A 110,056-nucleotide genomic window follows, 5' to 3' on the forward strand; every position below is an offset into this window, starting at 1 on the left:
ATAAGATCTCGATGGATGTTAATAAGATCTTGGATGGATGATCGTCGTCAAGAGGAATATCAAGAATCTTGTTGCGCGGAGTGTGGTTGGAGACTTGCACTCCTACTCTCTGCACATTGAAACTTCTCAGCTGCTGCCTGAGAAATAAGAAATGGATAAGGTTAGATCTTCCCGTACTACTTAGGAAGTATCTGGTCTTCAGTCTCATGCCCCAGGGCCTTAACTCTGTTCATATCAGGTGAACCAAATCCTAAAAAAGACTGCTTCCATCAGGCTAACCTCATATTAACTTCTTCAGGTTTGTACTATTAAAGTCAATTTACTGGTTTAAGTGGACAAGAGGTTGAGCAGGTGACTAGGTGGTCACGTTGCTCTGCTGGAGACAGCTGGGAAGCACAGAACTGATCTGATCGCCAGAAGGTTGCCCAGAGAGCCCAGAATCAAAGCCTAGAGTCTTGGGCATTCATAGAGATGTTACCACCGCGCTTGTGCCTCTGCCCCGGGGGCTCCTTCTTGAAACACCGGGGCCAGGTAGGAATCTGACATCCACCCCTTTGTATTGGGGAATGGGGTGGTACAAAGAACAGGCTCCTCCCTAGCTCTCCTTGCTTTCTGAATCATATAATTTTGAAATTTTCTTTCTTTTTTTCTTCTTCCTTTCTCTCATCAGTTAGTAAAATGTGTTGGTGGTGGGTAAATTTACCATTTTAGTCTGTAGGTGGTAGAATGTTAAGGTGGGAGAAATGAATGTTTCCCAGAGATCTTGCACTGAAGTTGGATGCAATAACTAGATATGACTTTGGGCTGTTTCCTTCTGGGAAGGGATGAGATGGTAACACAATGTTAGGTACAGGAGTTCTTGTAAAGTAAATGCGAAGAAAGCTCCACAATGAACACTTACTGGTCATTTGCCTGATGCCAGGCCCTGTGCTAAAACTTCACATGCGTTCTTTATCTTTCCCAGAAAGCCTTATTAGGGGTATGATCCCTGTTTTATGAATGAGGAAACAGACACAGAAAGTTTAAGGAGCTCTCCCAAGGTCATGTGTTGCTCAAGCCAGGATTCCAACGTTGATAGCCTGGTTCTGAAGCCCTAAATTATATGGGTCTCTGGACAGGAGTCTGTGTGTGTACATGTGTGTATGTTCATGGATCCACACATGTGGGCATGCGTGTGCTTGGTGAGGGGCTTCTTTAATTTCAGCTACTTGGCATCTCCTTTCCTCTCCTGGTGAGCACCCCTCTTGTATTTTGTGGAATTTCCTCTACTAACTTCAGGGACTGTTGCTCCCAGCATTAGACAGGACAGGTAAGTGGCTGGATTGGGCCTATGGGACACGTTCCTCTGGATTCTGGATCTGGAGTAGGATTGTCCCGAGCACTGTGCCCTAAGGAGGTGGCCTGTGGGCTCATGCCACCGGGGTAGTTCCTGGGCCACCTGGATCCCGTCTGTCCCAGGACCTTTGATTCTCTGAGCTTCCCTTTAGCCTTCTGATAAATTCCTCTTTCTCTTCTCTTTTTCTGTCTCTTGCTCCCCCGTTTTGTCCTTTGTTCCTTCTGATACACTTTGCTTACAATGAAAGAACCTTAACTGCCACTTCCCCTGCCTCTTTTCTTCCTTTAGTAGTTCAGTCTGGTTTCAGATTGTTCTGTCTCTAAGTCACTTCTTACTATGTTGCAGCTCCCAGGAGGAAAATTGCCACATTTAAGGACAGTCGTGTGTCATGCAGGCAGATTCGTTGTCTATAACAATTCTTCCAGGCCCCCTTATCGTTTCCGTCTTCTCAGTCCTGTCCTTCACTGTCTAGCAGTTCCTCACTTAGGGGGCACAAAGTCCTGCTTCCAGTGACAAAGTGGGGGTGACTTCCTTACCCCAGTACCTAGCGTCTAAGTCATTTGGTGCCGTGGGTCTCCTCTGGAAAGGTTTTTCTGGGGCTGCTGACCTGGCTGACAGTACGTAGATTCCCAGGCACGGTAGCCTCAGGGGATCTGACTGGGCCATCCGGGGCCCTCGCCCTGATCCGGGAGAAGGTCACTTCCCCGGGCTCTCATGCTAAGATTCTTGAGCAGGGAGGCCCATTCGTGCAACGCTTGTTTGCTGAACACTCATAATCTGCTAAGGGCTAGGAGGGAACTCTCTTCTGATTCACTTTTCTATCTCAAACGGCCACTGGCAGGCTTGGAACAATACAAATCTGTGAGTGACTGTGAAGGGGCAGCTCTCGCTGACAGGCTGAAAGGCCATTCCCTTTGCAGGCTGTCTCCTCGGCCTGGTTCAGGCTGAAGACAGAACATCCCCGAGCTGGGGCAGCTGCTACCCGCCCCTTGGGCCTTTTTCACCTCCCCACTTCCTTACGTGCACAGAGGGCCTGCCAACCCTGTCAGTCAGTCACTGATGCTTCTCTGTTCCCATCAGTCACTGCCAGACCCATAGTTTCTGATGGGGCTTCAAGGGGTGGCATGGGCTCCCCCAGGCCAGTAACTGCCCCCATTTTCTTGGTTTCCTTAATGCAGTCCCAGAATCCTCTAACCTTCCCAGCCCCTGCCTGTTGCTAGCCTCCTCACTGTCTCGTGGTGCTGTGTTCCAAGGGTTGATTTCAGCTGTATGAATCAGGATAACCTCTGATTCATACTGAATGGCCCTTTATAAAGTAGTTTGGAATGGTCCAGGGTCCGTGTTTGGGAAGAAGTTTATGTTCTGGCTTGCCATCTTCTTCCTGGCCTTAAAAGCTAGGGTGCTGGCTGGGGCTTTACCTCTCTGGCCCTAACGGGGCCTCCTTCTCCTGGTCCTCACAGCACAGCCTCCCCTGGCCCCTGGGCTCTTGACGAGACCATCTGTTGGATGTCCCCTCACAGGTGGCCCTATTCCACCACCTGGGTGACTGCTCCCCAGGCCTGTCTGGTGGAGAGCTGAATGGAAAGTTGATGGCTTTCTGTTGTAGGTGATGAAGGATGCATTTACTGTACAGAGGCAGCCCCAGCAAGGCGATTGCTTCAGCGATGAAAGAGGGAACCGGGGTAGGTTTGTTTTTTTTTCAAGTTGAAACTAATGTTCTGAAGTGTCTGCTACAATTTCTTAGTAGCTTTCTCTATTTAAGCTTCCACAAGGGTCACACTAAATCTATAGTTATTGAAATGCCTTATATTGTTGCCAAGTTTGCTGCCTGGTGGAGCTTTTCCATTTCATTTTCTATCCTGCTACTTCTGAAAGTTGATGGGCCTCTGGTCTGTGCATCTTCCCTTTGTCTGGGACGTAGTTAGCACTGTATGTGGGATGTGGTTTGTGTAATGAGAACATGATTGAGAATAAAGTGATGGTTCCCCACCTGCCACCGGCTTTCAGATGTATAGTTAACACACTGACATGCCACTGGCTCCAATTTGCAACTTGGTAATAATTCAAACATTAACATAGGCGGCTCTGGACTTTGAAACAACTCCTTTTATAGGAAACAGTGCTTTATCTTGTGTGTGAGGCGATGATATGCCTTTCTTAATTTCATTCAGCAAAGGACGGGAACAAAAGGAAGAATTGTTCAAACTGGCTTTATTTTCAATATGTGAAGTCTGATTGGTTGTATAAATTGAATCCTTTCAGACTTTTCTGAAGCTGAGGGTGTTTTATTCATCTGGGGTCCTCTTCTTACACAAGGAGCTCTGTTCAGAGCCGCCTGCTTTGCCGCTCTGGAACCTACCCTTTCATTATTTTCAGTGCATATGATACTAAAATATGTTAAACCCCATGACTGAAAGAAATGTCCCCAGAGCCACAAAAAGACCCTTCTGCGGCTTCTTTTGGCTCATTCACGGGATAGAAGAAATTGGGGTCATTTCCATAGCTGTGACATTTTCTGGGGGGAGGGGGCGAGGATTGCTGTGCCTTGGTGAGGTGAAGCTGTCTTTCCCCGTGGACGAGGGCCCACCAGCTTCAGGACCACCCTTGCAAAAAGATTGTTTTCAGGCATTAGTAACTGTGTTGTGCCCAGGGGTGGACTCCCCTCTCTTGATCCAGGTATGCCCAGTGAGTGGCGTGGCTGAGTTGGGTCATGCAGCCCCTTTTTAGCCTGGCTTCCTTGTTACATGTGTGGGTGAGGTGGGCTCAGGTCCAGGGGTCAGGCATGGAGAGACTGACTAGCTTGCATGGGTATCAACTCCACAGCAGGGAGAGGACAGTGGCCGCCCCTGGACATTTTCTAAGCTAATAGTGCGTGAAATCAGTTGGTGGTGTGGGGAAGGGAGAAGTATAAGGATGGTCTGATGATCATGTTGCCCTTGACCTGATTGATCTGGACTCTGGGCTTCAGAACAAGACCATGGGAGACAGTATGATGATGGGACATGACTGTCCTTTGAATTTCTAGTTGGAGAGTTACCCAGATGCTGACAATTCCTGATCTGGGCCCTGCCCCCTTGTTTCCCCCAAACTGGGTCTCCCCATTGTCAACAGATGGAGGTCCACCTGATAACCAAGCAAAGGTAAACTGCCTGTTTTCATGTGATTGAATGTAGCTCTGGAGTCATGAAGACAGCTTTGCTGCACACCCCTCGACGTGCCCTCTCAAGTATTATGAAGGGTGCTGTGAAGAACACCCCTTCACATTAGTACAGCTTCATCCTTTTCCAAACCTCCCCATCTGTCGGGTGGCTTTATTATGACTATTCACACTCCTGTGCAGTCCAGGCCCGCCCCCCAGGAGTTGGGAAGACTCCTCCCGGTGACCCTAAGCCGTTAGCCAGGATCTGGTAACAGGCAGGAGCGAGGCAGAAGCAGGGCTTTGCAGGTTGATTGTCTCCATGATTAGCAATTTAAAAGCATGGCATGTGTGTTTGAAAGATACTCCTCTCCCAAACAAAACAAATCACGGATCTGGAGATGGGTGGCTCCAGGAGAACACGTCTCTGGGTAGAACAGCCAATTACTGACAGACTAACGCTGCGCCTCAGTAATCGGCCGCTTTCCCCATCGCTGCACAGAACTAACCAACCTCCAAGTTGGATCCAAGTTTTCATCTCTGGATCTGGTTTGAGCTTTTATTCTGGCTGTCAACACAGTGAAACGTAACCACATTTTGAAATACCCTCTGAAGATGGTGTTTTAAATTTTATGTGAACGTGGGAAAGACCTAGAAGAGCTAAAACAATTTTAAAAGACAGTGTTGGAGGACGGGCACCACCCAATTGTAAGACTTCCTATAAAGCTCCAGTAATCAAGAGGGTGTGGCACTGGCGGACACACAGACACAGAGAGCAGTGGGACAGAATAGAGTTCCAGAGACAGTCCCTCATGTAGGCAGCTGATTTTCAGCAAAGATGCCAAGGTAATTTACTGGAGAAATGATAGCCTTTTCAGTAAGTGGTACTGGAACGTCTGGATACTCATCTGAAAAAAATTGATCCTCAACCTCTACATCATGTTGTACACAAAAATGAACTCAAAATGGGTCATAAACCTAAATGTTAATGCCAAAACTGTAAAACCTCCAGGAAAAAAGGGAGAAAGTCTTCATAACTTTGGGATAGGCAAAGATCTTTAGGACACAGAAAGCACCAACTACAAGAGATAAAATTGATAAATGTGATTTCATCAAAATTAAAATATTCTGCTCTTTTAAGGACACTGAAATTGAAACGGAAGTCAAGCCACAGATTAAGAAAAAACATTTTCAATATGTATTTCTGACAAAGATGTATCCAGGATGTATAAGGAACACTTACAAATCCATAATATAAAGACAAACAACCTAATTTAAAAAGGGTGAAAGATTTGAACAGATGCTTCACACACAAAAAAATATATGAGTAGCCAATAAACATATGAAAAGATGCTCCCCATTATTTGCCACCAGAGAGATGCAAATTAAAACTGCAAGGAGATACCACTACATGTACATTAGCATGGCTATGATTAAAAGAATACCTTGCTGGAGAGGATATGGAGCAACTGTTGAGGATGCACAATGGTGTAACTGCTTTGTAAAATAGTTTGGCAGTTTCTTATAAAGTTAAAAATATACTTACAGTAAGACCCATCAATTCTACTCCTGAGTACCCATATGAAATAAAACATGTTCATCCTAAAAGTTGTACATGGACATTCATAGCAGCTTTATTCATAAGAGTTATATGGTAAAACAATCCAAATGTCCATCAACAGGTAAATGGATAATCAACTGTGGTATATCCGTACAATGGAATGTGACTGAGCAATCAAAAACAAGATAAATTATTGATACTGAGCAAAAATGAACTATTGATACATGTAATGACATGGATGGTACTCAGAATATTACCGTGAGTGAAAGAAGCTAATGTACCAAAGGATACATGTTGTTGTATTTTATTTAATTGAAACTCTAGAAAAATCTAATCTCATCTATGGTCGTAGAAAACATATCCGTGTTTACCTGGGGTTGGCGGGATTGGCTTGGATGGGACATTAGGGAACATTTTGCTTTGATGGACATTTTCTATATTTTGACACCAGTTGGTGGTTTTATGAGGGTATACATTTGTCAAAATTCATCAAAAGACGTGTTTAAAATGAATGCATTTTATGGTGTATAAATTGTACCTCAATAAGTCAATTAAAAAAAACCAATACAGCAAAACACATTCTAAAAGAAAATCAGCATATTCCTGTCATCCTGATGAGGCCATGTATTGTCCTGAAGAGAAAAGGTGTTTCTCTCACAGGTCTCCTTGGAATTTCTGAAGCTGGGGCCCTGTCGGCAGTGTTGTCTGTGATAATGAACTGCCAGAGCTCACTCTCCAGACGGGAGACAGGGCAAACCACTGCCAGCCCAGGAAGCAGCTGCCAGGAGGGCCGCTGGCTGAGGACAGACTCTGACTTTCAGGACTGGGTGGGGGATTTGCCAAAAAGCCAGCTGGCCAAGGGATGGATGCTTAGACTGAATGAAACACTGATTTGGAGGAACTTACTCCAATTCAGTCATTTAAGAAATTCTCTGTTTAGCGTTTCCCATTGAAGAGATGGAATTGGATTTTGTGATCATAAAAGCAAAAATTTGGGACTGATTTCCACTTGACCATGAGCGTCCTGAGGGAGGAGACTGTTGCTGCTGCGCCGCTGTGTTCCCAGCGCCTAATGGGCGGCCTGGCCCATGTTGTGGGGTCTTAATAAAATATTCTTTGAAGTATCCTAGTAAATGAAGTCAGGATTGAAGTAATGAATAAGTTTATCTAATGGATTTGTCAAGATAAATAGGTTTTGCTGCAGTAACAAACAGCCCCTAAAGCTCGGTGTGGTGAAAGGATTAAAGCTTGTCTTTCACACACGACTAGTTTCATGGTTTACCCTTATGCAGGGAGCTGGGAAACAGTTTTTCATGTTCCCAGAAAAGGAGGGATATGGAATGATATTGGGAGAACACATAGTTTTATTTCTGCTATAGTAAGTCTAAAATAAGTTACGTTTACCACTTGAGGCAAGGCCCTGCTGATGGCCTGAGGTGCTTTGGAAAGGCGAGCTTTGCGTGGGGCAAACACAGGTCTTCCTGATGGCGCCTGTCAGATGCCGTGCTCACTTGGGCTTTTGTACTTCAGTTCATACAGTCCTTTCCATCTGGAATGCCCTCCATTTTCTTCTTGGATGAGCTCACAATCTGACCCATTCTTAGATTCTCAGTTAGGCTCACTTCTTTTAATTATCCATTCCCAGTCCACGGCCATGATCAGCTGCATGTGCACCTTCATGCCGACCGCACTTGAGACGGCGCTTGGTACATGGAATTGCATGGTTTCTAAGGACTGTCTCCTCAATTAGTCCATAAGCTCCTAGAGACTTAGCCTGCTCCTTTCTTCTGTTCCCTCATCCAATGGAGGACTAAGCACAAGGTGGATGCTCAATAAATTCATGCTTTTCAGCAGACACTGGTTGAAGAAACCAATGGGAAGCATCCACTCTGCAGAGTTGAGGCAGGGATGCAGCCCAGGCGGTGTGGGCTGTGTATGGGTCTCTGCCATTCTTCCCAAACAGTTGAGGCAGGTTTCACAAGGCCTTCCATGACATAATGTGGGATGGTGTTTGTTTATCTTTTGCACCCCTCCCAGTTACCAATGAGCCCGAGCAAACCAGATGAGCCCTGAAAAAGAAAGAGGCCACAAGCTGTGTCTGCTTGTCCTCAGAGAAGTTTAAGAGCTCAGGGCTCTTCAGTACCAGCCTAAGGGACCCTAATCTGCCCTCTCTCCCCTGAGTCTAGTTTGGACCATAATGAACAAAAGGCTTAATCACTGGTATCAAGATACTCCTTTCCGTCTGTGCACATGTTCTTGGGTGTGTGATGTGAACACGCTGCACGCATTTGGAGGCATTGTTCTCTCTAAATGAGAAAATGCAAATGAGGCACTCAGGGTACCATGCCATAACTCCCTGCATAAAATTCTTGACATCAACATGAAGCTACTTAGCATAATTTTCCTGTTAATAAGCTGCCAATTTAGTCATTTAGGTTTCAGCTTCTAAAGAATGCAACATCCTCAGGCTGGATTCCGCCCCCACCCCCCCCATATATGCCTGAGCTTATTATTTTGATGTTTATGTTAAAACATAGGAAATTGGAGTTTATGCAATTATTTGGAGATCTTCTACCCTAATTTGTTTACTTTTATAATTCAGGGAGTCTTTGCTCATTTGAAAAGCAAAACATAATTTTCAGAGCATTTTCTTTTATTCAGGACAAAATTTCCATGTTTCAAATGACTGAGGAACACTTTGAGGATCTGGCTGAGTGAGGTCTATGCTGAAGGTGGCGAGTGAGGGGCCTCCGCCTGCCCAGGCCCACGGGGAGATCCTGGGGGAGGTAGGAAACATCGGGGCTTGAGGGACCAGTTGGCCCTGAAGTCTGTTTCTGGACGCCTCCCCTCACCCTATGCGCTCTGCCTTCCCCGCCACGATCCAGCCGTTGCAACCTCTTTGCTGGTCACTTCCGTGTTGCATCCAGGAATGTCCTCTGTGTGTCTGCTGTGTGTCAGCCATGGAGATGCTGCTGGAGCAGTACCTACGCTAAAGCAGGAGACAGATGCTGCTCAGGAGATCACACGACCACAAAGTAAACTGCAGAGCAGGAGAGCGGTGTTGTTCTGGGAGAGTGTAGCAAGGATCTGACTTAAGTTTCTGCCTTCAAGAGCACATAGTCAAGATGTACTCATGTAATCATGGCTTAGCAGGAGTTTTACAAAGCTTAAATCATCTGCCAAATTTTCCAATTCTCCAGATTTCTGTAAAGAATAGAAGCAGCCTTACTGGAGGTGTCAGTTATTTTTTGAGCACCTACCTGTGCCAGACAGTGTCCCAGGCACCAGATGTGCAGAGTTCTCTGCTTCCCAGTGAGGTGGCTGTGGGGTAGTCCTATCCGGCCACTGAGAGGGTGGGCTTCCGAATCAGGCACGAGTGAGAATCTGGTCTGCACCACTTGTCAGGCCTACGTCTCAGCTCTCCCGTTTGTAAAGTAAGCGACTGAGTCAGAGACTTGGAGAATGAAATGAAATGGTGGAGCACAGCGCCTGGCATATGGAAGGGGCTTGCGTGAGGAATGGTTATTTTATGTTTCCAGCGAGCAGGACCACCCTGGCTGGGAGCTGTGTCTGGTGTGTTTGTATGTCTCCTTTGTCTACGCCAGGGCTGAGCTGGAGGGCAGACCCTGTGGAGCGCCCTCTGACTGTATTATTATTACTGTGTGATTCAAACCCAGAGCTCAGCTGCACCCTTTCCAGCTTCTCACCTCTTGTCTAAGTGAGTGGGCAAGGGTTTGGGAGAAGCAGGTCCCTGGTTACTGTGGGAAAACTCTGGTTGCAACTCTCTCTGGTTCTCTGGGTTCTAGCTGCCGAGATGGGTTGGTGGCCAGGCACTACCTGTAGGCTGGCAAGTGTCCTAATGGATGCCTGTGGATGCATCATGTCCACCGCGATGGAGTAGGAAGGGCAGATAGGGCTTTATCCCGGCTGCTTCCTAAGTTCAGTTTTAGAAAAAGGCAAGCTCCCCATTACCCCTAGTTTGGGTGCTTCTCTTCTCTGAAACCCTCAGATCTCACTCAGGCAGAAAGAACAAGACCTTGACACCCCTGGTCCCCCCCAGTCTAGGACCCAGCAGCTTGGTTTACAAAACCAGATGGAAGCTCCCTGGTGGGGGAGGTCTGGCCAACTGGGGGCATCCTGGGAAGGTGTAAGGATCCCCCAGAATCTGTCTGGTGGCTAGCTTGAGCTCATGGTTCCCTGACTGAGTGCATTTAACCTGCTGTCTGGGGAAATCTGTGGCCTCTCTTGTCTCTCTTTTAATCCCAGGTTCTCTGTCTCTCCAGTTGTGTGCTTGCTTTTTACCATGCAAAGGTAGCATCTGCAGTCCCTGGACCTGCGGGGAGGTTTGGCTTGGCAGGCTCAGGACAGCTGAGGCCAGGCAGCGGGGGAGGGTCCTGAGCCGTTTCCTGTCCAGCAGGTCACACAGGTCACTTTGCTTTTATGTGGATTTGTCCAAAGCGAATGTTGGAATGATTAATAAGACAACCCGTAATTTATTCTTTGTTCATTCTAATAATTAGCAGAGTTGTAATTATCACATAAATTTTAAAAAGTGAACTAAAAATAAATATATCTTCAAAATTTTTAGTTTTAATTTTCAAGATTATCTCAATAAGAGCTTTTCTTCACTCTTCACTGTATTTTGTCCCTGGTTTGAGTGGATTCACAGGGGCCTTTGTCCCTGGCAGCTGTTATCCTTGAAGAGCAAGGGTCTCCTCGTGGATTTTCTTTTTAAAATACTGATTGAATATTGATGTTAAGGTAGGACGTAATCAAGCCTTCCAGCGGGCCTCAGACACCAGGTTCTTAATATGCTCGCCCATCCTGAGCCAGCGGGAAAGGAAGAAGAGAACGTGCGTAGCCCACAGGGCCCTGCAGGGCTGGGTCCTCCTGTGCCTCGTCCCTACAGGCAGCTGCGCCCAATGAGGCAGAAGCCTGGCAGTGACCCCCGGTGGGGTCCGGGCTTCCACCCAACTTGCCGGGCACCTGCACGGCCTCACGGGCACTGGCCTTCACGTGGGCCTCTTGGGAATCCTGGCCCTCATGCTGGCTGGGCTTCGGTGTTGCAATCTGCTCAGCAAGTCCCCAGGATCAACCAGGACAAACCCAGTGATGTCTGGGCTCAGCCTGTGTTTGTCACCAAAGGACACGTTTCCTCCTCAATGGTCTTCACTGGCCGGTGCTTCTCAGAGCAGCTGTTCCTCAGCCAGGTGCCGCTCTCAGGCTTCCTGCTTGATAACTCACTGGGCTCCCAGTTCGCAGGTCTTGCGACTGAGGCTCAGGGCACTTCAGGAGCTTGCCCAGTCACCCAGTGGGTGAGACCAGGGCTGGGATTGGAACCCATAACCTGGCTCTGCGATCTGTGCTCTTGGCCCGCTCTGCAGACTGCCTCTCTGGGCGCATCCTACCCCCTGGCAGGAGCATCGTGGGCAGGCTGCACTCCATTTCTCTTTCCAACCCACCAGGCCTGTTTATGAAGCTCCACAACTGCCATATCAATACTGGGACGATGTCATTGATTTCAGTGGCATTTAGATCACAAGAGCCTGTCTGGAGCTGTGTCCCGAGATTTATGCTCCCCACATCCATTAGAGTTAATGGGAAACATCTGCATAAATCATGAGTGGTGATGGGGAGGTACGGCTCTGAGTTGCCCTCAGTGCATTAAAACTGCCAGCTCTGAATTGGAATGCTCACCCTCTCTAGTTATCCTGTATCCCTTTGCATCTCAGCTGCTAGTTTTCTTGTGGAGTCACGGCTGTGGGGAGAAAAGTCCGAAAGCACTGGGCTGGATACGGTGTTGCTGTGTGATCTTGGGTAAGTTACATCACCTCTCTGAGCTTTCCTCAGCTTTCCCACCAGTAAAATGAAGCCAACACCCAGGCATGCTGTTTTGAGAGTAGGTAAAGCCCGGAGCACAGCAAATGTCAGCCCTCCCTTTCCTTCCACCATTTCTCCTCTCAGTACAGGGGCCCCAAGAGAGGTTGTGCTGCTGTTTAGCACCAAGATTCTCTGGCCAAGACAACTGCCAGGTGTCCCTGCTGGCCCACATCTGGAGAGGCTGCCAAGCTCAGAAGGGAGATGGGCTCTGTGAGCACCGAGGGCAGTTAGAGGCAGTGGTTTCTTCTGTTTACTTGCTCCTGTGTATCTGCTGTTACTTGTTCATTCATTCTGAATGTTTTTATTGTTCCTAACAGAGTTTGTGTAAAGTTTTGGGACCAAAGTGAGGTAGTCCTAGCCCGATGGCCTGAAAACTTAGTGGTTACCTTGCTCTCTCTGCACCAGCCTGTCAGGGCTGCTCAGCTGTCTGGCGGTCCGCAGGTGCTGAGCCTGCTCCTTAGAGCCTGGCCCCTCCCTCGCCTCTTTGCTTCTGCTTTGGCTTCTCTTTCTACAAGCCGGGTGCCCAGGTCTGGGCCACGCTTCTTACCTGCTCTCTGGGTGTGCTCAGGCCGGGCTGAGGCTGTGGAGTGGAGCAGCAGGTGAGAAATGGGAAGGAAGGTGGATCTATGCCCCCTGAGCCGTGCACAGGTTCACAAGTGTTTGACAGGGGCCCCTGAGGGTCCTGGGTAAGGAGGATGACAGGTGTGCTGCCTATGGAGCATCATCCAGCTGAGGACGCTTGAGCGACGGGAGCACGATTAATAAATAGAAAACATCGGAGGTGTAAATCCGGCCCTGCTCAGGTGGACTGGGACAGGTGAGGGAGGCTGCCTGCAGAGGGGAGTCTGGGGCTGAGCCCTTTGGGGAGCAGCATTTAGGGCTCAGGTCACAAATCTCCGGGAAGGCATGGTTTGGTCAGCTGCTACCGACTGTCCTGACGGTGAGCATTTTGGAGCTTTGCTCCTCTTCCCGGGAGCAGGCGTCTGGGAGGGCTGACGGCTGATGTCTAGGGTGGCCGTGAACCCTCCCTTCCCAGGAGTCGGGCCGGAGGGCTACCCCTGACTCCAGGGCGCTGTTCCCAGGGCTCTCCATGGCCAGCTCCGTCCTGGCCTGAGGCCCCGGTGCAGGTCCACGAGCAGGCTAAGGGAAGTCCCCAAGCACTGCGGGCTGGTTTCCTGAACTCAGTGTCTTTCTGGTCCTGCTGCCTGGAGAGCCCCCAGGGCGAGCACATCACTTTGGCAAACTTACTGAGATGTGTCAAAGCCGCTTCATCTGCAAGCCAATAAAAATACAACTGATGGCCTACATAAAAGTGACTGGATAGCTGTCCTCTCACGTGGCTCCTTTAGCGGTGGCCGGGGGCACGAGCCCGGTGGACGTGGCAGCTGCTCCTGGAACCCGTGCCCAATAGGGTCTCTGGTCCTTCAGGGGGCTTGGGACAGGGCCTCTGTGCAGTGAGGGAGCTGCAGAGTGAAGGGGTGGCCTGACCAGGGCAGGCCGCCATCCCAGGAAGGTGGACCCAAGAGCCTGCTCCAAACTGCTCCTGAGTGGCCCAGGCCATCGCTCAGGGAGGCCGACTGGCTGGTGGCTGCGTCTCTGTTTTAGTAGGGAAAGTAAACATCTCTGGCAGTGCCCTTCCTGCTGCCCAGGCAGGACAAATATACTGAAGAAAATACACTAAAGGAGCCGGTGCTTTTAGAAGTGAAGCCAGTCCTTGTAGAGCTCGTCTCTCAAGCAGGAGTTCAATGTGGAGTTTGTACATAAAGGAGAGTGTGTATATTATCTGACAAAACTGTCAGCTGGCATCTCAAAATTGGAGCTGGTTCTCGTGAATAAATGAGCTCTTATTTGGGGGAACGTTTGGTCCAGTCACTACAAAAACCTTCATTTTCTGCCCTGTCTTCTCAGCTCTTCCTACAGTGGTCAAATGGGCCCAATGTGGCGGTCTGATACAGGAAGGACTTCCTTTCCTGCTGTTTGTGGCAGCTGTACTTCACCTTCAAATGGCCACATGTCCAGCATTTTGGGTATAGAATGATTTGTAAGTCATCCCTTTTTAGTGCTCTGGGGAAGTTTGTTACGGGTTGATATTATAATCAATGATGTTAGGTAGTGTTTATTGAGTGCCTACTGTGTGCTAGAGACTGCCAGGGTGAACGCAGTGGTGAATACACCACCAGGGCCCTTGATCTTGTGGACCTGGTTTTCCACTGAAGGAGAGAATCATTGCCAGATTTCCTGCCTTTGGAAATTAAGACTGGCTCTGGTCTCAACAGATCCCAACTCAGCGAGACCCAGCACGAGTGGATCCCCCCACCCTCACCTGTGTTTGGGCCAGATGGGTCAAGTTTCCAAATTTTAAAGGGAGAGAATAACCAGAGATGATGGTCCTGTCAGGACACAGGAGAGCAACAACCTTGGATGTGGGGTTGGGGGGCACAGAGCCAGGATTGGGACCATCCTCTTCTGTGGTCATACGGTCTCTCTCCTGGGCTGCCATGGGGGCAGCGGTCAGGCCCGTGGGTCCCTGTCTCGGGTCCATTATTGAGGTGACTGGCAGGTAATCGGGGCTCATATCCAAGGATGGGGCCACAGGGGACATGGCCACAGGGGATGTGGCCCTACTGTAGCCGCACCCTCTTAAAAATAGAGCAGAGGGTGGAGGAGTGCCAGAGCAGGACACCGGGGAGGTAAGAGCTGTGTTGCCAGGCAGCCTTGCTCAGAACGTCTGCGGCCAGGGTCCAGATGCACACAAACCACCTCGTTTGGGAGACGAGGGAGGCCACCCGATGTCACCCTCACAAATTTAATGAACTGATTTTCTTCCTTCTCCCTTCCCTCTTTCCTTTCCACCCCGCAGCTATTTATCACCCACCAGGCTTTCTTACAGGCATTGAGGATACACAGTCCCAGCTTTCAAGGAACCCGTGAACAAGTTCCTGGCCTGACAATCAAGCAGGGAAAGCCCCCAGGTGTGGCGCTCCGACAGGGACACCTTCCCAGGGGGCCAGGCCTCCAGGGATGCCTGAAGGCTGGGGGTGGAGGGACTGTGCACAGCTCCCAGGAGGCCAGGTGGGTGCACTTTGCAGCCAACCTATGGCCGAGCCGGCGGTCAGAGCTGGGCCGCTACCTGTGGAGTTTATAGACACCGACCCTGGCCCCTCCTGGAGATGCCGCTGTCATTGGTCTGGTGCGGGGCTGTGCCCTGGGGGGAGATGAAGAGTCCCGGAGGTCTCTGGGAGGGTCAGGGAGGAGGGGCAGTGGGAAGTCAGGAAAGGGGGGAGCGGCCATGGCGAGGAAATGGAGACCATTGGGATCTCTGGAGCACGGTGGCCAGATGCTGCAGGACAGACAGGCATGCTCAGGTGTGCTCAGGCTCCGTGCTGTAGGCCCGCTTGCCACAGGCTCCCGGACAGCGGGACCACTGTGTGAGGCTACAGGGGCGAGGTCTATTTCATTTCCCCTTAAAAGCCCAGAAGCAAGGGGGAATTGGCAGGTGTGCGGTGGTGGTTGTCGTTCCATGCAGCAGTTACCTTTCTCCTGTCCCAGGCCTGGGCAGACACAGCTCCTGGGCTCTTAGGCTCACACAGAGCAAGGCTCAGCAGCCCCTCGCTGGTGTGAGGCGGGTCCCCTCCCCACAGTGAGCTGCTGCCGCCGGGAGCTGAGCTGGGACACACCCCTCCGTGGCTTAGTGGGACCTCTGGAATTCCTTCTGTCTTCTAGTGCTTCCCCCTCAGGAAAGCTTCTGTGCAGTCCTTCAGTGTGTACCCCAAAACCAGCTCCCTTCATCCTGAGGGACGGAGGGAGGGAAAGGCTTCCTGGAGGCTGGCAGCAGAGGCAGGGGTCAGATCCAGAGCCGGCGCCCTTCTGCCTGGGTCAGGCTGCCGGGATGCTTTCCAAGCCAAATGTAGCCTTTCTCTTGGGCGTGCATCATTCACTTTGCCCAATTGTTTGGTGCTATTTGGTTTTATTCTTGCACTTAGGTCCTGGGAGATGATCACACCCCATGAAATAGCGAGACTGACCTTTGGAAATGTCAGCAGCCGCTCCCTGGCTCTAGGGGCTGCAGTGGGCTTCATCGGCCCTTGCCTCCTGGCTGTGTGAGCAAACCTCTTCTGTAATCGACAAGACAGCAGTGAACAAGGAGCTTCCAGGGGGCCAGAGAGCTTGGCAACTGCTCAGGGTCCTGGAGGAACTGGGGCACAGAATCATCCCTGTCATTTAAACAAACCCGGATAGGGTTAGGGAACAGGAACACGGCGGCAGCACAGGGTGTGAGTCATCAAATCGCCCAGATGTGTTACTGAGCAGGGAAGCTCACTAAGCTTGGGAATTGTGGAGGCTTGGCTCCTGTTGGAAGGCCTGACAGTGTGTTTATGAGCTAATGGTGATGCAGCGTGAGACAGTGGCCTTCCCTGTTTGCCGCTCCCCGGCCAACCTGTGCCTCCTCGCAAGGGTGGGGGAACATGGCTCTCTGCTGTGGACGGTGGCCCCCCAAGGGCCCATGGGAGACGTAACGACTGCCAGAGGATCATGAAAGCTGCTGTTTGAGTCGGGGCCTCTCTGCGTAGCTGAAAGGTCACTCCTCCGGACCCCCTCCCCTGAGCAGCATACCCATGTTTTCAAACCTGAGGGCTCTGGCACACCAAGAGGGAAGGATGCCATTCAAACATCCTGTTTCTGTTGTGTTTTTGGAGGTGGAAAGGGCTGCTGGAAGCACATGCTCACGAGTATTTATGTCTGTGCAAATCCGTAATCCACATAGAAAAGGTTGGACGGAATCTCCTTCCAGCATCAGAAAGCTTTGTTAAGTGGCATTTATGAAATTTCTCAGTGTAAAAGATGGTCAGGATTCTCAATGATGTCTGAAATCTTTAGAAGACTCTTAAATGTCTTCCAATGCATCAATTATTAAGTTGTTGTTTATATTATTTCATTCTTTGAAAAATTGGTAATTCTAATATAACAACTTTGGTTACTTTTTTTAACCAAGGTGGATATCCAGAACTTTCTTTTCCTAACTGTGCTTGGTATTATCAACCAATTTTCCATTATTGATTATAAGGATGATACACAACTAATTATAAGTGCAATGATATCATTTCTTGAATGCTAACTGTCAACCAGATCCTGTGTGCTAAATACTTTGTATCTATTTTCTTTAATCATTCCAACAACCCTATTAAGTAGGTATTATTAGTCCTGTTTAACAGATGGGGTTTGAAGAGATGAACTCATCCACGACCACTCAGGAACGGATAGCAATACGCCCGGCTCCACATTCTGTCTTAACCATCGTGCACACTGCTGCCTAGCATGCTGTTACTGGACTCCTACCTTCTCTGCTGGCAGACTTGGTAAGAGTGAGCAGGGACTCAGGCCCTGCCTTCACATCAGGAGGGGGGACGGCAGACAGAGAGGAGAAGGCAGACACTGTGCTCCGGGTTCCTTGCCACGCGAATGGTTCAAGTCAGTAAGTTCTAGAGCCGCCGGGACGTGTGGTAGAGTCAGAGAGGTTTCTGAAAGAGCGGCGAGTTGATACGGACCCTGGATAATGCAAGGGAGTTGGCGAGGAGATGCGTGAGGGCTCTGGCTGGGGCCCAGAGGCCCCGTGAAAGGGAGGGAGAGAATACTGAAGGGGCAGCGCTCAGACAGGTACTGGATTCTGAGGCCAGACGCCCACATCCCTGGCTCACTCGTGAGTCCCCGGCGGGGTCCCTGCAGGGTCAGAGGAATGCATAGGTGGCTGGATGCTGTGGTGGTCGGCAGGGATCCTGTGAGAAGGGCCTGTGGCCCAGCTGAGGCAGCCCTAGAGGCGGGAGGAGAGCGGGACGGCACAGAGCCGTAGTGGTGGCCAGGCCAGGGACGGAACGGGGCCCCAGTTCCAGAAGGAGGGGTGTGGGGCCTTAGGGTGCTTATGTTGTCATTTCTATAACCATGGCCAGAGTAAATTTGTAAAATGCACATCCCACTGACCACACCCCACCACCGGCCTCTGGTGCTTCAGCCAGTGCCCAGATGCCTGGGCAATCCTGCCAGGTGGGAAGAGGCACTGTCCCATGCAGTTATGACTGCCAGGGAGTGGGCACGTCCCTCCTCATCTTTGCAGGTCACAGATGTACCTGGATCTCATCTCAGGACAGCAGCGGGTGTGCCATTAGGAGCCAGCATGCCGTCTACCTGACCCCTGGCTTGGCACGGTGATTCTAGCCCTGGAAGTACAGAGTGACCGCGCCAAGCTGGGGAGCTTCGTGGAGGAAGGGCATCCCTGAGCTGCTGTGAATTTGGATCAGGAGGTGCCCCTGGCTTTACCTGGGTGCTTCTTGCCATGTAGGAACACAGGCAACCTTGCATCCCTGGTCCCTTTGGTGGCCTCAGACAGGTACTGGATTCTGAGGCCAGATGCCCACATCCCTGGTTCACTCGTGAGTCCCCTTTGGCCGGGATCCAGGATTTGGGACCAGAGTTCTGTGCCCTGCCCTGGGGCCCTCTGAGCTGAATGGTGCTGGTCTGCCTCTGGCCTGGGGGCCTTACCTGCTTTAGATCCTTCCCTCAGGCTGTGCCTAGAGGATCCCAGAATTGCCAGTTGGTTCCATGAAGCTTTCAGTGACACCCATTTCTGGGCATGGTTAATCAAAAAGGTAAATGAAAAAAAGCATTCAAACAGTTATAGGACTGAGTTTCCCGGGGTTCTGCTTCATGACGCAGGTGGAGCCCTGTCCTGAGGGCTCTTCCGCCTTCTGTGCGCGAGCCTCACCTGTGTCCTGCACCTGGCTTTGCACTTAGGGGGTGTGGCCCACTCACCAGGGCATGGTGCTCTTCTCCTGGGGGTGCTCTTCTGCAGGGCTGCACCCTGCGCCTCCTCCCCAGCGCCTGCCTCCCCTCCAGCGCCGTGTGCCCCCAAGTGTGTCTGGAGAGGCAGGGAGGCCCCTTCCTTTGCTCACCAACGGTTCCTCTCTGGCAGGGACGGAAGACCTCTCCTGTCCCCCTGTTCCCACCACTGGGACACAGTCCTCACACCTGGGACAGTCCAACATCCCTGTTGTAGGTAACAACTGACTACAAGTGGGTCTTGAATACAGTGATTTTCCTATAGTGTCTTTCAGTGGAAAAACAAGGAAAATCTTGTGATTTTCCTTGTGAAGAAAGAGAAAACCTTGCCACCACACTGTCTGTGTGTCCTGGAGAACGGTGGCCCTGCTAGACCACAGGCAGCTTCCTGTGGCCTGCCCCGCACCCCTGCCCTGCTCTCAGGACCTTCCCCACTGGAAGTCCAGCAGGCTTGCAGTCCAGATGCCCACACCTGTGCCCGCAGCCAGTTCCTGGCCGCCTCTTCCTGCCTGGGATCGTACAGAGCTTCATCTCATTTTGTGTTTCTGTGCCACGCTGAATCTGGGGTCTCCCACAGGGGCTGTGAGATCTTTTACCATTGGCTTCATCTCCTTTTTGGAAGTTTTCCCAGGTACAAAGTCCTTCTCCATCCTGCTGGCCCCTCTCTTTGGCCAGAGCAGACTGCGGCCATGAGCACATCTTGTCTAGTGTCCTACAGAAAGTGAAGAAGGTCAGCCGGGCCTGCTGCAGTGATCGTAAGTGGAAGGGCATGTGATTGGCAGGGATGGTCCTGGTGTATGAGCTTGGACCTCATCTCAGTGATGATGTCGGGACAGAGGGACAGAGCCCTGGGAAGCTGTGGCTGAGCCAGCCCCTGCCTTTGTGAACGCCTTTTCCTCAAAGCTGGTGTCTACACGGGAGCCCCTTTATGATGATCTAATTGGAATGGTAACGCATGTAGCGTGCTGCCACAGCTAAGAGCAAGATTGGAATTTGAGGAGACGCAGAGACAAATTACCTCTGAATTTTCTTGCAGCCATAAAAGCTTTTACTGTATAGTAATTTTCCATTTTTGCTGCAGGCATATTTGCATATTGCTTAACAATTTATCTCCTGTCGTTTGTCAGATATTATCCATCTCCTGTTAATAAGCTAAGACAGGTCATATTAAGACTTTGCAGGCCTCCCGTGCTCCCCAGCAGCCCAGCTGCCCTGCCCACAGGACCTCTGTTGTGGGAGCAGACAGGGCCCGGCGGGGCTGCACCTTAGCCCTGCGGCAGGCGCTCTGTCTGCAGCCCCGTGTTCCTGTCCTCTTGTAGAGAGAAAACGGAGTCGTGGCCAGTCGTGGCCTTCGGAGGAAGCTCTGGTAACCCAGCTCTCCTAAAGTGGGAGCCAGGCTCCATGTGCAAATGGCAGCAGCCCTGCTCTGGATTCTACTTCTGGCGCCAAGGTTTGCCTGACTCCTTTCGCTCACTGAAACTCATCTTCTCACTTCTAGCCTAAGGATTGTAGGGCAGGGTTAACTAGCCACTTCATTTCTTTTTCTCTTTTTAAATATAAAAGCAGTGGCACTTTCTTCCACACTAAGATTCCCATGGAACCCCGGATATACAGCGGCCACTGATGAGCTGCACGGGGGCTGAGGAGAGGACGAAGTCCCGTTTTCCTCTATTTCTGCCGTCCTTGTTTCCCCACAGGGAGGCCCCGGGGCACCTCCTGGCCTCTCAGGCCCCACAGGGCACAGGATAGAGGTGCCTGCCAGAATGTTCTTGGTCCTGCCTCGGCCTGGACACTCCAAGGCGCCAGGGTCATGAGCTTGTGTGTTCGGCCCCTGCTTCTGGCCCGGCTCTGTGCTCGAGCTGAGGAGCTCTTCTGTTTTCCTAGCCCCAGACGAAGACGCCGGGACTCTGCTCACTTTGAGCCTGAATTGGGAGAGTAGGTCCTATTTGGCCGTTGGTGGACAGACTTTGAAAGGAAAGAAAAATGGTTTGATGCTGAATGTATGATTAGATTTGCATAATTGAATTGAAATGGAATTAAAGGATCATATGTTTGCACAGTGATGCCTAAAATCGGATTGCAGTGCTGTGAGCTCAGTACTGAAACGGGTTCCTCAGGGACGCGTGGATGTCTGCTTCCTGGAATCTCTGCAAGAGCTGGAGAAGAGTCTCTGGGAGGGATGGTTTGGGGCTGCCTGTCAAGGGGGCGAAGGGCTCTAGTGACAATGGTGGAGTTAGCTGAGCACTTCCTGGGTGCCAGGACACCCACTGCGTGATTTTCTTAGACCTTCTTGTTGAATCCTCACCATGTCTGTGACATAGGTATTGTTATGTTCCCCTGTTACAGATAAGGAAACTGAGGCTCAGACTGGTTAAACTCGTAAGTGGTTAAACTAGTAAACCAGACAGCAGTGTCATTCTCTGTGGAACTGGGTGGGGTGAGCTCGGGTATTCTACTGGGGAAAAACATGCAAACATGTTCCACTTGTGCACTTTGTGAGCAACACTGTGCTTTTTATGTTTCTGCTATTGGTTCTATTTATAAGTTTGTTCCCTGCTGTTATTTTGATCTGAAAATAAAATGCCAGAATGTACCCATCAGAGGACATGTGCAGCGGAGCTGAAGATCAGTCATGAAGAGGAGCAGGTGACGCTCTAGTCCGGGTCTGTGTCCTCCCGCCGTGGTGGGCCATGCTCCCCAACCCCCCCAGGGTGCCCAGGGAGCTGGGCTGCTCTCTACCTGTGTGTGGTCCCCTCTCCATGTTCTCGCCCAGTTTTGCTATCCAGCACAGAATGGCCTTCCTGAGGCAGGCAGGCTGGCCAGGCCTTGGCAGTCGTCATAATCATGACTGAGACACTGACATGTCTCGTTCACACAAGATGTGCCTTAGGATCAGTCTGGGTCTGCAGAGCTAAAGAGACACCATCATTCTGGAGACTGGGGGCAGCTCTGCCATTTTGTCATTCTGACTTTGTTTGTGTCTGGAAGAGGGTCAGAAGCCTGTAGAACTTCCAAATGCAGGCTGGGAGTATCTTCTTCCTAATGTATCACTGGGTCCCTTCAAAGAGTCTTCACCCAACACCTCATTTGGTCCTTGCAAAGCCCAGCAACGTGGGTCATGTTATATCTGGTGTGTGGATGAGAAAACGGGGCCTGAGAGGTGGAGGGACTCAGCACATGGTCTCATGGTAGCTGGGACCGCAGAGCAGTGAGGACCAGGGCTGCCTGGGCTCACCTCTTGGCCCTGCCACTTGGGAGCCGTGTGCCATGGTCGCCGGGGGCTTGTCTCGGCTCTGTCCTCTGTCCTGGATTATAGTCACACGTTGATGCCCTGGGTGGAAGCAGAGCGCTTACTGCCCTGCCCATATCAGGGATACTCGGCTGGGCCGCTGGGATGTTGGTGGACAGGATGTAACAGAGGCTTTCAGCGGCTTCTTTGGTTTGGCTTGTTCTCGTTTGGAAAGCTCGCCCAGGGGGCTGCGGGCCGTCAGCATGGACCGTGGAATAAGACACGTGGGCAGATGCGGCTCTGATGAGAAGTCTGGAGTCCAGTCTGGTGCAGCTGAGGCCAGACTAGATTAGCCAAATTGTAGCTGACCTGCAGACCTGGAAGAATACATGTTTATTATATAAGGCACTGAGATTTTTGAAATTAATTATTATGCAGGAAGAACTGACCAGCACAATGTCCTTGGGAAAATAACTGGCTCTTTGGATCCTCCCTTTCTCTATGACCAAAATAGAGACACTAATACCGGCCTCGCGGCGTAGTTACGGAGGTTGGGTGGGACGAGCTCCGTTCCCGGCGTACAGTAAGCGATCGTTTTGTTCTGCTTTGTGTTCTCCGTAGGCGGAGTTTCCCTCGGGGGCTTTGATGTTAATGCCATTGGTGGCAGAGGGGGACCCTTGACTTCTGGATTGAGGCTGGTTCCAGCAGGATTGGCCTCCTCCCGGCTCCCCAGCGGCCTGTGGGCCTGGCTTGCTGAAGCATGTGGCATCTGGCGTGGCTCCCTCAGGCCTTGCCTGGGACTCTGGTTTCCTGGGGTGACACCCTAGAAAGGCTCACAACAAATGCATTTTGTTCCTCTTCGTTGTTCTAAATGTATCCTTTTGCTCAGAGAGGTAAAGGCCGGTCAGGGGGCTGGGAGCTGGGAGCCTGGGTCGCAGTGGGTTCCAAAGGCCCAGGTCACCACTGGCTGATTTTCCTTCTGGCTGCACTGAGATTATGTCCCTTAAGGTGCTGACCTCGTCACCATCACCTATGAGGGAAAACTCAGCGCAGTGACCCCTTGGCCTCAGGAATAAATGTCTCTTCCTGAAGAGAGGCAGAGGCTCTGTGCCTGGGTGCTGGGAGTCGGCTCCCTTGAGGGAAACCCACCAGGTCTTACACACCCAGTGCCTGGCCTCCCTGGACCTCATTCTACTTCGTGGTCATGAGTCCCTCCAGGAGGGAACTTGGGCCATTGCCATGAGTAGACCTGGGGCTCAGGGTTCTTGAGGAGCTTTTTAGGACAGTCCTGGGACCTGCTCCCTTCCTTCTTAGCGAAGCCATCTTCCTTGTCCGGAGCGCCGTCTCTGCAGGGGTGCTGAGCGTGCCACGGGCGTGATTGCGTGTGACAGTCACAGCCATCCATGACATAGCACTATCTTCATGATCGTTTCATAGAAGAGGAAAAGGATCGTCTAAGAGAGGAGAAGCGCCTTTCCCAGGGCCACCCAGCTGAGTGGCAGAGCTGGGATTTGGACCGAGGCCTGTGGCTTCATTGCCGCAGTGATTGTGTCTGTCTGCCTCCGCCCCTTTTCTTTCCCTGGAATCTGTCAGACGAGGTCCAGCCCTTCAGGATGGATGCCCTTGGCTGTCTCTGGAAGTTTCTGGCTCTGGAACAGTGCTCCTCCCATCTCCCTCGCGGTCCCCTTCATGCTGCCTGAGCGCGTTTTGGAAGTGAGCAGGCTGTGAGTCACAAGTGAGGGTGCAAAGTTGTTTTCTCTCTGCAGCTTTGACTTTGATAGTTGGGGTCAGAGACTATTTCCCCTGTTTGGCTTCTTCCATGAAAACATGCGTACAGTGGGTGCTTGATAAATGCCCACTGAGTTAAGTCAGAAGGAAAGCAAAGACTGTCCTCAGGAAAGTGCTAGAACTCCACTGGAAATGAAGTTGCTGTGCTGAGGTGAGGGTGACGGCTTGGAGGTGAGCCCCCAGCTATGTGAGCCGTCCTTTATGGAAACTTTTCTGTAAAAGGGACAGAGGCTGGAAAGGGTGATGAGGAGAGAGTCCCGAGAATCTCAGCCTGTCCTGGCACGTTGGAGACTTAGCAAGGCTCTGCTGGTGGGGGCAAGACCGTGGGCATGTGGCCTTGACGGTGCCCTGCTCGCCAGGGCCAGGCACACTAGTGCTGTGGGCAGGACCACTGAGTCATGCCCTGGGGGGTGGCGGTGGGGGGCGGGGGCTTTCAGGTTGAGTTTAGAAATTCAGCCTCTTAAAAAGAGAGAATCTGACAAGAAGGGCTTCAGTTTTCACTTCACATTAGCTGTTGATGTGACCTGGGTTTTCTTGGTAAATTCATGTGAAAGGGGCAAGTGGGTAGGTGGGGACTGCCTTTCCCACGTGTGCCGAGCACCGAGGGTGAACGTGCATATTCCAGGGGAGAGATGTCAGCACGTCCGCTCAGGGGGTGAGGCACCTACTGGCACCTCTCTCGGGCTGCCGGGTGGGCAGGCAGAGAGGCTGCTCAGGGGCGCAGGTAACGAACTGGGCGGGGCTTCACCTGGGGTTGCCTTGGGCTCCCTGAGTCTGGTGGTGGGTGAGAAGAGTAGGGTGCCTGCATGCAGCCCCAGCCACGCGGGCTCAGCTCCGCGGGAGAGTACATTAGCCGGTCCTGGAACGGCTTTGCTATTCACTGTCATGGACAAAGAGGACCTCTGCCCAAGAGATGTGCCCGCAGTTGCCATGGCAGTTCAGAAGCCCCCCTCACTGCCCTCCACCAATTCCTCCTGCCGTCTTGAGTGCCGTGCACTGCCCCTGACGGGTGTCCTGCCGCCAGCCCCAGGACCTCACAGTAGAGGGCTGGAGCTCCTCTCCCACGGAGGGCATCTGAGGCAAGCTCGGGGGCAAATTAGGCATCAGGGGCCCAGGCCGGGGCTCTGAAAGGGCTGCTGCCCCCCAGCCTTACACACACACACACACACACACACACACACACACACACACACACACACACACGTCCTGGGGGCCTGTGAAGAGGCCAGTGGGTGGAGCAGACCCCCAGAGGGCCAGGCACCAGGTCATCAGCAGGATCTAAGGGGAGGCGCAGAGCCAGGCACCAGGCCTGTCCTCAGATGCTCTGGAGTCAGGACAGCCAAAGACCAAAGACACCCCATCCTCCCCAGGCCCCAAACCAGGAGTAAGCAAAAAACGGGACAGGAGGACAGCACTGTGCAAGTCGGGAGCCCCTGGAGGCAGGCAGGCCTGAACCCCACACCCGAAGTCCTAGCTGTGCGGTCAGGGGCCCACCCACAACTTCTCTGAACCTCTGTGCCCTCATAAAGAGAGCAACAAGAGTAACTTCACAGCATTTACCTGCTTGAGGTTGAGGTCAGATAATATATTTAATGCCCCGGGCACAGACTCTGTGGCAGTACTTCCGCGGAGATGGAGCTTCGGTTGAGGGGCAGCCTTATCTCTGAGGAGAAGAGATGGGAGGGCGGGCCTGGGCCTGAACATGAAACCCACAGCAGGCAGGGGAGTGTGGGCTTCGTGATGCAGGAAGGGCAGCCTTCCCAAGGCTGCCCTCCGTGGAGGCTGCTCCCCGTCCTGACTTCCGTATGGCCCTCCCCAGCCTCCTGCGTTCTGTGCTCACGCCTGGGCTGCAGGGAGGAGGCGTCCGCACTCTCTGACTGCCTTGGCTCCTCCCTGGGCCCCTGAGGACAGGACTGTGCCTGGCTCTGCCCTATCCCCTAGGCCCCTGCTGGTGACAGGCCCAGAGGGTGTGGCTGAGCTGGGTGCTGGACTTGAAGGTCGGGTTCGGTGGCACTGGGCACCTTCCCTGCTGTGGCCCCTGTCCTGAAAATCCTGGTTGTTGGCACAGGGCCTCTGGCCCCTGGTCTCAGGGGAGGGAACTGCTTGGGAGGGAGCCATGTTTATGGACAAATCCCTTGAAAAAAGAGGTGACTTAAGGCAAATAAAAGTTCTGTCTGCTCTGATACTTGGAAATCCTGCCTTCCTCTGAGGCAAGTGCCAGCAGGGGCTGTGCCTTCCTGTCGTGAACTTGCAGTGTGGGGTGAGGGTGTGAGCAGCTGTGCAGGGCACCAGGGCTGCAGATGACGGATGTGACCTGGAACCTGCTATGGTGCTGTGATGGGACTATTTTGGATGGTGGAGGGGAAGGGGAGGGTGTGCTGGCAAAGCTGCCTTGCTGGTGGGTGCTGAGAAGCTGGTAGCTGTCACCACGTTCGTGGTGATCCTCCTGAGGAAGAGGCTGAATGAAGAGGGCTGCGGTCAGCTGCCCCATCACGGAGGCCCGGCGGGGCTGCTGTGTTCCATCCACCCTGCTGGTGAAGGGACCTGGGGGTCTGAGCGGTCATCGGATGCCACAACACACATGGCTCAACGCCAGATGGATGGTAACATGTGGGAAGAGAAGCAGGGGCAGGGAGCACTCTGAGGACGCCGAGGGTCCCACCCCCGTGATGATGCGTGTGCGCAGGAGAACTTTGGTTAGTGCCTGTCACCACTGCTAGAATGTGGGCTCCCGGAGGGCAGGAACCAGGTTTAGTTTTACTCCCCACTGCATCCCAGCACCTAGCAAAATGCCTAGTACAAGGCACATGCTCAGAACCTTGTGAATGAATGTTGACTGACAGGAGGGACCAGGGAATTTCTAGGACTTGGCGGGGGTTGGGATGGGGCTGTGTGTGTGGATGGAGGTGCAGACAAAATTGCAGATCATTGAGGCAAATACAGTCTGAGGCTTGAAGGCATATCTGGGTTTTTGTGGCCTTCACAGATGCAGCCACTCTGGGCCCATGCAGTGCCACGCAAGTGTGACCTTTGGAGGGCAGGGCGTCCATCTCCTCTCCAGATGCCCCCCATCCTGGGCACGCTGCAGCAGTTGATGCTTTTTGTGGCTCTTCTGGGGACTGAAGGGGGCTCAAGTCTAGGGGGCCTCCATGCAGAACTCCAGTAGAACACCAGTAGGCCTCATGGTGCCTGGCACAGGAAGCCTCATAGCAAGGTGGCTGTCAGAGCCCTTGGGAGGACAGCGCTGGGACAACCAAGTCAGCTTATCAATAAAACATGGTCACAGGCATTAAACCATTCTGGTTTCCCTCAAACTATCAAACTGGACGCCCCTCTGCCCTCGGGGTGGAAACAGAGATGCAGTTTTCCTCAGGAGATGCGTTAATGTATTATAATTTGAGAGGATGCAATAAGTTTTTTATAATTCTGTAATTTGTATAGAATTCCTTATAATAATGTGTAATGATTATAGTTATGTACTCATAAAAAGCTTCCTAATCTTCTAATTATGAAAGGATGTTTTCTAGACTCCAGAATGGTCCATCTTTGAAAGTTTTTTTATTTTTAAATTTTTTATGAGAGTCAGTATGGAGTTTGGATTCTGCTAGCTGTACCCTTGTCAGTGGGTCCGGATTATCTCAGCAAAGCAGAGGCACTGGCCTCCTCCAGCCCCTGGCCCTGTCACCCAGGAGGGTGGCCAAGAGAAAGAGCTTTTTCACAACTGGAAACCTTTCAATCTGCCAGAAATGTTATCATCTGAAACAAGTATGGGGCTGACTTTACTCCACATTCATGAAACAAACGCTTACTGAGCACCTACTGTGTGACAGGCATGTTGTAGGTCAGCTAGCAAGACATGAACCAAGTAACCACTTGAGTGCTGTGAGGTTGCAGCTGTGCTGAGAGGTGGGGGTTGATGGGAGCTGTGGAAGCCAGGCACACAGGGCAGCAAAAAGCTATGATGGTGGGCCTGGCCTAATCAGGAGCGTCGGAGAGGGCACCTGGGAAGTGACATTTGAGTTGGGCTGCAAAGGACAAGTGGGAGGTAACTGGATAAAGGGTTGGGGGAACACTCCAGGCTCAGGAAGCAGCCTGTCCTGTCTCACACTTGGAAACAAACAGTTCTTCCTGTCCCCCCTCCTGTGGCCCAGCAGCAAAGATCTCCTTTTGGGTCACCTGGAGCTCGTGCCTCTGCAGGAGAGGTCAGAAACCCTACCAGCTTCTTCCATCAACATTCTCCAAGAGGGTTTCTTCCTGTTCAGCTTCTCTGCTTTGCGTGAAGCTATGGCTCTGGGGATTGAATCCAGGCCTTGCTGCTCAAGTCTGGGCTGCCATCTCTTACCACAGATCACCTGGATTTGACAACAGCTTCCTAGCTGTCCTTCACAGCCAAGGGGATCTTCACATAGGACAAATGGGAGTATGCCAAACCCCTGCTCAAACCCTTCAGTGGTCTCTGAGCACCAGCAGATGAAACCCAGCTAGGACCCTGCCAGCCTCGGAGCTCCTCTGTCCCTGGGCCTCTGCTGTGCACACTCCAGACACCTGGCGTGTCCTGGGCTGGTGCATGTGCCCAGATCTCCCTCTCTTCAGGGTCTTTGCACATGCCATTTATTCTCTATAGAATGTTCTTCTTGCCCTAATTGGACCTACCCATCTGGAAAATTCCTTCCTATCCTTCAGTTCCCAGCTTAAAAGTCACCTCTTCTGGGAGGCCTCCTGTGACTCGTGCTGTTGCTCCTTGCCAGCTCGTTATCTAGTTCTCCACTGCTCTTTGCTATAGATACTTGTTTAGTATTGGTTTTCCCCTTCTGGGCTATAAATTCTGTTAGACCAAGCACATGCTTGTCTTATTCACAGTATGGCGTGTCTTCAGTGTCTACCCAGTGCCTGGCACACAGTAGGTGCTCATTAAATGAGTGAGTGGTGACGCTGCCGCTCGAGGTGGTTGTGTCCTGCCTCCTCTACCTCACTGGGATGTTCACCACAGCCCCTTAGCCCTACACAGGCTCTGACTTCCTTTTGACATCAGTTGTAGACCATTTCTTATGTGGCATTTCTCTGTCTGTGGAGTGAGATGGTGTGGGGGACAGATCACCCTCCCTGCATCTACCCCAGTTTCCAGAACTCAGCCACACAGGGATGGATGTGAGCAGGTTTCAGTGGGAGACCTGGACTTATGGGGAGTTTAATCAGCTTTGAATCCTCTCTGGGACTCAGAGGTGAGGAATTCAGAGTAAGAGGGAACCGATGTGAAGGGTCCATTGCCCCAGGTTCTCAGCTCTGGGCAGCCCAGACCTTGATGTGAGTCAGAGCCACCTCCACAATCACATCTGACTTGCTGGCAGGAGAAGACGGGGGACGGTGCCAGCTGGGCAGGCCATCCATCTGGCGGGAGTTTGGCCTGAGTCTTGCCAACCATGCAGACCCGTGTGAGAAGACATTAGGGGCACATTGTTTCTGGAGGCTGCAACAGTGTATGGCTGGCAAGTATTTATTTCTGATCCATTAAAGAATGCTTTGGCACAGGAAATACAGACTAGGAATGAAATTGTAATATAATCAAATTGTATTTTTATGGAAAGTATTACATTTTTCTCTAAATAAAATTCAGTAACAAAATTTTATTTGCTTTTCCTCAAAAATGCCTTTCCAAATTGATTTCTCAGAGAAACTGTGGAAACCAGTATGGTTACAGGAAGAAAGGGCCTGAACAGAGGCTTCTGATCCAGAGCACAGTATGGTGATTATCGGCGTGCTCGGGACGTCTTGGGCTCAGAGCTCCCCCGATTCCCAAAGCTTTCCTACTTGTCAGCTCACTTTCACAGAGCTCTCTGGAAGATGGCAGGAATCCTGAGATGCCCCTGCCAGGGTAGAGGAAATGTGACAGCAGAGGCGGGCTTGTTCTTTCTGAGTCATCCCTCGGCAATGGAGCGGCAGGCAGGTGTTCAGAGGAAAATTATTAGAAGAAGCAGATATGAGGTGTAGAGTTTGGAAATTGCTGGAGAAGAGGATGTACAAATTACTGTCTCTCTGTGCAAAGGTTTGCAGAAAGGATTTTAAGCTGTCCGTTCATAGCCCCAGTACATTCACACGAAGAGTTCAGAAATTCAGTTCGTCTCACCATTGCTTTATATTTGCATCTTCATGTAATGCTTTATATTATTTACTGCATCTTTATATTTAGAAACATCTGGATTATCATTAAAATTGATCATCCACCCAGATGCTTGATATTCCCTACATGGGGCCAGCTGTACGCACACAAACAGGCATTGAAAATGATTGATTCTTTTTCTAATAACTATAATCAACACTAGATACTAATTTATCTCCTGTGCTAGGCATATGCAAGAGACACAAGAGACATATATCATGATCCTTCACTCAAGGAAAGTGGCATCTTTTCTGAGAGACTCCTAGTCAATAAGCATGGCAGACTTCACCCACGGTTCTCTCTCTTCTGTGAACTGTGAGGTCCTCCCTGGGCATATGATAGGGCCCAGGGAAGGCTGGGCAGCCAGAGAGACTTCCTGGAGGAGAAGGACTAGATGCATATCTGATCTTATGAGTGGAATTTAATGAACAGGAGGAGGGGACCCTTTGTTAGGAAAAGAAAATGGTTGTGTTCCCAGCAGGGCGTAGGATGAAGGGGAGGGTGAGTTCACCTGGGAAGGAGTGTGGCAGTGGGGAAGTCAGAGAGCTGAGACCGCTAAGCTCATTGTGGCCGAGGACTGAATTTTGGGGAACGATGGGCAGTGAGCTTGACTGTGTTGGGTAGGGCACAAGGACAGGGACCTGAACCGCCAGAGAAGGGTTCCCCCTTTATTCAGGGGACTGTGGTTCCTTATGAGTGGCTCAGGGTTTGTGCAGGGGGTCCTCACGTGCCCAGCACAGCGCGGTCTGCACAAGGACTAAATAAACGTCTCACCCGTGCTCCCACAGCTGCACCTGCACATGCAGAGGCTGCTGTGAAGAGAAGGCGATTTCACGGAAAGATTCACGGGATTTGAGGCTGCTGTTTGGCACTTAGGTTGTCTGGAGCAGCACTTTCCAAACATGTATAATGACTCTCGAGTTTAGAAGCTTGTTCTGCTGACAGAAAGACCTCCTGCCTCAGAGCTGGGGCACCACCGCCCCAGGTGGCCGCAGCACAGGACATGTGGGACAGGGAGGGGAGGGTCTGAGGTGGGCTCTGCGGAGATGGTTCTGCAGCTGAGTCAAGGACCGTTGGGAGAGAGTCTGGGGACAGGAGACAGGCCGGCGCATGGGCCAACTAAGGAGAGAATGGGCTCCAAAGGCTAGTGCAGAGCAGGGACACCCAGAGGACCAGGGGGAGGGCAGATGGCAGGGGCGCAGGCTGTGGGGCTGGGGTCAGGGAGACAGGCAGCGACCTGGGCTCCCCTGCCCTTTCTGGGGGACATCTGCCTCGACTGGGGCTCCTATCACCCTGAGTGGGCAGCCGCCGCCCGCTGCCAGGAGCTGGCCAGGAGCCAACCGAGGAGTGGAGGGGCCGTGGGAAAGGCCTGCAGTGTTTTGTTTCAGGCTGTGAAATGTGATTCCCCTGTGCCCACCTCAGATGGCTCAGCAGAATGCCGAGGGCACGGCTTGGGGCTGCAGCTAATGGCCTCAGAGGCCCCGTGGGCGACAAAACAGAAAGTCAGAGGAAGTCCCAGCTAAGCACACAGGTTTCTACCCTGCAGACCATCCGAACTGTGGGCTCTGTAACAATTCGCATCAAAGTCACATGTTAGCTGAGGAAGTCAGAGTAATTGGATTTAGAAAAATGAGTCCCGAGTCAGACCTATTTACCCACCTTGAAGGTTAAATCCAGTTGTCTGGCTGTCGTGTGAGGTCTGTCTATAGAATGGTCGTTCTGTCCTCAGAATGAGGGGGCTGAGGAAAGGGCAGAGCAGCGGCTGTTTTGAGGCTAAACCCCAAAGCATTGTCAAGTTGATGACAAAGCACAAAAACCTTTTTTTGCCAGAGGGAACCAGTCCTCCACATCTGCTCTCTTCTCTGTAGCCTTCAGTTTTGAGCCAGGCCCGTGGCCCCACTTCCTTCCTGCCCACTAGCTTGGGCCGCGTACAAGTGCCGGCCTGTGGACAGCGAGCACAGTGCTGTGAGCTCTGGGATCGGCCCTTCAGCTGCGGGCCTCACGCTTCCCTTCTTCCCTCCCCATTCTGCCTGGAACGCAGACATGGTGGGGGGAGCCGTCCAGGACCTTGAGGAGGAAGCAGCCCCCTCAGGATGGGTGGGGCAGTCAGACAGGAGGAGTCTACTCCCTGGCACCGTGGAGCCACGATGCCAGCCTGGACTGATTGTGCCCACATTGTCATGTAAGAAAGAATAGATTTCTCCCTTATTGAAGCTCCTGTTATTTGCTCTATTCACAGCAGTGATATCTAGTTCCTCGTTTATAATTCTTTCATTTGGAAGTTGACTGTGTACAGCTGGAGAATACAGAAGGTGTATAAACAAAGCATTTGAAGATTTTGGCAACTCAAAAATGTTAGAAGTTGCTGTCTTGGGGCATTCCTTCATGAGAGGGAGGAAGGAAAGGTTTTCTGAAGACCTGCCAGTTTGCAATGAGTTTTGAAAACTCACCATCCTGGGAAGCCCCCCCTTGGGCATTTTCTGATCTTGCTCCTTCTCTGTCTGTGATCCTCACCTCCCTGGTGGGGGAGCTCCTCATCTCTTGATGGACTGGAGAAGAGGGCAGGGACTTCTGCTCATGCTTGTCCCTACACTTCAGATAATAGGAGCTCAATAAACGTTGACAGAATTAGAATACGTGGAGCTCAACCTTTGTCTCCCAGCCTCTGGGCTGCTTACTCTCTGCCTCAGACTAGTCTACACAGTCATTTTCCTTAATCTTGCTGTCATGCAGATCCTACCACCCAAACCTGCCCCCTGCCCCAGTCTGTCATCGACTCTCTGCAGGACAGAGTCTACACTCCTTGAGATGTGACACATGGAGTTCCAGTTCCTCCCACATGTCCCCAGGCTTGGTCCCCAATACAACCTGCAGCTCCCGGTGCCATTTCCTGCTTCCATGGCCCGTGCATGTTTTGCTGCCTGTACTTGCAGTGCTGTTCCCCATCCCATCACCTGGTAAACTCTCCCGCATGACTCAGTCCTCGCTGGCCTCTTCCCATGCACCCCTGCCCTGCAGAGCTGCCCTCCTGCCTCTCCGTCTCTTAGCACAGTCACACTTCCATTGCAAGATTTCTGCCGTGGAAGTCAGTTCTCTGGAGTTTGGCCATCTGTGACCACTGCCGCCTAAAGGCAGAGCCCAGGTTACCTCCACTTAATTCCTGGACCCCAGATCAGTGTAGCCATCAATAAAAGTAACAAATGAGTCAAGTGACTCTGGTTTCAATCTCAGCACATCTTCTCTTATCCTTCTGGCCTGAGTCCCTTTGTCTGTGAAATGGGGATAATTGCAGTCCTCTGCCCCTCATCTGGCCTGTGTTAGTATGGAGAGGACGTACATGGATATGTGTCCCTTCTGCATGGTGTGGACATCACATTAGCTCTCCAAGCTGTGTTACTGTGATGATTTCTGAGCCACACCCAAGAAATGTGATCAATTCTGACACTGAACCAACTTAACTGCCAGAGAATGGGTTTCATTTATTTGTAGGAACACAAAACACGTACTGTGTGCCAGACACTGGCTTAATGTTTTACAACATTATTTCATTTAATCCCACCTCCCACTCTCTGAGGTGGGTACTTGCCTTATCCCCGTTTTACAGATGGGGAACTGAGTGGAGGCTGAAGACATTACCTGGGGGCAGAGCTGGTGAGGGCAGGCACTGAGGTCTGAACACGAGCGGCCGGTTCTGCATCCGGGCCGTTCACATCCGCACCCTCTTCTTCCCAAAGCTGGCGAGGGCTGGAGGGCTGATAGCTCTGTCATGGCAAATGTGTGGGATGGTCATAATTGTAATTTTTAAAAACATTTTTATTTTTCGTTGAAGTATAGTTGGCATACAATATTATGTTAGTCTCAGGAGTATGACATAGTAATTCAATGATTACATACATTCATAAGTGTGGCTTTTATTTGGCATTGGAGGAGAAAAGAGAAACCCCACACAGAGCCCCTTGGGCTGTCCAGTGGGCTTCCTGCATAGACACTGGCAGGTGAGTTCACAGTAGCAAATGCAGACCTCTTACTCAGGTGCCCCAACAAATGCACTCCTTGCCAGGGAAGTGATGCCCCTCTGGAAGTGATTGTGGGGAGAATAAGAAAAATAAATGAGTTGGGAGTATGTCTGAGCTGATAAGCCTCAGGGCCCTGACTGGAACCCAGGGAGGACGGGCTTTGTAAAAGCAGGTGCCGGCAGAGCGACTGTGACTGGCTTCACACGCATCTGTCGCTGTTGGCTTACGGCTGGCCTGCCTCTTACGGTGCTGGTCGTGAGCCCGTGTGTTGGGCTCATACCTGGCTAGCTGTTCAGATTTCCGTTACTATTATGACTGGCATGTAGTGGATTCCCGATATGGCTGGGATGGTCCCACGGGGTGTTCTGCGGGTGGAAGAAGAGGGTGGAGGCAGTTCCACCTGGCATCAGCCTTGCCAGAGCACCAGAACGCAGCATGAGCAGGCTGGCTTTGCCAAATCGTGGCAGGTCAAGGAGTAATGATCTCTCACCTTTGTACCGAGTTTCAGCGTTCCCAAGGGCGTGCACAGCTGTCATTTTATCTGTCACATTCTGTGCTTCCGAGTTTTTAAGTGTGTATGGACAGCAGGTGCTAGACCCTTGGTGACCATGTCCATTGGTCACAAGTGTTACTCTTTCGGCCATTTTAGGTTCCCCCTCCCAACTCGGCCAACCAAGGGCCTGGCCCCAGCCCGAGCTGCATGTTCCTTCTGAGGTGCCGTATGGACAGCCGGCTTAGAACTGAATGGGAGGGGATAGGGTTTGTCATCTCAAAGCCGGATGTCTAGCGGAAGAAACAGCACGCCTCTCTGGGGGAGTGGACAGCCCCGTCCTTGGGCTGTGGCTGAGTTCCTGGGGAAGGTTCTGGACCCTGAGAAGCTGCTGCCTTTACCCTTGGAAAATTAGAACTGTGTGTTGCTGTCATCCCTGGTTGGCTGACCTTCTTTGGGCTGGACAGGCCCTGTGGTCTCGTCTAGAGTTCAGTGCTGCCAACCAGCTGTTTTTAAGAGAAGAATTTATAGACTCATTGAATCAGGTCCTCGGGGGTAGGCTAAAAGCAACGTGGCTGCCATTTCAATCTTGTCACAAATATATCTCAATCCCTGGAGCCCCTCTTTGGGAAGAAGCAGGATGCCCTATAAAACAATGAATAATAATTTGGGGATGTTCATTATTTACAGCTGCCCCAGGTCACCCGTAAATTATACAGCCCTCAATTACGCTTGATTTCCTCCTTGCACTGAGCCATCTCTCCAGACTGCCACTGCTGTGGGCGTTATCCGTGCATCAGCTAATTGTACCATGAAGGCAGTTTCCCATTTCTTAAATGCTACAAGTCCCTGGTTGAATGCTTATGTTCTACAAACTCTATCTCAGTGATGAATCCCTGGATACTTGGAGGCACTGAGGAAGATGAGGGAGTAGGCTTGATGGAGAGAGTGCCTGCCTGTCTGTGGAGCACCAGTGAGGCGATTCAGTGGGTGCTTCAGGGAGAGAATTTGAAGTCGTGGTTGCAGCAGTGGCCTGGGTGGAGAAGTTCAGTTCTTCTCCCAGCTTGGGTAAAGGCAGCTTCTCTAGGGTCCAGAACCTTCCCCAGGAACTCAGGGTGGCTGAGAAGCAACAAGTGAGGGAGGGATAGGTGTTGGGGTTCAAACACCTCCCAGAGCATGCATCCAGGAATTAGGGTTGGGGTGCGAGCCCTGCTCCTCGAGATGCTCCCCTCTCTGCAGCCACTGGGATTGACTGAGGACTGGGGGGAAGGACAGAAGGAGGTGGGTGCAGGGAGGCAGCTGGCCAGACAAGGTGAGCATCCCCCTACTGCCTTTTGCTTACCCGTCACTTTCAGCCCTGCACTGGGCACGTAACTGAAAACGAGACCTTTCCCTAACGCGCAGCTTAATGAGCCCTTTAATGCCCGAGCCGTAACATCGCTTCTCTCGCCTGTTCCCTGTCAGCCATGGGGCATTTAACTGCTGATAAAAATGCCTTTTTGGTACGGTCCACAAACTCCCCGCGAGGCTCCGGGTAGCTGTATAGCCATCCAGCATGAAATCGAGAGGCAATCGCCGAGTACGAGGCAAGATGAGCTGTGCGCGGGAGCAGTTAGTAGAGCCCCCGTCCTGGGTCCCGTCCTTCACCTCCTCCTCGCACCCGGACCCAGCGCCCAGCAGGGACGCCTCCCGCGGGGGAATCCTGCAGCTCAAGTCCAGTTCTGAAGCAGATGCCTTTTCTTTCCAGTCTGCGTTTGGGGCAGAAAAGATGCTTCATCACGTCTTTAATTCAGTTGAACACAGCATTCCTGACCCAGGTGGCCCCTGGGAACAAATGTCCTCGGTTATGTTTTCAATCCAGAAAATACAAAGTACAAAAGAGAAAAAAAGGCAAGAAATGCCCAGTTATGAATATGCATTAACATGATGCTGCATTTGGAGCTGGAGGCAGGAACCATTTTTTTAAAAAACAAATCAGATCTTGATACACGGCCTTATATTCTCTCGCTGGACTGATCCTGTTATCAATGTCTAATGTCCTTCTTTGTCTCTTGTTACTTCTTTGTTTTGAAATCTGTTTTGTCTGATGTAAGTACTGCTACTACTGCTTGTTTTTCCCTATTGTTTGCATGAAATATCTTCTTCCATCCCTTTACTTTTAGTCTGTGTATGTCTTTGGGTCTGAAATGAGTCTCCTATAGGCAGCAAAAGATGGGTCTTATTTCTTCATCCATTCTTCCACTGTATGTCTTTTGATTGGTGCATTCAGCCCATTTTCATTAAAGTAATTACTATTATTTTTAATTATTTACGGTAATTATTGATAGGTGTGTACTTGTTGCCATTTTGTTGGTTTGTTTGTTTTCATAGCTCCTCTCTATTCCTTTCCTCCTCTCTTACACTCTTTTCTTTTTATTTGATGGTTTTCTGTAGTGCTGTGGTTGGATTTCTCTTTTTTAATTTTTTGTATCTATTATTATTATAGGCTTTAGGTTTGTGGTTACCAAAGGCTCAAGGATAGCTTCCTTACTATATAACAGTCTATATTAAGGTGCTGATTGCTCTATTTAAAACACAGCCTAAAAGTGCTTTTTTTCCTTCTTCTTCCCCCACCCTTCATGTATTAGATGTCCTAATCAAAACTATTTAGCCTTAGGAACATTTCATCTACAGCAATCCCTTTAACATCCTGTAATGCTGGTTTTGTTGTTATAAATTCTTTGAGCCTTCCTTCACCTGGAGATTATTTAACCCCTGCTTCAAATTAAATTATAATCTTGCTGGGTTGAGGATTCTTGGTTGAAGGTCTTTCTGTTTCAGTACGTTAAATATTTCATGCCTCTCCCTTCTGGCCTGTAAAGTTTCTGCTGAGAGGTGTGCTCATAGCCTCATGGGGTTTCCCTTCTAAGTAATCTTTTTTCTCTCTCTGGCTACTTTCAATACTTTCTCCTTTTCCTTAATCTTTGCCATTTTAATTATTATGTGTCTCAGTGTTTTCTTCCTGGGGTTCCTTTTGTTAGGGGCTCTTTGTACTATATGTTTATTTCCTAGATTGGGGAAGTTTTCAACAATTATTTCCTGGAGCCCCTCCTGGAGTCTCCTACTCCAGCTCAGAACTCATCAGTGCCCCCCAAGCCCTGGCCCTGCACAGCTCTGGCAACAGAGGCCCCCATCAGGTTCCCCAGAGCGGACACCTGCAAGAGGAGCCGGGGACAGGAGGTGGGCGGGAGGGCTCTCCTGTCCCTTCCGACTCTCCCCAGGGGCAGGAGATGGGCACTTTTGTTTGATGGTCCCCAGCTGACAGACGGAAGCACTGCACCCATGTATATATACTCCAAGTATATTCTTCCAGTAAGTAGAGTAATATCATCAAATAATACAGGCAACTTACTATGTACGAGGCGAGAATCTGAGCCTCTGATATACTGCAGTATACATCTTTAGAAACAACACACACAAGATGCCCAATATCACTGACATCTACTGCCCACAATTTTCATAATTGTTTCCTTATATTTTGGAGCAAGTGAAGTTTCAAATGCTTAATTTCATGGTGTTGGGGGGCGGGTTTCAATGCCTAGCCTGATAATTGACTTAACATGTCTTTTTTGAATGGATAGAGATCCCAGAAAATGCCACATCTGCTTTTTGTATTCATTCCTCAGAATTCCAGAATTCCCAAGAGGATTCTCCTCAGCGGGAGGCACATGTGGTGGTCCCAGACCGCAGTCAGACACCGGGAGAAGAGTCCTCTGTCTCGGGGTATTTCTCCTGCGTGTCTCCAGGAAAGCTTCCCGGTGCTGCTGAGGACGGTAAGGGAGACACAAAGGCTGGACGGGATGAATAGCTGGCGTGGCTCGGCCCAATCCCTACTTACTCCACTTTCCCTTCAAAAACACGAAAGGGCTTCAGGGCAGAGGAACTAAGACTGAAGCCTCTGCAGAGGGACAAATGGGGGCTGTGCTTTCAAGGATAGGGCAGTTCCCCGTGTGAACACTGGGACAGCTGTGAGATGGTGGGCTGTGCTGGTAACAGGGTGGGAATTCAATGACCTCTTCCCTCAGATCAGCACAAACTCACTCACACACACACACACCCTATATTCCTTCACACCATATAGAGCTCCACTATTCCTTCCTGTCACTTTTTCTCTCATATACACATCCCTTCATTCCAGATGCGTCCTTCCCATCCTCTACGAGCGTTACACAGATACACACTGCCACCTTCCCTGCTCACACAATCATTCTCAGACTCTGCTGTCTACACACTAACCCGTAAGGAATGTACACCCTCTCACACAGGTAACTTGTTCCAGCTCCCCCATTAGAGCCAGCCTAAGCACTCAAACACTCATAGGCACGTGTCAAGAAGATCTACTACAGGCGTTTCCAGATGAAAAGAGGCGTGGCTGTGTCATGGGATGGGGTGGAAGTCTATGGGCCCGCCTCAAAGAAGACCAAAAAAGAATCTGCTTTATTTGAAGAGGCTGAAAAAAAGCATGAAGAGGCCTCAGACATATGGACCCGCTTGTCTACACGGGAACTCCTGACTGTCAGAGACGACAGTGAAGACCCACAGGAGAGGGAGCAGGCTGGCAGTGCAGGGGAGCCTCCAGCCCAGGAGGGGGAGCAGGCTGGCAGTGCGGGGGAGCCTCCAGCCCAGGAGGAGATGGAGCAGGCTGGCAGTGCGGGGGAGCCTCCAGCCCAGGAGGGGGAGCAGGCTGGCAGTGCAGGGGAGCTTCCAGCCCAGGAGGAGACGGAGCAGGCTGGCAGTGCGGGGGAGCCTCCAGCCCAGGAGGAGATGGAGCAGGCTGGCAGTGCGGGGGAGCCTCCAGCCCAGGAGGAGAGGGAGCAGGCTGGCAGTGCGGGGGAGCCTCCAGCCCAGGAGGAGGGGGAGCAGGCTGGCAGTGTGGGGGAGCCTCCAGCCCAGGAGGAGATGGAGCAGGCTGGCAGTGCGGGGGAGCCTCCAGCCCAGGAGGGGGAGCAGGCTGGCAGTGCGGGGGAGCCTCCAGCCCAGGAGGAGATGGAGCAGGCTGGCAGTGCGGGGGAGCCTCCAGCCCAGGAGGGGGAGCAGGCTGGCAGTGCGGGGGAGCCTCCAGCCCAGGAGGAGAGCCTCAGGGCCGAGACGCCTGAGTGGCTGGTGGCCCTGGACAGCGGCTTCAGGTGCCTGGGCTGCTGCCGGGTTTTCCCCAGCTTGGAGTTCCTGCAGGACCACGTGGACAGTGCGGTCCATGAGGGCTTCAGCTGCCATGTTTTCCAGCATGCCTTGGCTTTGCTTAATAAGAATAAGGAAGAAGAGGACGAGGAGGAGGAGGAGGAGGAGTATCAATGCGAGACCACTTAGATGGTAGACCGAAGAACACTCTGGCTGGAAGACGTCCTCCTGCGAGTACGTAGACTTTTTCCGGCCCTAGGAAAGTGGAAGTGAAGTAGTCCAGACACTACTGAGGGCCTTCATCTCTTAGCAGCCATGATACCCACTCTGTGTCAATGTATCCACCACCTTCCCTACCACCACGCAGGAACAGGAGCGGAGCGCCCCTTTTAATAGTTTCCACTGCTCTCCTGAAGACGAGGGACAAAAGGCAGATCCCACCATGCAGAAGACCAAGGCGTCCTCATGCAAACCAAAGAACAAGGAGCACCAGTCTAGCATCGCTACCAGTACGGCTGAGAACAGGAAACTGGCTGGAAGTGGAAACTATTGAAAGGGGCCAGCTGCAGAAGAGGTGAGGGCCCAGGGGTAAGAGCACATCTCAGGGATACTTGGGATTCAGTATCAAAGGCCAGGGGAGTCACAAGGCTCAGGATGCGGCAGAGCCAGGCCTTCTGTCCTTGAGGGGATGGTTCTACCCTTTTCCTGGGTGTGAGTGGGATCTCAAACTCCATTATGTGATTCCCATACCTGAGAGGAGACTGCTTAGCAGCTGCAACCACTTGAGAGAAACAAACCATGTAATCCTTTCTCAAAATGGTCTCTGTTAGGGAGGAGCCAAGGTGGTGGCGTGAGTAGGGCAGTGGAAATCTCCTCCCAAAACTATATATATTTTTGAAAATACAACTATTCCTAAAAGAGAGACCAGAAGACACAGTACAACAGCCAGGCTACATCTACACCTGCGAGACCCCAGCGCCTCACGGAGGGGGTAAGATACAAGCCACGGACTGGTGGGACCCTCGTGTGCCCCCCATCCCAGCTCCCCAGCAGGAGGAAAGGAGTCGGAGCGGGGAAGGAGTGGGAGCCCAGGACTGCTAAATACCAAGCCCTAGTGATCCACACCAGGAGTGCAGACAACACAGTGCGTGGTGTGCTGGACACTAGGGAAACGGAACAGTAAAACCTGTGAGCGGGTTCCCACACACGGCACCCCTGGGACAAAAGAAAAGCGAGTGCATTTTGAAAGTCTTAAAGGGACAGGAGCCTTACAGCTGGAAGGAAGTGTCCTGGCACACTCAGCCTAGCAGCTGGGAATCCTGGGGAACTCGGGTGCCCTAACTCCCTGGGCAGCAGTGCAGCGTCTGAGCCCCGTCACGGTGTTGAACAGCCTCCCACCCGTTCCCCCTCCGGCACAGCCCCGCCATAGCAGTGCAGCAGCCTGAGACCGGCCATGCCCACAGCAGCCATGCAGAGCTGCTCTGCAGCCCCCGGGGCCACACTCAGAGGCCCCGTCAGCATGTAGCTGCACAGCACAAGCCGCTAGGGGGCGCTGTTATCACAGGAAGGGAAGGTGACAGACAAGCAGAAAGGGACTTTGTTCTCCGAGCTGTCACATGCACCAACTGCCTATGACTACCTCTGTCGCCATGAAAAGGCAAAACAGTTTGATACAGACAAGAATAACCCAGACATCCCCTGAGAGGGAATGTGGGGAGAGAGATTTAACCAATCTTCCTGAAAAAGAATTCAAAATAAAGGTCATACCTATGCTGATGGAGCTGCAGAGAAATATGCAAGAGCTAACGCATCAGTTGAGAAGGAGAATACAGAAATAAAACAATCTCTGGAAGGACTTAAAAGCAGAATGGATGAAGTGCAACAGGCTGTTAATGGAATAGAAATCAGAGAACAGGAACACAGAGAAGCTGACGCAGAGGGATAAAAAGATCTTGAGGAATGAACGAACATTAAGAGAACTGTGTGACCAAACGGAACAATATCTGCATTATAGGGGTACCAGAAGAAGAAGAGAGACAAAAAGGGATAGAAAGTGTATTGAAATAATTGCTGAGAACATCCCCAATCTGGGGGAGGAAATAGTCGCTCAGACCACTGAAGCAACAGAACTCCCAACAGGAGGGACCTGCCCTTTGATTTTATGTTTGTCAGGGAAATCTTGTTTTTGTTTTTATAATAAATGTTTATGCCTTTGAACCAGGAGTTTGCCTGCCTTTTTCTCCTATGCTGCTTTATCCTGTTTCCTGAGTAGCTAGTTTTGAGACTGTGTAAGAACTGACAGAGAATCGCCAGCCACATCAAGACCAAGGGGCAGAACTGCATCTTCTTGGCCCCAGAGATGCTGTGGGACATCCCTTTTGCCTTCTTGCCTGACAGTTGCTTCTTCCAGGGAAAGAGTAGCTCTGAACACCCAAATCTGGCTAGATTTTCCTCCTGCCTAACACTGGCTTCCCAGTATGGAAAGGTATTTTGGTTTTATATCAGTAACTTTGCAGTTTCAAGCTACAGTAAGAGCTCTGTCTGACTCACTCAAAAAGGAATGTATTGGAAGGAGGTCTGGTAGTTCACAGAACTGATCAGAAGGCAGGAGAACTGGGCTATGAAAATAGGAACCAACGGAGGCTGAGTAGCAAGAGCAGCTTAGAACCCCCACTGTCATTATACCCCCCAGGCTCCTGATAGTTTCTCACCTGCATCTCTGTGTCACTCACACGAGAGTCCAGTCCTTGGCAGGAGCATCAGATTGTCAAACCCAAGTCTCAGGTCTGCACTGTGTCTGGCTGGCTTTTAAAATGGGAGGAGGAGCTCTGTCTCCCCAAGACCTATTTACTATGGGGATCCCCCAATGAAGAAGGTGTTTAGATGTCCACAGCAATCCTCTTGAAGTAATAAGCAAAGTTTAGGAGAGGATCTACCAACAGCCTGAGCAGCACCCATGGGAGACCTCTGGTGTATAAGCCAACCCTCAGGGACAGCACTGGGGCTGGGGGTTAGTTGAGATGATAGTCCACACAGGAGAAGCCCAAGTGAGGAATAATCATGCTAATTGATGCTGTTTATTGAAGGCCCGCTGTGAGCTGCCTCTGAATGTATGTGATGAAATCTCATTTAATCATTACCTGGTAAATATGCAGTAGTTCCCCTTTTTTGTACATGATGAAATGGATTTCAGGAAGGCTGGGATATCTCCAGGGTCATACAGCTACTGCCATTCACACTGAGGTCTGAGAGGCTATGTAGTCACACTCTTTTTTTTTCACTGGGATGGTCTTCCTGTACCCTAATTGGAGAATACCTCTTTCTCTCTGTTCCACAATGGGGAGTCTATGAATCCATCTCTGCCCCTTCCAGGCAATTGCAGTTAGTGCTATTTGCCCCAGAATTCCTTTAGTGTCACCTAATAAAAAGACATAGTCTCTCTTCATCTTGCTAGATGATTTGCTAGGACATCAAAAGAGCTGCCTACTGGACTGTGTGTGTGTGTGTGTGTGTGTGTGACATTCATTCCTAGCAGTGTCCTAAAAAGGCCGGGACCATGATGGATGCCAGAGATATTCACCCACAGATTTTAGAGCCAAGTCTCCTCGATGTGAAAAACTGACCAGATGTATCAGGTAAAACCAGCAGAATCGTCTAGGTGAATGTTAAGGACATGCATTATTGGCTTCCAGAGCCAATGACCAAAATTCACCCCACATGCATATGGCATGATGTGACCCAGTCCTGCACCAAGTCCACCACATGGCTTCTGTGTGCAGCCCTGGGCCCAGAGCTCTAGAATCGGATTGTTCCCTCATTGATAAGACTGATCAGGTGACTCTTTGGCAAGTAAGCAGAGAATTGGGAGATTTAGCCCAAATAGAAGAACACTTTAAGGAGAGAGGCTTTATAGACCATGTCATCCCTTTGTTGGGGCCTTAAAGCAGGGGCAGTCTAACCCATTCCTGGGCTTGAGCCAGCTGTTGCCCTCTCTGGGAGATGCTGCTGGAGGTCTTGTTCACAGTTTGAGTTTCTTTCTGTTCTTGAGAACCAAAAGGACGTTTAGGTGACACTCTGTCTGGGTCCCAGGAGAAGCAAACCAGAGGTGCAAAGTGGAAAAGTTCACTTGACCACCACTTACCTGTCCTGGGTCCACAGGAGTAGGAAATGAGGAGAGAGGCATATATCCACACCTCTCACGTAACCTCTCTTGTCCAAGGATGTGTGGGTCACAACTAAATGAGGGAAGACCAGCAGGATGGAATGGTCCCAGGCCTCCGACTTGGGACCAGGCTATAGGAGAAAAGCTAAGATATTATGGGCAAAGCCAAAGGAGACTGGGGTGTCACCCAGAGTCTGTAGGGAAAGGGTGGTGGTAAGTGTACTTGATAGGAATGTGACAGGCCAGCATTCCTTCCCAGGAACAGCTGATCTGAAGAGGAACTTTGGTTAATCCCTGGGACCACCAATTTCTACCCAACCTTGCCTGGAGATCTTGCCTGTCAGAAGTCCCCACAGGAGAGGGTGAGCTCCATTCTCCCTGTACTTTCTTCCTGTGGCTGCCTTCTTATAAAGCCTTGTCTTTGGGTAAGTGTGGGGAATACACTGCATAACTGAAAAGCAAACAAAATATGCTCCAAGGGAACATGTGCGATTTAAGTAGACATTTATGTAAGTACTGATTTATGCTTTGCTGGATTTCAAAAATAACATGATTTTGTTGAAAGATTTCTCATCTCTAATGTATTTTAACCAATACATGACCATCTCTGAATTAAGACAGCTATGTAGCTGCTGTCTAAAAGAAAGATACATCCTTTACTTCAACCATGGTTTATAGATTAACTGCTACCACAAACAAAGTCAAAAGACACAGACGTGGGAAAATATTTGCCCCACATAGAGAAAAAAAATTACCTCCCTTAATATATAAAGAGATCTTATGAATCAATAAGAAAATGACAAATGGCCTAATAGATAAATGGGCAAAGGAAATGGACAGATCACAGAAATTAACACAAATGGCTTTTAAATGCACAAAATGATGTGTAATTTCATTTATTAAAAAAATGTAAATTAAAACAATGAGATACTATTTTCACCTTTCAGACTTCAGAGATAAAGTTTGACAGTGCACTGTTTTAGTGAGGATGTAGAAAAGTGGGTACTCATATATTTATGGGAATGTAAATTGGTATAACTTCTTTGTAAGAGATTTCACAAGATCAACCAAAATTAAAAATTTGCATACCCTGTCACAGTTATCTATTACTGTGTAACAGACTACCCCAAAACTTAGCGGCTTACACATTCACAATTATTTGGCTCATGGTTTTGAGGTTCAGAAATTGAGGAAGGACTGGGTTGGGCAGTTCTCTGATCAATATGGTGTCAGCTGGGGTGACTGACACAGGAGGACCCACTTCCAATTCATCTTGTAGGAATTTATCATATAGACTTCCAAATGTGAGCAAAGATATATGATCAAGGCCATTTATTATAGAATTAGTAATAGCAAAAAACTGAATTAACCCAAATGTCCAAAAGGGGATTAGGTTAAATAATCCAGCGTATTTATGCCCATGCAATGTATAGCTACGCTCCTGTTAAAATGAATGATACACCTCTGTGTACTGACAGTTAATGAGCTCCAAGATAAAACTTCAAATAAAAAATCAAGGTGTACCTTGAAAATGTACCTATAGTAAGAAATGTTTTTATAAGCCATCTGCAATAAAGCTCTGGAAACCATATATGAAATTTAGCTCAGGCACATGCTGGACTGCTGGCACACAGAGAGAAGGAAGTCTTGATTGGGGTCTTGCTGCAGCTCATTTCTCATCTTCCCAACTCAGTTTCTAGTCCTGTTCAAACTGAAGTCCAAATCCTACTTTCTCAGGAAGCCTGCATGGATGTCCACAACTTGTAGCTATTTTCACCTGTCATATGAAAATAGCCTTTGGAACCAACCACCAGGGGGTCAAATTTTGCCTCTACTGCTTATGAGCTGTTTGACCTTGACAAGATATTTAAATTCTCCATGTCTCAGTTTTCTCACTTGTGAAATGGGGTTACAATGATACCTATTTCTCAGGAATAACAAGGTTGAAAAGATAAGTAGAGCACTTAGCCCAGTGCTCTAAACAAAGGTGGTCTGTAGTATGCAAACCATTGTTACATCAAATCACCGAAATCCACCAGAGAGAATGAGAATCAGAGCAAGAAACCACAGGGGTTAGTGAGGTGGGCAGTTGCTTTGGTACGGTTTCAGTAGTTCAGATTATAAGTGCCAAACCATGTGGAGTGGGCTTTGAAACAAGTCTCCCAGGCCTGGGAAAGTACTGAACTACAGAGGGGCACGGGCATCTTTTTATATAGCATGAAACATGACATATGTGCATGTCTCCACCCTCACCACAGCCTGTTCCCCACCACCACCACTAAAGGAGACTCCAAATTTGCGGGAGTTCCTTACCCTTCCGTTCCTCCAAGAGTCTCTGGGCTTTTGTAATAAAGAGATAGGAAATGCCAATGCCCTCCAGTCAAAGACCCCCAGGCACACGCCTGTGGTTGAACAAACCGGGTGTACGGCAGTCAGAGTGAACACACAGCATGGAGAACCATGGGGCATTTCAGGAAGAGGGCATTAGAAAGGACTTAGAAGATTTGGGCCTGTGTTAGTGACTTTGGAGAGAGTGAGAAGGACTTTTCTCGGTGTTTGATGCCATCGGGAAGCAAGTGTGATCCTATGATTGGTTATATTAATACATCTTATTTAAAAAGAGCAAAGCTAATGCTGCAATTGGTACAGAAACAGTAGTCTCTCATGTTAGCCAGGACAGCAAGCAATATGTTTGGTCATTTCTGTGACTTGGACAATGTTCATGGTTTGTGTTCAAAATCGTGGGAGTCCAGCTCCAGCGTAGGGGTGGGATGCCCGAAAGTGCAGGACGGAGTCGACCTGTGGAGAGACAGGACGTGGAGTCAGATGGAGGTGGTCTTTCGACAAAGTACCGATGACAGCTTTATTTATACCATTTTTCACAAGGATATGATTATTTTTTATTGTTCTGTAGATTAATTGATATAGGCAGTTGATTAATAGGTATAGGCAAGCTTTTCCTTTCTTTTTCTTTCTAATCTATTCATGGTTGGTCAAGTGTTAGATAGGTGATTGTTTTTCTGTTCCTTGACCGAAACTTTTCCTATCAACATGGACTCTATTGTGTTTAAAGTTTCTATGCAATGCAGTTTCTAAGTAGTGCATGTGACCGTAGGAGCGTGCAGTATGTAGCAGCAACTATGGAGTCTATCAGCTCAGGGTGAAATACAGGTCACCTAGTGCCACAGTTAGCTAGGATTCTTTCCCACAAAAATATTCTTAGCAGCTTTAATGAATTTATAATCAATCTATCTTTACCTTATACCCCTTTATAGGTCACAGTAGGCAGCAAACTAAATTTCCCCTTCTTATCTACATTTCTCTTTCTTCTGTGTGGATACCAAAATCTCCCTGACATATGCTACACAGGTCTCCATGACTCCACTACTGCAGGGACTAAACAAGTTCTTACATGGTGAACAATGCAAGGGCATTCATATCATAGAAACTGTTTCTGTTTTAACTACAAACCTTAAACCATAAACAATCACATCAAATATCATGTATGATTATTCATTTGATTTTTATACTTTATATGTGATTCTAATAAAATGTTGATGTGGTAGGTAGATGCAAGATACAGATAGAAAGCATGATTTAGAACTAAGAAGGCAGGTGTAGATGATCAGGTTTGTGCCTACAGACCACATATTAATCCAAGCTGAACAAGGGCAACAAAATATCCACGGGTGTAGACCATTTCTCTCAGAACTGGGGGGCTGAGGTTCTAAGCCTCACCTCTGTTGGCCCCCATTTTCTCACCTGATGGCCCCCCTGCGACTGTGCCTGTCTTAGGTTGTTCCTCCCTTGAGGAATCTTACCAGTCTCTGGCTAACCAGCCATCTTACGGGGCCATACAGGGAGATGTAAAGCTGGTAAGTGAGAGAGAAGTAATATTTGAAAAGGTTATTTTTTCACTTCTTTGCAGATTTATGCTCCATGGCTTCTATGCCCAGCACTTGTCTTGAGGTATCTTTACTTCCTGGAAAATTATGGTATTTGGTAATCTCACAGATAAGGCACAAAGTCCAGTAAATGACTGTAATTAGGAAAGAAGAAAAAAAAACTATAGAAGTAGCAGAGGGAAGAAAACATGAGAAGATGTGTCAGACGGGGTTACTCTATTCAACATTCTCTCATAACTCTATTTCTAGAAAACTTTCCATCACTAGTGTCACTAGCATTGTAATAATAAAAAAGGGGGGTAATCTCAGTGGAAATGGGGTGGTCAATGTTTGACTGACTAACAGTAGGTTTCGGTACTTTATGCCAAGATCGCCATTGGGCCCCTGGGTGTTCCATTCTTCAGGAGCACTGTCCTGAAAAGTTCCTGGGAAACTTATGTTCTCATCCTTTCCACACTGCTCAGCAAAGGTTAGTTAACCCTTAGCAAAAAATGCAGGTAAAAGCAAAGCCAATAGTATAATAGAAAAAGCAAAATCAAGGTGGGTAATAGGGGGAGTCGGCTGGGAAAGCCCCTGCTTTGTGAGGGTGTTCTTCCAGCTTGAGCTTTGCTACACAGCTTGAGTAGCATGGCTCCCAGCAAAATATGATTACAGAGTGGTCTTATTTTTGCAAGCACGGTGCAGCATCCTTGCAGCTGCGCTTGTCTGATGTAATGTCCCATGGAATTGTTTGTGCGCAACAGGAGAACTCCAAGGCCTTGGCTATGGATGTCAGGTCAGCTCCTAGCAACACCAAGGTCTAGCTGATAGTACGGGCCAACTTCCAGATGTCAGGGGCTGCTTTTCTCTTTCTCAAGAGAGGAGGCGAGGAGAGACGAGGGTGGGCGGGATTTCAGTTTTCTGAAAATTAGGTAGAGAGTTTGTATAGTGTATGCACAGGCAGTAACAGGGCAGGAAGGCGGAGTAGGTTAATATGAATTGATAAGACCCTGTGTCTGCTTCATGGTTTTCAAGAAATATGTTTTTTTAATATAAAAGTTTAAATATAAATTAAAAACTTGAGCAATTTTGAATTGGCTTCTTGGTTGCTGCGTTGTGTTCCACATGACCAATCATGTGGATCAGGATCTTAAAGGGTAGGCTTTGAAAGCCAGGAGATGCTGAGCTATTGTCTTAGAGTCCAGAGCCAGGGCTCCAGCTGAAGCTGATGCCTGGGTCCCCATGTGTTTGAAGAAGTAACAGAGCCAGTCGGGCACCAATCAGAAGCCAGGCTCAGGTACCCACTGTCTCTATCCCCTGAGGATCCAAGGAGACAGAGTTTCCTAGGCTCTCAGTGTCCCCAGAAACTGGCAGCCCTGACACCCACCTCAGTTCTGGGCCCTGCTTAATGTCCCAGCAAACCTCATCAGCCAAGGATGCCAAGGTGGGGGACACGGTCCCTGCTCCCGGGCATGCTGATTCTACGGGAGAGTGAGGGCATCCCACACCATCAGCAGAGAACTAGCCAGGACTCATAGGATAGAGTTTTGGGAAGTGGGGTCCAGGAGGCTGAGGACACGGCAGAGAGGAAAGCACCGTCGTAGGTGAATTCAGAGCACTCTTTGAGGTCTGAAGATCCCCAAATGCCAGGAAGACAGAGCCAAACTCTAAGGCGGAAGAGAACCCTCTCCAAGCCATAGCAGATACGCATTCGTCCAGCACCCAAGAGCCTCGTGAAAGCAGCTGGAATGAACACCCAACAGCGCCCTCCCCTTCCCATCCGGCTCCCTGGGTCAGGTGGCTGGTCCGAAGGGCCTAGAGTATGCGGGGTAGGGAGAGGGATGGAAAGAGAGGCCTCAAAAATGGGAGTGCAAGGGTTGGAAGGGTTTTGGAAACGGAGCAGCTGGAGGGAGAGCTGGTCAAGGGGTGCAGAGGTATCAGGAGGGTCTGTTTCCTTGGCCAGGCTTGAAAAGAATGGGGTGGCCGTCTGGAGCCTCTCGGGGTCCGGGCCGACACCTGCGCTGGGGACTTGCGCGGCCGGCCGGCGCCGGAGGCGGGCGCGGGGGCCGAGGCCGCCCTCCTCCCCATCCTCTCCCGCTCCCCATGCCGGGAGCCACAGCTCTGTGCCGGCGGGGGAACCGGTGAGCGGCCACCTCTGGGCCCGCCGTTGGCAGCGCCGCCGCCCCCGCCCCCGGGACTGGACGTGCGCCCCCCCTACCCCCCGCGGCGGCCGGAGGCTCGGGTGGGGTCTGGCGCCGGAGCCCGGGGCCCTGATGTCATGGCGCGCGCCGGGCTTCCCGCCGCGCGTCCCGGCCGGGCGGGATCGCAGGTACGCGACGAGGCGGGGCGCCTGGCAGTGCGGGCCGGGCTGCGGGGTCCGGGGCGCCGCACGGTCCCGAGGTGCTGGACGCGGCGCCGAGTCCGGGCCGCGCGAGCGGGGTCGCGGCCTGCGTTCCCAGAGGGCTCGGGGCCCCGCCGGACGGCCGGGCTGCGGGGGGCGCTCCGGGGGACCTCCCAACGCGCCCATCCCCCCGGTCGCGCCCTTCGGCCCTCCCATCGCGCTGTCCCCTACTGTCACCTCTTTCCCCGACGGTGAACCCAGCACGAAAGGCCGAGAAGTGCCCCGCGCCGCGGCCATCGGCCCTCCTGGCGGCCCCAGGCACTGCTGTCCCGCCGCCCCGCGTGCCTCTGCCGCCCCCTGCGGTGGCCAGGCCGGAGCCCCTCTCCTCCCTCGGCCGCCTTGCCTCTCAGCTTGAAGCCCCAGGTATGTGGTCCTCCTCACCACGTACATATGCGGCCAGCATCTCGAATTTTCTGCGCGCGGCACAGAGCGAGAGCCTCTGGACACTCTGCATGTGGGCTGGAGTGATGCTGCACGGGGTGCGGGACCAGCGGTGACAGGACGGGAGAACGGGGGCGCCCGGAGGGGACTGGGAGAGCCGTGGGACTTCCCCAAATGCCGGTCTGGGCCCAGAAACTCTAGAGTGGCGGGGAGACTGCAGTGCAGATAGCGTCCCCACAGTAAGCCTCCAACTTGAGGGAAGACCATCCGTGAGAGGTGGCAACCCCTCCACAGTTGTGATGTGGGGTGACGTGGGATGTGAGGTGGCTTTTGAAAGAGGTGTGATTTAATTTAGGATTATTCCCGATCATTTGAGGCTGTCCACCTTCCTGGTCGCCTTACCTGGATATGCTCCCATTGCTTTGATGTAGTTTTACCCACTTGGTCCAACCTCTTTGCTGAGGTCTAGACCCACATCCCAAATTCCCAGCTGCTGCCAGACTTGCCACAAGCAGTGCCAAGCCCACAGCCCCCAGACCAGTTGAGCAGTGGGCCCCTTGACCAGTCCCCATCTGAGCTCCCTCCTTCCTGAAACTGGCACCTCCAACTCCCTGGCCCCCAGCTCTGAACTCTGGAGTCATTTTTGTCTCCTTTTCTTTTCTTGCTGTTTCATTGAGGGGGCAAATATATCTCAGATGCCCCCCAACACACACACACAGCACGACCCCAGTCATTGTCTAGCAGGGATTCCATGCTGGCCCCCCTGCTCTGGCGAGCTTTGGCAAAAGGCCTGAAGAGCTCTTTGAGCTCCAGCTTCTGGACCTCTGTTGTGTGCAGGAACTGGCTCTGCAGCCCAGCTCACTCAGAGCCTAACCTTACGCTAAGACACCTGGGTTTTGGCCACCACCAGCCACAGGGGTTGGCTGGACTGCATGATGCTCCCTGCAGCATCACAGTGTGAAAACTCCTTGATCTTTTTAATGAGGCCCAAAACACACTAAAGGAGTTGGACTTTCCTGGTGCATCTGGTTCTGCAAAGGGCACCAAGTAAGCATCCTACCTCGGTATCAGCCTATTGGGGCCACCAATGCAAAAGCATCCTTGAGAAAAGTAAGTGTCAATAAGAAAACAGATAGATATACACATTTTCATTATCCATTCAAGCTGTTTTTATTTGTTGACCTCAGAGTCCTTTGTTGACACAGTGACTCACAAATAAGATTTTTCGAGGCCTTTTCTGAGGAAACATCTTACTATTTGAACAGTCATCCGTGACTCTAGGTGCAGCAAGCCAACAGGGCCAGGCATGGGCGGCCTGAGCCAGGGTACGCAATGCTCCCAAGCTGGGCTCAGAAGGACAGGAGGAGAGAGCTAGTGTCTGGGCAGCTAAGGTGGGTTTCCTATAGGAAGTCACTAGGGGCTGCTACGCAGAGTAGCTTCTCATCTTCCTGAAGTCCAGAGAATGGAAACACTTTGCAAAAGAGGTCCCCCAACCCGAGTGTGAGGACCAACCTATGGGGCTGGCCTTAGTTGGCATAAAGATGCCTCCAGGTGGTCGACACCAAAATGTTCTGATCCCAGGTTGGCTGAGAAATGTTGCAGGTACACCTCTGCCTTCTAGGAAACGCTATATCCTCCCACCCCTAACTCCCTACCTGCCTGGAGCAGCAAACTGTACTGGGGCCTCAGGGAAGGGAATAGAGGGTGATCCTGGGCTCCAAATAGTGTCTGGATGGCTCACATGAGCCTGCTTTTTCAGTTCCCACCCCAGCTGCAGCTAACCCTCCTCTGCATCCCCTGCCAAACAGTTCAGGGAAGGCAAGCACATAGGCTAGAGGGAGACCCAGGTCCCCAAGACGCAAAGCTTCTCTCACCCGTGACCCAGCCACACCCACCCAACTCCTCTCGCTCCTCTCCCAGAACTAGGAAGGTACTGGTTTCTTGCCAGTCCTCCTCTAAGCTGTGCTTGTCTGATCTTTGAGTTCCTATTAATACACAAGCAATATGGTCAGTGTCCTGGTGGCAACTGCCTCACTCCTGTTCACCTCCCCAGAAAAGACTAATAGGGAGAGAAGAGTGGACAGAAGCAAAAGAGCCCTCTTCCTTCTCCACCAGAGCCACCCCTGTCTACTCCCTGCAAGTCCGCCATTCAACAAATACTTCAGCACCTGCTGCTTGCCAGGCACTAGGCTGCAGAGATGAGTAAGTGCAGTGCGTGTCCTCAGGAAGCTCAGGGGCGGGAATGGGAAGAGGGGATCACAAGCAAGCCAACAATCACAATGCAGGGTGGCCAGTGCTGTGATGGGCACTGCAGGGGTCCCTGAAGGTGAGATCTCTAAGTCTTGCTCTCTAGGAGGAGCAAGAGTAGCAGGAAGAAGAAGGGGGTGGGCCTAGACAAAAGGCAGTCTCTGAAATAGAGGCCGTATATTCTGGAACCTGCCAGTGTTTTGAAGGAGGTGGGGGTTACTTTCCCACGGTGGCGTTTGGGCCTTGCTGGAGGCTGCAGGCATCTGGGTAGAGAAGTAAACTGGCTTCAGCAGGGTTTGCTTCTAGGAAGTTGGTTCTGGCTGCAGTAAGCTTGGAGGCAGGCCCAGCTTCCAGGCAGGGCTTTGCCCCTTACCAGCTGTGTGTTCCTGGGCAAGTCATTTCCCCCTCTGAACCTCAGTGTCCACATTTGTGAAATGCAGATAGCAGTTGTGAGGACCAAGATAAATATTTATAGAAAGCACCTGGAACATAACAGGCACAGAGGGACAGCGGGAGGCTGTGAAGCTGCCCCTGCCACTGGGTCTGGGTCTTCCCGCCTCCTCTTTTGGCTCCCCTGTGACCTCAGAACTTCTTGACCATTGTTTATCAGGGAAAGATCACAGGGAGAGGCTAAGAAAGCAGCCAGGAAGAAGCCTGGGTGGGACAGGGTTGGGAGGGAAGAAGCATGGGTACACTCTCCGTGCTCCAGGAGGAGCCAGGGTAGAGGTCAGGGCCTCAGCCCAGGAGAGTCCTGGGGGTGGGGGTGGGGTGGGGGAGGCGGGGAGAATGGGCTACTCACCAATTCCTGTCCCTGAGCTAAGCTCGCTGGGTGGTCCTATGCCATCCCTGACCTAGAGGGAAATGCCAGACCTAAGGATTGTGTGCCGAGGGAGGGGATGTGTAAGCAACCTGGCTGTCCAGGTTGGAGGAGCCAGCAGGCTGTCCTGAGCCTCACCCAGAGCTCCTTAACCCTCGTGCTGTGTTCCACCGGGCCCCACGGAGCTGGCCAGCCTCAGCATTTGCCCATGGAGGCCCTGGGTCCTGGGGATGTCCGCACCTCCCCAGCCTCATCCACTCACAGCTTGGATCTGCGGCGGCTGTCTGCACGCGCTGACTCGGCCTACAGCTCCTTCTCCGCGGCCTCTGGAGGTCCCGAGCCACACACGCCGTCGCCTGGGACCGGCGTCCTTCCTTACCTCGACTGGGAGTACGTGCGCGTGGTGTGGGGCGGCCCGGCCCCCGCCACGCCCGCCGCTGTCCTGCACACATCCCCGCAGCCGCGGTACGTGGTGGGCCGCGACCCCCAGAAGTCCGGGGGACCCCCGGGCCGCTCAGCCGGCAGACCACCCCGCTGCTGTACGCGCTGACCGCGGAGGCGGAGGTTGCAGCGCGGGCCGCCGAGCCACCCAGCCCCCCGGCCTCAGGGGCCGCCTACCGCCAGCGGCTGCGGGGAGCGCAGCGGCGAGTGCTCCGGGAGACGTCCTTCCAGCGCAAGCAGCTCCGCATGAGCCCGCCAGCCCGCCGGCGGCCCTCCGCACCCGCACGGCCCCCGGCGGCGCACCCGCGCTCCGCACCGCTCAGCCACCCGGGCGGGGAAGTGGAATCGGCGCGCTCTGGGGCTTCCGCGCCACAAACTGGTGGGCGCGGAGACCTCGCCAAGCAGCAGCGGAAGTGGTGTTTCACTGAGCCAGGGAGGCTGGATCGCGTGGGTCGGGGCGGTGGTGGGTTGGTCGGGGAAGGCGGCGGCGAGGCCTGCTCCAGCTCTTGCCGTCCCAGGCCCCAGGAGCATCAGGGGTCCCAGGAGCATGGAGTACTGGCCGAGTTCGAAGGTTTGTCTGAGCCCCAGACCCTTGGCATAGAAGACCCAGATCCTGGGTCCTTAAAGCTCAGTGCTGCCTACAGGCCCCGCAGTCAGAGTCGAAGCCCTTCAGGTGAAGTCTTGGCTCCCTGGGGAGGACCAGGAGAGGGCATGCCCATTATCCAGGTATGGAAGATAGAGGGTGCAGCAGGCTTGGGGTGGGGAGCATCTGGGAGACTGAAAACTTGAGCCACATTTCATCCGTTTGCCATTCCCCCAGGCTGTTCCCCAAGGAGCAGAAACCCCCAGACCATTGTTTAAGACCACACTTTGCAGGTGAGAGAGAGAGAGAGACCACTCGGGGGGCTGAAAACTGGGAGGCAGCTTTCATAGCTCTTGCCCAGCAGGAAAGGAGAGGGCTTCCCACCTACCCTCAGTTTGAGCTTCCTTACTGTCTTTTGCAAACTACATCCCCTACTCCCCTCACAACACCCTATTGTCTCTGGTGCAGCACCAAGAGCTTCCTTCCTGGTCACTGTGGTCAGTATGGGGTCCCTGCTTCCAGAGTCCTGAATCAGAAGGAAGCCGCAGTGGCATGTCCTGCAGAGGGCCTCCAGAGCAGTCCTGCGTGTGTGCAGAGGGTCTCCGAGATCTATATGGTGTCTGCCTGGCTCCCATCCCTTCCTGATAATGAAGTTTTCCTGGAAGAAGCCCCGCTGGTCAGGATGAGGTCACTTCCAGACTCTCATGTGCCCCCAGGGCTCCCAACCAAGTGAGTTCCCTCTTGCTTCCAAGCAGAGTGAGACCTTCCCTTTCCACATGTCTACATAATGCCTGAAGGGCAGGGAACTCTCTCCTAGGTGAAGCCTGGGAACCCAGGTGGGCTGGGTGGGGGCAGGTGGCCCTTGGAAGCCTCCACTTCTCTTGGCCAGAGCTTTTTCTAATTCAATGTCTCTTCCACTTCCAGTGTACATGCCTCTGACCAGCAGTATGGAGCTGGCTTGGGCCAACGAGCTGACCATGCTGCAGTCCCACAAGAGTACTCCCTCAATGAGCACCCAGAGATTGCAGCGATAGACGACTGCTGGCAGGGGATAGATGGTTCTGTGGGTGTGTACAGGTCCTGCTATAGGCCCCCAGGAACTGCAAATGGTGACATCCCAACCTTTGACCCCACTGGACTGCTAACTACTGACCCCCACACAGCTGCAGAGAATGAGCCTTTCAAATCTTTCTCAGTTGATACCCTGGGACCTCCAGGCAATGATTCCCCAGAGACTCCCTCCCACATTGCCCTAGTTTGGGGCATTGGCCAGCCTGGTTCCAGGTCAACATGGTCCAGTCCACACCTCGAGGAACTGGTTCAGGAGCTGGCCAGACTAGATCCCTCTCTGAGTGACACTATTAACTCCTATCCCAGCCCAGAGCCACCTGTGGGGCTTCTGGATGGGCTGATTCCTTTAACTGAGGTCAGAGCTGCAATGAGGCCCGACTGTGGGGAGACTGGAGAGGAGGCTGTTGGTCCTTCCGAGTCAGGGTGAGTGAGGGGGTCACCAGGGACTCGGGATTGTCCCTGCAGTCTGGGGCAGGACAACCCAGGGAGCTCTGGCCTTGTCCCCAGCTATCTCTTTAGCTCCACCCAGCTCCTGCCAACCTCTCAGGAGGAGACAAGGCCTGAAAACCTTAGTACCCACCCTGTGCCTGACCAACCATGTGGCCAGGGTCTCCCTGAGCCAAATAACAGCATCCAAGTCAAGAAACTGAGTGTGGAAGGGCTGCTGGATGCTGGGTGGGGCAAGAGCCCAGAGTCTGTGTAAGTCTGGGCCCTGGCCCCAGCTTTAAGTACCCCGGTTCTCCCTGCAGGTGGAGCTAGCTCACCTCCTCCAAAAGATGCTGCAGGTCCTTCAGGCTGAGCAGGAACAGCTGCAGGGGGCGGCCCAGGAGTGGGCCAGGCGTGGGGCTGCTCTGGAGGCTGCAGTGGGCCAGGCCTGTGCACCCCATGAGCTAGAGCGGTTCAGCGGGTTCATGGCTGACCTAGAGCAGGTGCTTGGCCTCCTTCTGCTGCTTGGCAGTCGCCTGGACCGCGTGCGCGGTGCCCTGGCTAGGGCTGGTGCAGACTGTGACCCTGATGAACAAGTAACTAGTTCCGGCTAGGGGTTAGAGGGTGGTGATGGGCCTGCCGTCTCTGGCTGGCACCCTCGGCCCACTCACAGTGCCCTCTCCCTGTGGCTCCAGGCCTCTCTCCTGCAGCGACTGGGGCTCCTGGTGTGGCAGCAGGAAGATGCCAAGGAGCTGAAGAGGCACGTGGCACGGTGCGAGCTGGCCCTGCGGGAGGTGCTGATGCAGGCCCTGTCAGCTGCAGAGCTGCACGCCTACAGTGCCCTGCTGGCGGGCAAGGCCGCGGGCCTGGCCCAGCAGCGCAGCCTGGACGAGCGGGTCCGAGTCCTTCAGGATCAACTGGACGCCGTCAGGAGCAACCTTGGCCATCCTCCCCCACCCCGCAGGCCAACCTGGCCCCCAGGAACCCGCCCTTCCGATAAACCTCCCCTCTCCCCAGCTCCCCTCACCTAGTTACAGGCCGTGGGGGCGGGGTGGGGGTGGGGAGCATGGCGCCTGCCTCTTACCAACATGACTGGGACAGCCCCCGGTTTCCTGGCTCTTTTCCCTTGGGGAAGGAGAAGACCCAGGCCGGGTCTTCCCAGAATGCTTCTTCCAGGTCTTCTCCTGTGGCTCCACCTGGGTCTTATGGATTATTTGGTAATTAATTTATGGATTTAAAAACTAGTATTTCCCCTTTTTGTGATGAGAGGCCTGGTCAGGGTTGGTTGGAGGGAAAGAAGGCAGAGTTGTATTTCAATTTAAGTTGCAAAATGACCTTTTCTTCTCTCAGTAATGATGTGAAAAGATCTGAAGCTATCTTGTTTACCAACTATAGATCCGCACCGGGCCTGCCTAGAGCAGAAGAGGGACGGCAGTTGCTAGGAAGACTGGAGAGAATAGGCCTGGAGACAGGAGGAATCGGGGGGATGCTGGGCCCTCAACGCTACTGCCCCCATGCCCCAATTCCTAACTGTTTCAGTGACTGTCACACAACAGAAGCCTAGGCCTGGCTGGCTGAGTCCAGTTCTCCTTTGCTGTTTTTACCCAAGCCCACAGCCCCACAGTGGAAGTAGGGTACTGCTTCCCTTCAAGACTCCAGGGATAGAGAATAGGTTCAGTTACTTTGCTGCCTAATAACCCTGACAAATGTCCAGTACACTTGGATTTTCCAGTACATTCCAAAGTTCCAGTACATTCATTCCAAGACCCAGAAAGAACTTTCTTCCTCTTTCAATTATGTTATGAAAACAGAGTTTATCCAACTCTCCTTTGGAAACCCCACTGGGTCCCCCAGGCTTGAGGAGGCAGTTGGGGGTGGGAGCTGAAGCTCAGGCTTAGGGGACTTGGAGGCCTACCATGCAGGGGATGAGAACCCGGAGTGGCAGCTCCACTTGTGTGCTAGAGATGCTGATCTGGGGACAGGCTAGGGTTGGGAGTCGGGAATTAGGGGCTGGAATGGTATAAACATAAGACTCATACTCTCCTTTATTTGTGCATCAGCCCTGTGTACACAGAATCAATGTTAAGTTCTCAAATATGCATGTGAAAATCTGCTTTAGTGTTTGTAGCTGCAAGTCTAGGGACAAGAACGTTGTTCATGCAAATGTTCAGTGTATTTTTGGAAGTCGGTCACATTAAAAGGCATGTGTATGTGTATTTAAAGCCAACTGACCCCAAAATGAGAAATCTCTTGCTTCTGGGTTTGTTTTCTGAAATGTATTGTCAGTAAATGCAACTGGTTGGGAATTTAAAATGGTCGTATTCATACCAAAAGCATTAGTTCTAACATGGGACTATTGAGCACAGAACAATGCTCACATTGTTCCTTTTTATAGAAAACATATGGGGCTCCTGCTGAGGCAGTTGCAGGTTCTAACATTGTGCTTTGCTTCTCTCCTTTGAACACTGTGGGTGGGGCCTCCCCTCCAAGGCCCTCATCCTGGCTGGGCAGCTCACTCGGAGACCTGATCTGGATAGAATTTATTCTTATTTCTGCTTTTTGCCCTGTACAGCCCCACTTTGCATTCAACCATTGTGATATTTTTAGAAACACACTTAACATGGTCTTTTAGGCCAGTGAAAATTGCATACATCAGACAAAGTACCCCCAGTACAGGATGAGCATGGGGAGCAGTTGTCCCACTGAACTGCACTTTGGTTCTGGAGGTGGGGGGTGGTTCCATGGGGAAATAAGAGGCCTCTGTGGTGGTCCCAGCCAGACTGGGAAAACCCCAAAATTAGGGCCATACCTCCTGTGCCCGTCCTTCCATTGTGCCTCTGCCTTCTCTTGCCCCACTTGTCTCCTTTCCACACTCCTTTAGAGAGCAAGAATGAGCTCTCCGTCGTTCTGTATTGGCACCACAACCAGAATTGTAAGGGCACCGGAAGCCAGGGGAATGCCACCCCCCAGGACACTGCCAGCAGAGGGCACTGTTCTCGTTGCGATGAAAACTACCCACGTTTTCCTGCCGCCACCCCAGCTCCCGGGCCCAGTGGGCTAGCTAGCCTCAGGGACCTGGGCTTGCCCAGGTGAGCAGGGCCTCTGTTGGGCCTGAAGGCTGGGGCCGAGCCTTTTTGCCCTGTCGGAAAGAAACTCGGCCAGCCAGGTTTTTTTTGCTGTCTCGCTTTTCTTTGCCACTGGGTTTTTACTGGAAAGCTGTTGGTTAATAACTGGGGAAGACGGCGGTGTTGATGTACCAAACCAGTATAAAAAAGAGCGTTACTTAGTTCTCCAGGATGGAAAAGAGGGTTTTGCGGTCCCCGCTGGGGTCTCTGCCCCCACCTCCTTCGGCCGTGGGCGCCCTGCCCGCCGCGGCGCCTCCGGGCTTTAGCAAGCGCTGGCTTCGCTGGGGCTCGTTGCTGGGCAACAGGCAGCCCGGCTGCTGCCCCCGCCTCTCGCCTCAGCCCGCCCCCGCTGCTCTCCCTAATATGGATTTAATTAGTGCGCTTTTCCCCTTCAGACTGTGCATGGGAAACTGCATAGGGAAGCAGTGTTGCGCGGTGACCCAAACCCGCGTGTCCTGTCTTCAGGAGGCTGCTCTGCACACCACAGCCCTCCGCGGGCGGCTGGCGTGAACCTCAGGGATCCTCGCAGGAACAGACCGCGGTGCCATTCCTCACATGCCAGTCAGAAGCTTTGGAGGAAATTTAGGTCAAATGTGGCTGAGGACCGCGGAGAGACGAGGTGAAAGCGGAATGGGGTATGGGGTGCTGGGAGGGCAGCAGTTGCTGTAAGGCAAGCCTCTCGGCGACCCCGTCGGTTACTCTCGCAGCCTGGCTACAGTTTAGACCGTCACGGTGGGTGTTGGTTGTCTGGCGTTTAGATCAGCACCAGCTTGATAACCCTCATTCGGCCTCCAGACCCTGCCTCCCAGTCTCTGTCTCAGGCTCTCTGCCTGTCATTTCTCTCACTACCTCTTCGTTCATTCTTCCCACCTGCAGAAACTCCTGAGCTCCCTTTGCTTCAAGTCCAGAGGTTTGGCAGTTCTGGGACGGTGAGGCCAGGACAAAGAGGTTCAAGGCAAAAAGCTATCTGGAGAGCAACAGCGAGTCTATTTATGAAACCATGTTAAAAGGTCAAATAATTTCTTCCAGGTAAAGGCCAAAACAGAGGGAGACTGTGGGGCCTGAGTGGGCTCAGCTTTATAACTGTTGAGAGATGCTTTTGATTCAGGGGTTTACGCCTGGAAGGTAGGGACACTAGAGGACTTTGCATTAAGAAAGACATTGTTATATCTATTTTAACTAAAGAGATAGCACATAAAGAAGAATATGGGGTAACTTCCCTTTTGTGGGAATATTTTTTTCCCAGCAGACCCCATTGTTCTTTATGAATACAAATACTAACATGGTAAAAGAATGGTGATCATGTAAAGCAGAGCCACAGATCAGCTGTTTGGCCTTGGGATGCAGCCAGACACCCCTTGGGAACAACTCAGCCCCCTTGGTATTTCAGGATGGTATATTGCAGTTCACAAAGAAGTCTGCTGCCTCACTCCCTGTGCTCCTCCCTCCCCACTGCCTGTGGGATGGGCACTGCCAGGGAGATGGGGCTTGGAGAATTGGATAACTTGTGAAAGGTAACTAAGTGAGCAAAGAGCTGAGATGAGACCACCTTGCTTTTCTGCAATAGGACAATGTAGTGGAAAAGAGCACCGGGATGCCATCTCGACTGACAGTTAATAGCCGTGAGACCTGGACAAGTTAATTCCGATTTTTCTAGGCTTCAATTTCCTCACTCTATAATTAAGATACTAACAGTACACACCTTGTAAGATCGTGATTGATAACTGCCAAGTGTTTAGAACTGTGCCTGGCACTTAATAAACACAGGTCACATATGTATTACCCAAGCAATCCCTGGTCTCCATTAGGTAAGAGAGCTGTGCTCAAGAACCACCTCCAACCTCCTTTACAGGAAATGGAGAACTTTATTAAAAGCCTGCTCTGGATATGACTCATACACATCTGCATCAATGATCACCTTCTCCCCTACTAAAAGAAGTAATTCTCTTCCTTGTGACAGTTCCAACCACCTAAACTGCCTTGTCTTGCAGACGACTATTTTTTTGTCAGTTGTGGAAAATACCCTTCTACATTAACTGTAGTTTCCTAGTGATTTACCTTATAGTTTCAGAAAGTCTTGGCCTGTAAGGACGATGCAGTGGTTTCTAACACCTGAGTTTTACTCTTACTGATCCTAAACTCTCGCCAAATGTACTTTACTTGGCTGAAGTACATCCTTCTCAAATACAAAGCTTCTTCTGGAAGGTGAAGTAAGTCTGCTGTGATTTCAATGTGCAATAAATAAGAATTATTGTTATTCCGAATTTGCTAGTTTAGATTTTGTCTTTCTTAAGGCAGATCATCCCTTGTTTGTGACATTGATTCCCCGCAGTCAAACCTCTCTTTTACCATGGGAAATCGCTAGTACCTTATTCTGTCTTCTAGACCTTCAGCTCCTCAAGGTTGCTGTAATTATTGCCTCCCACAATTTTTCTGCAGAGGCAGAAGATCTCATTTGCATTTTAAAATAATTTACGCAGTTTAGTAGAATTCCAGGCAAGGAAGGAGGAAAGGGTTGGATTAGGACCTACCTACATTTATCTACAGTTTTTGGCTACCATTATCTGTATGTGGTTGACCCTTTCATTTTGCAGAGCAATCCAAACATTCTCAATAATAGAATGCTTGAAAAAAGCAGAAGAATGAGGAGAAAAGGAAGAAATTAAGTAGATGAAAAGAAAAAAACAGTAGTAAGAGCTATAAAATACTTAAGGGAAATAAATCATCACACAAGCAGGAACAAAATGTGAGACTATTTCATTACTTAAATCGAATATTTAATTAAAATCTTAAATTAAATTTAAATCTGATATATGTATAGATAGCAGGGGAGCCCCACTGCCCTGTGCAACACAAATCATTTGATGTAACTAATGACATGCAAACACGATTTGCAAAAGTACAGCATTACCCCAATATAAAGAAGGTTGATTGAGCAAATAGATTCCACACCTCTAAAACAGAAAAAGAGCCATTCTAATTGAACCTGGGAAATCTGGGCAAGACCTACAAACATTCTCAATTACAGACAGGAGTAAAGGTCCAGAAAAGTTAAGCCGCCACTCCAAGGTCACTGTGCAAAGAAATTCTACAGTTGCTATTTTGGAATAAGTTGTTTGCCTTCAGATGGTTTTTAAAGTGGTTAGCACATAATTTTTGCTTGTACAGAACTTTCTTATAAAATGGTTGCTTAAGTGTATCCATTATTGTTTAACCAGTTTTTTGTGGTTTTTTTTGGCTGTAATATTATGACATTGTTTTTCCTTTGAATATTCACCTAATGCAGTGAAAGGCTCAGCCTGATTTGAAAACCACAGATTCAGAAACATGGCACAATGGTGCAATTCACAAATAAATTGCACTTAAAAAAATTAAAATATTCATGCCAAATCAAAGTAGCCACCCACTAGTGCCAAAGATACATTTATATTTCACCGTAAAGACAACCACAAATTAAAAGTATTTGCCAAAATGTCCCTTTTTCTTTCCTTGTTAAATCACCTTACTCCCAAGATGTACTTGTTTCCTACAATTTAGCATTCACAGTACAACTGAAATTAAGTACGTTCACAATGGTCACATTCTGTGTTCAAGACTCCCTATCGAGAGCCTTGATTGCCTAAAATGAGGTAGATAAACATTTAAGGGTTTTGTTGATTGGGACCAAATACCTTTAGATCTTGATCATCTATTTCTTTAAAATAGAATTCCAAAATATTTAACAAAAGATTGAAAATTTCTTAGCATTTTGCTTAACAGTGGAAAAATATAATTTCAAAAGGTTATTATGAAAATTGTTTTACCTCATTTCAATTGAAAAACTGGATAAAAGCATCAAATTACAAAAACCATTACATATCTTAAAGCTGACAATCCAACATCAGTCAACATTTCAAAAGACCCTTGCTGCAATTCTGGCTTGGGAGTCTTTTAGAGGCAGAGGCATTGGTTGGTGAACTCACTCAGGGGCCCCTTAACCTTTCATCCTAAATGCCAAGCCTTCAGAGTTCAAGCCTGATTTCTGGAATTCTTCATAGTGAAGCTCTCCCTGAGATCTTGGATCTCATCTCTGGAGAGAGGAGGGCAAGCTTCACACAGAAGCTAGAAGCATAGGCCCACCTGGATAAAACAGGCTGCAGTGGACAAAGCTGGAAACAGGACAGAGCCACACGTGGCTGGGGCGCCGGCTTGGGCACGCTTAGATCATGAGGGGCAGGCCCGGTTAGATCTACCAACCAGTAGCCCCAAGGACCGTCAGGCTGTGGGGGGCAGGCTGGGCATTAGACCGGCAAGGGGCCCCGCAGTGGGTCGACGAGAGATTTCTGAAAAGGCCGGCAAGCTACTGCGAGTCTTTGACTTTTTACGAGGATCTATGGGTGAGGCACCCAAGAACTTGCTGAGGGAGCCCGACTTCCTGAGGCCTCGAGCCAGGTCCTGGAGCATCAGGTCGTCGGCCAGGACACCTAGAAACGCGCTGGTGGTGGAACTGAGGATGGTGGCTGCCACCTGCACTGGACGCCGCGCCGCAAGACTGCCACTACCTCCAGCGGTGGCGTCGGGTTCGGTAAAGTCTCGCAGACCAGGGTCGCCGAGTAGACGACGCAGCGCATACGAGGAGCAGGACCGTAGGTACTGGTAGGCGCGCCGCCCACTGTGATCACGCACGTGCACCTGCGCACCCAGGCGCACCACCAGCAGCACCGCGGTGTCCTCGTGGCCGTGCAGTGCCGCCAGGTGCAGTGGCGTGTAGCCGCCGTGTGAACGCGCGTTCACGTCGATTGGCGCGCCCCCACGCCGCGCGACCTCCACCAGCTGCAGCGCCATCTCGCCGTCGCCGCTCTTGGCGGCCCAATGCAGGGCCGTGAAGCCAGACATGAAGTCGCGCTTGGCCGCCAGGCCGCTGTCGCGCAGCAGCAACCCGTGCAGCTGGTGAGTCCAGCGGCCACTGGCCGTCCGCACCAGCCACTCGTGCTCGGCCGGCTCTAGGGGCACGGGGGACGGCGGCGGCGCAGCGGGTACTTCCTCCGTGTCGGGGCTCAGCAGGCGCGGGCCGGCGCGCGACAGGCGCCTCAGGTGCGGGGAGCGGCCCGCACCGAGGCCGAGGCCCAGGCCGGACTCCTCTACGGAGAGCCTCCGAAGCAGCAGCGGGGAGCTCCGCGGGCTCGGCTCCTCCGACAGCTGCCGGCGCAGGCCCTGCTCCTCCGCCCGGACCCGGAGCGCGGCGGGGCCCGGGACGCAGCGCACGGGCAGCATGCAGGGCTTAGGCGGCGCGCGCGGACGGGGTGGTGGAGGCCCTTTTGCCTCCCCAGACCCAGCTTCCGGGTCTGACGCCTCCGGGTGGGACAGGGTCGCCGCCGACAGTGCCCTAGACGGTGGGGACACATCTGCAGGGAGTTCCTCGGAGGGCTGGACTAGCTCAAAGGCTGGAATCCGAGCGCCCGAGGGCCCCCCTGACTGCTGGGCCGCGCCAGACAACAGCGCCCCAGTCGGCTGAGCGGGCTCGGAGGCCAGAGGCCGGCGGGCGTCCGGTGGCTGCGATGGCAGGGCTGGGTCCTCGGGTGGCTCCACGGACCGCTGTGCCGAGGCCAGTGCTGGAGCCTCTGCGGCAGCGGCCTCCCCCGGTGAGGAGGAAGCGAGCTTCGACGGCGCGGCTGCTGGCGCGGAGGTGCTGGGGACGCAGGAGGGCAGGGGTTCTGGTCCCTCGCGGGGCCGCGGCTTCTTCCGCAGCACCACGAACTTAACGCCGTCGAACTCCCTCACCACGGCCACGTCGTTGACAAACTGCTTGAAGCGGTCCCTGCGGGCGGCGCGGCCGCGCGGGTCGCCCGCATCCAGCAGCGGCTTGAAGCGGCTCAGCAGCTCCGAGTTGCGCACCTTTCCGCCGTGCTCCTGCAGGAAGCCCAGCACCGCCGCCTGGCTCACCCCGGCCGCCGCAGCGGCCGCGGCCGCGGCCAGGGCCATGGTCAGCGCGCGCCGTGCGGGGGAGCCGGGGCCGTCGCCTCCCACCGGCCCTCGGGTCCCGGCTGCTGGGCCAGGTGGGCGTCGCGGCGCCGGAGCAGGATTCCGGAAGTCGCATCAGCCTGGGCCAGGCTCACCGGGGCCGGACGGGCGTGTCCCCGATGCTGGACCTTGTTCGCGCCCGCGCCGCGGAGTCCAGGTGTCTCCTGGAGAAAGGCGCTGGGGGCGGCGGCGCGCGCCCACCCCCGCCTCCCCTCTGGGCCCCCAGGCTTCGGGGTAGGTCTCTGCCTCTTTATTCTGTCCAGTGGGCGCCGGGCTCCATCCCCCGAGCGCGGTGCTCGCCTTACAGGTGACAGCTGCCACCAGGGCTGCGGAGGGAGTGGGGGGAGCGGAAATTCTCTCCGCCGCCCTCCCCCAAACCCGGGAATTAAAGGCGCAGCGCTGTGCTTCAGCTCTGCTCCCGGTTGCTAGGTGGGTGGGTGTGTTCCTCGGGGATGCGCAGTCAACAGGCGAGGCAAGGACTTTTATTCCTTGAAGGAATATTTAACCACAATATACCGGGCGATTATTTAAAAGCAATCATTTACTTCAGGACCATCCATATCAATACCTTTGCAGTGATCGATTGCTGCAAATTGTATGAAGCCGTTTTTCTGTTTGAAACGCAAAGATAATTAGCTGTGCTTGGCAACGCATGCTAACCGAGGTTTAGGAGAGACTTACAAAGCATTTTTTTCATGATTAAAATAATACATTTTAACATCGAATTTTAGGAATAGAGCCACAGGGAAACAAAAACGATAATAAAGGAAACATATCACTTGAAATCACCACTACCATTTTGAATTTTTTTCTTCTCTCCCACCATACATGAATATACATGCTTATAATGTAAAGAAAGAAAGCAAAGTTGAAATTAAACTGTTTTAAAAACTTATTTAATCCACCAATACTTGTTGAGCATCTGGTTTTGTGCCAGTACCTTTTCAGGATATGATACAACAGTTAGCAAGACAGATAAAAACCCCTGACCTAGTGGAGTTCACATGGAAGGGGGAGCAGAAATAATACGGCGAATCTGAAAACTGTATAATGTGCTAGATAAATACTATGGAAAAAAATAAACCAGAGTAAAAGAGGAGAAGCGGGTTGCAATTTTGAACCCTGTGTTCATTGTGAAGGTAACAGTTAAGCAAGGGCTTGAAGAGATCAGGGAGTTAGGTAGCTGGGTCGGAGAAGCTTTTACACCTGAAGGAACGGCCAGAGCTGAGATGGGGTCAATTTCTTAATTTAGAGACACAATACTACAAATATATAAACAGAGGCACCCCGTGTCTTTAAAGAGACTAAGACTCTGCAGTCAAAATTCCACACTTGAATCCTAGCTTTACTTTGAGCTACTTGTTTGACTCTCTATGCCTCAGTTTCCTGATCTATAAAAGGGGGATGATAATAACAGTACTTACCTAATCAGGTTGTTGTGAGATTCAGTGGGAAAATAAACACAAAACACTTAGCACAATGCTTGATCCACAGTAAACATTCAAATTACTACTAGTAGTATAGTCACTACTATTGTTATTACTCATTGAAAAGAAAAAACGAACAGTAAAATGTGAAAGATCTCGCTTTCCTCAGAGGCAGTTTTTATTTTCAGTCCTGTTTCCAGAATGCATCTTCTTATTTTCTCCAGCTTTATATTATATTATAAGCATTTTCCCCAATGACAGTAACTATTCTCTAAAAATATATAATTTTTAGTGCTTGCATCAAATAAATGTGGCATTATACCTTAATTTTGTTCTTATAGTTGATAGTCTTGTTTCTAGTTTTTAATCTTATGAATGGTGCTGCTTGTATATAAAACTTTGTGCATATTTCTGATTAATTCCTATGGGTAGAATTACAGGTCAAAGGGAATTAATTATTTTTAAAACTCTTGAAACTTATTACTAAATTGTTTTCCAGAAAAGTTACGGCCCCATGAAGGTTCCTGATCTTTTGCTCACTGGCATTGAGTAGTACCTTTTCTCACTTTGGAAGACGAAATAATTGTATATAGGTCTAATTCCCATTTATTTTGTTACAAATCAAGTTAAGCTTCTTTCCCTCTTATTCATTGTCTACTTGGATTTTTTCTTTTCGTGAATGGCTTTTTTCACCTTTTACCCATTTACTAATGTTTTGTTGTTGATATGCAATTATTAATTAACCCTTTATTATACACATTGTAAATATTTTTCCAGTTTGTCATTTGTCTTTTAATTTTCTTTTCCGATGACTCTTTTTTTAAAATTGAAATATAGTTGATATACAATCTTTTTTTATTGAGCTATCATTAATATACAGCTTACATTGGTTTCAAATGTACAACACAGTGGTTCAATAGTTACCCATATTATTTAATCCTTACTCCCTCCAGTGCAGTTACTATCTATCATGTAGAAAGGTGTTACAGAATCATTGACTATATTCTCCAGTCTGTACTACCATCCCATGACCACCTTATATTGTGATTGTGAATTTTCGTGGCACTTTATCCCCCTTCTCCTCCCCGCATCCACCCCAACCCCTCCTCCTTGGTGACCACTAGTCACTTCTCAGTGTCTATGAGTCTACTTTTTGTTCCTTCTGTTTTACTGTTTTTATTCCACAAATAAGTGACATCATATGGTACTTGTCTGTCTCTGCCTGGCTTATTTCACTGAGCATAATACTCTTTAGATCAATCCATATTGTTGCAAATGGCAGGATTTATTTTCTTTTATAGCTGAATAATATTTCATTGTTGATGGACTCTTACAGTGCTTCCATACCTTGACTATTACAAATTGTGCAGTGATAAACATAGGGGTGCATACATCTTTTCGAATCAGGGATTTTGTTTTCTTTGGCTAAATTCCTGGAAGTGGAGTTACTCGATCAAATGGCATTTCTATTTTTAGTTTTTTGAGGGACCTCCATACTGCCTTCCGCAGGGGTTGCACCAATTTATATTCCCACCAACAGTGTAGGAGGGTTCCTGATATGCAATCTTATATTGCTTTTAACACAGTAGTTCAACAGTTACCCATATTATTAAGTCCTCACCCCAACTAGTGCAGTTACCATCTGTCAACATTAGGAAGATGTTACAGATCCAATGGCTATATTTCTCCGTGATGTACTAACACCCCATGAGCAACTTATATAATTGAGAATTTTTGTGCCCCTTTATGCCCCTCACCCTCCTCACTCACCCACTCCAACCCCTCCTCGACGGTAACCACCAGTCACTTCTCAGTCTGATGACACTTTCTTTTTTAACTAGTTTTCAATTGTAAATATTGTATTCTTTTAGGTTAAGAATAGAAGTGCAAAATAAGGAGATACATCTCCCATTTAAAAGATAACTTTTAGGATCAATGTTCTCTGTAGTATTAAGCAATCTAAGAATGATAAAGCCTTTGAAAGAATCCAATGGTAAGTAATCAGCTGTCTTTTCTGTCTAAATAGTACCTCTTTTTAACCCAGCTCAAATCCCACCCCTAAAAGTCTTCTGCAACTGCCCCAGGTGTATCATCCTCTCCACTTCTTTAGCCAACGTCTATTGGCTATTTTTGGATGAAGGGAAGTGAGCCAGGTATTCTGGGAAGAAGACACACCTGCCTTTGAGGAGCTTACTGCTTATCGAAGGGGAGAGAACACAATTTTGTTACATATCCGTAAGAAATGAATGCTTCGTGTGCTTACCGGCAGGTACAGGCCCCTGGGAAGTTGTCAAAACACAGGCTATGAAATAGGCTGAGCTTGGAAGTTGGACTGTGAAGGCTGAATTCAGGGTAAACAGTGCCTAGCATTTGGTTTAGGGTACATGTCAGAAATACGGGAGAAGATAATATTGAAAAAGTCTGGGGTCATGACTGGAGGACCTTAAATTCCAGTTTGGTCTTTTTCCTATTTGCAGTAGAATGTCACTGCAAGCTTTCTTTCTTATTTTTTCTTTTTTAAAAGTAGTTTTAATTATCTTCAGATTGTAAAATAATATTTTCCTAATTCTCAATAGTTTCTAAGATACAAAGACTAGAGAACATGTTGGAGAACCACTTTCAAAATTGTTAGGTTTATTCTGTGTGGGGGTTTTCTGTATACATCCATAAATATATTCACAGTCCTATATACCATTCTATACAGATAGAATTAGACCACACACACATTATTTCATAACCCATGTTTCTTTACTGCCTGCAGTTACCAGTGCTGGTGGTAGGAGGGAGGAGGGAGTCTTGGAGGAGGTGATCTCAGGGTCCCCGGAAAAGGTGGTGAGGGTCATCAAGCTAGGGCGGTGGGGAAAGATAGGGAGGGGAGCCAAAGGTCACGGTTAATAATTGGCTGAGCTCAAACCCGAAACCCAGGCTGTCTGATTCTAAAGTCTGTGCTTATTTACTGTGCAAAATTAGATCACCAATTGCTTAAAATCAATGTTCTGAATATTTAATAAATAAAAGGAAAAATTCCTCAAATAAAAATCACCTTAAATCTTCACACTTGTGCATCTGAACATTCTCTACTTTAATATTTTAAGTGATTAGCTTATAGTGTGAGCAAACAGAATAAGGATGCCAATGACATCCAATTCCCCAGACTGCTTTAAATTTTGGTGCCCTGCTGCCAGTAAGGCCATTGAATCAGTTCTTCCAGTGACCCTGCAGTTTGCCTGTAAACATCAGGAAAATCAAATGTAAAATGTATATTTATAGCAAGGGTTTTATCATGTGTCCTGAATTCCCTTTTGTGTCCAGATTCTATGATGTGTCCCAAACATGGGAAAAAGCAATAGGAGGGCCACTTGTTCCTATCTCAGTATCTTAAATTTGGGAGAGGTCAGGGTAGAAAGAAGGCCTTTTGTGTTTTTTAAAGCCACATTATTAAATAAATATAAAATTAAAAGCCCTCTGTAATCTGTGTTATGTTCCGTTGTGTTACCTATTCTAACTCACACTACACTCTGAACCCTATGCCTGGGCCCACAGAGTCCCATCCCGGATCCTTTATGTTTGTAACTGTCCCTGTCGTGGTGGTAGCCACGTGCATCAGCCCCTTCCATTAGGCTCAGCGCACCAGTCTGGCTCCTGTGCCCCCTGGTGTCTCCCCAGTGTATCATCATCAGTAAAGAAGAGGAGTGTCTGGCACCTGTAGGACATGAGGGGGATGGGCCGCCCGGAGTGGCTGTAAAGGGACTTTGCCCAGATACAGATACCAATCTTTTGCAGTTAAGACTGGAACAAATCATGTTTTGTTCTTGCTTACCGAGCCCAGGGGAAGCAAAAAGGGCCTCTTCTTTCTCAGGCCTGCAACTTGTTAAGCCCACTCCTCTCCAAGGTCAGAGGGACTTTCTTTATTTCTAAATCATAGTGGCAAATCTCAGATCATTTGCACCTGTTGTAAATTGAATTTTTATATTTGTGATTCATTTTTCAGGCCACTTTATGTGACTCCTCAGACTTGCTTGGTTGCTTGGAAGGGAACCAGCAGGCCTGGTCCACGGAGACATGGAAAGACCTTGCCTTTGGTACCTTTAGTCATTCCTCCTTGGCTGGTTTTATTCTCACAGATGAGTTTTGACTTAAAAGGCTCTTTTTTCCCCCTCAAGAGTGACATTTTGGGGCTCTGTGTTCCTTTCACATAGGTCAGTGTCCAAATCAGGAAAGCTGAATCTGAAAGACCTGCAAAGTGCTATTTAACCATTTCCATAATTGTAAAGTGGAGTACCTGCTTGGGTCAGGGTGGACAAAATCAGCAACCCAGAGGCCAGACTTCCACTGTGTTATGGAATATGCCTTCAGATGGGCTTGGAGAAGAAGACAGCACCAAATGTTTGGAAATGTGAAATCCACCAATTGCATCTGGCTTTAAAGATGGCAGGTAAGAACAGCTCAGCTCTTACCTAAACTCTTGTCCCAGTTAGTATACCTTGCTTAACTTACCTTCCACTTACCAACATGGGTACAGGTAGAAAAAATCCTTAGAGATCAACTTATACAGCTTTCTATTCAATGGTTCTAAGAGCTCATTAGCAGAGAGCTCAAAATAAGATAATCTGAAGTAAATTATACCAAAAGACTGAAAAGTAAGTGTTGATGGACACCTTCCCTTCTAGACAGGACATGTTGGGGGAGTCACGCTGAGGTCCGTGCAGTTGGGGGAGTGGCGGGAGGGCAGGAGGAGGGGTGCACAGGTAGCCAAAGGGCGAGTTCCAAATTCTCAGAAGAGCTGCTTACTGGCAGCTTTGAGACTATTAAATGAAGATAGAACAGTTTTAACAGCCCTCAGCGTAATAATTTGTGACATTGAACAATGAGCAAGAAACAGATGAGCTCTGCCTCTGAGACTGTGTGGTCTGAGGAAGAAATCACAAGTAGAATGGGGTTTGCTGATCTGACTGAGCATCGATGAAATACTAGCATTGTTAAATGCAAACAAGGATGATGTAGGTCTCTTTTCATGACCTATTCCCAAGATGGCTCAAGCTCCCAGGAGCAAGATACCGTATTTTCCTCATTTGGAATATAACTCTGAGTGTTCATGAGATGCTGATCATGATGAAATGGCAGCAATTTGTCACATAAATAGTGATTTTCATTGCTATGATTTTTCTTTTTCAGAATAGGGTCAGAGGGCACTGTTCTCAATAACTATCCAATAGTTATTCAATATGTTCAGTGATCATTGCTAAATGTCAATTTGCCACATGGCAGTGACTCTCATCACTTGGATTGTCCCTTTCAAAATAGGGGCAGAATTTACTGTCTACATATCTGACTCTCATCTGAGAGTCTGTAAACAACAATAGGTTAATGTGGTTCAAGAGTTCATTAATTTCAGTAGCTAGGAATGAGGCCACGGAGGGGCTGTTTTTCCTGGACTTTTCTGAATGTAAACTTCTGGTTACATTCTCAGATGTTGATCAAATAGAGGCCAGTATAGCATAGTTAGCAATGCAAACATCTATCTAACCCTACAGGACTCCAATTCTAGACAGAATGGCTGGAGCAGGAGCCGGGAACAGAAATACAGATGTGCTCGGGGCATTCGGCAAAGAGGAAAGGCCCTGCTCCCGCATCCAGACTAAAACGCAAACCACGAGGGTCTCTCTCGGCAGGAAAGGCTGGAGGCTGCGCGTGGCCCCTCATGCGTGGCCCCTCATGCGTGGCCCCGTGCTTCTTCCTCTCTTCTTCCTTCTCCAATCATTCTCTTCTTTAGCAGTGATGATAGAATTTCCTGTGCAAAATAATCCTTTCTTTTTTAGCTAGAAATTTTTGGCAAAATGTCACAATGATCTACTGTCCTCAGAGCTCAACACACTGGGCCTTAGAAGCTTCCAGGGGAGAGACAATAAGACCACAGTCTGCACAGAGGCTTCTGTGTGACTGTGACAACAAAGACAGAAACAATCATGTTAATGTTGTTGGTTAGGTTTGGGCTTTTTTGCTGCTGCTTTTTTGTGGTAGTTTTTCACTATTCAGTCTAAATTCTTAAAGAATATTGTGTATGTCTCCTTTAAGAGAAATTGTTTATATCCCAAAATTAACAGATCCTGTGTTCTACTTGCATTTTCCATGCAGACGGTGTAGTGGGCAGGATGGCATCCCCCCAGAAAGATATGCCTATATCCCCAAACTATGAATATGGCTTTATTTGGAAAAAGACCTTTGAGATGGAATTAAATTAAGGATCTCCAGATGAGAACATCCTGGATTATTCAAGTGGTTGCTAAATTCATTGACAAGTGTCCTTATAAGAGATGGAAAGGATAAGACACAGAAGAGGAGACAGGCAAGTGAAGACAGAGACAGACACTGGAGCAATGCAGCCCAGCAAGCCAGGGACCTCCTGGCATCTCCAGAAGCTGGGAGAGACAAGGAAGGAAAACACTCTAAAGTCTCCTGGGGAGTGCGGCCTGCTGACACTTGCTTTTGATTTCTGGTCTCCAGAACTGCGAGAGAACACATTTCTGTTGCTTTAAGCCACCCAATTTGTGGTAATTTGGTATGGCAGCTACAGAAAGCTAATACCAAAGGTTAGAAGGAAATAAGAGTATTTACCCACATCTTGCTATACTGGAAGATTCCATCCTGAAATGACTTTCCTTGGGACCCTAGGACTCAGATGTCCCAGGGCTGTGACGAGATCTGGCCCAGGCATGTCTCAACTAAAACGCATGTTGTGCCTGTGTGTCAGAGATTCCTGATGTGTAGATAAAATTTTTAGAGAAAAATTTCCCAATGGCTGGTACATTTGGTATCCTGAGGCAGGCTTCTCTTTCTAGCAGGTATTTTATGAGATGAGATGTCAGGCCAACAGACTATTTTTACTCTGGGAGAGGTGTTTCTTGTTAGTTCATCCTGAGCTCCTGGTTCCTGTCTCCTTCACCCTGGCAGGCTTTCATATTCCCAGAACCCCATCACCACATTGCCCTGCCCGCATCCCTCCAGAATCATCTACAGTGTGGCATTCCAGGTACTCATCACCCAGCAGAGAGAGCTGACAAACACAATGTAATATCTTCATGCTTATAGTATAAAGTATAATAAGCAACAGTTCCTTTCCTCTATAGAATAATCACCTGGTGAGGAACATAGACATATAAACAGATCTATGGGAGGATGTGCTCAGGGCTAGACAGCGATCTGTTACTGTGCTGGGTGCCCAGCGGAGGGGGCACTTCTTGGGAGAATCTGAAAGCTTTCTGAGAAGACAGGGTATTTGAGCCAAATAATGACCAGGAACTCTGCAGGCTGAGAGAGGAGAGGAAAACATTCTCTGCAGAGGCATCAGAGGAAGCAAAGGCAGACATAGTATGTTTGTGCAACAGCAAGAAGCTCAGAGTGACAAGAGAACGGGGTGAGGACAGGTGGGGTGCAAGAACCAGGTTGCAGAGGGTGATTGGTGCCAGACTGCTGAGGGCCTCACACATCTTCAATGGCTCAAACTCAACATGTCCAAACTGAACTGCCCATCTTCTTCCAGAACTCTCCTGTCCCTCCCCCAGAGTTCTCCAGCTCAAGAAAAGGACCATTGCCCACCTAGCTGGCAGAGACCTGGGCATCAGCACGATTGTTCCGTACCCTCTTTACTACCTCCTGAATCCATCCAGCTCTCTCTACTGCTGTGCCAGGCCTTTGTCTTTTCCAGCCTGGACTTCTGCGGTGGTCCTCCCGTCTTGCCCCCACTCCCTTGCCCCCCAGTGGGGCTTGCCTCCATTCCATTCTCTACCTGCAGCCAGAGTAATCCATTTAGAACACAGATCTAATCATATCACTTGGTGTCTGTGTAAAACTCTATAAACTATTTTAAATGGCTCACAAGACACTCTGTAATATGGCCTTTGATCAAAGCAATACGTGCACGAAGGACCCCATTATAATGGAAGCAGCTGCGCTCTGACCTAGAGCTCCCCATCCCCCAGAGAAAGCTTTCAGCTGGTTCTGGGTTTGGGTACTTGCAGTAGTTACCTCCATATGCACGTACTATGCTTACATCAAAGTTCCTCAGTTTATCAGTCTTGAACACCCTAATATAGTAAATGGCTTAGTTGACTTCTATTACCTTTTGTCTCTCTTCTCCATCACCAAACTCTTCCTAGTTCCTCCTCAGGTCACTTCTCAAACCTATAAAAATATATTTAAACCTTAATTTTTTGCCTCATCCATCTTGCACAGATCTACCGCTAACTTGCACTTTGTAGGATGGGAGCGTGAGAGCTCCCAGTCTACCATCCACCTTCCCTGCACCGTCTATTCCTTCCCTTACACGCTATGCAGTTTGATGACATTTATATTTAATTTAACCAGAATGAATATTCTATAAACTTTTTCCGAGTTGATTCTAAAAGGCAAAACAATTTGACTTTATAATAACCACGAGAAAGGATTCCCTGCAACTCAACTCTGCGCTGTGTTTCCATTTGCTTCATATTTGATTCAGCCTTTCTTGTATAATTTTAGTTTGGGAGCATAATTGCCATCTTTTTTTTTTGCAGTCGGTGAGTTTTCCAAGCCGTTGTCTATTCCGATGAATCCCTCCCTCTGGCCCCTCACCTCTCTGCAGGGTCTCTGGCGGCTCGGCCTCCGGGGCCAGCTGCACAGCTCTCCGCCCTCATACTGGGACTTCCTGGAACTGCTTTCCTGAGTCAGGTACACCGTTTCTGAATGTCTCATCTTGCTCTTTCTCCTGGGAAGTGCTGAGCCATGCTCTTAAATAACTTCTTAAAAAACAATGCTTAGAGGATAATTTATATTTTTGTATGGAAAACCTCAAAAACATATAAAGGAGAGAAAACAATATAATGAACCCTCATATACCCATCAACCAGCTCTAATAATTACTAACTCATGGCCAAACTTATTTCACTTATACTCCTAAGCTACTTCTCTCCACTCCCAGATTCTTTTGAAGCAAATTCCAGATGTTATATTACCAATAAATATTCAAGTATGTATCTCAGAAAGGTAAAGGCTCTTTTTTTATGGTAGATTTAATTCTTTATTCATTTTTAACTATTACAGTGCTTTTCCCCCCATCCTGAGTATACACACTCACTTTTCTGTACAGTTGCACAGCTGTCATTCTTACAATATTTTTATTAGCTGCAAGAGATTGTTTTGATTGTATATTCTGTCTAGCAGGTCCTCTGATACTGAGTATGTTGGTTGTTTCTAATGTGCTACCATTTGTTTAGTCAACACTAACAGTCCCTACAGCTCTGCAGGCCCTGCCCTAGACATTGATTGGGGTTGTAGTGTGAGTAAGAGAAACAGTCCTTTCTGCAAGGAAGTTATATCCTGTTGTGGCTGTTTCATTCTTTCTTCTTCTTTTTTATTATCAAATGTATATCACGGTGGTTCATCAGTACTCCTCCCCCACCCTCTCCCCATGTCCACTCCCCTTCCCCTTGGTAACCACTAGTCCCTTCTCAGTGTTTATGAGTCCCCTGCTGTTTTGTTCCTTCTGTTTTGACTTGTTTTCATACTCCACAGATGAATGAAATCATTTGGTACTTGTCTTTCTCCACCTGGCTTATTTCACTGAGTGTGATACCCTCTAGCTCCATCCATGTTGTTGCAAATGGCAGGATTTGTTTTCTTTTTATGGCTGAATAATATTCCATTGTGTATATGTACATCTTCTTTATCCACTCATCTATTCGTGGGCACTTGGGTTGCTTCCATATCTTGGCTACTGCAAACAGTGCAGTGATAAACATAGGAATGCAAGGTAAGGACTCTTTAAAAAAACATAATCACCATACTGTTAACACACCTAAAAATAGCTATCATTCTTAGTATCATCATATGGCCAGTTAGTTTTCAAATTTCCCTGATATATATAAAGGTATGGTCTTCTTTGTCTTTCCTTCCTTCATTTAACGGAGCTTTTAGGCTCTTTCTTTCACCCTTATAGTTCCGAGATCTTACTATGACATGTCTAGGTGTGAGTCTTTTAAAGTTAACCCTCCACAATGTAGTTGGATGGGGAGAAATATTCAATATGCAGGTGGCCATCAGCCTGTGGCTCTCAGCTCCGCTCTGACGCCTGCTCTCCACAGCATCTGTGCGCTCTAAGTCCAGGGCCTGGGACGGCATTGGGCTCTGTGGGAACAGCCCTCTCCGTGAGGGTTCTGGGCTCCACCCTCTCTGCTGCAGCCCTGAATGCTCATCCTTCCGCTTTCTGCCCTCTAGAAATTTGTTGAAGTCCTTCATCTGCGGATATCTCGTCCTTTTCTTTTCTGTGCTGTATCAGAAAGGAAGACCTTCAAATTTTTCCTTACAATTACTGTAATGGGATCGTGAAAAAAGAGGCGACAGGCGTGAGCTGCGAGTCTCAGGCTCCCCTCAGTGCTTCTCCCCGGCCTTCAGCTCCTCCCAGGGCCTGGATAGGTCTCTCCTTCTCGAAATCCTGCTCCTTTGTCTTGAAATATTCCTCCTTCCCTATGTCTGCCCCACACAGACTTTTGTCTGGTGACCTCCTGCTCATCTTCCAGTCCGCGCCCCTTCCTGCATGGGGGCTCCTCTGGTCCCCCACTCAGTCAGGTCCCCCTGCTGGTGCACCGCTCACATTCTAAACTTTCCTCATCACCACATGTCTCCATCTACTGTTACTACTTGTGCCTGTCTTCAGACTGAGCCCCCTGAGGGTAGGCTCTCATCTGCCTTGTTCGGGGATATACCCGGGCTTCAGAGAAGTTCTGTGTGGCAGCCAAGAGTCAGTGTGCGGCCACCGTGGTTTCTAGGAAGCCATCTGGTGGCAATGTGGGTGATGAGCGGGAGAGAACCGTGCTCGGGAGATGGATTAGGGAGCTCGCGCCAGGGTCCACGGGAGACGAGGAGGCCCTGATCAGGGCGGGGGCAGGAGGGATGGGGAGAGAGGCTGGCTGAGGAGATGCTTCTGAGGCCACAGTCAGGATCTGGTAGCCCTGCACATGGAGATGAGGGAACATGACTATTCAAGGATGATTCTGGTTTCTGTCTTGTGAGAAGAAGAAACCAGTGTCCCCGCCTGCTGATGTAGGGACGGGGTACAGAAGGGAAGGCACAGGTGACCTCTGGACAGGTTTTTGAGTTAAGGGGTGGTTGTGGGTCACCTGGCAAGTACCTGCAAAGGAGGATCTGAAGCTCAGGAGAGACATTCGGGCTGGAGTCCCATGTGGGTGTCATGAACTTCTAAATGGTAGATGACATGAGGGTGTGGGTGAGCCCACCTAGAGAGAAGGTACAGAGGAGCAAGAAGGAGCACGGAGCACCCTGGGGAATCTCAGTCCTGCAGTGGCAGGTGAAGGAAAATCCCTTGGAGGGGAAGGCGAAGGGGGAGGAACGGACAGAGAGGCAGAAGGGGAGCAGGAAAAGCAAGGAAGGAAAGAATTCCAAGAGATAAGGATGTAGGGAAATGGCTAACTTGTGGCCTGACGGCGCCCTTAGAACATGAATGAAGAACTGTATGTGCTGCTAAGGAGCAAGGGGCATGCATGATATGTGCTAAATGAACCCAGCAACTTCATTCATTCCACTAACATTTACTGAGGACCTACCAAGTATCCAGGCACTGGGGATTCACTAGTGAGCAAAACATCCCCAAATCTCTGGTCTTGTGGAGCTCATCATAAGCTAGGGAGGATAGATGGTGAATAAGAAAATTGAAATACACAGTATGTTAGGAGGCGGCAAGTGTTAAGGAGAAAAAATAAAGTGGGGAAGAGGTGTAGGAAATGTAGGGAGCATGGCGACTTTATAGGGGGACAGAGAAGGCCTCTTTGGGAAGGTGACTTGAGAAAAGACTCAAAAGAGTGAGGAAGTGAGCTGTGTGGCTATCTGGGGGAGGAGGCAGGCAAAGGAATGGGCCAGGAGTGCTTCAGGGACAGCCAAGAGTCCAGTGGGCTGGAGGGGAGAGAGCGGGAGAAGAGGTCAGACAGCCTGTTGCAGGCCCTGATAAGGACGGAGGCTTTTCCTCTGGTGGAGGGAGGAGCCATTGCAGGTTTATGAACACAGTAGTGACAGGATTCAACTTCAAAGAATCATTCACTGAACAGGATAATCGGCATTGAAAGTTCATGGTTTGAAGCTCCAATGTAATGATCAAGTGCAGAAGGAGAAAATTCAAAAGTTAGAGATACACTTAAACAGGTAAATTTTTCTGTGGACCAGAAACCCAGAGACTTAAGCCACAGGCCTGATGGCTCCACAGTGGATGCAGTGAGATATCCAGGAATTGGGCTCTTGTGAATTGCCAAGGGCTAAATATACTCCTCTCAAGGCAGGGCATTAGGGCCTGGAACACGGGGGGAAACCGGGAGCCGATGAAGCTTGTAGAATGAAAGGTATTGTTTTTCATGTTTGTTTAAAACAAAAATCCAGACTCTGTGCATGATTCTACTTTTGTTTATGCCTGGATGAATGTCTGAAAAGACGTGTGTCAACCCAGGGAGTAGGGTGGAGGCTGGGACAGGGTCTTCCACTCTTTCCCTTATCAATACTTCTGATATATTTGGCTCTTTTTCTCAATGAATATATACTGAGAACATTACAGAGAAAGTAACTAGGCGAGTAGGATTAGCATTGGAAAGACGCCCCTAGATTTGGCCATTAAGAGATCATTGGTGGCCTCAAAAAGAATAGTGTCCTTGGGGTTGTGGAGACAAAAAGACACAAGATACATGAATGAGTTGAAAAGTAGACTGCTCTTTCAGGAGGCTGGACTGCAAAGGGAGGGAGAGAGAGAAGAAGGGGCCTGAGGGGCAAGGGGCTGTGAAAGATGCAGCTTTTTTTAGATGCAGGACTTGAGGGTGTTGGCTTGGTAAGGCCAGAGGAGGGGAGGGAGAGACTTACGGTGTGGGACAACAAGGAATAGCAGACACCGAGAGGCAGTTGCCCTCGGGAGGAGCTGGGGCACTACTTTCCTGGAGCCCACAGGGGAAGCGGTCCAGGCAGCTGGGGGCTGGGGCTGCAGTTCGGGGTAAGGGCTTTGAAGCTGGCCCAGGCCTGCAGCTTCCATTACAGGAGCCAGGGGCCCCCATCTTGCCCGTGTGTGTTCCTCTGCCTCCCCACTCTTCTGTGAGGCCAGAACCACTCCTGATTTATCCTCAGGGCTCCAGCATACAGTAGGCCTTTAGTCAATGTTTGTTGACTAACTGAATGAATTTTTCTTTGTGAAAAAAAGGTCAGGGCATCAGCTGAATGTGCAGTGGGGGTGAGGGCAGTGGGCCAGGGTGGCGCCTAGGAATAAGTGCAGGACTTCTGGGGCCCTCTGGGAGGTGGCCTGGAAACTTAGGGCAGGAGTCTACCCACACAGAGCTCCTGGCACTTTCTGTTCTTCCTTCTGCAACTCCAGGCAGTGCAGAAACATGTGGAGAAAGCAGATGGGCTTGTTGTAATGTGAGCTGACCTGCTGTCATTCTCTCAGCGGAGGCCTGGAGGCGTTAGTACAGCTCCCCAGGGCCCTGGCGTCATTCCTAGAGGGTGTTTTGGTCTTGGGTGGGCTCATCCTTTGTGTCTGTAGCTGCTGTGACCAGAGCAAATTAGTGGGTAAGCCTCAGACCGAATGTCATCCCCAGGGAAGCCTCCTCCTTCCTCCTCCCTCCTCACACCCTCCTCTGGGTCCCTGGCAGGGGGCACCGAGAGTCCCACTAGGAAGCCTGTGCTGGGCATGCAGCGTCTGCCAGGACAGAGCCCACCCTGGGAGGCAAGAGCCAGGTCAGGCCATCAGGTATACACCTGCAGGCCTTCGTTAGGACTGGTGAGCCACGGAGGGCAGGAACATGGCATTGTGGGGTTTTGGAGGCCAACAGAAAACCAAGGTACACATCACACTGGGCAGGCTAGGTGAGTGAGACAGATATAAGGCGGAGGTTGGCAGTGAGAGACAGGGACAGGTTGCTAGCGCAGGGTAGCTCGGATTTGGGCTCACGAATGCTTGTGATTGTGCTTTTTTGACTTCCGACACATTTTGCTTTCCTAAGGGAAAATTCTTAACGGGGCAGCTGAGTCCAGTGTGTGTCATTATGACCAATGCCTTAATGTCTACCCTCCTGGTGAGCTCTAACAGGAAGCAGCCACGCTGGTCATCCTCGTGCCCAGACCATGCAGTGAATGCTCGTGATGTCTTAGTTGTGTGAGTGGCTGAGTGGCCTCAGTGTTTAGCCAGCCCAACAACTTCTATAATCATAATTGTGTGCCAGCAGCATCTTGAGAAGTGAGCCAGTTCTTCCTTTCCCCTCCAAGAGGGACTTCACAGATGAGAACAGATTCTAAAGGTGCCATATCTGCAAGTTATCAAAACAAATGGACTCTTTTCTCTCAAATGAACTTAGAATACTTGATCTGGACTGAAGAACAGACCAAGTGAATCTTGTGACTTCGGCCGCCTACCCAACAGCCATTCTCCCTTTCTTTCTAACAGGACTCCAGCTTTGTTTGGAGAGCAATGTGCCCAGCTCTGGGGACAAGTCATCATTACTGCCTGTCATGTTGGAAATGATCTCAATTTGATGTAGCTTCTAAGTACTCTGTCGGGCAAGCTGTCCAGAGGTCATGAACAGAAGGACTCAGACCAATTTAAGACAATCCAATCACCCAGCTTAAGAATAAAATTTAAAGCTTGCAGTAAGAAATAAGGGGAAAGTGAACCCATTTAGAGTGAGGTGCACATAGGCTGGGGGAACCCTGTGTCCCTGAGCCCCAAGCCCCACAGTGTTCACATTCTCCCTGTCTCCGTCTGTCTCTCTGTCCTCTCTGTCAGCTATCACCCTTCCCTGCTGGCAGTGGGGCTGTGAGAACAGGGTGGAGATTGAACACAGGGGGTCAGCAGACAGACGGTGCCTGGAGCCAACAAATGCTCCATCAAAGAAACGGGGCACATACCCCTGGCTACAACCGTAGCATATGGATGCCTCTACGGACAGCTAGGGAAGGGCACACAAGGGGTCAGGATGGGACCAGAATGTGGGTCACCAAGGGAGTGGATTTGGGGATGACAGCCATCAATCAGGAATTAGCATGCTCTTTACCTTAATAAGTTGGCTTTTCCATCCCTTTCTATCTACAAGTAACATTCCTATGTTCTTGCATCCTTTTTGATCTATATTCACCATTCCTTTCCTTCAATCTGTGTCTAGCACATCTTGTAAGTTAACAATTTACTACCTATATTTAACATATATTTTGAATTTTTCCTTTTTTTTTTCTTGCCTTCTCCAGAAGACTTAAAGATCCTCAATAGTAAGTCAATACACGTTATGTTCTAGGACAACCTTCAGCAATCGTGAGCCTTCTGTGTGGTCATGTGATGCATTTCTGATCCCAGCAGGCGTTTTTTTTGTTTTTTTTTTTTTTGCAGTTTACATTATTTTATTTATTTATTTTTTGAGAGGGCATCTCTCATATTTATTGATCAAATGGTTGTTAACAACAATAAAATTCAGTATAGGGGGGTCAATGCTCAATGTACAATCATTAATCCATCTCAAGCCTAATTCTTGTCAGTCTCCAATCTTCTGAAGCATAACGAACAAGTTCTTACATGGTGAACGAATTCTTACATAGTGAATAAATTCTTACATGGTGAACAGTACAAGGGCATTCATCACAGAAACTTTCGGTTTTGATCATGCATTATGACCTATAAACAATCAGGTCAAATATGAATATTCGTTTGATTTTTGTACTTGATTTATATGTTGATCCCACATTTCTCCCTTTATTATTATTATTATTATTTTTTTTAATAAAATGCTGAAGTGGTAGGTAGATGCAAGATAAAGGTAGAAAACATAGTTTAGTGCTGCAAGAGGGCAAATGTAGATGATCAGATGATCAGGTGTGTGCCTATGGACTAAGTATTAATCCAGGCTAGACAAGGGCAGCAAAACATCCACGGATGCAGAAGATTTCTCTCAAAGCAGTGGGGGGTGAGGTTCTGAGCCTCACCTCTGTTGATCCCCAATTTCTCACCTGATGGCCCCTCTGCGACTGTGCCTGTCTTAGGTTGTTCCTCCCTTGAGGAATCTTACCCGTCTCTGGCTAACCAGTCATCTTCCGGGGCCATACAGGGAAATGTAAAGTTGGTAAGTGAGAGAGAAGCCATATTGTTTGCAAAGGTTAGCTTTTTACTTCTTTGCAGATTTATGCCCTGTGGCTTCTATGCCCAGCACTTGTCTCGAGGTATCTTTACCACCTGGAGGAATTATGATACTCGGTAAATTCGATATGAGGCATGAATTCTATTTAAGGTTTGTAATTAGGAAGGAAGAAGAAAAGCTATAGATGTAGCATATGAAGGAAACATGGGAGGATTGATTATTTCTTTGACATATCTTCTTGTAGAGTACCTTAAGTATATATAGGTTTTAAACTACTAACTAATTTGCACACACATATTAACATAATAGGAATACGGTGACATAAACAAAGCAAATCTATAATTACCATCCATCTCCAGTGAAGCCAAGAAAACCATTTAGGCACCCTAGGCATTTGTGAAAATCTATCTATGATATGATGGATATTGTCCAACTGTACTTGAACAGTCTGAGAGAAATCAGACAAATTAAAGCAGCCCATTTCTGGGATCTGTTCACATCCCATATGTTCTTTTAACCGTAGATAGTCTATAGTCATGAGATTTTGGAGTGCTACACCTTGCACCCCTCCCAACTCCTGGTTGAGTTCCAACAGTACAGATCCGGTCAAATTCGTTGTCTCACTGTATGCACATGCCAGCCTAGACATCTCCCTCCTCATTCCAATGGCAAGTCCAGGAGACGGTGGGCTGGATGCAGCCACAACCGCAGCATCATCCGGATCCCTGTGGAGGCTTTTTGATGATCATCCCCCGGCACGAGTCCTCCAGAGAGTGCTGATGCCGGAAGCTCCTCCTCATATCGTATCTTAGTTCATTTTCTGGGTGTCCAAGCTAGGCCTTGATCTTCTGCGTAGAAACAAACAGACCCTTTGCCCACACTTTGACATGCCCTCTATACCACTGTGCAGAACTCATTGGAGGTCAGCACACAGTAACTGCTTTTTTTTTTTTTTTTATTAAGAGAAAGGAATATTATCAGAAAAGAGTACCTCCATAGCTGATCATCTGACACCCTTTAAGTGATCAACATTAAGGATATTTAAAGCATGCGTTGATCTTTGATTTACCAATAGTTTTATCCTATCAAGGAGTAATCCCCCTTTTCTTTCTTTCTTTCTTTTTTTTTTTTTAATCTTTAATCTACACTTACATGAAGAATACTATGTTTACTATGCTCTCCCCTATATCAGGTCCCCCCTAACAACCACATTACGGTTACTGTCCATCAGCTTAGCAAAATGTTGTAGAGTCACTACTTGTCCTCTCTGTGTTGTGCAGCCCACCCTCCCCTTTCTCCCTCCCCCCCATGCATGCTAATCTTAATACCCCCCTTTTTCTCCCCCCCCTTATCCCTCCCTGCCCACCCATCCTCCCCAGTTCCTTTCGCTTTGGTACCTGTTAGTCCATTTTGGGTTCTGTAATTCCGCTGCTGTTTTGTTCCTTCAGTTTTTCCTTTGTTCCTATACTCCTCAGATGAGTGAAATCATTTGGTATTTCTCTTTCTCCGCTTGGCTTATTTCACTGAGCATAATACTCTCCAGCTCCATCCATGTTGCTGCAAATGGTTGGATTTTTCCACTTCTTATGGCTGAGTAGTATTCCATTGTGTATATGTACCACATCTTCTTTATCCATTCATCTACTGATGGACATTTAGGTTGCCTCCAATTCTTGGCTATTGTAAATAGTGCTGCGATAAACATAGGGGTGCATCTGTCTTTCTCAAACTTGATTGCTGCGTTCTTAGGGTAAATTCCTAGGAGTGGAATTCCTGGGTCAAATGGTAGGTCTGTTTTGAGCATTTTGATGAACCTCCATACTGCTTTCCACAATGGTTGAACCAATTTACATTCCCACCAGCAGTGTAGGAGGGTTCCCCTTTCTCCACAGCCTTGCCAACATTTGTTGTTGTTTGTCTTTTGGATGGCAGCTATCCTTACTGGTGTGAGGTGATACCTCATTGTAGTTTTAATTTGCATTTCTCTGATAATTAGCGATGTGGAGCATCTTTTCATGTGTCTCTTGGCCATCTGTATTTCTTTTTTAGAGAACTGTCTGTTCAGTTCCTCTGCCCATTTTTTAATTGGGTTATTTGTTTTTTGTTTGTTGAGCTCTTTATATATTCTGGACGTCAAGCCTTTATCAGATCTGTCATTTTCAAATATATTCTCCCATACTGTAGGGTTCCTTTTTGTTCTATTGATGGTGTCTTTCGCTGTACAGAAGCTTTTCAGCTTAATGTAGTCCCACTTGCTCATTTTTGCTGTTGTTTTCCTTGCCCGGGGAGATATGTTCAAGAAGAGGTCACTCATGTTTATGTCTAAGAGGTTTTTGCCTATGTTTTTTTCCAAGAGTTTAATGGTTTCATGACTTACATTCAGGTCTTTGATCCATTTTGAGTTTACCTTTGTATATGGGGTTAGACAATGGTCCAGTTTCATTCTCCTACATGTAGCTGTCCAGTTTTGCCAGCACCATCTGTTGAAGAGACTGTCATTTTGCCATTCTATGTCAATGGCTCCTTTATCAAATATTAATTGACCATATATGTTTGGGTTAATGTCTGGAGTCTCTAATCTGTTCCACTGTTCTGTGGCTCTGTTCTTGTGCCAGTACCAAATTGTCTTGATTACTATGGCTTTGTAGTAGAGCTTGAAGTTGGGGAGTGAGATCCCCCCTACTTTATTCTTCTTTTTCAGGATTGCTTTGGCTATTCGGGGTCTTTGGTGTTTCCATATGAATTTTTGAATTATTTGTTCCAGTTCATTGAAGAATGTTGCTGGTAATTTGAGAGGGATTGCATCAAATCTGTATATTGCTTTGGGCAGGATGGCCATTTTGATGATATTAATTCTTCCTAGCCATGAGCATGGGATGAGTTTCCATTTATTAGTGTCCCCTTTAATTTCTCTTAAGAGTGACTTGTAGTTTTCAGAGTATAAGTCTTTCACTTCTTTGGTTAGGTTTATTCCTAGGTATTTTATTCTTTTTGATGCAATGGTGAATGGAATTGTTTTCCTGATTTCTCTTTCTATTGATTCGTTGTTAGTGTATAGGAAAGCTACAGATTTCTGTGTGTTAATTTTGTATCCTGCAACTTTGCTGTATTCCGATATCAGTTCTAGTAGTTTTGGAGTGGAGTCTTTAGGGTTTTTTATGTACAGTATCATATCATCTGCAAATAGTGACAGTTTAACTTCTTCTTTACCAATCTGGATTCCTTGTATTTCTTTGTTTTGTCTGATTGCCGTGGCTAGGACCTCCAGTACTATGTTGAATAACAGTGGGGAGAGTGGGCATCCCTGTCTTGTTCCCGATCTCAGAGGAAATGTTTTCAGCTTCTCGCTGTTCAGTATAATGCTGGCTGTGGGTTTATCATATATGGCCTTTATTATGTTGAGGTACTTGCCCTCTATTCTCATTTTGCTGAGAGTTTTTATCATGAATGGATGTTGAATTTTGTCAAATGCCTTTTCGGCATCTATGGAGATGATCATGTGGTTTTTGTCTTTCTTTTTGTTGATGTGGTGGATGATGTTGATGGATTTTCGAATGTTGTACCATCCTTGCATCCCTGGGATGAACCCCACTTGGTCATGGTGTATGATCCTTTTGATATACTGTTGAGTTCTGTTTGCTAATATTGTATTGAGTATTTTTGCGTCTACATTCATCAGGGATATTGGTCTGTAATTTTCTTTTTTGGTGGGGTCTTTGCCTGGTTTTGGTATTAGGGTGATGTTGGCCTCATAGAATGAGTTTGGGAGTATTCCCTCTTCTTCTATTTTGTGGAACACTTTAAGGAGAATGGGTATTATGTCTTCTCTGTGTGTCTGATAAAATTCCGAGGTAAATCCGTCCGGCCCCGGGGTTTTGTTCTTGGGTAGTTTTTTGATTACCGTTTTAATTTCTTTGCTCGTAATTGGTTTGTTTAACTTTTGTGTTTCTTCCTTGGTCAGTCTTGGGAGGTTGTATTTTTCTAGGAAGTTGTCCATTTCTTCTAGGTTTTCCAGCTTGTTGGCATATAGGTTTTCATAGTAGTCTTTAATAATTCTTTGTATTTCTGTGGAGTCTGTCGTGATTTTTCCATTCTCATTTCTGATTATGTTGATTTGTGTTGATTCTCTTTTTCTCTTAATAAGTTGGGCTAGAGGCTTATCTATTTTGTTTATTTTCTCAAAGAACCAGCTCTTGGTTTCGTTGATTTTTGCTATTGTTTTATTCTTCTCAATTTTGTTTATTTCTTCTCTGATCTTTATTATGTCCCTCCTTCTGCTGACTTTAGGCCTCATTTGTTCTTCTTTTTCCAGTTTAGATAATTGTGATGTTAGACTATTCATTTGGTATTGTTCTTCCTTCTTCAAGTGTGCCTGGATTGCTATATACTTTCCTCTTAAGACTGCTTTCACTGCATTCCAGAGAAGTTGGGGCTTAGTGTTGTTGTTGTCATTTGTTTCTATATATTCCTTGATCTCTATTTTGATTTGTTCATTGATCCATTGATTATTTAGTAGCATGTTGTTAAGCCTCCATGTGTTTCTGAGCCTTTTTGTTTTCTTTGTAGAATTTATTTCTACTTTTATACCTTTGTGGTCTGAAAAATTGGTTGGTAGAATTTCAATATTTTGGAGTTTACTGAGGCTCTTTTTGTGAGCTAGTATGTGGTCTATTCTGGAGAATGTTCCATGTGCACTTGAGAAGAAAGTATATCCTGTTGCTTTTGGATGTAGAGTTCTATAGATGTCTATTAGGTCCATCTGTTCTAGTGTGTTGTTCAGTGCCTCTGTGTCCTTACTTATTTTCTGCCCAGTGGATCTATCCTTTGGGGTGAGTGGTGTGTTGAAGTCTCCTACAATGAATGCATTGCAGTCTATTTCCCTCTTTAGTTCTGTTAGTATTTGCTTCACATATGCTGGTGCTCCTGTATTGGGTGCATATATATTTAGAATGGTTATATCCTCTTGTTGGACTGAGCCCTTTATCATTATGTAGTGTCCTTCTTTATCTCTTGTTACTTTCTTTGTTTTGAAGTCTATTTTGTCTGATATTAGTACTGCAACCCCTGCTTTCTTCTCACTGTTGTTTGCCTGAAATATGTTTTTCCATCCCTTGACTTTTAGTCTATGCTTATCTTTGGGTTTAAGGTGAGTTTCTTGTAAGCAGCATATAGATGGGTCTTGCTTTTTTATCCATTCTATTACTCTGTGTCTTTTGATTGGTGCATTAAGTCCATTTACATTTAGGCTGACTATTGAGAGATACGTACTTATTGCCATTGCAGGCTTTAGATTCGTGGTTACCAAAGGTTCAAGTTTAGCTTCTTTAGTATCTTACTGCCTAACTTAGCTCGCTTATTGAGCTGTTATATACACTGTCTGGAGATTCTTTTCTTCTCTCCCTTCTTATTCCTCCTCCTCCATTGTTAATATGTTGTGTGTTTTGTTCTGTGCTCTTTTTAGGGGTGCTCCCATCTAGAGCAGTCCCCGTAGGATGCTCTGTAGAGGTGGTTTGTGGGAAGCAAATTCCCCCAGCTTTTGCTTGTCTGGGAATTGTTTAATCCCGCCATCATATTTAAATGATAGTCGTGCTGGATACAGTATCCTTGGTTCAAGGCCCTTCTGTTTCATTGCATTAAGTATATCATGCCATTCTCTTCTCGCCTGTAGGGTTTCTGTCGAGAAGTCTGATGTTAGCCTGATGGGTTTTCCTTTATAGGTGACCTTTTTCTCTCTAGCTGCCTTTAAAACTCTCTCCTTGTCCTTGATCCTTGCCATTTTAATTATTGTGTGTCTTGGTGTTGTCCTCCTTGGATCCTTTCTGTTGGGGGGTCTGTGTATTTCCGTGGTCTCTTCGATTATTTCCTCACCCAGTTTGGGGAAGTTTTCAGCAATTATTTCTTCAAAGAGACTTTCTATCCCTTTTCCTCTTTCTTCTTCTTCTGGTATCCCTATAATATGAATATTATTCCTTTTGGCTTGGTCACATAGTTCTCTTAGTGTTGTTTCATTCTTGGAGATCCTTTTATCTCTCTCTATGTCAGCTTCTATACGTTCCTGTTCTCTGGCTTCTATTCCTTCAATGGCCTCTTGCATCTTATCCATTCTGCTTATAAACCCTTCCAGGGATTGTTTCACTTCTGTGATCTCCTTCCTGACATCTGTGATCTCCCTCCGGACTTCATCCCACTGCTCTTGCATTTTTCTCTGCATCTCATCCCATTGCTCTTGCATTTTTCTCTGCATCTCTGTCAGCATGTTCATGATTTTTATTTTGAATTCTTTTCCAGGAGGACTGGTTAGGTCTGTCTCCTTCTCAGGTGTTGTCTCTGTGATCTTTGTCTGCCTGTAGTTTTGTCTTTTCATGGTGATAGAGATAGTGTGCAGAGCTGGTACAAATGACTGCTGTAAGAGCTTCCCTTCTTGTTGGTTTGTGGCCTTCCTCTCCTGGGAGAATAGCGACCTCTAGTTCCTTGTGCTGGGCAGCTGTGCGCAGACAGGGCTTCTGCTTCCTGTCCGGTTGCTTTGGGGTTTATCTCCGCTGTTGCTGTGGGCGTGGCCTGGCTGGGGCTGCTCCTCCAAAATGGTGGAGCCCGGTTGGAGGGGGAGCAGCTGGGAGGCTATTTATCTCCGTAAGGGGCCTCTGTGCTCCCTGCTGCCCAGGGGGTTAGAGTGCCCAGAGATCCCCAGATTCCCTGCCTCTTGTCTAAGTGACCTGTCCTGCCCCTTTAAGACTTCCAAAAAGCACTCTCCAAACCCAAACAACAACAGCAACAATGAGAGAGGGAACAGAAAAAAAAAAAAAAAAAAAAAGGAAAAAACACGCGATTTTTTTTTTGTCCTCAGGCACCGGTCCCAGGCACCCGCTCACTGGTCCTGCTGCCCTGTCTCCCTAGCACCAAGGTCCCTGTCCCTTCAAGGCTTCCAGAAAGCACCCTCCCACCGGTCCCGCAGGGAAAAACACGTGATATTCTTTGTCCTCAGGCGCCGGTCCCAGACACCCGCTCACCAGTCCCGCCGCCCTGCCTCCCTAGCACCGGGGTCCCTGTCCCTTTAAGGCTTCCAAAACGCACTCGCCAAAAAGAGAAAAAAAAAGGGGAAAAACGCGCGATTTCCTCCGTCCTCAGGTGCCAGTCTCAGGCACCTGCCCACCTGTCCCACAGGGAAAAACGCGCGATATTCTTTGTCCTCAGGCGCCAGTCCCAGGCACCCGCTCACCAGTCCCGCCGCCCTGCCTCCCTAGCACCAGGGTCCCTGTCCCTTTAAGGCTTCCAAAAAGCACTCGCCAAAAAGAGAAAAAAAAAAGGGGGTGGGAAATGCGCTATTTCCTCCGTCCTCAGGTGCCGGTCCCAGGCACCCACTCACCGGTCCCGCCACCCTGCCTCCCTAGCAACGGGGTCCCTGTCCCTTTAAGGCTTCCAAAAAGCACTCGCCAAAAAAAAAAAAATAAAAAACTGCTCCGGTTTCTTTCCACCCGCCGGGAGCCGGGGGGAGGGGCGCTCGGGTCCCGCTGGGCCGGGGCTTGTATCTTACCCCCTTCGCAAGGCGCTGGGTTCTTGCAGGTGTGGATGTGGTCTGGATGTTGTCCTGTGTCCTGTGGTCTCTATTTTAGGAAGATTTTTCTTTGTTATATTTTCATAGCTCTATGTGTTTTTGGGAGGAGATTTCCACTGCTCTACTCACGCCGCCATCCTGGCTCCGCCCCCCCCAGCAGGTATTTTTAGGAGGCATCTGGAAAAGATTTTCTTCCCTAAGAAAAGGCAGAAGCAATGCGAGCGCAGAGCCCTTTGTCCCCTCCTTCCTTCCTCCATCCTCAGCACTGAAACAGTGGCTGGCACATAATAGACACTCAACAAATAGTCGGTTGAATGAATGGGTGAATGGTATTGGGGCTCAGCTTTAACATCTGTGCTGCGTCTTCTGATCAAGCTTCATTTCTAAGTCCAGAGTTGGGAAGGTGAAAGCAGGATGGTGAAAATGAATCTTGTGATGATCATTTAATTATATTACTATTAAAAGCAGCTAACCTTTATTGAAAGTTTCCTTGGTGTCAGAAATGGTTCTAAGCATTTCACGTTTAATCCTCGCAATAACCAAATGAGGAGGAAATGAGTACTATCCTCATTTTGTACCTGAAGACACTGAGGCACAGAGTGTAAGGGAATTTACCTGAGGTTGTTCAGCTGGCAAGTGGTGGTCGTGGAATCTGAATGTGGGCGACCTGAGTTCAGAGTGCACACATGTAGATACAGCACCGCCTGTGTTAGTTTCCTATTGCCCCCGCAGCAAATTATAACAAACTGTGGGCTTTAAGCGAAGCACATTTGCTGACTTACAGTTCTCAAGGTCGGCAGCCCAACAAATTAAGTCCAACAACTTAATACGGCCAAAATTAAGGTATTGGCAGTGCTGCTGTCCTCCTGCAGGCTGTAGAACAGATTTCCAGGCCTTCTCAGGCCGAGAGGCTGGCTGCAGTCCCTGCCCTGTGGTCCCTTCACTCTGGTCTCTGCTTCCGCTGTCACATTGCCTTCTTCAACACTCCTGACTCCCTCTTATAATGACTCTTGTGATTACAATGGGCCCATCTGGATAATCTGAGATAATTTCTCCATGTCAAGATCCTTAATCACATTTGCAAAATCCCTTTTGCCATGTAAGGTAACATACTCGCAGGTTCTGAGGATTAGGACCTGGACATCTTTGTGGGCCTTGATCCTGTCTGTGTGGGTCCAGTACGCTGCGCCACACCCGGCCCCGGACCAAAGGTCCCGAGCCCTGCAGCAGGCCCGCCCCACGCTGAGGAGCTCAGGCCTGTCCGTGCAGACTTCTGCCCGCTTTCATAGAAGTTTCTGTCTTACCTACCTGCTCTCAAGTACCCCTGCTGCCAACCCCTAAGCAGGGGAGGAGTACTTAGTAAACCAGTAGTAAGAACCAAACAGGTGAGGTAGGGGGCCTTGGCCTCTTGCCCCTCAGTTCATCTAGGTTGGGTTCTATACGTTAATCAGGTCCTTAGTTCTAGTTCCCCTCCTCAGTCAGCTGGCTCTGTCCTCATGTGTGTGTTTTCTTTACTGCTACTTTACTTTTATTTCTACTCCTAATTCAAGTCAGAGTAATTTCTCTTAGCAACCTTGAATTCATTCTTGCAACCTCTGCGGACAGCCCCTGGTTCCAGGTAAAAGTCTGCCTCGCAGCTGCTCGGACTCAAGGCTCCGTGCTTTCCCCGGGTTCCTTCAGCGGCAGCCTCTTCCAGACACGTTTTGTCTGTCGGAATAAATTCCCCCCAGAGATGTGGTTTTCAGATTTATTTTTAGCTGCAGAAGAACCATTTGTTGAAATGAAAGCCCGATATATAAAGCAGATGGAGTGGAGCTGCTTGGGGAGGGGTGGAGCCCCCTGTCTTCCCCACCCTTCCCCAGTTTGAAAACCATGGCTCTGCAGACCCGCCCACTTTAAGTCTTGCCCTGCAGAGTTCAGTTTGCTTCTGCTCAGTTAACTGTCTGCTTTCCTGAGGGTTTCCTCGAGCGCCTTGGCCTTCGTGAGGCATTCTTCCTCTTTGTCTTCCTTTATGCTCTTCGAAGGTCACAATTTTCCAAATGAGCAAAACGTTTTAAGTTCCTCATCCTCTGCCTAGCACGTCACCCCCTCGGGCTTCCTCTCACCTGCTTGTCACCCACCCGTTCGTGGCTGCAGGGATGGAGGCCACGCTGAAATTGGCTGGCCAGCTAGTGGCACATCACCTGACCTCCTCTCCATAATGGGAGCATTTTAAGTACTCCACGTTTATAGATTATAGCTTGCTGCTTACTGGACAGTTAGCATATCTTTTTCTAGAGAATTTTGTTTGGTAACAAATACCTTGGAGGAGCAGAAATGTTTCCGCTTCAGAGAGGCCCAGGTTCCAACCTGCCTGTGGGGGTGGGGGTGGGGAGGAGGCCTGGGCAGACCTCTGACAAGCCACATGGGCTCCTTTGTAAAGCTGGTATCAATCCCTGCCCTTGGGCCCTCCAGGCCAGCTTTGAGGTGGGGTTTCCCCCTCAGAAAGCAGCTCTGGACCATGGGGGTTGCCCCAGGAATCCCCATAGCCTCAGGTCCTAGGGACCCTGGGCGTCTCTGTGGCCCATTTACTGGTCCCCACCCCCAGCACCCTGACTCCCATAAGCTTAAACTTCCAGGCCTCTCATCACGTGGGTTCCAAGTCCTGCTCTTTTCTCACTCTGAATAAGTAATTACTTCCAGGCCTAATCTTGTATTTGTAATTGTGTATTCTTTTCCTCAAAGAAACCTTCTCAGTTCTGTAAGCTTCAGATCCTACCAACCCTGGATGCATCCCGTGGCCTCAGGAGTCTCCCGGGGACCCAGGGATCCTGTGCTGGGGAGCCTGTTCTGTGGGAAAAACAGAGACTCTCATCTTTGAGACTTTCCACGGCATTCCTAGTACTTGTGTATGGGGTATCCATGCCAAACACTCTGGGGGAAAACAGGGAGGCCTAAGTTTTGACCTGCTTCCCATCCCAGCTGCAGCGTGCGCTTCCACTGTGGGACTGTGGGGCACAGGACTCCCAGAAACCCACGAGGCCAGGGAGAGCCTGCTTTCTGCTGCTATTCCCCTTGTGCCACGGGCTCCTGTGTCCAGCTTCGGTGCAAATTCTGGCCAGTCTTTTTGGCAGAAGGATTCAGAACAGGGTTCCTTCTCTCCACGACAGCTTTTCCAGCAGACCTGGATTCCCGGTTTAGCCTCTAACTGACAATGCTGCCAATGTACTGAAATTCCTAAATCTGGCTTTTAAGTGTCATGTTTTGCAAAATGGGAGTTTGCCTGCCTGGTTAGGTTAGCTTGGGGCCTGTGCACACAGTGCCTGGGGCCCAGCAGGCTCCTCCTATCTGCTCTGCTCTATACCACTTGGCAGCCGTTGGTACAAGTCAGATGTGAAAGCCAGAGATGGCAAATCCTATTTAAAAATGGGTAGCGGCTCTTCTGGATACAGATGGTGGGTTAAAGCCTCCCCACATAACTTCTCTTTTTCAGTTCTTAACAACACTAAACAGAAAGTAGATAAAACCACAGGGGAAATTTATTTTCAGCAATCCACACAATACCCTTCAAATTTGGCATCTAAAGAAAGATACAGAAAATTTTGGAGCAGCAAAGAGTGGCTCAGCACATCTCTACTCCCTACCCTGTCCTCCTGTGCCCAGAAATGGACAATCCTGAGCATTGTCCTCAGCACTCCTGAATCTGAAAGGAAACAGGTGTGAATCATGTCCTATATTCTCCCCCTTTGAGGCAGCAGTATTGAACAGTGTGCTGGGGAGAAACGGGGGAAGCAAGCGGCATGATCCATGGAGCTGACTCGGCTGGTGGCATCTCCAGAGCAACACCCCAGCTTGGAAAATTGATCCAAAGCCCGAGTTATCCCCCTGCCTTGTAAAAGGTGTTCACTGCACTGTCCTTCTCTGCTGCCCCAGTCAGGCGACAGGAGCTTCCTACAGGACAGTAATCAGAACCTCCGGAGAGCAGCGCACAGATACTCCAGCAGAGCCCGCGCCCTGCTTCGGCTGAGCTCTCTTCTCTCCTTCCCTCCCCTGCAGACTACCGAGAAGTGCACAACATCCAAATACCCAGCCTTTCGTTTAGCTCAGAGGGAAAATCATACTGGTATCACATAGTGGGGAGATGGCCAGGAAGCCCCCCTCTCCTGCCATCCCATTAGAGCAGCAGAAAGAAGGTCTGGACAGAGCCACCAAACCAAGATGAAGAGAAATGGATGCAAACACATGGCAGCAAACTCATGATAAAGAGAGGGAAAACAGCGGGCAAAAGACAGGCTCCTCCTCTCCTCCCAAAAAGGAAATTCCTTAAACTGTTTCACACAAGACATGAATTTAATGAATTAGAAGCTTAAAGATGGGATGATAAAACAGAATTGATGGGAAGGAAACAAACTGAGGACAAAAACCACATCATTATAGGACAAATAAACACATTAGTACCAACAAGAAAGAGAACTGACCACATTGAAACTCAAATTACTGAACTGGGGCAGCTAAACAATGTCAAGAGATTTAAGAAATTAGCATTAACAGAAACGGAATAATACAAAGATGATCCAGTATAAGGATTAACTGATATCTCTGAAGAAGAGAAACCAAAAATGGAGCCAAAAGAGAATGTCTAATGCAGAGAAAACAACACTAAAACTGCAGATTGAAACATTATGTCCAGAAAGGCTTGATTGGATGTTTAATACTAAGACATGCCTTAGTTAAATTACTGAACAACAAAAATGATGAAGTGTGACATCTTTAGGCATACAAGCAGGAAGGAAAGGTCACCTACATGGGGAAAATGCAGGCTGTTTTCATCTTTTTACCCAGAAGATAAAGGAACAAAAACTACCATAGTCTAGGGGAGAGTAGGTGAGACCCAAGGATATAACACCCGGCCAAGATATAGTCCAGTGTAAAGGCAACAGACATTCTTAAGCATCCAAAACCCTTCTTGAAAAAACAGCTTAACAATGAAATGCAGCCCATGAAGACATGAACTGAAATAATTTGCAAATAAAGTAGCCTTGATAAAAGGACCAGTGATGAGCTTTGAATTCATTTAAATCTAGAATGTATTCCAAGTAACTATGCAGTTATGTTTCTACAGAACAGAGTTTGATTGTCCTAAACCTGGACAATGTAACAATAATAACATAAGTAATAGGCAAGGTCAAGATACATAAAAAGACTGAAAGAATCATGAGAGCTAACACACATACACACACACACACACACATAATTGAAATGTGTAAGTTAAAAAAACAACTCCAACATCCTAATGTTTTCACCATTTTGTTGAATCTTGGAGGTAACTTTCAGGAAGTAATATCTCCTGTGGTCAAGAAATATTATTTGCAGTTCAACTCTTCCTTCAGTTTCACTTATTTTAAATTCAAGTAAAATAATATTCAATGCTTTTTATGAAAATAGCATCTGTATTATGGTCCAATTCTTATAAAATCTCTCTATGGTCTCTCCTATCTGTAAAAATGCATAGAAAGCTTTCTGGAATTATGTAATGATATATGTCATTTCTGTGGTTGATTCTGAAAGGTAGTATATAGCTTATTATTTCCTTGTCACTTTTTTATATTTTAATTCTCCAATAAATAGATAAAAATTTAAACATATTAGAAAAAATCTTTTCAGGCATCTCATTGGAACAGAATAAATAGTCAAGGAACAGACTTAGCAGAGATTGCTGTCTCCCAATGTTTACTCTCCTAACATTTTATGGAATTTTTAGTTGTGTATATGATGGCCAGAATAAAGACCATATTTCCTAGCTCTGGCCAATGGGATGTAAGCATATGTGACATGTGGCAGCTTCTGGACTCATTTTAGAGTGTTCACTCATTTTCTCTTTATCCCCGTAATTCCCTCCTGCCACCTGGAATGCAGATATGGCCATATGGGACCATGAGGTCAAGGCCTTTCAAAGCAAACTAACAGGTGTGTATAGAATGTCACACCATCTAGCTGCCTACCTGGATAATGTGAGAAAGAAAAGAAAATTCTGTCTTGTTGAAGTAAATGAACCTCATCCTAACTGATCCACAGCACTACAGACACATTGAAATCTAGTCTGATACTATTGGCACTGTATAAAGATGAAATGATTGGTGTGGCACCCACATAAACAAATGGACCTAAATGTGACAAGAGATTTTAAACATTAAAACATAGTTCTTCTCTGCCAGCAGCCCACATACGCACCCATTGCCTCATGTGACAAATGACTGTTGCATTCACCTTTGTGTCCCCACAGGTATTTTAAAAATACAAAGAGAATATCTATGAACTTGAGGTGCAGAAGGATTTTTAAAAAGAGGTTTATGGTGAAAACCATAACGGAAATAATGGGTAAACTTTACAACATCATTTAAAACTTTTGTAGGACAAAAAAAAATACTAGAAACAAAAGACAAGCAATAGTGAGATCTGTCGTGTTCAAGTTCAGTGCGGTGCTGGGCAGGTGTGTGGACTGGGGGCAGAGGGGTGGTCAGCTAAGTCTGGGGACAGCTGCATATTTCCTCTACCTCTCTGACAGGCAGTGACAATTCATATTAGCTTATCAAAAGATCTGAGGACTTCTACAGAAAACTTGTTCCTGTATGGAACTCAGCATTCTATATGCACAGTTACTTCACCATGGGACCACTGTGTGTGTGTGTGTGTGTGTGTGTGTGTGTGGTGTGTGTGACATCTATGAACTTCTCCTGGGTGTGTAAGGAACACTTGGAAATGCCGCTGCCTCATGTGAGAAATGATTGTTCGGTCATCCGTGTGTGCTCTCCCTTGCTGAGTAGTTCTGACCAGCAGCAGCATTGGATGGGGGTGGGGGGAGAGGGAAAGGAGGGAGAGGGAGAGAAGGAGATGGGGAAGAGGAAGAGGGAGAAAGAAAGAAACGTGGGGTTGGGGAAGCAGGTGTACATTCCCCTTGAGGAGGAAACATCTCCCCGAGAGAAGGAGGTCAGCTATAATCTGGGCTTTGCCTTCTCACAGACACCAGCTGGGACGGCTGGAAGTTTATTTTGAAATATGACCAAGTATGGGAAAAAAAGATCATTTTAAAGATAATTTAGGGCAGATTTCAGAGAGTTGTGATGCAGAAAATGGCAGTTGGGACAGATTTCTTGCCCGTTATTGGAAAATAAAAAGGAAACAGAGAAGGTCAGGATGATGGATTCTGCATTGATTCTCCACTCTCCTCCCCTCTCTGGGCTCTGACGTGAAGGGCTTTGTAGTCTAGAGAGGGAAGTTTATTAAGCATTTTGTTTCAAGCATCGTTTAAAGCCCTTTACATATTTTATCTTGTAGGGACTATATTATTCTCATTTTTAGGATGAGGAAAGGGAGGCACATTAAGTAAACTGTCTAAGGCTAAAAAGCTAGCAAGGGATGGAAGCAGGATTCCAACCCAGGCAATAGGTCCAGCTCCGTTTACCACTGCTCTGCCCTTTTCTTGCAGATAAATACGGTAACAGCACGTGAAACACCGTCATAGAGAGCATAGAGAGGAACAAAGTGAAAACCTGAGTCAGAAAGAACCAGAGGGGTGTCAGTTCATCTTAATGACAAGCTGCAGTTGGCCTGGGAGAGAAGGGAGATGAAAACGACTTCAGGGTTAGGTCGGTCTGAATGCCAGGGGAAGGGGCAGAAAGGGGGCTCCTCTTAAAGCCAAGTGCGCCAAGTCCAGATACAGTCTTTGGTCACTTCCAGGCAGCATACGGTTCTGAGTAGAAGGGACAGGCTGGGTTGTTTCTCAGAAGATATTAGAGGGTGAGGAGGGGAGGTGTGGAGGGTGATTCCACCCCCAAAGGGTTCCCAACCACTCCCTCTCTTCTGCAGGTTCTTGATGTATTGTTAGTGTGAGAAATAGCAATAAATTGAGCTTGTTATTTTTTAAGAATTTGCTTTTGAAAGCCTTTCTTTAAAAAATTGTGTTAACTGTTTGGATTAGTAACTAGTATGCCTAATCCTCAGCTCTCTAATGACATGTAGTTTTTTTGTATTGTGAAATTAACTTTGTAAGATTTTGTATAAGGCATGTGCATCCTGGTGAAGTCTTTTAGTTGCCACCTTATGTGTGTCTTTGGCCTTTAAATCTATTTCTTGAGTGTTTTAAAAACTGGGATTACTTTTCCTTGAGTATTTGTAAGGAACTGAATGTTTGTTTAGTTGGTCAAGCTAAATGTGCTTCACTGAATGATTGTAACTTTTTGAAAGATGGTGAAGAGCTAGACAGTATTTGGGTGGGGAGAATAATCTTTGACTTACCCGGTTGACTACTGGTTCTAGGAGCACCAGTATGACCATTTGGATGCTGCTGACATGACGAAAGTGGAAAAAAGCACGACTGAGGCCATGGAGTGGATGAACAACAAGCTGAATCTGCAGAACAAGCAGAGCCTGACCGTGGAGCCGGTTGTCAAGGCAAGAGATATAGAAGCTAAAATTAAGGTAATTTACAGCACTAAATATGTCATATTCTTTTCTTACCGGCCTTCCTATTTATTATTAATAGTCCTTAAAATGGCGTTTAGGAGGGGACTTCATGATTGTACCTTAGCTTCTGGTTTGGGGATTGGGTGAGAGAGGGTGGACTTGGTTTACTTGTCATGGAAAATTTATTTTAAAAGAAGCCACAGTTTTCTCTCTGACGATTCTAGGAGCTGACAAATATCTGTAGCCCTATAATTTCAAAGCCAAAACCCAAAGTGGAACCTCCAAAAGAGGAGCACAAAAATGCAGAGCAGAATGGACCCGTGGATGGACAAGGAGACAGCCCAGGCCCTCGGGCTGCGGAGCAGGGCGCAGACGCAGCGGTGCCTTCAGATCCAGACAAGAAGCTTCCTGAAATGGACATTGATTGATTCCAGCAATTGTTTATATTAAAACAGACTATTATAAAGCTTTAAGTTGTCAACTTTGTTCTAAATATCAACTAGAGCAATCAAATACTGGAGATTTCTTAGTCAGTTTTTAGGGGGCTTGAGGGGAGGGGATCTATAGGTAATGTATGGAACATTTTGACTTCTAGATAGCTAGATACGGAAATTAAGTGCATTGTATCTTTTTCATAATGGTACTATTTAGAAGCTTAGTCAGCCTTACTGAGCTTACGTTTCACTCCTTTTATGTTTAATCATGCTTATTATACAAAGATAAGTTTGTTTTGGAAAGTTGAGTTATAGCAAAAGCTGTAACTCGCTATCAGGCAGACTTTTCGTTATGAAGTGTATGGCAGGAACTCTAACTGGGCTTCAAAAATTGGTTGTGGAGATTGCCACGGACTCCCTGCCTGGTGTGGGGAGGGGGGGGTGCCCCTTATTTCTGAGGGCTGGAGTGTGGTTCGGTGTGGATTACATAGCAGCAGAGAAGAGGTGTGCACTGAGTTGATCCACACCCTACTTCCTCTCCACTTCCGCCCTCTCCCCACCATCCCCAGGAAGGAGCCCCCAGTGCAGACGCCATGTGCTCTCCTGGGAAAATAGACCCTTCTGCTGGGGCATGTTGCTGACCAAGGATTCTAGACCTGGAGGCTCTCGGAAAAATTATGTCACTGAAAGCATGTTCGCTGATAGCCTAAGCATCCAAGTCTTAAGTAATTTTCTCTTTGGAAGGTTAGAATTGGGTAGATGTGTTGTCAGATGTAGGGATGGTAAATTTAATCGAGGACTTGATTTCTTGTTTATTATGGTGCAAAGATTTGTATCCCGGCCTGCTTATTCAGGTGAGAGATGTGTAAATTTGAGGTATAGCTTCAAGTCTTAGGACAAATAGTTAAACGTTCTTTGTAGCTCATTCACAGTCACTTGTGTGTTAAGTGTTAATATCTGTCATGAACCGGCCAATTTGTATGTGATAAACAAGTGACAGATCATACAAAAAATTTAAGAGACTGGATTGTACTGGATGAGTCTGAAATTAGTGTTACAGACGGGTGGTGCCTGACTTCAGTAACACCTCATTTCTGACTGTGCAGACGACATCGTTAGCTGCAGAGCATTCCCTGTGACTGTCCTTTGGGGTGGTGTCGATAGGAACGAGGCATTTTGGAAACCCCAAGGGAAGCTGTGTCAGAGGCCAGAGCTGGTACCCGCCTTAGAAACTCAAGCTTTGTTGGTTACATTTTGGATCTTCATAGAAATCCTTCCTCTGTATAACAGAGTGCCTCTGTTCATGTTGGCTTATGTTAGAAATGAGATTACACTTTGCATATTTACAGTAAGTCTTTGTCCATATCTTCACTAAAAATTTTTAGTGTTGGGAGCTATAAAGTGCTACAGAGAAACTGCTTAGAGAGAGCGACGGTGGAAGTGTATTTATGTTGGTGTGGGAGCTTCAGGCAAGCCAGGATGTGGCCCTACTCTTTGAGCACCTCTATCCACTCTCTGCCTGTCCTGCTTCAAGAGTGCCAGCTGGCCTGCCGGGAGGGCAATGGCTACTTCGCAGTGTTGGCTGCAGGATGGAGCCAATTCTTATGCAACTGACTCAGTCCTTAATGGCCATTTCTTCTAAAACAACTTTTGTGTGTGGGGGGGAGGGTATGGGTGATGAATTTGAAGTTTAAACTAGAAGTAAAACGATGTGGTCTACTTGCTCTCTGTTTATTCAGGCTTTAAGACCAATTGGATGTACATAGACACCCCAGAGAGAGTGTGATAATGACTTGTGTGCAAACAAGTATTTATCCAGGTTGCGTTATCTGAATTGGTTTGTTAAAGCTCCAGGCCACATTCTTACACTAAAAAACATTCAGTAAACATGAGACAAGTTTAGGAAAAATTAATAAAAGAAATCTGTCTTAAAACACTCAATGTTTTCCTTAATTTCATGACAAAGGGTGGTGTGTGTGTGTACGTATGTATGTATGTATGTGCTGTAAATACTTTTCTTCAGAGGTGAGAGCCCTCTTAGATGAGTTGCAGTTAACTTTTTTTTATTAAAGTATCATTGATACACAATCTTGTGAAGGTTTTATATGAACAACATGTGGTTTCAACATTCCCCCATATTATCAAGACCCCCGCATCAGCCCCTGTTGTATTACGGTCTTACCAGCGCAGTAAGAGTTGCGGTTAACTTGTCAGAGACCTCCACTCTCAAGAACAGTTGAGGCAGAGCACATTGGGTGGCTGGAAGTTGCTTTTTTGTACTCGGCATATCCCACGTTGAGTCTTGGCCCAGTTCTCTGGCGTTGGAATCCTTACCTTGTTGCTGTGAGTGGGTCTTAGTAGCAGTAGGTGGGCTGTGGCCCCATCAAGGGCCAGTGCCAGGACTGATACCTGCCTCTTTAAAAGCCGGCATGGCCCAGAATGTGCTAGTGACAGTTACCACTGGATGTGTGGTGTGAGTGTGTGTGGTTGTACTTGAGGGGTGGTGAGGAGTGTTGACCCAAAGGGGCTGAAGCCATCAGAAGAGACTTAACTGCACAGGTGTGGAAGCCTATATGAGAAGGGCTCCAGGGCGCTATTTGCTGGAGTTCTGCAGACCTGGTGCTTGTGCTAGAAGGATCTTACCTGCCAGGACCTACTAACTGCCTGTGCCAGCCACCTTTGGGAACACATTCCTAGTAAGGCTGGCTTTCTCCTGGTCCTCTGACTTTGGGAGGTGAGTGGGCAGCCTGGGACCAGTCAGCAATCATGCAGAGCACAGCCATTTCACAACGGTGTTGGGGTCATGTGGAAAGATCCCCATTCACCCAGGAGAGGTACCAGTGTCCTTGCATGTCATGGGAAGAGTGTAGAGGCGAGGCCAGGGCAGGTGTGGAAGTCGTGTGATGCGGCAGTTTCAGTTTAATGTGAACTCAGAGCTGCCACGGGGTGGGTGGTGAGCGTTCACGCAGAGGGGTAGACCAGTGGTCTTGGAGGTGCTGTTCAGGCATCTCAGGTGGTATTTGCAGGGGAGCTGTCAGGTGGTGGTGCTGAGAGGGGTTCCGGTGTGGAGCACTGGGGGCGACAGACTAGCTTGAGAGGAACAGCGTGTTAGGGATGTTTCTGTGGTGTGTGCAGAATGAATTGGGCCTGGGGGAAGTTGAAGGTAGTGGGACTGACGTTTCAGGAAGAGGAGGGACTCAGAAGTGGCCAAGGAAACCTTGCTGTTGGAAGTTGGGGAGGAAGTTAACCTTCGGGGAAATGACAAGGTTTCAGAGGCCTGATGTTTTGCCTTTTGATCTGGCTTTTGTTAATAAACTTCTGTACACATGTCATTGAGTCATTTTTCTTTTAAGTAGTTTTAGCAGATTATATTTTCACATGAGACATGTATGTTTGGAAAGAACAATAAATGTGTGCATAAAAACGAAAAATAGATTCTTCATGACATGGTTTCCTCTCAAGGTGGAAATATTGGGTAATTTTTGTTTCTAAATTTTTGCTTGTTTGTAGTAAGACTTCTGTAGTAAGCATTTTGGAATTTCATGTTAAAAATTGTTAGAAGTGTCTATTAAAGAATGGCTCCAAGATTTCAAGCCTGGAGTAAAAGACATGATAGACAGTTGGGGCTTCAAGTTCCTAGGAGTCGGTGGAGATGGTGGTGTGAGTCTGGCTGAGAAAGTTGTGGCAGGTGGAGCTGAGACGTCTTGAAGCCACCGTTGGGTGTGGCAGGAAGCTTTAGGGCTTGGGGTGTGTTCTGGTTTAGGGAACGAAGGGCTGCTTGGGTGCGTCAGGAAGAGCAAGTGGAAGCTTTGAAGGAAACAGGTTGCTGCCAGAGAGGAACGGTGATGACTGAGGCCTGTGAGGGAAGAGGGTGACGTGGAAAGGGAGGTGGCAGTGGCCAGCAGGTTTGATGTTCAAGCAGCCCTTCGGGTGGTGTGAGCTGGGCTGTAAGGGGCGTGTGGCAAGGCTGCGGGTGGGGAGTTCTTGGTCCAGAAGCTTGGCTGACTTGAAGTGAGGGAGGCCTCAGCTTGGGGAAGAAGGCAGTTAGGCAGCACCCTGGGCCCCTGTCCTGTGTGCACATGGCATTCGTGCTGGTCACCCAGAGGCCAGGGCGTCTTGGAGTTGCCAGCGCAGTTCTCCCCAGGTTAATTCCCCCGTGCTGCTGGCTGCAGCAGCCTGGGACGTGACCCTCAATCTCTTATCCTCTGTGAGGGGGCTGCTGCTATTTGGGGCCGGAGATGGAAAGGGGACCTCGTAAGCAGCAGGTTAGGAGGCATGATGGAAAAATGGCAACGTTGAGGGAGGAGGAACACAGGACGACAGGAGGGAGTGACCTGATGGGGAGTCAGGCAGGGGAAGACCTCCGAGGATGTGAAAAAGATGCAGAATACTTCCCAGGTGTATCCAGTGTCCATGGCCAAGCCCCAGGCTGAGGCTGACTTTGTCACATGCTAGGAGGACAGGGAGAAAAAGAGGGAATATTTCCTTTAACTTCTCAGTGGAATTTGCTGGGGCAAGGAAAATGCAGGAAAAAAACAGCTGTGTATGGGGCCTTACTCATTGGCTGTGCCTAGGGGTTACCTCCCCTGAAGACCAGATGGACACTGAGATTTGAAGCCCTGGATCAATGGAGAGGGCACTTAAAACACCACAGCTTAGCAGGCCCACCACAAACTAGCCAGCCCTTGGCCCCCCACATACATTGTTCTTTCTACATGCACTTTAAAAATGTAAAATTCATTGGTCTGCCATTCAGTTAAGACTCAGCTAATGCTTGCAAGGAGAGAAAGTGGGAAACACTTGGAAAACTGTATCAACAGCTCAGCTTCCAAGATGTAAGCGCCCACAAAGCACTTCTGCGGATAAGCTGGACCAGCAGGTGATCCAGAAAGGGAGAAGGTGCCTGCCTTTCAGCAACGCCCGTGGGGAGGCTTCTAGGACCAGCGTGAGATGCCTCGAGGTCCAGGAGGGCTGCGGGCATAGGACTCAGGAAACGAGAGGGCCCGTGCAGTAGGAAAGGAAGCCCAGGCTGGGTGTGAGGCCTTCCTGTCTATTCTACATCCTACAGCTGAAGGATGGACTGTGCCCTGTTCACAGCTACCTGCTTGCAGCCAGCGTGAAGCATGACTGTAGCCGGCACTCGGTGAGTACTTGACTACAGAAGGGCAATATTTCCAATGAGGGAAAAGCTCCCGAACATTTTAAGAAGAGGTATCAACCCTCCACTCTTGGATGAGGAAAGGGCCAAAGCAGGTGCAGCTCACGGAGCAGGGGAATGGCAGAGCCAGAATCCTAAAGCTGGCTGTTCTAAAGAATGTTAATTTTTCGAAAAGTTGTGTGGCTAGGATATGGGGCTTTTGGTCCCCAAAAAGCACACTGAATAAGCACTGTCTGGAGTAGCACCGGTTCCCTGCGAACGACGGCCCTCCAGCCAGTTCAGGTTTGGCCTGTGTGAGTGGCAGTGTTGAAGCTGCCACACGAGGGCGGTATTGCTCTTTGTCTTGGGTCAGAATCGGTAAAATCCACTCCGTGAGGACTCGGCTTGGAGGGTCCAGATGGCCCGCTTCTCCTGCAGGGTAGCTAAAGGCAAAACAGATGTGGGCTGATAGGCCTCAGGCTAGGAAGCAGGGGTTCCTCCGTGGCCTTTCCTCCTAACCTCTTAAATCCTTATTACTCAGAGTGTGGTATCACTTGTCCTAAAAGAATTTTGGACTGCCCCCAATCTGGGGTAAGTACCCAGCTGGGTGCTGCTCAAACCCAGCGGGGATCTTCCTGAAAGGTGGGTTCTGACTCAGTAGGTCAGAACGGGGCTTGAGAGTCTACAGCTGTAATGACCTTCCAGGTGATGCTGAACAGGATGGCATTTGGACTTGGAGAGGCTTAACCTCTAGGAACCTCAGTTTCTTCATTCGTAAAACTGATCCCACCAAGTCCTGCCCATCACATGAGATGATGGATGTGAAAATCCTCAAGACAGACAAGGATAGAGTAACTGGCCTTCTGCAACCACACTGAAACCCCTTGAAACCTCAGGGAGTGGCTGCCCCAGGTGCAAGCAGCCCAGGGCTTTGGAGGACCCCTCTTTCTTGTCCTTAACCCTGCTAGTTGCCCGGCTGCTGAGGCACAATGTTGACCTCCTCCTTGGGGGGTGGCCCTGAGCCTCTGAGTGGGGGAGGGAGTGTCACCTCCTGCCCTGGAGTGACCTGAATCCATCCCACCTTGGCCACGGGTCCTGCCATTCTTGTGACTTGAGCCACTGCTCTTGACTCAGTGTGATCCCATTAGTAACCCCAGAGGGGGCTGACGCTGCCTTCTGCAGAGCAGGGGCCTCAGGCTGTGGATAGAGACCCCCAGGCGGCAGCTGTATGGCTCTCTGAATACTGGGTGTCTGCTGCAGAGCGAAGAGCTTCAGAGCGATGGGTAAATGTGGGCCCGGACACCTGGTTTAGCCGCCTCTCCTTGACTCCTGGTTGAGCTCCCAGTTCTGAGTGGTATGAACGATGCAAGGTTCCTTGGTGGGTAAGGATCCCCAGGCCTTCTGCATGCCCGTCCCTTCACAGAGGGGTTTCTCCTGCCATTGCCCACCCTCTTTGAATTCTGTCTCGGCTAGCTTGTTTTCCAGATTTCTGTAATGCCAAGTCGGGAGAATGGGTGCAAGAGACTGAGGTGGTAGGGGAGAGAGCGGTGGGACGGCCTTCGCTGTGGGTCAGTTCCTGGACTCTCCTTCAAGGTACAGCAGTACCTCACCGGGCCTCCCACTCCCCAGGCTGCTGGGCACCACCCCCAGAGGTGTTGATTCAGGTGGTCTGCAGTGTCGACCCAGAGTTTGCATTTTTAACAAGTTCCCAGGTGGCGCTGATGCTTTTGTTTTGAGGCTAGAACCTGGGTAACGGTAAAACCCAAATAAATGAGGCTGTTGATTGACATAAACAGCTGAGGATGGAGGCAGGTGTGGGTGGGTACAATTGTGGGGAAGTAGGAGGAGAGGAGAATGCAAAGCGTCCCTGAGAAATGCCAAGTCAAGCATGGAATTTCTTTGAAACTACTGATGGCAGGACTGTGTGTCTCTGAATGCTGCATCCAGTTTACAGTGGCTGGTGGGTGGACGGGATCTTGGGCTACATGAATGTGCCCTGATTGGGGTCACTAGTGCTTGGGGGACTGGTCTTTTGCTTATCGCCGGGGTGCATCCCACTTCCCTGGCCCTTACAGGGGAGGCAAGTCTGTGACTCCTCTCTCTGTGTACGTCTGTCTTCAGGCCAGGCTGAGAGCTGCACCAGGGCAGAGCCGCGTTGGCTGAGATGAGCTCCCTTCTCTAGCTGGGCCACAGCCTCCAGACCCTGGCTGACCTCAGGTGTGCACATCCCTGTCCACTCCCTCTTCAGACCAGAGGAGAAGTCTGTGGCTTGGAGGGGTCCTCTCAGGTCAAGAGAGAGGCCTTGTTCCCAGGTGAGGTAGTGCCCGTCAATTCCCATTAAATCCGACTCAGCTCTTCAGCCGGCTCCGCACAGCTTCTAGGGCACCGTGCGAATACGCCCTGGATGGGAACAGACTCCTGAGGCAGCACTCTGTGTGAAGGAAGTTGCTTCCTGTTGAGTTTACAAAATAAATGGCTCCTGACGATCTGGCATCACTGATGGTGCCCACCTCTCAGGAATGGGCCGCTGGCAGTGGCCACTGGAGGACCTCCCTTGGGAGCCATTTTGCACCCGTCTGAGAGGACCTGCTGGACCTGGTGGTTGCCGCAAAGGGGGAGCTGTAGGGAAGGCCCCCACCCCCGCCCCACCTTCCCCTACTTCTCTGTGAGGACAGCTGTCTGCTGCTTCACCCCAGATATGACAACAGCGTGTTGTACCCCTGGGAAAGGAGATAGATAAGGACCTTGAAGGCCAGGCACCTGGCCACGAAGGCCACATGCATGCCCGTCTTAAACACTTAGGTAACCATGAATTAGCTCTATAGCAGTTAAAGAAGTACAGCTTTGTGCAGAATGAATGGCCTCTCTTGAGCACCCTCCATGACGACTCCCGCTGTCTTCTTTGCACTTCGCGTTGCTCCAAAACCTCAAAGGCAACCCCCAGACCCCGACGGGAGCCTGGACCTCATTTGTTGGCTTGTTGGTCCCACCTGCAAACATTCGTTGAGCAGCCATGCGGCCCTGCCCTGGCCGGGGCAGGTAGGTGTCAGCAGGGCCCACAGTTGTCTTCATGTGGCTCCTAGTCTGCAGATTGTTCCCAATGTGCAGGATAGGATGGGGCCATGGAGCAGCCTGACAGGCAGGGCCGGGGGGGAGAAGGAAGGGGTGAGTGGCTGCACATGAAGGTAAGAGGGGGGGTTGGTGAGGGAGCACTAGACAGGGGACAGATCGTCCAAAGGTGTGCAGGGATTGACAAACAGAGCTTGGGGCAGAAAGAGGGCACCCAGATATAAGGGGCCAGGGCCTAGTGGGGGGAGTCATCTAAATGCCCCACCCCGACTTTGTGCAGCCCTTATTTTATATAGAGATTTGGGGCCTTTTGAAATTGAAGATGTTAGCACCCTCAGAGATTGCAGGGTCAGACTGAGTAAGGTCAGATTACAGGCAAGGCCAGAGGGACACTTGAAAGGGGTGATAAAGCAGGTTGGAATCTGACCTGGTGATGTAAGAGGGAGGAGGAAGGCATCCTCCCCGCACCCCCTGCACCCCCGGGGGCCCCCGGCACCTCTGCTGGAGGGTGGGGGTACTGCTGCCTGGGTGTGGCTCCTTGAGCAGGCAGACAAATGGCCAGTTAGTAGGGGTCTAGGGTCTGGGGGGCTGCTGGTGGCTACCTGCCCAGCCTCAGGGCCTGTGCTGATGCCTGGCACCCCGTGCAGGACATGGCAGGTAAGTGGCCCATGCAAGCAACATCTTGGGGGAGGCCTGAAGCACTGGGGGTAGCAGTTCGTGGGGCTCAGAACCCTTGTTATCTTTTGTACAAAGACAAAAGGATTTTCTGCTGAGGGTGAGTTTTAAGGCCAGGACACAGCATGGTGTGATCTGCGCTGTCCGGAGGCTGGGGAGGAGCTGCCGCAGGGATGGGGCTGAGGGCGCGTCGGTTGTGCAGCCTTCAGCCCTGTGCCTAGGGGGTTCACTGGGAGGCGGAGGGTGGCCAGAGATTATGGAATCAGGTTTTCCTGGAGGAGTGCGGGAGCACAAGTGCTATGAGTAGAATCCAGGGAATCTGCTTTTTAGGAATAAGTGTCACATGGTGAGAAAGGTGTGGCGTGTGTTTGGAGTGGGGATCCTGTGAGCCTCCAGCAGAACAATGTGTTCGGTTAGTTCTCTCCTTGGCACGCCTGTGCTCCGGCTCCTGGCCCCGTCCTCAGGGGAGCTGAGGGTGTCCGGTGAGGCCTGGGGGATCTGCAGCAGGAGAGGCCTTTGTGAGGCCCCTTGACTTGACAACGCAGGCCGGGTGGGGCTCAGGCCCTGGTGGTCCCTGGGAGCATGCATCTGAAGGCATGTTGGCCATTAGTTGTCCTTGTTCAGCCAGGCGTCCTAATTCCCAGCATCTGGCTGTCACATGCGTCTGGCTGGAGTTCCTCTGGGAGGGGCGGCCCCATCCACGATCGCAGTGATCATGGTGGTTCTCTGGCTCCCTGACGAGTGAGTGACCTCATCCCTTACAGGGACACATCTGTCCTGGGGCGCTGAGGAGGCAGTCTAGTGTGGTGGTGACGGCATCGCGGGTGTCTGTTCCGGTAAAGGGCGCCTCTTTCATCCCCTCACCATGTCCCCCCTGCTCGGCCTTCCCTCTCTCTCCCTGGTGCACCTCCGTTTACCGCCGGTGGCAGCTCTGGCTTCCTGCTGAAAATGTGGATGGATATTCCTACCTTCTACTCACCCCGGCTCTTGGGGAACAAGCCGGGCAGTGTTTTAAGGGGCTTCTGTGGAGCTTTCCTGCCCTTTTAGGGCCTTTTTCTTCTTATTTCATAGGCTGACTTGGTGGCAATTCAATGTTCTCTTTTCAGAACTATTTGGGTTAAAATGGTCCAGGTTACACCTTCACCCCAGCATGGGACCACTTGGACACCTTTCACGTTCTGGGGCCTGGCGGAGGCTCGTGTTAGGGGGTCTGCCTTTGCCCTGGACCTTTGATGGGCCAAAGGGCAAAGCTGTGCTGCCTAAAAATGCTGGACGGTCTGTTTCCAGCTTTGCTGCTACTGTCTAACCTGCTGTTCCAGGGGTGGTGGATGTGTCCCCTTGCCGGGATTCAGCGATGAAGTGCGCACACAGGGGACTTGTGCTGCTGAGTCGGCTGTTTCACACCATTCAGGAGGCCAGCGATTCAGAATCAGGCTGTCAGCAGGGTCGGCACCTTCTGAGGCTGTTGGGGAGAATCTGCTTCAGGCCTCCCTCCAGGCTTCTGGTGGCCCCAGGTGCCCCTTAGCTTGTGGATGGCTTCTTCGTGAAACTTCACTTCATCTTCCCTCTGTGGAAAGTTTTCTGTGTCCAAAAATTTCCCCCTTTTATAAGGACACCAGTCATATTGGGTTAGGGCCCCCTAGTGACCTTATTTTACCTTGTAAAGACCCTATTTTCAAATAAGGTCCCATTCTGAGGTATAGGGGTTAGGATTTCAACAAATCATTTTGTGGGGACACAACCCATAACAGGCCCCTGAATACGTGAGTTTTTCAGGGATTTCCAGGGCTCGCATGCTCAGAGACAGGCCTGGATGGGCTGACGGTTTCCAGGATTGCCCTGCGAGCAGGCTGGGAGGTTGGTCGGCCAGGAGGGGCCTCCGAGCTTGAGCAAAGATACCAAGTAACTTTGTTGCTGAGAATTCTGGGCAGGGAGCCCCACTTTCCCCTGTCCCTCCTGCTTCCACACCCCCCGCTCCCTCTGTGGGCGGCAGAGTGAGGAGACATGTGAGCAGGGCTGGCGGCATGGCCGGCTTCCTGGAGTCCCTGCTGTGAGCGGCCCA

The 110,056-nt window shown here is 49.2% G+C and overlaps 1 protein-coding gene, 2 long non-coding RNA genes and 1 pseudogene across 6 annotated transcripts; 3 read left to right on the forward strand and 1 right to left on the reverse strand.

Annotated features, from left to right (window-relative positions):
• The first annotated feature begins 18,603 nt into the window (after positions 1-18,603).
• On the forward strand, positions 18,604-21,076 carry LOC140846154 (uncharacterized). The gene is made up of 3 exons (XR_012125072.1): positions 18,604-19,499; positions 20,064-20,194; positions 20,442-21,076. It is a non-coding gene; the product is annotated as an uncharacterized lncRNA (long non-coding RNA).
• Positions 21,077-53,016: 31,940 nt separating this feature from the next.
• On the forward strand, positions 53,017-58,333 carry LOC140846088 (protein Shroom1-like; annotated as a pseudogene).
• A 1,148-nt stretch (positions 58,334-59,481) lies between these two features.
• Positions 59,482-101,054, forward strand: LOC140846093 (uncharacterized). Of its 4 annotated transcripts, XR_012124983.1 has the most exons (5): positions 70,174-70,438; positions 70,538-70,628; positions 70,746-70,981; positions 98,533-98,694; positions 98,904-101,054. It is a non-coding gene; the product is annotated as an uncharacterized lncRNA (long non-coding RNA). The 4 variants fall into 4 exon arrangements; XR_012124985.1 differs by lacking the exons at positions 70,174-70,438; positions 70,538-70,628 and adding an exon at positions 59,482-59,738; XR_012124986.1 differs by lacking the exons at positions 70,174-70,438; positions 70,538-70,628; positions 70,746-70,981 and adding an exon at positions 59,502-59,738.
• Positions 61,867-67,240, reverse strand: LOC140846092 (ankyrin repeat domain-containing protein SOWAHA-like). The gene has a single exon (XM_073221519.1). It carries the CDS (start codon positions 65,078-65,080, stop codon positions 63,374-63,376), a length of 1,707 nt encoding a protein of 568 aa, XP_073077620.1. The 5' UTR covers positions 65,081-67,240; the 3' UTR covers positions 61,867-63,373.
• Positions 101,055-110,056: the final 9,002 nt, after the last annotated feature.

The sequence above is a fragment of the Manis javanica genome, chromosome 14 (genome assembly GCF_040802235.1).
Source record: "Manis javanica isolate MJ-LG chromosome 14, MJ_LKY, whole genome shotgun sequence".
In the NCBI taxonomy this organism is placed as follows: domain Eukaryota; kingdom Metazoa; phylum Chordata; class Mammalia; order Pholidota; family Manidae; genus Manis; species Manis javanica.

Coding starts and splice junctions, on each gene's coding strand:
- LOC140846092 (XM_073221519.1), bottom strand. CDS start 65,080: ATGGCCCTGGCCGCGGCCGCGGCCGCTGCGGCGGCCGGGGTGAGCCAG.